This window comes from Rattus rattus, chromosome 15 (genome assembly GCF_011064425.1).
Source record: "Rattus rattus isolate New Zealand chromosome 15, Rrattus_CSIRO_v1, whole genome shotgun sequence".
NCBI classification, from domain to species: domain Eukaryota; kingdom Metazoa; phylum Chordata; class Mammalia; order Rodentia; family Muridae; genus Rattus; species Rattus rattus.
Genome location: NC_046168.1, coordinates 54,228,548 through 54,372,055, shown reverse-complemented (window position 1 = coordinate 54,372,055; position 143,508 = coordinate 54,228,548). Strand labels below are relative to the sequence as shown.

Below are 143,508 nucleotides of genomic sequence, written 5' to 3'. Positions count from 1 at the left end.
TCACCTATGAATTCCAGGTGTGCACCTTACCCACCAATGGCTGATTATTTAATCGTGAAGGCTGTGTAGCGAAACCTTAATAAATTCCCCCAAAATGATGGGATTTAATGAGTTCTGGGACTGTGCCCTACATTGGGTAAGGCATAGAGCTTCGCGCTAACCTCAGGCCTTTCCTTGTCTCTCATTTGGACTCCTGGATGTATACTTTAGGACCGAGACTGGGACTTGGTGGCAGGACTTTAGCCCAATATGAATGAGGCATTGGATTCCATCCCCAGCAACACACACACACACACACACACACACACACACACACACACACACACATTGTAAATAAACCCAAAACCCAGATGGAGCAAGTGCCTCCAATCCCAACAAATAAGCTGTTGAGGCAGGAGGATAGCGAGTTTGAAACCATCCTGAACTACAGTGAGATCCTGTATGAAGATAATAAATGGAGCAGACCATGGTGGCCCACATTGGTATCCCCAGGTCTCAGGAGGGCAGGGCATGATGGCTGCAGCAAGGTTGAGTCCTGCCCGGTCTACAGTGTGTTCTAAGCCAGCCAAGGCAACACAATGAGACCTTATCTCAAAAATAAAAATCAAATATTAGTACATGGGCAAAAGTATAATGCACTGTTAGTAAGTTTAATTAAACCCGAGTTCTGTGAACTCTATCAAATATAAAATGGAGATCATGAGAATGTCCCCCTCCCCCTAATTTTCAGATCTGGAACAGAATGTAACTTGGAAACCCCACTGGGCTCAGAAGCCCGACCATCTAACCTAGACATCTAGACTGCACCGGGCTAATTTGTGGAATACTACATTGGTCTCAAAGAATTGGCCGTCCCTCCTCACCTCCCCATTCCCGCCCCAAGTATGTGTGTTGGGGGGGAGGGGAGCACACAATGTCCTAAAATTTGACTTTGAAAAGAATCCTTTTATTTTGAACCGAGTATGTCGAATTAAACAAAGCCGTTCCTAAGCCTCCTGTGCCAGCAGAGTTCAGCAAGTGTACACGCCGGTTAGTTGTATTCCAAAGACAGCCCGAGAAGGCCAGACCTAAGCAAGGTCTGCGGTGGAACGCTTTGTGGGTAATCTTCCCCACAGGCGATAAGAAAGGTTCTGTGGACCAGACCGGTTCGCCTGACCAGGTTTCAGGGAGAAGGAAAGTAGAATCGGGGTTCCTGGAAGAGAACGTGGTCACCTTTCCCCGGAACACTGCTAATTCTCAAGCAACGCAGCTACACTCAGCAGTTCCATTCCACTGGGCATCCCTATAGCCCTCCTGCCCACCGTTTTAAACACCCAAGACCTGTCAGCCTCTAGTTACAGCCTCCAACTGAGCATGCGCGAAGTGTTTTCTGTGACCATGCAGTGGCTACCCAAGGAAGCCCCAGGTTTCCTCAGCTCACAGGGGGAGGCCCTCTGGTGAGCAGTCTGCCACTGTGCTGCTTTCCTGTCCCAAGGGCGTGGTTTGGGGAACAAGCTTCCTCTGTTCGTTCATGGTCTTTTTTTAGATTTATTTATTTTTGTTTATATCAGTACACGGTAGCTGTCTTCAGACACACCAGAAGAGGGCATCAGATCCCATTAAAGATGGTTGTGAGCCACCATGTGGTTGCTGGGAATTGAACTCAGGACCCCTGGAAGAGCAGTCAGTGCTCTTAACCGCTGAGCCATCTCTCCAGCCCCGTTCATGGTCTTTAATTGATACAGGATTGTGTGAGAGGAAGCCACGAATCCCTAAGTACAAGGAGAGAATGGACAGTGTGCCTTGCTAGCGCCTCACGCAGAGGGTAAGGTTCAAAAAGGTCTCAAAGACTGGCTTGAGGAAGGGCTTGAGGAAGGGCTTGAGGAAGGGCTTGAGGAAGGGCTTAAGGAAGGGCTTGAGGAAGGGCTTGAGGAAGGGCTTAAGGAAGGCTGCCTTGGACACCCCATTCTCAGGGCAAGTGCATAGCTCTTACGATAAGCATTACCGTTTGGGCGCTTCTCACCACCACTCCCATCATCTGAGTTCCTGACGAGCATGCGCAGTGCCTTGTGCGTTCTAAGAGACCAGTCTACCACTACGTCAGGCATCCAGACCTCCGGTTTGTCTCCTTTTTGATTCTTTTTTTTTTTTTTTTTTTTTCGGAGCTGGGGACTGAACCCAGGGCCTTGCGCTGGCTATGCAAGCGCTCTACCACTGAGCTAAATCCCCAACCCTGCTTTTGTTAGTAGAGATCTAAATTTTTTTTTAGATTCGTTTATTTCTATGTTACACGTATGAGTGTCTTACCAAGTCATATACATGTGTGCCACAGGTGTGCCTGGTGCATGAGAGCACTCCATCCCCTGGAAACTGGAGATGTAGATGGTTGTAAGCCACCGTGTGGGTGCTGGGAACTGAACTGGGGTACAAGTGCTCTTAACCACTGAGCCGTCTCTCCAGGTCCTGGTTTTTATTTTTGAGACAGGGTCTCATTATATATCTCAGGCTAGCCCCTAATTGTCTCATTATATATCTCAGGCTAGCCCCTAATTGTCTCATTACATATCTCAGGCTAGCCCCTAATTGTCTCATTATATATCTCAGGCTAGCCCCTAATTGTCTCATTATATATCTCAGGCTAGCCCCTAATTGTCTCATTACATATCTCAGGCTAGCCCCTAATTGTCTCATTATATATCTCAGGCTAGCCCCTAATTGTCTCATTATATATCTCAGGCTAGCCCCTAATTGTCTCATTATATATCTCAGGCTAGCCCCTAATTGTCTCATTATATATCTCAGGCTAGCCCCTAATTGTGATCTTCCTCCCTCAGTCTCAGGTGCTGGGATTATGAGCTTATACCACTACATCCAGCTAATAAGGGTGGCTTTATTAGATTCTCTAAACAGGACTAGTAGGATATGGGTTGATGTCTAGATGCAGGTGAAGGCAGGCCCAAGATAAGGCAAGGTCTGTGATTGGGCAGTGGAAAAGAAAGGCGGGCTGAGAATTTTAGAGACCGGACAGAGAATTCCAAAAGGGGAGAAGGAAGGAACACGGAGGAAGAGAAGGACGACCCAGATCCATGTGTCTTTAAATAGCCACAGGTAGTTATGAATATCTTATAAGGGATGGATGATTACAGGACAATTTGTCTTATCTAGGTGGGCAGTTTATATCTATATCAATTGGTTGTGAGTTTATTGTGTGGAGGATTTGTGGAGTGAGTTTACTGATATAAATCCGATTAGTAAATGACAAGCCTCTAGGATTTTGATTTTGCCAGGGTATAGGGATTTGCGACAGCTAGCCTCGAGGTGGCCGTATTGCATGGGGCTGGTGTGGCTGCGGCCCACCATGGGGCTTGCCTTAGAGGCAGTGACACTGCTGGGGCCAGAGAGTAGCCGGCAGTAGCGTGGGATGGAAGGAGGTTCCAGTGGGTATTGTTATTGTATCATTTCGCAGAGACTCAAGGACTAACAGAAGATCCCAAGGAAATGTTGAACAAGCAGGGAGCAGTTGACTTGCCCAAGGTCACCAACACCCAAGGGAGGAGGTGGACATCAAACCAAACCTTGTTCTGCTGTCTGTGACTCCCAATGTCCAGTTCCACCTGTGTGTTGGAGGCTTGGGAGGAACTTAGCCATGCCACTATGTGCAGGAACGGGGGGAGAGGGGAAAGACTCCTTGTATCTCTCTCTCTTTTTTAATTTATTTATTCTTTTTTTAAGATTTATTTATTACATATTAATATATTGTAGCTGTCTTCAGATACACCAGAAGAAGGCATCAGATCTCATTACAGAGGGTTGTAAGCCACCATGTGGTTGCTGGGATTTGAACTCAGGACCTCTGGAAGAGCAGTCAGTGCTCTTAACTTCTGAGCCATCTCTCCAGCCCAATTTATTTATTCTTTTATGTTATGAGTACACAGCAGCTGTCTTCAGACACACATTAGAAGAGAGCATCAGACCTCACTACAGATGGTTGTGAGCCACCATGTGGGTGCTGGGAATTGAACTCAGGACCTTTGGAAGATCAGTCAGTGCTCTTAACCGCTGAGCCATCTCTCTAGCCCCTCTCCTTGTGTTACTAATGTGCAGAGCATCTGACAAGTTCCAAGCATGAGAACAGAGCAAGCATTCCATAAAGTCCCTCAACAGACCGACTGAAGCAACGGTGACATGCTCTCTTAGGGAGTTGTCCCAAGGCACCAGTCCTGGGGTCCAGAGAGGACCCCGAGAAGAAAGACTAAGAAGAGGTTTGCAGAGCCAGCCCTTGAAAGAGACAGCAAGTGGTCATGCCCCTGGGACCACAGAACAACAAGGGGATGGGAACGACTTCTGGGTCCCAAGCAGCTCCTCAGTAACCCTGAGTAAAAGAAGGCTTTAGAGGTCAGGGTCTTGTTTTGTAAGAGGCCAAGAGTCATAGCATGTGTCTTCAGTAGGGTTTCTATTGATATGAAGAGACACTGTGACCACGGCAACTCTTTCTTTTAAAGGTTTATTTATTTTAGTTTTATGAGTACACTGTTGCTGTCTTCAGACACATCAGAAGAGGAAATCAGACCCAATTACAGATGGTTGTGAGCCACCGTGTGGTTGCTGGGAATTGAACTCAGGACCTCTGGGAGAGCAATCAGTGCTCTTAAGCACTGAGCCACCTCTCCAGCCCGACTACGTCAACTCTTAAAAAGGAAACCGATTATTTGGGGCTGGCTCACAGTTCAGAGGTAAGTGCATTACCGTCCACGGTGCTGGAAATGTAGCTGAGAGTTCTACATCGGGGTCTGCAGGTAGCAGGAAGAGACAATGCACCATTAGGCTTGGCTCGGGCTCCTGAACTCTCAAAGCCCACCCTCCAGTGGCACACTCTCTCCAACAATGCCACACCTACTCCAAGAGGTCACACCTCCCAATAGCGCCACTCCTTATGAGCTCATGGGGCCATTTTCTTTCAGACTACCATAGTATGTTTTTACAAATCTCCCTTCCTAGAGCTAAGTGTCCAGATGCTCTAGCCATTTTTGTTTGCTTGCTTGCTTTAGTCTATATTTTGAGTCAGGGTCTTGTGCAGGCCTGGCTGGCCTTGAACTCTTGATCCTTCTGTCTGCACCATTGTGGCCAGCGTACTCTGGCCTTTTTTTTTTTCCACTTGGATTTTCTTCATCACTAGTTCAAGTCGCCAAAGGACAAAGGGCCAGCTCAAGAGCAAAGCCTCTTAAAGTCCCTCCTTACACTGACCTGCAGGCTTCCCTGAGTGAAGTCAGGCTTGTCAGGGGACTGTTTTGTGCACTGTGTACTCAGATGCCGATTGCTCTGCCCAGAGGTCTGGTTACAGTCCTGAGGTTGGCATTGTCAGGCATCTCCTGTCTCAACGCTGTGCAAAAAAATTGTTTTTCATCACCTCTGATTGGTTAATAAAGAACTGATCAACCAGCAGCTGGGCAGGAAAGAATAAGGTGGGGCTTCCGATCCCAGTGAGGGAAGATCCTGGGTGGAAAGAGAGAGAGGCAACTCATCGGGAGGTCAGATGAGGCACCATGAAGAAGGCGACGGCGACACCCACATGGCAAGAATCTCCTTGTGGCTGGGAAGTAGGTCAGGCCAGCATGGTCGGGTTAGAAGAGCTCAGTATTGGCCCCGCTAGAGTGAAGGAAGCTCAGCAAGAAAAAATTCCAGATCTCCATGTCAATGTCTCAGAGCAAGGACAGGCACAGGAAAGCCATGAACTTTTACAAAGACTCGCCAAAAGTACAAGAGACCAGCAAAGCCAGAGAGTTAGTGCCCCAGTCCTGGAAGCGGGGAGAACACACCCACAAGCTGCAGGTCAGACCGAAGGATGCATAAAATGTGTGAGAGGCAGACTGCCCTCCGAGACCTAATGGTTCTTTAATGGGGCAGTAAAAACCCCATCATCACCTGGATAAACTGTCATCACCGAAGGGAACCCTACCTAAAGCTAAACTGTGAAGTTGAAGTGTGCCCTAGTTAGGGTTACTATGGCTATAGTATGGCTATAGAGATAGGATATGCTACCGTGACCAAAAGCAAGTCGGGAAGGAAAGGGTTTATTAGGCTTAGATATCAATAGTCCATTGACGGAAGCCAAGGTAGCACCTCAAACCAGTCAGGAGCTGAGGCGGGGTGCTCTCCCTTGCTCAGCCAGCTTTTAGAACCCAGAGAAGTCACTGACGTAGGTGAGGAAGCCTCTTCTACAACCAACAGGGCTGGAATTAAAATGTAGCCAGGGTCCCTGTGTGCTGGGGGGGGGTAGCAATTCAGGGTCAGAGCACTTACATAGCACACATACATCAAAATAAAGAAGAATTTAGTGAGGTGTTAGTGGCAAACACCTTTAGTCTCCGTACTAGGGAACAGAGAGGCCAAAGGCAGGTGGATTTCTGAGTTTGAGGCCAGCCTGGTCTACAGAAGTGAGTTCCGGGACAGCCAAAGTTACACAGAGAAACCATGTTTTAAATGTGCACCTTCCCCCCAAAACAAAAAGACGTACAAGAATCCAAATGTGGAATGTTTCAGCCTCTTCACAGAGCACTGCCAAATTTGCCTGCCACCCTACTCTTCTCCAGAAACTTCAGAGCAGGTCTCACATCCATGCCAAAACGAAGGTTGGAGAGACAATCGACACTGGAGAGCCACGCCATGGGGCTGCAGGAAGCTCGCTTGTACCCTGACAGGTTCCCCATTTTCTCATGCAGTCCTTTTCCTGCCGCCTGTCCCTTGGCAGGCTGTGTTCACAGCCAGAAATTCACAGGTGACAGTGAACTGGAAGAACCATCAAAGGCAAGGAGGCCCTATTGTCTTCCAGAAAGAGATTGCCCATGGCTACTAGGGTGGTGACCTCCATCATTGCTGAGGCCAACCTCTCTGCGAATGGCTAGTGGCAGAAACGACACCACATCTCTGACTTCACCGCAGCCCACTGGCGAGCTGCTACCTCAAGTTTGCTCTGTGGTATCCCAAGCCTATAGCTGTTGCTTCCCTCTTGTGTCCTGTGTCTGCTCTGCCTTTTCTTCTTCTCGTTGATCTCTGGTTGCCTTGTCTAGTGTAGACTCGCTGGCTGTCTCTGTGTAGAGAGAGGGCTCTTCCACGCAGCCCAGGTTGGAAGCCATGAGTCAGCCGTGTGATCTGCAGGGAACCCTGGTCTCTTCATGATGGGAGAAGAGGACAGACAGCAAAGACAACTGGGCCACAGAGAGGACAGCAGTGTTTGTAGTTTCCCAGAGTCCTCATGGGACAAAAATGACAGAACAGTCTCTGCTATTCTTCCCTATGCCCCTGGTCCCTTGGTAGTAGGCCTGGTGCTAACTGGCTGCACAGTCTTCAGATCTGGAGGGATCCTGTTTGCCCTGCCAGACCCTTCTAGGCAGGCCTTTATCTGCAGGTGATTGAATTTTATCTGTGCCATCCTCTTCACCCTGGTCCTTGATACCAGAACAATGGAAGGGTTCATTAGTTAGCTGGGCCTTTGGTCTCCAGCTGGAAACACCCATCCATTGATGAGATTCCGTTTGAGACCAGTTGGCACAGGCCACTGTGAAAATGGCCACTATCTACCCAGTCTAGGGAATAACGAAACACTCCCCAAAATGGTGAGGAAGGATAGAGCAGATTCTGAGTCAGTTAAAGATCTGGAAACATGTCTATAGAAGGTGTGTCTGTGTGTGGTGGGAGCGGTGGGAGTGGAGCAGCACTTCAGGGACCAATGAGGTATTCAGAATTCCCATAGAGCAGATAATAATCTTGTCCTCAAACTCACCTATGTAAGAGTTGTCCCAATGAGGCATCTATCTACCTACTACCTACCTATCACCCATCCTCCTTCCTCTCTACCTACTGACCTAAAGCAATCCATCTACTTACCTATCACCCATCCTCCTTCCTCTCTACCTACCTACTGACCTAAATCAATCCGTCTACTTACCTATAGTCTGTCTTTCTATTGTTTACCTTCAAAGTCAGAAAAGAACAGAGTCTCACATGTGCTAACCAAGAGACCACTCGAATGCCTAGTTTATACCCACATCCAAACTAGCCTAATTTTTTTTTATTTTTTGATTAATTTTTATTTATATAAGTACACCGTAGCTGTCTTCAGACACACAAGGGCACCAGATCTCATTACAGATGGTTGTGAGCCACCATGTTGATTGGTGGGATTTGAACTCAGGACCTCTAGAAGAGCAGCCGGTGCTCTTTACTGCTGAACCATCTCTCCAGCCCCGCTAACTTCTATTCCTAGGCCCCCACCTACTAGAAGGGTTCATTTCATTATTACCAAGGCCTCATTCTCTCCCTTTCCTGCTAGATACTCCCAGAATCCAATTATCCAAAAATAGAGGATTTAGACCTTCATCTAGGCAAGTTCCTCACTTGCCCAAACCCAGCAGTACACTATGGCAGGGTCTCTGGCCTCACACCATGAGTGGGAAGACCTTCCCCAAGACTGGAATCCCCAAGATCCTCTTAGGACCCCTCTGTAATTGGATGGCTATGCAAGGGTGGGCACAGCAGCATCTTTCTCCCAACCAAGGCTCCGAGAATTGCTTCTCTCAAGATGCCTCACCACCTTTCACCCTATTCCCTTCCCCAACTCATCAGCATTTTTCTTGAAAGACAGGAGAGCTGTTCGCCTCGGTTCCTTCCACCCAGGTCCCTGACACTCGGAGTCACTAGCCTGGCAGCCGCCTGCAAGTGGGAGGTGTGGAGAAGAAGACGGTAAGGAACGCAATGGAAGGGCCTCTTCGTGGACACCTGCTTCAGAGCGGAGTGCCGTTCCAGCATGTGGTTGGGGTAGAAATCTCGCGTGTGTGACAAACCACATCAAGCCAGCATGGTTCCACGTGGAAAGGCTTAACGAGAGAAGACTAGAAGAGGAGAGGAGTAAAGGCCAGCCACGAGCATGTGAAGGGAAAGGGGGGAGGAGGGTGGGGAGAGAAGGGACAAACGGGGAAGAGCAAGAGGCAAGAGAGAGAGAGAGCAAGAAAATGAGGAGGGGGCAAGCAGCCCCTTTTATAGTGAGTCAGGAACACCTGGCTGTTGCTAGGTAACTACGGGGGTGGGGCTTAGACAGCATGCCAACAATGTGACCACAGAATGCCTCTCCAGAGCAACTCTATGCCTAGCCTCTGCACTGGGACAGTCACCTCCTCACGTGAGAGCTGGCTAAAGGGTTGCGGGCAGGCAAGCTCTGCAGAGAGGGCCAGTCAGAGCTGCTCCACTCCAGGAACTCTTGTATGGAACAAGTCATCCTTCCTTCCAAGAGAGGCAGGCCAGAGGGGCTGGAGAGATGGCTCTGCATAACAGTACATATTGGCCTGAATTCAGTTCCTAAAGCCCACATCGGGCAGTGCGTAACTGTCTGTAACACCAGCTCCTGAGGATCAGACTCCCGCTTCCGGTCTCCCTGGAAATTCATATTCATACACAGAGGCATATAAATAAAAATAAATCTTTTGGGTGTCTTCGGTTGGTTGGTTGATTTTTTGTTTGTTTTGTTTGAGACAGGGTCTTACTATGTAGCCCCAGCCATCCTGGAACACTCTCTCTCTCTCTCTCTCTCTCTCTCTCTCTCTCTCTCTCTCTCTCTCTCTCTCTCCATATATATATACTTATATATATATATGCATATACATCATATACATATACCTATACATTACATATACATATACATCATATACATACAGATCTGCCTGCCATTGCCTCCTGAGTATTCAGATTAAAGTGTCTTTATGCCTGGTAAATGGAAATAAATTTTGAGAAAGCGACAGAGTCCAGAAAGAGAGTCCAGAGACACTCATGGTGGGAGATTCGCACCGCACCCTAACTCCATGGAAATAACAAGGGATTGCAATGAAGTTCTATGGCACAGGTCTCTGTAGTCCTTTTCCGGAATGAAAGAACACGGTACACACTTGAGTGGAACCCCAACTGTGTCTTTCCGTTTCCCTGGTAGTGCCGGGGAGCCAACCCTTGTTAGGCCCACACTCAACCACTCAGCTACATCCCCAGACTGAGACCACACTGGCAGGTGCGCGTGCACATCCGTTCAATAACAACACAGAAAAAGAAGGGGAAAAAAAATAGTTCTGGGGAAACGCCAATGCCCACCGGCTTCTTTTACACCCAATGAAACCCAGGCCTCGAGGCTAAGAGAACAAAGTGGGTTAGAGGCCACTTGTCTCCAAGCACTACCAAAAGCTCCAGCTGATCTGACATTCAGGCCGGCTACCAGCCGCTGCTTCCCCAGTGTTTACATTCTTCCCTCTTACATTCTTCCCTCTTCTGCGACTGTCCTGAAAATTATACAACTGCTTATACAGAGGAATTGAAGTCAAAGAAATTCCAAGTGTGGCTAAGTGCTCTCTGCAGGGGTTCCGAGTGTCCGACCCAAGGGGCGCTCCTGTTTGTACTTGTGCGATCTGGGCTCAGCGTAAGCGCTGAGCCATAGGAGGTTGGTTAGGAGCCGAATGTAAGCATGAATAGACGAAGACGGAGACGCTTTCTGAGGATGTGCGTGAAGTCAGACCGTCGAAAATAATAGCGCAAAAGAGCTTGGCACCGGCCTGAGGCCTCCGCTGGGCTTGCGCTCCGGCACCTGTCCTCATTCTCCAGAGATCTTTAGAGGTCATCTTGGGCTCTTTGCTCTCCCTCATGCCCGTATCAAATTAGTTTCCAAGTTCTCCTGTTCCTCCTCTTTTTCCATCGCAGTGGCTGCATCCTAGCCTAGGTCCTTATCACTTGGGGCTAGTCTGGACTCTGGCTGGCTGGGGGTGAGCCAAAGTCTAGCAGGACCGCAAGGCCAGCTTCAGCTTCGCCGCATCAGGCTGTTCTGTCTCCTCCCCCTCTGTGGCTCAGGTCTTCCCTTTATCAGCTGCCCTCACGTGTACTCCAGCTCCTCCTGGATCTCAGCCTCCTCCTGGACCCTGCGCCAACACCAGGCTTGGCCACCCGGTTCCTGCGTGTTCAGGCTTCTCTACCACCCCCCTCCCCCAGTCCCTTCCTTAGGTTTCAATTAACTAGCCGCCCATAGATTGCGGCAAATTTACTGTCCCTGAAATAGAAGTGGCCCATAACGAGGCTTAATGAGATCATCCCCCAAGGAATTGAATAAGGGACAATCCCTTTAGCGAGGCAGATGAGTTTAGCTGTGCGTGCAAGGGAGTGTTGGGGGAGGGGAGGCAGAGGGTTCGTGACACACTCACTACTCCTGGCTGGGATGAGTGGGTGGTCGGAGTTGGGGGTGTTAGGGAGAGCGGGACTGATAGCCAGAGAGATGGGATGCAGGGAGACAAGTCAGTTGGCTGGGTGGGGAAGTACAGAAGCACAGCCTTGTGGCTTCAAACGCTTGCCAAGAGCCCACAGGAAACCTGATTCCAATCCTCCGTCTGCTGCTCCAGAGGGTCCAGGCCAGTTCTAGGGGGCAAGCCCAAGAGCTTCTAAAGCTTTGGGACAAAGATCTCAAACTGTGACCTTTTCCCTCTCCTAAATATGACAGGGCCAGTGTCTAGCACAGTGGAACTGGCCTTCCAAGCAGGGAAAAGAGAATGTTTCTTTTTCCTGCTCTTGAAAACCGACTCCCTCTCAGCCAGGAGCCAAGCCAGCTGCAGTCATTGGCCAGCCTAGCAGATGGGTCAAGAGGCACCCAGGAGGAGTCCCCAGCTGTCTGCATAGCCTCTGCCTGTGCAGTAGCCATTTCAGCATCATAGCTCGGGGCTCACAGTCCCCTCTACTCTCTCAAGGGAAGGATAGACTCACCAACTCACACGTACACACTAGAGCAGGGCTTCTTAACCTGAGCCCCATGACAACTTTGGTGTGCATGTGCACACACATGTGCGTGTGCGTGCATGTGTATTACTGGGATTAAAATCTCTTCACTTTGTCATATTTTGTTAGTTAATAGTGAGTGGTGTCGGTCTATATTAGTTAGGATTGTCCATTGGGCCAAAACAAATATGAGACAGACAGACAGACAGGTCTAAATCGGCTTGTTTTCATTGTCGACTTGATTGGATTAGTGAGGCTTACCTTGCCTATGTCGCTAAGGGCATTTTCAGAAAGGACTGGCAGAGAGGAGACCTGCCATGGGCAGGTTGCACTATCCCCCAATGGAGATCCCAGACTGAATAAAGTGACAGAAGGTAGAAGCCAGCGGGGCATTCGTACTTCCTATCCTGCTCCTTGAATCGCCCAGATATGAGCAGCAGCGTCACACTGCAGCTGCCACAGCTAACACAACCAGCAGCTGTCCTCCATCCCCAGGTCTTCCCTGTCCCCTTAGACTGTGAGCCGCCATAAGCTTTTCTTCCCTTAAGTCGCTTCTTTTTTTTTTTTTTTTTTCCTTATTTTTTTTTTCCTTAAGTCGCTTCTTGTCAGCATTTGGTTACGTTGCTAAGAAAAGAGGCTAATACCTCCCCAGTCCCAGGATTTTGGACCAGGGAAACCTGAACAACATGGGAAATCCTGCCTTACAAACAAAAATTAAAAATTTAAAAAAAATAGCTAAATAAGGTTTATTGGGCTCATGTTCATGCGATTATGGAGGCTGAGAAGTTCTGGGACAGATCCAAGGGTGCCCACACTACATGTCATATCCAAAGGCCTCGGAAGGAAATCTTAGCTTGAAGGTGAAGGGACACAGCCTAAAGGGCAGAGATCCTGGAGTTCTGGTGGCCTGTGGCAGGAAGAGATAAGCACCTCGGCTGAGAGAGAAGCAGAAAGACAGACAGAGAGAGACAGAGAGAGGCAGAGAGGCAGAGAGACAGACAGACAGATATAGACAGACAGAGAGAGACAGAGACAAGCAGAGAGACAGGCAGACAGATATAGACACAGAGAGAGAGAGACAGAGAGAGGGACAGGCACAGAGAGAGACAGAGACAGACAGAGAGAGGCAGAGAGACAGACAGATATAGACACAGAGAGAGACAGAGAGAGGAACAGGACAGATATAGACAGAGATAGAGACACAGAGAGAGGAACAGGCACAGAGACAGACAGAGATAGAGACACAGAGAGGGACAGACAGAGACAGATAATGTGAATATGGCCGCCTCTCACAGTTACTCTCAATTCTCTAAGTTCTCACTTAATCCAGTCCAGCTGATATCTAAACTGAATCGCCCACCATCGTCAAAAGCAAGGGGTCACTGAGCCTTGGGGCCACCTTGGGACCTACCCATCACGCCTGTTGTCACGTGGACGGACAATGGCCGAGATGAGACAGAGAGGCTGATTTCCCAATAGGAACAAGATCCCAGGGCCAGTTCTGCTTCAAAATTCAGGATGTTTCAGATTCTAGAAAGCAGGGACTCAAACTATAAATTCATGATGTCCCAGTGAGGCCAGCACCAGTTTTCACAGGCGTCAGTGGCCACATTGTCAGGTCTTACTCCAGTAGTTTTTTTTTTCCCCTTGTGGTGCTGAGGATGGAACTCTGGGCCTCAGAGTGCTAGGTGAGCTCTCCGTCTACCACCGAGCTTTGTCCCAAGTCCTCATGATAGATAAATCCAGGTCAGGCCAAGTTCTGTCTAATGAGCTATAAAACCCTTGGGGGTTTTGAGAGCGCTGGGAAGTTCCAGTGAGGAGATGTGAACCTGCAGTAACCGATGCTGGGTGTGTTCTTACCATAGGCCAGACGCAGGCCAGGGAGCTGCGGTCTCACAGCTCTAGGCGGGATATAGTTCGACTATGTCGGCCATTTCCCTCCCTCTCTTCCCTTCTCACTCCAGCAGACTCTGTACTCATGAATATGGGAGCAAGAGGAGGCTGAAGAGAGCCCAACTCTCTGTTTTATATTTTCAACATTATTATTATTGTTGTTATTGCTGTTATTAATATTGTTATTAAAGACAGGGTGTTACTATGCTGCTCTGACTGACCTAGAACTTGCTATGTAGTCCAGGCTAGTCTTGAACTCTCAGAGATCTGTCTGTCTCTTCTCTGTATATTTTTTAGTATATAAGATTGAATGTAGGGCCTTACCCATGGTAGGTTAGTGCTCCCACTTAGATATACCACAGCCTTCTTATTTACTTTTTAAATTTTTTGTATTAGCATACAATTTATGTAATACATAATGGGTTCATTTGATTTTTCCCAATTATTTTTTTAAAGATTTATTTATTTATTATATATAAGTAAACTGTAGGTGTCTCCAGACACACCAGAAGAGGGCATCAGATCTCACTACATGTGGTTGTGAGCCACCATGTGGCTGCTGGGATTTGAACTCAAGGCCTCTAGAAGAGCAGTCAGTGCCCTTAACCACTGAGCCATCTCTCCAGCCCTCCCGTCCCCTAATTAGTCTGATTAGATCTATCTACAGGAGCACGGGCAACTTACTAACAACTCCACCACCAAAGGAAAGGACTCTCCCAGCAACCACTACCTATGAATCCACAGGGAAGGGAGGCTTCTCATGAACCTGACCCCATCGTCCAATCGTTTGCCGGTGACAATGCTGGTCATCGCCTGCTCAGAGCAGAGCGCAAGAGTGTCTGTCACTGCTTGGAACGCAATGTTCTTCAGCACTCTGCCCCTCACCCGCTCCCTGGTTCTTCCACCCTTTCCACCATCGCCTCTACGTTTCCCTAAGCGCTAGAGAGGATAATTTTTCCTTTCTCTTTTGAAACAGGCTGTCATTAAACTGTCGGAGCTGGCGGTGAACTCCATGTCCTCCCACCTCAGTCTCTTAAGTACCATAGGGTTACAAACGGAGCTACTAGCCCTGGCTCTGCCTCTCTCTCGCTTGTACTTTCCCGAAGCTTAAGCCCTGTGTTTTGAGAATGTCAGGCTTTGACAAAAAACACTTTAGAAACCAAAATCAACCAAACCCCAAACTAAACAAAAAGGGACGATGGAAATGGATCTCCTAGCCCAAGCTGGGTAGAAGCTGGACTTGTGGGCTAGCAGGACGCGAAGGCAAGCTCTGTAGGGTGTGTTTAAACAAACTGAAATTTGGTCACATGGCAACAGTGATCCCCTCCAGTGAAGGGAAAGGGCGTCCTGGCTGTGGCCACACCAAGACGTACTGCCAGTTAGCCTTCTCGCTGCAGCTAGAGCAAGTCTGATTCTCTCCAGCCGTGGAATAGCCATTGCTTAAACAACTGTTGCGCAACAAACGCTCCTGTCTGACCCTCCAGTGCGAACTTGATGGCGTGTCTGTGGATGCTCTAGGTACCAGCCCCCATAGGTCCCGGTGCGGCTAACGTCCCCGGGCGAGGGGGGGGGGATTGGGGGACAGTGTTGGTTTGGAAACGCTGTGACCTATTTTGCTTTGACGAGCATCAGGTTCCATTGTGTCATCCTCCATTAAGGACCCCAGGCCTCGAGTAGAACAATAGATTGGTTGCTGGACTTGTAGCTCTGTGAGATTGTGCTCTTTTTCACATATCCACCCATAGCCTTTTCTGGACCCAGTTAGACGCGCTCCCCCCCCCCCCGCCTCTTTTTGTCTGAAGGTATTTTAAAGTTATGACCGCCCTCTGGTGTCTGAAATTATGGTTGCCAGCACCCGAGCCTTTCAAGCACGACCCCAGACAGGGAGTTTTGAGTATCGCGAGTAGAACTGCTAAGATAGATTCCTGAGTTACTCAGGATCTTGAGCGTGAAAACCAGACTTCAGTAGAGAATTGATCGGGTCATTTCAGGTATACGTTTTTTTTGCGCCTGTGTCTTATCCTAGTGCCTCGCAGAGTGCGGGCAGGACACACGGTAACTGCACAATGATGTTGACTGAATGACTGAGAGATAAAAAATGAACGCAGGAACTGGCCCCTTACAGGGAGGAATACAATTCCACACATTTTTACCTCTTTTTGCTGTCTTCCTTTTAAAAAGTATTTGAAAAAAAAAACTACATTTATTTTTAAAAATCAACAAAACGAGAGAAGTTAAAAGGCTTAAAACAAATATTATTTGGTAGACTATTTTCTGCTTAACTCAGAAGTGTTAGGTTCTCCCCTTTGGCAGATGTATGTCCCAGTGACAACTCCACGTTCTTGCTAGATAATCCTGACAATCCACTCGCTGGGTGAGAAGACTGTGCCCACTTGAGTGCGAAGTGGCAGTGCCCGTCTGGAGAGCCGGCTCAGCTGCTAAGAGCCCTCGGCAGCTGTTGCCAAGCACTTGGTTCCTAGGGCCACGCTGGGCGGCCTGCAACTGTATCTGTCCTTTGCTACATCATGGGTTCTTTTTTCTTCCCTTTTTCTTCACCATTTTTCTTCCACCCTTTCAACCCCCTAACACTACATGGGAGAGAGGAAAACAGGATAGGGAGGAAAGGAAAGAGATCCCTGAATAAGGTCAGAGGTTGGAAAGGGGTGACTGACGTAGTTGTTAAACTACTTCCTGCTAATTAGGGCATCAGGTTCCTGGGGGGAGTTTGATCTTTGCTGTCAGGATATCTAATGTCTTCTTGTTGTTGTTTCTTCTTTGAGCATGACTACTTAACAAACTGCAACCAGCAACCCACCACCTCTCCTCAGGAGGCCTCTGAAAAGTCCCTAGAATTCCAAAAGTCACACAACTGCAGAAACTATCTGCAGCTGGTAAAAATCACGCCCCAACAAGAGAACCAGGCAAATCATTGACAGTTGCTGCGAAGGGATTAAAATGAAAACAGATTCTTATACTATTTCTATGTTTTTTTTAAAGAAAATAAAAACTCCACTACACACAGCCCTCTTTATTTAACTCCAGCTCCGGGATATCTGAAGCCTCTAGCCTTTGAAGGAATCTGCACGCACTCACGGGCACACACACTCACACACAGATGCACACTCACATACACACAACTAAAAGAATAATTAAAAAAATGTAAGCTGGGCACATTAGTGCACACCTTTAATCCCAGAATTTGAAGGGCAGAAGCAAACAGATTCCTGTGAATTCAAGGCTAGCCTGGTCTACACAGTGAGTTCTAGGACAGCCAGAGCTACATAGTAAGACTCTGTCTCAAGGGGGAAAAAATCTAAAACAGAAAAAAATAAATAAACCAATAGGATACTCGCAGCATTTATGAAATATTTATTTTTATACTTATTTATTTAGTATTTTTAGGCTTTTTTTTTTTCCCGAGACAGAGTTTTTCTGGGTATCCCTGTCATGTAGACCAGGTTGGCCTTGAACCCACAGAGATCCACCTGCCTCTGCATCCCAAGTGCTAGGATTAAAAGCATGCATCACCACTCCCTAGTTGCATTGTTTATTTTTTTTCCTTTGTGATGTGGATTGCAGTTTTGAGACAGTCTCTTCTCTCACTCTAAGCCAAACTGACCTTGAACTCTAGGTGATTCTCTTGCTGGTACCACCACCCCTGACTGCTTTAAAAAATTCAAATAACAATGCCAAGGATTTATGAGGATGTGGGCCTGAAGAGAGTAGAAGTTACTACAATCATTTTGGGAATTTTTTTGATAGGAATGTCTATGCTAACATACCAACTATTTTATTCCTAAATGTATACTTGTGTATGCTAGATTATATAACGGATGATAAACAGTCGGTGCTCACATCTGTGGGCTCTGCATGTGCAGAGTCTACCAACCACGGGAAACATCTGGTTAAGCATGGCACCTATACCTACACGTACAGCCTTCTGGTCTCCTCCTCTAAACATTACACTGTAGCCACTATTTGCATTGTATTGGATATTATAACTAAGTAACATAGAGGAGATTTAAAGGCCAGGCATGGTGGTGCATGCCTTTAATCTCAGCACTTGGGAGACAGAGGCAAGTGGATCTCTGTGAGTTCTGGGCCATCCAGGGATACTCGGTGAGACCCTGCCTCAAAAATAGATGTAGATAGATAGATAGATGATAGATAGATAGATAGATAGATAGATAGATAGATAGATAATAGATAAGAAGGAAGGAAGAAAGGAAGGAAGGAAGAAAGAAAGAAAGAAAGAAAGAAAGAAAGAAAGAAAGAAAGATCATAGATAGATAGGAAGGAAGGAAGGAAGATAGATAGATAGATAAATGTACTTGAAAGTATATGGGGGGTTGGGGATTTAGCTCAGTGGTAGAGCACTTGCCTAGCAAGCGCAAGGCCCTGGGTTCGGTCCCCAGCTCCGGAAAAAAAAAAAAAAAAGTATATGGGAGGTATAGACTTTATGAGAAACATAGACCCTACACTTCAAATGCAATTACCTTTAGGGAAGGGACAATGTATAATGTTACCAGCTCTTGTTAAGTAATCAATAATTCTAAATACATTTCAGTTACATGTGTGTGTTGTTTTTGAGGAATGAGGTCTCCTGTATCCCAGGCTGGTCCTGGATTTAATATCTTTGTAACCAAAGATGACTTAGAACTCCTGAGGTCTCTGTTTCCACCTCACTAATGCTTAGATGACAGCATGTGCACATACCCAAGGTGGAATTTTGTAAACCTAAAAATAAATTTATGGGGGCTGGAGAGATGGCTCAGTGGTTAAGAGCACTGACTGCTCTTCCAGAGGTCCTGAGTTCAATTCCCAGCAACCACATGGTGGCTCACAACCATCTGTAATGAGTTCCGATGCCCTCTTCTGGTGTGTCTGAAGGCAGCTATGGTATATTTATATATAATACTAAATAAATCTTTGTAAAAAATGTGTTTTACTTATCTTTCCAAAACTAATATTTAGACTGGGTAGTCTGATGATCTTTGAATTTATAAAGTGCCTGAAATTGAGGGGGAAATTCTTTTTTTTCCCCCGGAGCTGAGGACCGACCCCAGGGCCTTGGAAATTCTTACTTATCCTTATAACCTCATCAGGTAAGATATTATGCTTAGTGGATGCTCAGAAATGAGCCAATGAGAAGTAAAGAAGGCCCCTGCGGCTCTACTGTCTGATGCCCCCGAGAGAGCCCTGCAGTCTTTAAGGTCACACCGCAGGGAGTGTAAGGATGGGCTTCGATGCTCCCTGTGGAATAAGCTGGAAATCTGGCTCCTGTAGCGCGCGAGAGAGCTGTTCCCCCTCCCCACATTGTGGAGGCAGGCTGTCAGCCCACGACTGCCGCTGCAGAGTTTAAAGCAAACTGAACATGTGGGAGCCGGGTGCTGCGAGATGAGCCTAAAAATACACACCTGCACAAGGTGAGAGGAAGCGCTCTGAGATCAGAAGGGGGCCGCGCACCATGCTCCTAAAGGGAGCTGGCAGGATGGCCTCTCAGAGGCGTCCAGTCCAACCCACAACGTCAGCGGTTCAGGCTCGGGGCTGCAGCCAGCCTAGGGTGAGCCCTCTCTCATGTGCTTCTGTGATAAGCCACAAGAAAGAGTTCCCCTGGCAACCAAGGACATCCAGTGCCATCATCCTGCTCTTAAAATAGTACCAGACACATCTTCCCAGCAATGTTCCTCATTCATACGTCAGCCCTCAGCCGGCATCCAGCTTCCAGGAGGAGCCGAAGGATCAACAGTTTGAGATCATCGCTGGCTACACACTGAGTTTGAGGCCAGTCAGGTGTACGTGAGAGCCTGTCTCAAAAAAGCAGAAAACAACAAAGGCAAACAGGTCGATACATAATATATGTCCCTGAATGGGACAAGTGTATCTACAAGATAGCTGGAGAAATTTCAGTATGGATCACACAGAAGTAATATTTCATTAATATTACATTTTATAAATTGGATTATTTTGCTGTGCTTAGCTACAAATGTTTCTGTTCTTAGGGGATGGATACGGAAGTAACAGGAGGAAAGCAGTCAGACATGTAGCCTAGGGTCAGACAAACAAAACACCAGAGGGTGCCCCTCAACACCGTCTCCCCTGCACATACAACTGAGTTCACAGCAGAGAATGGTTCATAGCCTTTGTTTTATTTGCTCGCTTGTTCAAAAATAGCATTTACTTATTTGTGTGTGGGTGTCCACAGGCTACAATGTGCGTATGGGAGTCAGGGGACAACTTGTAGGAGTTGGTTCTCTCCTTCCATTCTGTGGGTTTCCAGAACTGAATTCAGACCATCCAGCTTGGTAGCAAGTGCTTTCCTTTGCCCACTGAGCCATCTCACCGACTGTGGTGGTTTGAATGAGAATGAATATTTAAAATTCTTTTTTTAAAGATTTATTTACTTATTATATATAAGTACACTGTAGATGTCTTCAGACACACCAGAAGAGGGCATTGGATCCCATTACAAATGGTTGTGAGCCATCATGTGGTTGCTGGGAATTGAACTCAGGATCTCTGGAAGAATAGTCAGTTCTCTTAACCGCTGAGCCATTTCTCCAGCCCCCAATATTTAAAATTCTTGGTTTCTAGTTTGTGGAACTGTTTTGGGAAGGATTAGGAGGTGTGGCCTGTTGGAGGAGATGTGCCACTGGGGGTGGGTTTGAGGTTTCAAAACACTCCTCCCATTCCCAGTCAGCACTTTCTCTGTCTCTGTGTGTCTCTGTGTCTCTCTGTCTCTGTGTCTCTCTGTCTCTGTGTCTCTCTGTCTCTGTCTCTGTCTCTGTCTCTGTCTCTGTCTCTCTCTCTCTCTCTCTCTCTCTCTCTCTCTCTCTGTCTCAGTTTCTCTCTCTCTGCCTCTTACTTACAGATCAAGATGTGAGCTCTCAGCTCTTCCTGTTGTCATGCCTTTGCCCCATCACCATAGTGTCTAACCCTCTGGAACTGTAGTTCAGTTAAACACTTCCTTTTATGAGCTGCTTCGGTTATTATGTCTCTTCAGAGCAATGGAAAAGAAGCGAACACAGAAGTCAGTACACGCATGGGGCATTGCTGTGATAGGCCTACCCATGCTGGCTCTTTTAGAGGAGGGTGGGAGACTTTGGGGGGTGTTATACCTCGAAGGCAGCCGAATGCTGCAATCAGAGATGAATGGGCCATTCTAGTGGGAGTACGAAAGACAACATGCTGAGAGATGTGCAGGCTGTGGAGGCCCAGCTCAAGAGGCTTCAGAGGGGAACAACACTGGCATTGGGGCTAGGGACCATTCTTGGGACTGTTGCTTTCTGCCTTAAGCATTTACCTGAGGCAAAATTGAAAAGTGATGGACTAATTTCTTTGGTGAGTATTTCAAGACAGTCTAATATTGGCTCTATTGTGTGGCTTAGTCATCATGTTTATATAGGTCTACAAAGAAAAAAGGAGCAAGTGGGACAAAAAAAAAAAAAAAAGAAATACAAAATGTAAAGTTTGAGGAGAAAAAGAGCACCTGGAAATTTCACTTTGGAGCCGAGGCTTGCACTCAAAAGAAGGAATCAAGGTGAGGCCTGAACTGCATTGGTGTAAAGAGAGAGGCACCCTCTGGACAAGACCCCACCCAGATAATCCCACAGTTTGTGAAAGCAGTAAGCCTAAGGGATTTTATGCTGCTGAAGAGCAGGGACAAATCAGTAACTCGTGAGTGAGTCAAGGAGGCCAGGTTCCGTCCCAGGAGGGAGTCAAGCCTGGCAGTGTTGTCCATGTGGTTCTGCTTTAGAGTCATGAAATAGATGAGTTAAGGAGTTGTGGAGTCTTCATCTGAGGTTAAGAAGGGGCACTGAGGCTGGAGAGGTGGCTCAGTGGTTAAGAGCACTGACTGTCTCTTCCAGAGGTCCTGAGTTCAAATCCCGACAGCCAATGGTGACTCACAACCTTGTGTAATGGGATCCGATGCCCTCTTCTGGTGTCTGAAGACAATAATGAAGCCGGGTGTGAAGCAAAGGAATCCCTGCCCTGAGGTGCTGAGAAGCCATTGAGTGAAGCTTTGGGAGTGAAGCCTGGACGGCTTTGGAGACCCAGGTGTTAGACCAACCAGAACCGTGGATTATCTGCTAAGGAGAGCTGCATAGAGGGAGGGGAACTAGCCTGAAATACAGAGATTTTTGGAAGAAGGGTGCAGCCATCTAAGCCCTTGACCTCAGACAGGACTTGGACCACTGTGCTTTGGTCTTGCTTTGGTCCACAAAGCTTTCGCTTGCTTCACTATGCCCGGATCCCGGATCCCTCCCTTTGGACTGGTAATGTTTATTCTTTGCCACTGTGTGTTGGAAGCAAGTAGTTCGCCTTTTGATTATCTAGGGGTTGCAATTAAGAGATGGTCTTGGGATTCAGAAAAGATTTGGACCTTTAAACAGTAAGACTGTAAGACTATGGGAACGCTTTTGTTATTTTTTTTTTTTTTTCAGAGCTGAGGACCGAACCCAGGGCCTTGCGCTTGCTAGGCAAGCGCTCTACCACTGAGCTAAATCCCCAACCCCATGGGGACGCTTTTGAAGTTAGACTTCATTTTGCATTATGCATTATGATATGTGACTAGCCTATGGGGGGCAGGAAGTGGAATGAGGAGGTGTGTCAGTGGGTTGGAGGTTTCAAAAGACTCGTGTCATCCTAGTATTCTCTCTGCCTCCCACTTGCACATGAAGACATGGGCTCTCAGCTGTCCCTGTACTGTACTTTGCTCTGCCATTGCAGACTCTAACACTTGAAAAGTCTAACTCCAATTAAACACTTTCTTTTATAAGTCGCCCTGGTCATGAGGCTTTGTGGGCAATAGAAAAGAACCACTACACCAAGCAGGGCCTCAGGCAAGGTGAGGACTTGGATACAGAGGCCATGGAGGAGGCTGCTTACTGGCTTACTCCCCGTGGCTTGCTCAACCTGCTTGCTTATACAAACCCAGGACCACCAATCCATGGATGGCACTTCCCAGTCCCAGTCTTCCTATAGCCACCATCAACTGAAAAAAACAATGTACCACAGGCCTGCCCACAAGTCAGTCTGGCGGGGACATTTTCTCAAGAGCCAGCACACAATTCCCCCTTGATTTCTCTATATCTTTCAGACAAAGGCTGTTTCTTCAGCAGGGTGGGTCTTACCGTCTAGTTATGGTGGTCAACCAAGAGCAACAGTGATAAACTACGGCCTCTGGAGCTTCCTTGATGTTGAGACTTTGATTTAATAACTCAGGTCAACTGAGGGAAATATTGTCCACCCATTCAGGGGGGGTGTGTGTGCGTGTGTGTGTGTGTGTGTGTATGTGTGTGTGTGTGTATGTATGATAGGTAATGGTTACGAATACCTTTAATTCCCAGCAATCAAAGGGCAGAGGAAGGCGGAGCTCTGTGAGTTCTAAACCAGTCAGGTCTACATAAGTGCCAGGCTATGTCTCAAAATTTATTATTATTATTATCATCATCATTATCATTATTATTATAAATAAAAGCATGTACTTTCAATTAGGTTACAAGAGTATTTATCTCCATAATGCTTCTTCATACATCCTTAGTTTTTGATTAGAGTACCATCCACCCCAACTCAAACTGTAATCCCCAGTAATCCCCTCTAACATGGAAATTTCTGGTTTAACAATTCAGTTAACTGCCCCACAGACAGTGGGAGGTCGCTCTTGCATGGCTATGCCACGTAACCCTTCACTGCTTCACTTCTTCGCTGGTCTTCACTTTGTAGAGAGAAATGCACCAAAGAACTTCTTGTGGTATTCCAGATGATTCTGGCGGATTCCACTGAGCCTTGCTGTTTCTGCTGGATCGAGCAGCCACTGCTGGTTCATGTTTGGTGTTTGCTATTGAACTGGGCTGCTGGTATCCTGACGACTGAGAGTGGAATTGCCAGGGAACTCCTTCTGAACAGGTCCTCAGTCCCCTTTTCCTGTTAACCTTTTTCTCTCCTTACCTCTGGTCAGTGGGTTAGGGATTAAGATAAATAAAATAGGTTTAAAAAAAAAAAAGCTCTAAGCCTATGCCCCTCTATTTTCATGTGTATCCTAGTAGCCTTCCCTCTCTAAAGACCTCTTCCCTTCTTCCTCTCCTGGGCCCTTTTTAGATTCTTTACCTCTACAGACACTTGGCCACACAGATCTAAAAATGCAAAGATATGTGAGAGAGTGAGGCATCGTCCGTCTGGGCCTGAGTTACCTCATTTAGTATTAGTACGGCTAACCCTCCGCATTTCCTAGAACTCTCTTGGCACTGGAGTCCTAGGAAGGGAAGATAAAGTGTGGAGGCAGATGCCAAGGCAGCATCCTACGTAGACAAAGGCCATGCTCGATCACTGTTGCCCACCTCCCCTTACTAGAATTTCTAATATTCTCCATTGGTGTAATTTGGGGTGAAGCATTTCCTTTTGTTTGAGATAGGGTTTTAGGACACAGCCTGGGTTGGTCTTCAACTCTATCCTTCTCCTTGTGTGGCACTGACTACAGACATGTGCCTCTCCACCCAGCCTTTCAGTTGGCATACAGGGATCATTGATCCCGACTTTTGTCCCCACTATAACCTTTGAAAATCAACTATCAGATAAACTATATACTCTGGATGGTCCCAGTGGCCTTTTCTTTTTATGTGTCATTTCTCTGTACTTATCATGCTTGGAATTTTGGGACCAGATTTGGGATGGCGTTGTGGTCTCACTGGGGAGAGTAAACTACAGTCTGGATGTCCTTTCCGTTTACAGGTGGAGTAGAGCGATTCTGCACTCGTTAAGAGCGGACAGCAGGCAGGAGCTCGACAGTCTTCTCCGAGGTAACTCAGCCGAGCACTCCTCAGGCACCCTCTCAGGTGGGCGCTACAAATGCGCTTACCATCCCAAAGCAGGTACGCTCCGGCTTGGGCCGATTCGGCTGAACCTTGCAGTCTGCCCATGGCTCAACTGGTGCTGACACTCTGAGAGGCCTAGCTCATGCGTCCACTGAAGCTTGCAGTCCATCGCTGAGGGACGTCAGGGCAGGACTGAGGAGGAAGTTGTAGGCGGAGGCTGATGCGGAGCATGGAGAAAGGCTGCTTACCGCTGGCTCACCTTGCATTCTCATACAACCTAGCACCGCGTGGCCAGGGGTGGCACGACCCACAGTGGCAAGGGCCCTCTCACATCACCATGAATTCTGAAAATGCCCTACAGAACTGCCTTCAGAGCGAAGCGATAAAGGAGACTCCAGCTTGTGTGAAGTTGACAAAACCCAACACAGACGTGTGTACCACGCTGGGCTGGAGATGGAACACGGCGCTTCGATCAACTGTTAGACTCCCAGTTCAGTATCTTTATTTAAATTTTTTATATTGGTCTTCTTTGATTTCTTTGGGTTATCCTAATAGAAGGCATGAAATATAAATTTAGCACCATATGCTTGCTTTACTATTTCTTTCTGCCACTGGCTTAAAGGCTGCTTTTTTCACGAGATAACGTATTAACGTTGGGAGACAGGCCCGTGAGCCCGAGAGAAGGAGGAGGTAGAGAGACTGGAGCCACACAAACTGTCCACTGGCCTAGGTCGTGCGTCTGCAGTACTGTCATGACGGCCACCTTACGGAGCTGCTGAAGGATTCCTTTTTCTCAATTAAAAAGTGTTTATGCATGTGAGTATTCTGCCTGTACATATGTCTGTGTACCACATGTGTGCCTGGCGCTTGCAGATGCTAGAGGAGGGTGTGTGTGTGTGTGTCACTAGTCATGGGTGTTTTCAAGCCTCGCCATATGGGCGCTGAGAATAGAACCCAGGTCTTCAGCAAGAGCAAAAAGTGTTCTAAAATGCAGAGCCGTTGCCCCAGCCCCTACCCGCTTTCGGGAAGATTCTTAACTGCGAGGTGTGCAGGAAGTAGCAGGTAACAGAAAGAAAGTGCCTTTTCATAGGAAAACTGTATTCAGGCCACAAAATGTAAATGCAGAACCAAGCCCTGTTATTTTACCAACAAAGACATTATCGTCTCTAAGAACTGTCATCTCCTCAGGAGAGGCGTCTACTTGGCTCACAGCTCCATCATATCTACTTTCTTTGTGAGTTCAGCCTCGATGGCATCCTGGAGGAAGAAAATGAGCCATAAACAAAGACGTGAGAGACTCCTACTTCTACTGACAATGAGAGAAGTAGGGAGAAAGCATTAAGGAAACATTTTATTTATTTGTTTATTTTTTGTGATACTTGGAACCAAACTGAGGAACTTGTGTGTGTGTGTATGTGTGTGTGTGTGTGTGTGTGTGTGCTGTATGTACACGTATGTATGCATGTGTGTCTGAGGAATGGATGGATGTTAGGCAAGCCCTCTCCACTGCTGAGCTACACTGCCAGTTCTTGTGTGTGTGTATGTGCACATGCTCATGTGTGTAGTTTTGTTTATGTGTAGTTTTGAAAGAATCTCGATATGCAGCTTCAGCTAGCCTCAAACTTGCACGAATCCTGCTTGGCCTACTGTATGCTTCTCTGTTTGTTCTTATTTATTGTTATGTCTAACCTTTTGTTTGTTTGTTGTTGTTGTTTCAGACAGTGTGTACTCCCAAGCAGTTGGACCTCATCACTCAACACAGCTTAGAAATCTTATTATCTCAATTTGGTAACTGCTGATTTAAAAGGGAAAAATTAAGTAAGAAAAATGGCAAGTACTTACTAGTTCTCTCTTTGCCTCTTCAATTTTCACTTGAGCAAGAGATGGATTCTGATAAAGAAAAACAAACGAGGAAAGTGTCAGGGTTTATGGGAAGCCTCACACCGGCTCTTGGTCGGATCTGCTGGGGCTATTGAGGGAGGCTCCGGAACCTCAGGAGGAAGAGGCCACTACAGCTGAGGCTTTGCAACTGCAGCCTTGTTGTACTTGGGGTTTCTCTCGCTGTGATGAAACACTATGAACACAGTCACGTCGGGGAGGCGGGTCTGCCTGCTTTACACTTCCACAGGGCTGTTTATCATCTGAGGAGGTCAGCACAGGAACTCATAGGACTGTCTATCATCTGAGGAAGTCAGCACAGGAACCCAAACAGGGCAGGAGCCAGGAGGCAGAGACTGTGAAGGAGTGCGGCTCACTGCCTTGCTCCCCATGGCTTTCTTGTTCAGCCTGCTTCTTCCAGAACCCAAACCACAAACCTACATGGGCTGGTCCCTCCCCCATCAATCACTAATTAAAAAACTGCCTTAGAGTTAGATCTTTTTTCCAAGATAGGATTTCCCTGTGTAGCCTTGGCTGTCCTGAAACTTGTTCTGCAAGCCTCCGAGTGTACTACAGCACCCACACCCAAAACAAATACATAAACATAACAAGACAGGGTCTCACTATGTAGCCCAAACTGGTCTTGAGTTCAAGAGCTGTGGTTACAGATGTGGGCTACCATGCTAAGACTGCCACTCTCTTTATTTCCTCTATTCCACTCTGTATCCTGAGCTGCCCTAGAACGCAGCGATCCTTCTGCCTCGGTCTCCCAAGTACTCAAGTAACAAGTGTGAGTCACCACTGTCAATTTGGCCATGGGTTTTAAATCCTTGAACACACAAACCCACTATTTTGATAGCTTAGTGTCTTTAGAGGAAAGTTAGAAAACATGACTCCAAGAAAACCCATAGCAACAATTACCGGCATTAGATCTAAATAGGACTCCAATTTCTTCTTCAGAGGGATAGTCTGCTGTTTTAATTCCGAAAGTTTCTGGAAATGCAGAGAGAGTTATACAGTAACAGAAATATCCACAAAACACCAAACAGTGCTCATTACTGAAATGAGATGCAATAAAACATTAGTCATTTTTAATAGTAAATAAAGGTAGTTATTTGTGGTGCTAATGATGGAGTCTATGGCTTCCTAAAGGTCTCGGCAAGCAATCTGTCACTGAGCGACACTTGTCAACCCACAGGTGTTTTAAATAAAGAATAAAAAAAACTGGGCTGGAGAGATGGCTCAGTGGTTAAGAGCACTGACTGCTCTTCCAGAGGTCCTGAGTTCCCAACAACCACATGGTGGGTCACGGCCATCTGTAGTGAGTTCTGATGCCCTCTTCTGGCCTGCAGGTGTACATGCAGATAGAGCACTCATACATAAAATAAATAAATCCTAAAAAAAGAATCCAAGAATTTCAAAGGGATCACTCCTTTTCCAAAATGTTTAAAATAAGAACCCTATCGTCCTACTCATTTAGCGTAGGACTATGAGACTAGCAAGATGGTCAGGGTTAAAGGTACTTGCGGCCAAGCCTGGTGAACCTGGGTTTGTCTGTTTGTTTGTTTTTTGTTTTACTGTGTTTTATTTTATGGTATAGGGTTTTACTGTTTTTTTTCCTTTTTTTTTTTTTTTAACTTTTCTATGCGCCTGTGGAGGCAGAGTAGGGTACTGAATCCCAGACCTCTGTTACAGATGGTTGTGGACCACCATGTGGGTGCTAAGAGGAAACCTGCATCCTCTGCAGGAGCACAAGTGTCTTAGCCACGGCGCCATCTCTCTAGCCTGTTTTTCTTTTTTAATTTATTTTTTGTGTATGAGTGTTAGGCCTGCATATATGACTGCAAGCCATATGTATACTTGGTGCCCACAGAAGCAGGAGAAAGTGTGGCGTTGGGAACTGAACCCTAGTCCCTGAGGAGAGCAGCCAGTGCCCTTAATTGTTGAGCATCTAACTACGTTGGATTCCCAGGTCCAGCATGGTAGAAAGAGAAAGCCTACTCCTCCAAGTTGTACGCTGTGTAGAGGCAGGAGGTTGATGCTGGGCGTCCTCCTCAGTCGCGTGACACCTAGTTTTCTGAGACAGTATCTTTCACTAAACTTGGAATTCACTGACAGGCTAAACTACCTGGCCTGGGAGTGACCAAGCTCATCGTGTTACCTGAATCCTCTCTATGCTCAGAAGTTGGGGGAAGATGGGCGCCAGGTATAAGGCAGTCAATGCCTTACGAGAGCCTGAAGCTGCTTTACGTAAACTGCGGCAAGTTACAGAGCTTCTCTGTAGTTCCTCTGTAGCTCGTCTTCTACAGGGAGGGCGGGAGGGACTGATGATGCAGGAACCGCCCTCTCTTGCCCTCTCATTCCCCAGTGCCGGTTACTGGCATGTGTAGCCACGCCCAGCTTATATACGGGTGTCAGGGGTCCAACTTCAGGTAAGCACTGACAACTGAGTCACCTCCCTGACCCTGGGGCCTGCATGGCCACTGCGCATCTGAGAACACAGCTGAGGGCCCTCAGCAGATGTGGCCCGTGGCGCTTAGACATTTCAGTCTTCAGAATCACAAACCAAATAAATCCTATTTGACCGCTCATAAATGATCCAATCTGTGGTATTCAGTCACAAAGCAGAAGACAGGAAGACAGGAAACTTACGTCTGCAAGTGCCACTAGTGACCGATGAGACAGGGACGCGTCCATGCCTCTGGATGAAAGTTGCTCCTACAACGTGAGGAAAAAGAGCTCCGCTGAAAGATCGTTTGGAAGGTAACCATCGTGAATGTTTTTCAACATGTAAAGAAGAGCTACGGATCACAAATGAAAAAGCACGCATGCGTCTAAGCTAGTTTACGTTAGATGCGAATCCTTTCTACCGGCGGACGTGGGGAAAAGATGGTGCCGGAATAAGGGTTTCCATGCCCGACTCTGACCGTGGAGCTGCTGCTCACGAGTTAAATAAACTTGGGTAAGTGGCAGGTCTTCCCTCAGTTCCCTCATCTACGGAAAGGGCTGAGAATGCTTCCTACAGTGGAGACATAGGTCCCGGGCGGCCCCACGCAGGTCTTCATACCTCTGCAGCTCGGATCCCAAACCGGAACTCCGCCGCCTTGGCTTTCAGGAAGTCCATGTTCTGGAGGCGGCCCTCGGCTTTGGCCCTTTCTGCAGACAGGTGCACATCTGCTTTCTTGAGGTCTCTTCCAAAATAGGGTTAAAGCATGTACGACTTCTCAGTAAATGAGTATTTAAAACACAAGGAACTCAGCTCCCTCTCTTGGGATTTCAGTCCGGCTTAACCGGTATAGACAGCCTACGAGCTTGCTATGACGACGTCACGGGTTTTACATCCAGACTACAGTGCATTTCCCCCCATGCTGCCACGCGAGACTTTTCTCAATGAACATAAATTAACATTAATTTCAACCTGTAGCATTTATTCTTGGACAAGCTAAAACTGCTATTCACAAAAGTGATTTATTACATCCTAAAGCCAATTTGAAACAAGGTCATGAAGTCCTCTCTACTATATGGGACATGATAAAGTGTCCATGAACATGTTCATTATTTTTGTTTTGTTTTGTTTTGGTTTTTTTGGTTCTTTTTTTTTCGGAGCTGGGGACCAAACCCAGGGCCTTGCGCTTCCTAGGCAAGCGCTCTACCACTGAGCTAAATCCCCAACCCCTCATTATTTTTTTTTTAATATATTTGTATGTCACCAAGTTATTCTGCATTTACATAAATGCTAACCACTGGCTCTAATCTCTGGGGCAAGAAGAATCTAGAGGCTCACAGCATCGAACAGAGACATTAAAGCTGTACTAAAATATGGACTTCCGGTGGTAGTTTGTGGGGTAAAAATTTTGGAAAATTATTAATCTCTGTATTTTTAATACTGCAGGAATCAGTATGAGGGTGATGAACGGGAGAGTAAGCAGCTGGGCACCTCCTGAGTCACTCAGGCAGCCCTGGGCTTGGGCTGCTGCCCCAGTCTTCCAGTAGATGGCATTATGGGCCAGCGCCACCACACCCCACTTGTCAATGTCCCACTAAGCTCTTTATAGTTCAAAACTGCCAACACTTCAACTCACTCTCGGAGACATTTTTCTAACACCAACGTTGCCGTCAGATTCTTTTCAAGTTTCCCCAGTTCAAGCTTGATTTCTTCACTTTTGGATTTGGTACGAAAAAGGTCAGAAGTCAAATCGTTCACTGCGGGGATAAAACTGAAAGAAGAGCATAGTCACACGGAGGAGTGGGGGACACGGTCTCCATGGACATGATCGTCTCTACGGTTTCCATGACCCTGCTGCTCCGACCATTCATATACGCAATTGTCACCTGTGCCCCTGGCCTGAACCGCCCTTCAGCAGACAAAACGCCCATTTTCCCTTCAAAGCTTAGGTAAGGCTGGGTGTGGAAAGGAACACCTTTATTCCCAGGACTAGGAGGCAGAGGCAGGCAGATCCGAGAGTTCACACAGTGAATAGTGACTTCCAGGCCAACCAGGGATACATGGTGAGACACTATTTTAACAAAATAAAAACAAACACACAAACAGAAACCCTAAAAATCAAACAAACAAAAGCCTCCAAACTCAAGTGAGGTTCTGCCTGTGCTTGCAGGTGTAGCATCTTCAGTCTTACAGTGCAGCTGTTACCATGGTGACATTCTCGCCATTGCCCCTCTCTCGAATTTGACTAAAGTTCAAACTGTCTTTGAAGGCCATGTCTACCTCCCTAGTCATCTCTGTTCCCCTAGGACAGGATATATCCCTACACAGTTGTCCTTGGTGTCTGCAGTCCTGATTAGGTCTACCCTGACGACACAGTGTTCTTACGACTACTCTTCACGCACTGTGTAGTTCCCACACTTTACCCTGGCAGTTATGCACAACACACGTGCGCATACCCTTCTGACCGTGGTAAGCTGCAGTAACAGTCTGAGGTAAGAAATAGCACTAACAGTAGTCACAGGGACTTTGGAGTCAGATTTGCTTAGGGACCCCAACTCTGAAGAAGTTAGTTAACCTTCCCTCCCTCGGCTTCAGTTTCCTCTGAGGTGAAATGTCTACCTCAAACAACAAGGGTCCTTAATTCATTCAGTGTTTCTGTGATCAAACTTTACCATGAGATCATTTAACTTGCTACTGCCCCTGTTGCTTCTTGGGGGTGGGTTCTCACACAGTCCGCACTGGCCTCCAACCGGCTAAGGGGCTGAGGATGATAACCCTGACCTTCTGATCTTCCGCCTCTGTGACTTATTGCACGTGCACACCCACACAACCAGCCTCCAGCTGGTTTAGTTTGCTTCCCCGCGCTCCGGTGAGCACCAAGACCAAAGGCTACAGAGGAAAGTGTTTATTTCACTTTCTTGAAGGGTCGCCATACATCACTGACAGAAGTCAGGGCAGGAACTCACGCAGAAACAACGAACACTACTTCCTGGCTCCGTCTTTCCGACGTCTGCTCAGTGAGCTCTCTTATAGCCCATGGCCACCCACCCATAGTACTGCTGAGCTGACTAGAATTGAGCACACAGACACACAAACCAGCAATAAACAACAAAAACCAACCAACCAACCAACCAACCAACCAACCCACTTGTGCATTCTTGTATTCATTGCTAGTCTTCTACACAGATTTACTGTAAGAACCAAAAGATTTTTAGGTCAAGGTCATGCAGAAAAGTCTCCCATGGGAACACAGACCAAAACCATCACAATACCTTGCTAGTGACGTATCTTTTATTTCCAGGGCAATTGCACTGTCCACCAATGCATTCAGAAACCGGGAACCAGTGTTTGACAGATTGGCAGGGGAAAAATTCACACTCTCCACGAGAAAGTCTTCAAGACGTTTGGCTGAAATGATAAAGGAATTTCATGGTGTCTCAGATGTCTTCTCCTTTTTGGTTTTTTTTTTTTTTTTTTTTTTTTTTTTTTTTTGGAGCTGGGGACCAAACCCCGGGCCTTGCTTTTTCTAGGCAAGATCTCTTCCACCTCGATAAATCCCCAACCCCTCCTTTTTGGTTTTTAAAGCTTTTATTATAGTTTGATTGTTTGAGACTTATTTGGAGCCAGGCATGGTGGTGCAAGCCTTTTAATCCCAGAACTCCAGAAGCAGAGGCAGGCGTGGACCTCTGATTTCAAGGCTAGGGAGTTCCAAGACAGCTACGACTACACAGAGAAACCCGATCTTGAAAAGAAAATGATGAATCTATAATTATGTCTATGGAGGTTTGTGTATGGGCATGGAGACCAGAGGCACTGCATCCCCTGCAGCTGAGTGAAGAGGCAGGTGGGAAGCATCCAACGGGAGTGTTGGGAACCAACTTGTTCAGTCCCCAGGACCCACATGGTCGAACACAGAGCGACTCCTACAAGTTGTCCTGACTTCCACATGCACTTACACATCAAAAGAGTAGATTAAAGCAAAACAAACAAACAAACAAACAAACAAACAAACAAACAAACGGTCTCACTGTGAAGCCTGGTTAATCTAGAATTCACTAGGTAGAACACAATGGCTTGAACTCACAGAGTTCTGCCTGCTCCTGTCTCCTGAGTGCTGGTCCTGGGGCTGCATGCCGCCACATCCATAAAATAAACCTCGTTTTAAATGTGTGGTATATGAGTGAGCACATGTGTGCACGCATGCACACACAAATAAAACCTAATAAAAGTTTAACGAGGGGGCTGGGGATTTAGCTCAGCGGTAGAGCGCTTGCCTAGCAAGCGCGAGGCCCTGGGTTCGGTCCCCAGCTCCGAAAAAAAAAAAAAGTTTAACATAGGGATCTGGGAGGTGTGTGGGGGTGAGAGGTGTAACAGGATAGAGATGATTAAAGTACGTTATGTGTAAGACACTGTGAAGGAGTAACAGGAGATATTACACGGGAGCTGGAGAGAAGGCTCAGCAGAGAAGGACATTTACTGCTCCTGTAGAGGACCTGGGCTCGGGTCCTTGCATCCGCAGCTTACAAGTGCCTCTATCATCATGCAGTCCCGGGTCCTAGGGCACCAGTGCCCTCTTCTGAGCTCTGGAGGCTTCTGCATGCATGTGGCACACATTCATAAACTCAGGCGCACACACACTTCATGTAAAATTAAAAAATGAATAAATCTTTTAAAAAAGATATTCTATAAAAATGGTCATTCATGCATATATATGTATGTATGTATATGCATGCTGGAGAGATGGCTTCGTGGTTAAAAGCACTGGCTGCTCTTCCAGAGGATCTGGGTTTGATTCCTGATGTACTCACAGAAGCTCACTACCTTCTGTAGCTCCAGCCCCAAGGGATACAATGCCCTCTTTTGGCCTCTGAGGGAACTGCAAGCACATGACAGACATGCAGGCCAAACACCCATTCACAAGAAATAAAATCTGAAAATGAATAAAATAGTCCGAAATATTCTTATAGTTATATATATATATATATATATATATATATATATATATATATATATATATGGAGGAAACATGGGAGGTTCTTGTCGTATGGCATTGCCTTGCTCCCATTGTGGGAGTATTCTAAACCATTAAGCCATTAAGATAGCTCACCAGGCCAGGCATTGGTGGCTCACACCTTTAACTCCAGCACTTGTGAGGCAGAGGCAGGGGGATCACTGTGAGTTAGAGGCCAGCACCGTCTACAGAGCTAGCTCCAGGATAGCCAAGGTTACGCAAACAAAACAAAACAAGGCACGCCAAACAGAGTTAGGGCTAATCTAAAGACTATTGGAAAAAGTATATATGTGAATTAAATATAACTTCAGTATATTCAAAACACCATACAGGGTCTGGAGAGATGTTCAGGTTTTTTTTGATGTTTTTGAAACAAGGCCTCTGTAGGAAGCCCTGGTTGTCCTGGAACTCTCTATCCAGACCAGGCTAGACCTGAACTCACAGAGATGCACCTGTCTCAGCTTCCCCAGTGTTGAGATTAAGGGTGGGTGTCACTGTGTCCAGCTAGAGCACTTGCTCCTGCAGAGGACCCAGGTGACCCTCCCAGGAGCCGCATGGTGGCTTACAATCACACTTGCCTCCAGCGCCAGGAGATCCAACACCCTCTTCCCACCCATGCAAACACCAGCCCTTCACAGGGTATACATACCTAGCTGCTGGCAAAAACCCTCACACAAAAAAAAAGAATCAACTTTAAAAAATTGTATATACCAAGTGTCTCCATTTGGTTAAGCATATGGCAAATAGATGTCACTTCCTGTTTGGTGTGCTGTCATCCTCAAAAGTTGTGGGTTTTTTGTTTGTTTTTGTTTTGTTTAAACAGAATGAGCATAAACTTACTACAGAGAGAGAACCCTACAGTGGGAGGGCTTGCAAAAAGGGACGCCCCAGATGAGCTGGTTCCCACCCTTCATGCCACAGTGACCAACAAAAACAGGGCTCCTTCTTGCCCACAGGCCCTGTGACCAAAAAAAAGAACCAAAAAAAAAAAAAAAAAAAACAGGGCTGAGGGAGAGGGGGAGGGACCTTTTTGAGACAGTTCTGCTATGTGACCCGAGCTGACACTGCAGTCTCCTGCTTCTGCTTTCTGAATGCTGGGATTACAGACTTGCACCCCCATGCCTGGCCTAGTGGAACATGTTAAAGCCATTCCACCATGGCGGTTTGTGCAGTCTCACACATCATGGCTGCCACCTCTGCTGTCCTGCAAGTAACGTAAGGGAAAGAAATGCTAGAACCCTTTGTGTTCGGCTAGGAAGCTTTCGTGTTATTTCTTTTGAGGCGGTACCTCACTGTTCAGCCCAGGCTGACCTTGAACTCACAGATTTCCTCCTGTCTCTGCTCTAAAGTGCTGGGATGAAAAGCCATTCCTCCCCCAACCCCCACCCATGCAAATGTAACTATTTTTTAGGAGTCATTGTTTTAAGAAGACATACTATAGTGAAATTTCTCATTTTGAAGTTAGTATAACAGGGCAAAAGCCAATTTGTCTAAAAAATGAAAATAATCGGGGTTGGGGATTTAACTCAGTGGTAGGGCGCTTGCCTAGCAAGCGCAAGGCCCTGGGTTCGGTCCCTAGCTCCGAAAAAAAAGAAAAGAAAAAAAAATGAAAATAATCAATATAAGTAGACTATCCTAACCCTGCACAAATTCTAGTTACCTCTATGACCCCTTCCAAAGCTGTAGACTTAACTCACCTTCCGACTCATATTCACTCGCTTTCTGCCTTAAATCCTCTATTACCAGGTTGACGTCCCTGTCCCGGACTCTGTTGCGTTCTGAAAGGTGATATAAAATTTCTGTCGTCCGTGCGTTCATCTCATATTGTGGAATGGGATGGTCTCCAAATATCTTTTTCAACCACTCAGCGACCTAACCATTAAAAGGTAAGCCTTGTTATAATGGCATAAGGGGATCTTACAAAGGAGCGAGCGCTCTACAGCAAACTAAACGTTTTCTGTGACTATTCTGGAGGTCCTACTTCATTCACGTCCTGACTTGTCAACAAGTGAGTAGGCAAATGAAAAATCGACATTATCAAAGAGTGTATCATTCTTTCCCAATGCTGCAAACGCAGCCCTAGTAAAAACGAACCAACCAACAACTACCAAAAACAAAACAAAGCAAAACAAAACAAACAAACAAACAAAAAAAACCTGCCTCGGGCTGGAGAGATGGCTCAGCGGTTAAGAGCACCCAACTACTCTTCCAGAGGTCCTGAGTTCAATTCCCAGCAACCACATGGTGGCTCACAACCATCTGTAAAGAGATCCGATGCCCTCTTCTGGTGTGTCTGAAGACAGCTACAATGTACTTATATATAATAAATGAATAAATCTTTAAAAAAAAAAAAAACCCTGCCTCACTTGGCAGATCTTAACAAGTGAATGTGAAAGTTGAGAGATGGGATAGTTCTGTGCACGGTCTGAAAAGCTAATGGTCTCCAACACACCCTAAACCCCAGCCGTAATAGGACACTCTCGGGGTTGGGCTGCAGCTTAAGTGTTTACATTCTATTACTGAAGCAGCAGCGAAAGGTCAAGGTTGGACTGCAAGGTGGGTGTGTGTTCGGAATCCGCCAGCCTGAAGCGAGGAGCTCCATAGAGCGGCTGGGAGACCCGGGAAAGGGCGGGCAAGGTCTCCACAGGGGAGTCCGGGCCTGCAATGGGCCTCAGTCACGACCGCACCGTGGAATCGGGACAAAAAACAGCCGCAGCGGGTGACCAGCAGATGCGTGGCTCCCGGAGCGCTAAGTGGAGTCCCGACCCAGCTCCAGATGTCACCTGTGATGCTTTCTCCTCCGGCGCCGCCATAGCCGCCGCTCCCGCCACCTCACTCTCTCAAAACCTCGCGGGGAACGCCCCAGGCTCCAGGCCCCGCCCCCTCACCGTTGGGCACGCCCCCAGGACCGGGTATTCTGGGAGTTGTGGTTTTTATTGAGTCCAGGCCAATAAATCCTAAGATAGGGCTGACAAAAGGTTCCTGCTCTGCAGCCTGGCTTTGCCGCAACCCTGGCTCCCAGTCCTCTGTGTTATAATCATCAAGATGAGAAGCGCTGCTAGAAACAAGTTATTTTTTATTACTTATAATCTCGCTTGAATCAAGTTGTCTTAAAAAAATACCTGGTTTTAGTCAGCAGATAGTGTGGCTTCCACACCGATTGCATAAATCTAATCATTTCTTTTCTGGACATGGTGGCACATGCCTGTAATACCAGCACTAGGAAAGCTGAGACAGGAGGATTGCCAAGAGCTCAAGGCCAGCCTCCGTTATATATAGTGACACTGTACGTTCTATTTCATTTTGAGGTATAGCGTCAAGAGTGTCTGAAACAAACACACTCAAAAACTCTCAGGGGTTGGGGTTCTAAGAATTGGTAGATGCTTGCCTGAAATTCAGGAAGTCGTGGCAGGGGATTTATTGTATTTGGTAGCACGCATTTGTAATTCCAGCATTTGGGAGGTAGAGTCTGGATGACCAGGAACTTAAAGCCATCTTCAACTACAATTTGAAGGCCAACCAGGATATAAGACTTTATCTCAAAAGCAAACAAAATTAATTTTATTCTACCCTGGCTTAGGTGATACGGCAATCTTAATATTAGTTTCTGCTATCAAGGATTTAAATGTCCTTAAGATTTATTAATATTTTGAAGATTAATATTTATTATATATAAGTACACTGTAGCTGTCTTCCGACACACCAGAAGAGGGCATCAGATCCCATTACAGATGGTTGTGAGCCACCGTGTGGTTGCTGGGAATTGAACTCAGGACCTCTGGAAGAACAGTCAGTGAGTGCTCTTAACCACTGAGTCATCTCTCCAGCCCAAGATTTATTGAGTTTTTGTTACATTTTAAATTTTGTGTCTGTGTTTGGGGTGTTAAAGCACAACTTTCAGGAGTAGATTCTCTTCCTTCCACCATGTGGATCCCTGGAATCAAACTTGAGATGAAGCCTTGAAAGCAAACACCTTCACCTGGTGAGCCATTTCCCCAGCCCCATCTCCCAGCCCTCCTCCTTTCAGAGAACGACTTTGAACTGGGGACTGCCTCCTGTCATGCTGGTGTTAGGTTTTACATGGGCCAGCATCTGAGGAATATGGCCTCAAAGCTGCTAAAGATGATTAACAGCATCTCTCTGTTGGGCTGTCTCTGAGGAGGCCTTTCTTCTAATTCAACTTGGCCATCTCTAAAATCCCACTGTGAGATGGTCTTCAGACACACCAGAGGAGGGCACTGGATCCCATTACAGATGGCTGTGAGCCACCATGTGGTGGCTGGGAATTGAACTCGGGACCTGTGGAAGAGCAGCCAGTGCTCTTAACCGCTGAGCCATCTCTCCAGCCCAGGATTCTACCTTTAACGGTATGAGAAATTCTTTATGTTTATACACCGATGCCTAATTTGCTATGCTCTTATATGTTTGTTTTATTGCTATAAATCCTCTAAGATTGGCGAGCATACTGTTTTCCCAATGACTCGCACAGACTAAATGGCTAAATAACTTGGCTCAGATGGCGTAGTAGACCTCAACTTGACCCTCGTGTCTGCCTCCACTTGGGAGTCTCACTCCCTAGGCCTCATGGAAGCACCTATAATATACTACGGGACTAGTGAAGCGGAGAGCCCAAGGAAGGATCTTCTCTTCAGCTTCGTGACTTTACATGACATTGTGGTTGTGACAAGATATCATTTCCTCAATTGGAGGCATGCGCATTTAAACGATGACGTCACTGGGCCTAGTGGCACAAGCCTGTAATTAGTGAAGGCTAAGAAAGGAGGATTGTGGGTTTGAAGTGAGCCTGGGCTACACAGCTAAACAACTGTCTCAAAATAAAAGAGAAGACTCGAGATCTGTCGAGGCAGGCCTGAGCGACGTAAGCATGATCCTGGTTTTCAATAGAAGAGGGGGGTTGGAGGTGGAGGGCGGTGAGTACTTGTCAAGGATACCAGAGACCCTGGGTTCAGTCCCCAGCAACACCATGAAACAAAACAAGACAACCAACAAGTCAATAGAATAGGCGTTTCTAGCAGCCCAGCACTGTGTCTTGTGACATCCTTATGTGTTTTCTTTTCAGTGCTGGAGACCGAACAGAGGGCCTTGTGGGTGGCCGGCAAGCATTCTACCACTGAGCTACCTTCCTTATCCTTTGTGTAAGCACTCAAGTTGGTATGTGCAGGTCCTGTTCATGGGTGAATGGAGGCCAAAGGTCAATGTCTTAACCGGGGTTTGCTTGCTATGAAGAGACACATGACCAAGGGGAACTCTTATGAAGGAAAACATTTACTTGGGGCTTAAAGTTTCAGAGGTTTAGTCCATTATCATCACGGCGGGAAGCGTGGCAGCGTGCAGGCAGACATGGTGGTGGAGGAGACTTTTACTTCTTGATCTGAAGGTAGGCAGGAGGAGGCTGTCTTCTGCAGGCAGCCTGGAGGAGGCTCTGATTCCACACTGGGTGGAGCTTAGGCACTGGAGACCTCAAAGTCCTCCCTCACAGTGACACATTTCCTCCAACAAGGTCACATCCCTAATGAACAAGGCCACACCTTAATAGTGCCACTCCCTGTGGGCCATGCATTAAAAACGTGAATCTATGTTTGGCAAACCTATTCAAACCACCACAGCTTCAGTTAGTGTGATGGTTTGTATATGTTCGGCCCAGGGAGTGGCACTATTAGAAAGTGTGGCCCTGTTGGAGTAGGTGTGTCTCTGTGGGTGTAGGCTTTAAGACCCTCATCCTAACTGCCTGGAAGCCTGTATTCTGCTAGCAGCCTTCAGATGACGATGTAGAACTCTCAACTCCTCCTGCACCATGCCTGCCTGGATGCTGCCATGTTCCTGCCTTGATGATATTGGACTGAACCTGTAAGCCAGCCCCAATTAAATGTTGTCCTTTATGAGACTTGCCTTGGTCACGGTGTCTGTTCATAGCAGTTAAACCCTAACGAAGACAGTTATCATTCCTCAGGCGATGCCTACCATATTTTTTGAGTCAAGGTCTCTCACCAGGACCTAGAGCTGGCCAATTTGGCTGGTTGGCCAGTGAGCCCTAGGAACCTGCCTGCCCTTGCTTTCTCAATACTGGAATTAAATTGTGTACCACATGGGTAGTGGGAAGCAAACTTGGACCATTTACTTACATGTCAAGCAGATTACCTATTAAGCCTTCTCCCCCCACCCCCCACATCTCTTACCTATCTCAGGCTGGCCTCTAACTTACCATGAAGCTGAAGATAACTGCAAACGCTTGATGTTCCTGTCTCCTTCCACCTCCCAAATGCTTGGATTGAAGGTCTGTGTATCTAATATTTCCTTATTCGGTTTCAAACATATCTCGTATCAAGCATGCCTAAAAAAGTAAATGTTCAGAGAAGCTGATGCAGTCCCAGAATGCAGCTTGGCAGCCGCAAACAGTAGCAGTAGGCAGGTGGGAGCAGGGTGTCAGAGGCCTTGGGTACAGGAATTCACCCTTATCCCTGTGTTACAGTTCTCGTATAAATCTTTCTCCAGCTGCTGCCCTTTTCTTTCTGTCCTGGCTACTCTCTAGCTGACCAGCTGCACTGTGGAACCGTTTACTCAGCCTGGAAACTCGCCATGTAGTCAAGGATGACCTACCCCTCTTCTCTTTACTTCCAGCTCCCAAGCGTGGGGATTACAAGTGTCTACCAACACAGGTGTCTGTTGTCTAGTTTTTCTTTTCCCCAAGGTTGATGGTGCTGAGAGGGTAGTCAGGATGGCAGTTTTTGGACGGTTAGTCCTTTCATTCAAAGCAGCCAGTGCAGCCTGAAAGAGACCAACAGCAGGCTGCTTGGGAGTCGGTCGCTATGTCTGTCACGTCACTGTTTATTTAGAGGAAAATGAACATCAGAAGGGGTGCTTACAATAACAACTTTAAGAATGCCTCCTTAGCCAGATATGATGGCTCAGACCTGTAATCCCAGTATTCAGAAGGCTAGAGCTGGAGGATCGACATGTGTTCCAGGCAAGGACCACAGGGGGAGTCCTTATCTCAAAACCAACCAAACAAATTCACAAGCAACAACAACAACAAACCAAAACAAATAAGCAAAAACAAAAGTTATTAACACCAATAGTGATTTTAATTCTTAAATATTTATTTATTTATTATATATAAGTATGCTGTGGCTGTCTTCAGACACACCAGAAGAGGGCATCAGATCTCACTACATGTGGTTGTGAGCCACCATGTGGTTGCTGGGAATTGAACTCAGGACCTCTGGAAGAGCAGTCAGTGCTCTTAACTACTGAGCCATCTCTCCAGCCCGTGATTTTAATTCTTATTATGTTTATTTTTGGGGTGTGTGTGTGTGTGTGTGTGTGTGTGTGTGTGTGTGTGTGTGTGTGTGTATGTTTCAGAGAGAGAGAGAGAGAGAGAGAGAGAGAGAGAGAGAGAGAGAGAGAGAGAGAGAGAGAATGAATCATCTCCATTGTACTCTAAAAGAGAAAGCCTCACAGAATCCCCAGGGTCACAGAAGTAGTTGTGGGCAGAAGACCATTTGAGCCTTATCTGAATCTAGAGTGGTGCTTTTTGATTTTGGATCATTCTCTGCAGGGTTGTCAATCACTCTTTGTGATGGTTAGAATTTTTGAACCTGTTTAATTTACACGGGATTCTTCCAGCCCTAGATCGAACTTTACAGACCTTCAATCCTTACATTTGTGCTATCAACCCCCAAATCATATCGGTATTTGGGGGTTGGGGATTTGGCTCAGTGGTAGAGCACTTGCCTAGCAAGCGCAAGGCCCTGGATTCGGTCCCCAGCTCCGAAAAAAAGAATAGGAAAAAAAAAAAAAAAGATTTCGGTATTTGGGCTGCAAAGATGGATCAAAGGTTACGAGCACTAGCTTCTGTACTAGAGGACCCGTGGTGCACAGACATACATGCAAACAAAACACCCAAATACATAATAAAAATAAAACCTTTTAATTAAAAAAAAAGATTTGGATATTTATTAAAAACCCAAATAGGGAGCCAACAAGATGACCAGTGGGTAAAGCGCTTGCACTCCATGCTTGACCTGAGTCTGTTTCTCAGGATCCACATGCGGTGTAAGGAGAGGACTGCTCTCTGCTCCACAAGCATGCCTTGGCACATACACATACACAGCACACTCACTAATAATAATAAACAGTTTCAATAATCTCAGAATGTTCTCAGGATCTGAGGACTAAAACCCTCTGGGTGGGTACACTGTGCAAGAGTTTCCCCGACCCGGACTGCTCTTCATCTATGCAGTTCGCCCTAGGTGGGATGAAGTTCAGTTCTAGGACGCTTCCCCTCTGATTCTGCAACTCACGTGATCTCCCGGGCAACCACAAGGTCGATTCAAAGAGACCAAAAATTAAAATGATAAGTGCCAAGGAGGAGGCTGGAAACAATTGATTCGTTCATTTTTAGTTCTAAACTTAAAAAAAAAAAAAAGTTATTTTTTAAAAAAAAAAAAAGGACCATCTCTAAAAAAAAAGGAAAAAAAAGATTTGCGTCCGGAGGAACTGGAGAGGGGCGGTACTTCCGGGTCAGGTGGGCCGGCTGCCTTGACCTTCCTTCGCGCTCGGCCATTTTGTGCCAGTCGTCCGGAGGCTGCGGCTGCAGAAGATCTCTCCAAGAAGCTGCAAGGATGCTGTCCGTGCGCATCGCCGCGGCCGTGGCCCGTGCCCTCCCTCGACGGGCGGGACTGGTGAGCGCCGGGGCCTAGGCAGGCTGGCGTGGGAGCGGCTCAGGTCTCTGCGGATCGGAGCGCGGTGCAGTGCAGGGCTGGGGCGGACGGCGCCATCTTGCACCGTGGCTGCCAGGCAGCGCGGACGGCAAAGGGGCTCTTTTGCAGGCCTTCGGTGCGCTGTGGGGCGTGGATCCGTGATCTCGGTGTTGCGGGCAAAGGGGCTTTAGGAGGGTTCCGGTCTTGGGGTGAGGGCGGGGCTAAGGGTGAATGTCAGGGTTTGTGCACTGCTTGTCTGGCCTGCCCTGTGGCTTGTTCCTGGGGTCTGGCTCCGCTGAAGGTCAAAGGAGCTGTCAGCAGCCTTCTGCAGGAGAAGGAAAGTCTGACATTGTATGAAGGTCAACAGGCCGGAGCATTTCACCTCTGCTCGGAGGTCATTTCAAGGGAAAGGAATAAAGTGACCCTTCAGTTGTTGGATGGTCACTCACTTGGTGCTGTATACGGGAAAGGTCGTGAAAACATCGCGAGGTGCAGAAGCAGTTTATGTGGTTCACACCGTCAACGGTGGAGTTTTTGTAAATGGGTTAGATTAGGCACAAAACCTGGTGGCTGACACTTTAAACGATTTTGTCCTTGAGTTGTCCACCTCATGAGGTCAATGCCCCCCACTAATGATCTCCCATGACGGTGAGACTAACCCTTAAGAAAACGAGATGGCCTTTAAGTCCTATATAAATACGTTTACCTTTTCATTATAAAGGCAATCCGAATTTAAAAGGCCAAATATACTGCTAAGCTGCTTCCCTAACAAAACACTAGTTGGTAACATCTTAGTTTTCTGTTAGAAAAAAAGAAAAAGGCATTTTAAGGAAAGATTGGCATTGATTCCTATTAAAAGCTAGCCTATTCTGAGTTCAAAGTGGCCAGTCACAGCATTGCAAGTAGAAAAATTTACAGGGTCCTGGGTTCCATTTTGCTGCTAGATTTGTTCAAGATAATTAAAATTTTGTCTCATTTTTCTAATTTCATCACAGCATTAATTTACTCACCTAGTATTTATTTGCCTTTTAAAAAAAGAAAAATTGGAACTACATTGAGCCCCACCCCATTCAGTAGTTATCTTACTGAGATTTCCACAACTCAGTTGAAAAATAACATCAAAATAGTATTACCTAGATGTCTTTAAGGGAAAGATTTTTAACAATTGTTATTTCACAATAAGCTTTCTATAGTCTGTATAATAGATGCATTCTTTCCTGTGTAATTAAGTCATCAGCTTTCTAGCAACATTTACAGTCTGATCAGCTTGAGTCCATCGTTAAGCCTCTCCTTTGTGGAGGTCTTGCCACCCGTTTTGTTGATTTTGAGACAGGGTCTTCCTGTGCAGTTCTGGCTGGCCTGGAACTTCCTGTGAAAATCAGCGAGCCTTGGAATTACAGGCAATCCTCCTGCCTTTGCCTCCCAAATGCTAGGATTAGAGGCGTGTACCACCTCTACACACTCAGGCTATGTGTGTGTGTATGTGTGTGTGTGTATGTGTGTGTGTGTATGTGTGTGTGCGTGCGTGAGTGCGTGCGTGCATTCAAGAGTATAGCTTAGGTATAAGGGGAGCTTTCTAAAGAATCTGATTGGTTAAAGAATGTTTTTGTACTAGGTCTCCAAAAATGCCTTGGGGTCATCTTTTGTTGGTACAAGAAATCTCCATGCCTCTAACACTCGACTTCAGAAGACTGGTAAGTCAGTTTTTAAGTGGGGAGATTCCCCCCCAAATGTTTCTCTTTTGCAAAATGTTGTTACAGAAACTTAAGTGGCTTTGTTGCTGTTTGACCACAGTGTCCCATTTAAAATGCTTTGTCTTGGTAGATTCTTTTTGTTTAATGAAATTATACTTTAGTTAAGCAGTATGGTTTCTGATGATTTCTTTTCAATGAAAACAATGCAGTAGGCACCCTCTCTCAACTGTGGTTTTTCTTTTAAGCCTCATGCGAAAAGCATGAGAAAATGAACAATTTTTTCCTGATTGGCTTTTTCAAAGACAGTAGCATCTGTTACACCTGGAGGTGACAGTAGGGAAGTGAGGAGCCTGACACTGGACACTGGTGGGGAGTTTCTATGGAGATGTGCTGGAGGGCTTTTCCTCTTAGAGGTGCTAGGGATGGAACCTAGGGCTTTATTGGCAAATACTACTGAGCAGTGTGCCTGCCTATGTGCTAGGAACTTTAAAATAACGCTTGAATGTATACATAGTGTATTTATGTAGTAATATTGGCACTAGTACTTAGGTTCTTGAAAGGGGACATTTTATAACTTTTTGTTGTGTTTATTTTTGCATTTGTTTATTAAGCAAGCACATGTGTCTGAGCCATGGCGTACATGTGGAGGTTAGAGGACAGCCTTCCTTCAGGAGCCAGCTCTTCCTACCTTGTGGGCCTTGGGGCTCTGTTTAGCAGGCTTGCAGATGGCTCTGAGCCATTCACTAGCTGCTGGCTATGTTACATTTTATTAAGGGGAAGAGACAGCTGGATGCATGTCTCAGGGCATTTGTTGAGATCAGAGGGGAGCATTGGGGGAGCCTGTTCTACCTACCATGTGGGTCTTGGGGATGAAGGTTGGGCTGATAGGTATATGAGCAACATAAAAAACTGATTTGTGGGCTGGAGAGATGGCTCAGCGGTTAAGAGCACCCGACTACTCTTCCAGAGGTCCTGAGTTCAATTCCCAGCAACCACATGGTGGCTCACAACCATCTGTAAAGAGATCCGATGCCCTCTTCTGGTGTATCTGAAGACAGCTACAGTGTACTTATGTATAATAAATAAATAAATCTTTAAAAAAAAAAAAAAAACTGATTTGTTTTTACGTATGTGTATGAGTGTATGCATGTGCCTGCTTGTCTGTGCCCACATGGGTTTCAGATTCCCCGGAACTGGAGTTACACAGTTGTGAGCTGTCCTGTGGGTGATAGGAGCTGCGTCCAGATCCTTTGCAAGAGCAGCGATCACTTAACTCCTGATCCATCTCTCCCACCACAAGATCCTCAACTTCTTAAACAGAATTTATTTTATGTTTTAGGATGATTTCGATTATTATCATGAAACCGATTGTTGGGGAATGGGTTTTCAAGAAGCTGTTTGGACCAGATTGTTTAAATTGAGTTGTCCTCTCTCAGGTACTGCCGAGATGTCCTCCATTCTCGAGGAGCGGATCCTTGGAGCTGATACTTCTGTTGACCTTGAAGAGACTGGCCGTGTCTTAAGCATTGGTGATGGTATTGCCCGAGTGCATGGACTGAGGAATGTTCAAGCAGAGGAGATGGTAGAGTTTTCTTCCGGCTTAAAGGTAAATTATAAAATGGGGTTTTGTTATTTTAGGATCTGTGGCTTTGGTCTCTCCTTTAGTGTTTCAGAGCTTGTCAAGGATTATAAACATACTAAGTCTCAGTTTGCCTCATTTCTCCCTATTAATGCCTTGTAAAGAGAACAAGCTAGAAAGAGTTTGCTTAGGCCAGGTCCCATAGCCTCCCTTCCCTCATGTGTACTGATGAAGTTTAGTAAACATCCCATAAATTTCAATGAGTTCCTATCCGTTCCTTTGTAGCTGTGGAGACCCTTTTTGCAAAAGTGTTTGGTTACATCAACTACATTCTTTTCCCAGTAAGAATAGTCTGCCCAATCCTGTTGAGACTTGATGCTCTAGGGAAGGGGGATGGAGAGGGGTGGGGGAGCACTCTCAGGGGAATGGTGGTGAAGAACTGTTGGAGGGGGGGACCTGGGGCGGAGGGCAACATTTGGAATGTAAATAAATAATTTAGAAAAGGAAAAGAAAAGAAAGAATAGAATCATTATTGACAGGTGAAGAAGCAGTATGTAGCTGTGAGTAGTTCTGCCAGTGCATTGTGGGGGGTTGGGGACAGCACTCCAGTGTGCAGTGTGGAGGTCAGGACACCTTCCAGAGGGTCCCTTCCTACCTGTGATCATCTCGGGTCAAGCACCCGCTCTTAGCGAGTTCCTGAAGTCTTAACCAGGAACAGAAGCAGGTAGATGGGGAGCTGTGCTCGTCTGCCCTGTGATGCTGTTCTTTACGGGAACGTGGGAGAAGAGCCCCTCCTACCTCACTGTTTATCCTTTTGTGCAGGGTATGTCCCTGAACTTGGAACCCGACAATGTTGGAGTTGTCGTGTTTGGGAATGACAAGCTAATTAAAGAAGGTGATATCGTGAAGAGAACAGGAGCCATCGTGGACGTTCCAGTTGGCGATGAACTGTTGGGCCGTGTAGTTGATGCCCTGGGAAATGCCATTGATGGGAAGGTGGGTCCCTGCTTACTAGATGCTCGTGTGGTGGACGTCACAGCTAATCACTTTGAGGGTTCCTCTTATTTATTTTTAATGCTTGATATTTTTATAGGGTCCAATTGGTTCCAAGACTCGCAGACGAGTGGGCCTGAAAGCCCCTGGAATTATCCCCCGAATCTCTGTGCGGGAACCAATGCAGACGGGCATCAAGGCTGTGGATAGCCTGGTGCCGATTGGCCGAGGTCAGCGTGAGCTGATTATTGGAGACAGACAGACCGGGTAATGACTCAACACCTGTTAAAAGTTCTAACTAATGTGGATTACGTTTTCTTTTGGGATGGTGAATGCTTTGGCTGTAAGGGGGCAGTAGCAGACGGGAGCTCAATTGTGCCTGAAAATCCTGCATCTAGTGACATTTTTGCCTCTCCTAAAGGAAAACCTCGATTGCTATTGACACAATCATCAACCAGAAGCGTTTCAATGATGGGACTGACGAGAAGAAGAAACTGTACTGCATCTACGTTGCTATTGGTCAGAAACGGTCCACCGTTGCTCAGTTGGTGAAGAGACTGACAGACGCAGGTACTGGAGAGCACTGGGCCTGTGGCCTCTCTGTAGATCATCTTGGAACAGCCTCTGCGTAACCAAGGCTGATACTCTCCAGGGAACTGGACCCTGGATTTGAGGTTTTAAAATGGGGTCTCGTGCAGGTCTGGCTGACCTTTACCAGTCTCCCTTCTACTTTCTGGGTGGGAGGGGCTGGAGGGTTGTGCCTGGCTTGAGTTACTTCCCAGGGTGTGAGGAGGGGTGTAGGGTCTCATCCGTCCCTGGTTGGCATTGAACTTGTTACACAGCCAAGGATAACCTGGGACGTTGGCCCCTCTGTCTCCACCTCCTGGGATTATAAGGACAAAGCTCATCGTTCTCGTTCATTTGGTGTCGGGATCAAACCTAGGACATTGACCTTGTTAGGGTCTCTACCAGCTCCATTCTCCTTTCACTTCCAAGTGGGTCCCAGGGCTTGAGCTGCTTTCAGGCTTACGTAGGAAGCTCCATTGCCCCCGAGGCCCCTCAGTTTATTTATAAATGAGGGTGGCGGACAGTTCTTTGTCGTAACCTTTTTAGGTTTTGACAAAAGTTGTCAAAAGTTTTGACAGCTTTGTGACTGTGACCCCTTTTCTTCTCAGATGCCATGAAGTACACCATTGTGGTGTCAGCCACTGCCTCTGATGCTGCCCCGCTTCAGTACTTGGCTCCTTACTCCGGCTGCTCCATGGGAGAGTATTTCCGAGATAATGGCAAGCACGCTCTGATCATCTATGACGACTTATCCAAGCAGGTCAGGGGATGTCTCTTACAACCCGTTTGTTTGCATCGTAGTGGAAGTTAACACATGCAGCTTGTTTAACAGATGAATTTCACCGCATTGTGTACCACAGGCTGTTGCTTACCGCCAGATGTCTCTGCTGCTCCGCCGACCCCCAGGTCGAGAGGCCTATCCCGGTGACGTGTTTTACCTACACTCTCGCCTGCTGGAGAGAGCAGCCAAGATGAACGATTCCTTTGGTGGTGGCTCTTTGACTGCCTTACCAGTCATTGAAACACAGGCTGGTGATGTGTCCGCCTACATTCCAACAAATGTTATTTCCATCACCGATGGACAGGTATTGGGTTGACTAAAATTAGTGTAAAAACGGCTGGTTATTCTAAGGTACTGACTAATAAGGATAAACTTATTTGTAAATTGTCTTTACTCTTTTATGGAATACTATAAACAGAAAGTAAAGAGAATAGGGTCTCTAGAGATGCCTCAGCGGCTAAGAGCACTTGCTGCTCTGGTAGAGGACCTGGGTTTGAATCACAGCACCCATTTGACTGCTCATAACCACCTGTAACTCCACTTCCAGGGTCATTGGTTAGTCTTACTGTCTGTGTAGCTGAGAATGGCTTTAACCTTCAGCCTTCCTGCTTTAGCCTCCTAAGTGTTAAGATTAAAAGCGTGTGTCCTCCCTGCCCGGTCAGACATCTTTTGGTTCATATATACTCATTCTTTTCTAGCCCCAGATAACTTTAAGGCATATTTGAGAAATTGTATTCTACCTTGTTGTAGAATAGGACTTGGTATGGTCTAGACTGGCCAGGAATTGCATGGAGATGAGACTAGCTTTGAATGTACAGTGGTCCTCCTACCTAAGTGCTGGGATTCATGTATTTCTGAAAGGTCACTTAGCAGTTTTGGGTTTCAATTTTTGGCACAGTGACTTAAGTTTGGGAGAAAGATTAAGCTTACCAAAGTCTGTGTACTTGCATTGCAGATCTTCTTGGAAACAGAATTGTTCTATAAAGGCATCCGCCCTGCCATTAATGTGGGCTTGTCTGTGTCCCGTGTCGGATCTGCCGCCCAGACCAGAGCCATGAAGCAGGTGAGTTCTCTTTGGCACAGAGGAGTTACTCACTAGCTTACAATCTTGAGAGTGTATGACCGGGGCTTATATTATACTGCCATGTGACAGCGAGTGGTAATGCTAACCCGTGTGCTCAGGTGGCAGGCACCATGAAGCTGGAGTTGGCCCAGTACCGGGAGGTCGCTGCTTTTGCCCAGTTTGGTTCTGATCTGGATGCTGCCACTCAGCAGCTCCTGAGCCGTGGCGTGCGTCTGACCGAGCTGCTAAAGCAAGGACAGTACTGTGAGTTCTTTTCGTTTGGTCAGGCTCCTGCTGTACTTCAGGGTCTGTGTTGTAGCACTAACGTAGGCCTCACCACCATTTGAATGTAGTGTTGAAATGAGTAACCAAAAGCCAAGTATATTTAATGCATCTTCATGTTGTATGAATGTAGAATTTAGCAGATTTATTAGTATCTGCTAATATTAGGATATTAGCATGTTTTTTATCTTAGCTAAAAAATATAACCAGCAAATTATACCACAAATACTGTGTGACACTGCCAGGTTATATAAGCAGTGCTTATAGGCTGTATCCAAAGGTTACACTTAGGGTTTTTGCAGGGGAGAATGGGAAGAGTGGTAAGTGGGATTATAGGTTCAGTGGCAAAAGGTGCGGTCCATAGAACATGCTTGGTATTAGAAGGGAAAAGTCTGTGATTTTGTAAAATGGCATTAAAGCAATTCGTTTGCTAATTTGTCTGTTTTCAGCTCCCATGGCTATTGAAGAACAGGTGGCTGTCATCTATGCAGGCGTCCGGGGTTATCTTGATAAACTGGAGCCCAGTAAGATCACAAAGTTCGAGAGTGCTTTCTTGTCTCATGTTGTGAGCCAGCACCAGAGCCTCTTGGGCAATATCAGGTAAAGATGGGTTGGCGGCCTTTATTGTCTACTGCAGCTTTAGCGTAGTCTGTCTTTCCCTGGGGGTGGGGTTGGGTCGGAATCCCGTCTGGCTGCATGCTACCCTGCCTGCTCTTGGCACAGCCTGGCGTGGTCTCAGTACCTGGCAGTCCTGCCTCAGGCTCACATGTGCGCACAGGTGTGAACTGCCTACCCTGTGAGGAGAGTTTAAGTTACCTGTAGGTTAGCCTTGCCGTTTGCAGAAGTCATTGAATCTTTTGTTTCTATTTCCAAACAGGTCTGATGGGAAGATCTCAGAACAGTCGGATGCAAAGCTGAAGGAGATCGTAACAAACTTCTTGGCTGGGTTTGAACCTTAAAGCTCTGCCACTGTCACAGACACTGCTTTGGTTTTGTAAAATTTATTTGTAAGGTAAAATCAGCACCATTTGCTAATGTATCCCGGGTTTAGCCTCTTGTCAGTGCCCCTCCTTCCCTGGGATGTTATTATTTTACAGAAACGTTGAGTTCCATATGAATAAAAGTTCCATACGGACGTGCTGCAGTGCTTATCCTGTTTGCACAATCAAGCGTGGGGCAGGCTCAGATGTATCCCTGGGACTTGATGGAGGTCAGCTCTAGGCCAGATCCCCAGCCTGTAGGAGTCAGTGATCCCTCCTTTCCAGGGGAATTTAATTCAGGTAAATTTAGGCTGGTTTAAAAAATCTAGCAGTCCATTGTGACTTTTTCCTGTTGAGTTCCATAGGCCTTGAGCTTTTGTTTTGAGACAGGGTTTTATAACCCAGGTTGACTGAAACTTAGTGTGTATGTAGTTGGTACTGTAGCTGCAGGTGACCTTGGCCTCTTGATCCTCCAGCCTCCTGCTTGGTAAATTATGGGTGTATACCACTGTCCCCCAGCCCCCTTGAGGCAGGTTCTCCTTGTACAAGCTAGCTCTGTAGCATTTGGCATGCCCAGGTTACTTATGTACTGGGGCCTTCTTAAGGAGGGCTTTGAATACCACTAAAGCTCTTAGTTATGAGCTGCCGAGAGGAAGGGAATATTTTGTTAGGTACTCCCTAAGAAAATAAACTATATGAGTGCTCTGTCTGCATGTCCACCTACATACCATAAGAGGGCATGAGGTCCCTTTATAGGTGGTCGTGAGCCACATTGGTTGCTGGGAATTGAACTGAGGATCTCTGGAAGAGGTGTCAGTGTTCTTAACCACTGAGGGAGTCCCTCAGAAGCTGAACCAACCAAAGAACATAGCTTGGATAGCAAAGCAATCTCCAAATTGATCCATAAAAAGAGTTACATACTTGGACCATACAATGACATGATGTGCAATCCTATTTCAAAAGGGAGGAGCAGAGTCAGGATTGATTGGTTCACAGGAAGACCAAAACCCAGCAGGACTTCCTCCAAATAGCTCTGTTTGGTATCCCAGGCTTCAATCTCAAAGGGCTTGCTTAGCTGGCTCTGCCCTGCCCTTCCGGCTTACTCTTCAGCATACCACTTTCTTGGTCTCTTCTGCTTCCTGTATGCAGTTTTTGGAAGATGCTTCAGGGTCCTGTACTCTCCCAACATCTGTGAGTCCATTGCAATCCAGCTTCAGGGAGACTGACCCTGTCACACATTGCCCCAGCAGCTCTCAAACCATGGAGGAATCACAGCCCCTGAGCCTCTCTCTTGTCTGCCAAGCTACTACTGTGTTGATGACTCAGCTGCCAGCTCGGGACGGAGCCTTGGACCACGTTTACAGAAGCGCTTGTGTGCTTTCTGGAAGCAAGGGCTTTGGTTATGGCTTTGCTTTGAAGGCATCTTTTTCATCTTTCCAGGGCAGATCAGGAGATTATCTAATCTCTTCTGTCCCAGAGTACACATTCAGTTTGTCTTTATGCTTTGTCATTGTAGATTTAAAAGCAGTAGCAACCACGTCACAGACTCAGTGTGGTGCTGTCTTGAATTTCTGCAATTAAATTAGTACCCTACTTTAGCCTCGGGCCCACTCTTAAGGCAAGGGCAGAATGCAGCGGGATTCTTGCTAAAGCCTTCAGCCCCGGAAGCTTCACGAGCTGGCTTCCGGTAGAACAGCCCAGTAAGCTCTGCTTAGAGCATTCAACCACTCTTCTAGTGAGCTACATTCCTAAACAAAACATTTCTCAGAAGCCCAATTCTGTATTTATTTTCTGTTGCTGTAATAAAATACCACGGCTAGAAGCAGCTTAAGAATTAAAACAAGTTCTAGTTCATGGTTTCAGAGACAGAATCTGTAATGGTGGGAAAGCATGGCAGCAGGACCAGGAAGCAGGTGAACAGGAAGCAGAGCAAGACTTAAGTCCTTGAAGCCTGGTCCAATGATGAGCTTCATCTAGGAGGGCTCCACCTCCTAAAAGTTGTATCATATCCCCAAACAGTGCCACCAACTCAAAGTGTTACTCCAAATGTCTCCCCTGGGGACAGTTTCCATTCAAGTCCACCTAGGGACACAGCTGCCAGCTGTGTTCCCATGAGTATCAGACTGACAGTGGGAAGAGAGAAGCACTACACTGGGAATGCAAGAACAGTTCTTGATGTCCAGTTGTCTGGCATGGGTAGGATTGTGTACAGAGAGTTAAGGGCCAGTGAGATGGCTCAGTAGACTAATGCGCTTGCTGTGCAAGGCTTGATAGGGCTCTTGTAAAAGTGAATCAGCTCCACAAAGTCATCCTCTGACCGCCACATGCAAGTTGCACGTGACAACCTTCCACATACAGACATCACGTATGCACAGTAAAAAGTTTAGAGGCCAGTAAAGTGACCCAATAGGTGGGCACTTTACTTGGCCATACAAAGGTTGGTGGCATGAGTTTGATCCTTAGAACCCACGTAAGGGTGGAAGAAGAGAAATGCTTTACAAAGTTGTCTGCTGTCTGCCACACATCCTGTGGCACCCACTGCGCACACGTGGATACAAAAATTAAAATGTTTGCGATGGGGTAGAGCACTATGGAATGCTATCTTCTGGACATGACAGCGACAGCATTCTTGAACGTAGGCAGCTGGGATTACCCACAAAGGTTGGGCCCATCAATATCCTATAGTGGAGAGAATCCAGATTCACAAGGTTCCGCCTCTCCCTGGTGATTTAGAGACAGTTCACAGTCGGTGCTTCTTGTATTTGCGTCCTGGTGCTGTGATGAACACCCTAACCAAAAGCAAGTTGGGGAGGACTGTAAGTTGTCTCACAGGCATAGTCTGTCACCGAGGGAAGTCAGGGTAGGAACTTGAACAGCATCAGGGCCATGGAGGAAACGCTTATTGGCTCTCGCTTGATTCGCTAAGCTACATTTTGGGTGCTGTAGGGAGCAGAGTAAGATCTGAATGAATGAAGTCCTAAGTGGATGTGTACTGCTGACATGGGTGCAGCCATGTCAAGGACCCAGGACCTCAGCCCTATGGGAGTGGCAAACACTGAGGCGTATTCCTCCGGGGTCCAAGTGCAAGTGATTGAACAATGTGTACAAAACCTTGTAACTGCAGCTTCCTTTTCTCTGATGTTTGTATATGGAACCACTCTCCTACAGAGCTCCTACGAGATATAACCTCTTCCCTGTTCTGTATATGATACCTCGAGATTCTGAGTAGTCAGTGCAGCTCCGTCAGAGCACACAGCCCACCTGACCCCAGCTTTTCTGTATGTGGGTCTGTCCTTCCTTCATTCCCTCCATGCCCCTAGTCAGGGTTCTGGGACCTGAGCTGTGTGGGATGCCATTTTACACAACTCGGGACCACCTGCCAAGCATGGTACCATCTACAATGAGATCGACTCCCTCAAGTCAATCATTGATCACGAAAATGTCCCTCAAGAAAATGTCCCACCAACGTGTCCACAGGGCAATCAGATAGAAGAAAATTTCTCAATTGAGGTTCCTTCTTCCCAGATGTCAAACATTAACCAGCACACTTTTATAAGCAACCCTAATGAAACTCACTTGTGCACACACACACACACACACACACACACACACACACACACACAGGAGGATATCTGGTTGGGAAGAAGGAGATCAAAAAGAGAGAGACTACAGAGGTTAGTTGGGGTGTGATCAAAATACATTATTTCTGTATGTGGAAATGTCATATAATGGAACAATATTTTGTATACTAATATATGCTGATAATGGCTGGGGGAGACAGCTTAGTGTTAACAGCAGTTAGCAGCACTTGCTGCTCTTGCAGAGGGCCCAGGCTTGGCTTCTAACACCCACATCCTTACCTCCAGGTCCAGGGGCTCTGAGGCACTCTTCTGGCCTTGCGCTGCACACACATAGTGCACGCATGTAGGCAGAACACCCATCAAAAGGAAATCTTTAAAAGTTAAAATATGGCAATAAAATTGTTTATTTGAGACAAGGTCTCTCTACATAGCCCAGGCTGTCTGCAACTCATTATGTAGACCGTGCTGGACTTGAACTCACAGAGATCTTCTAGTGCTGGGATTAAAGACTTGTGTCACTATGTTCCCCAATACAAAATTTTAAAATGAAAAGTCAAGGGGCCTAGAGAGAGTACACTTCAAGAGGCCTTTAAGAGTACACTGCTCTTGCAGAAGGCTGGAGTTCAGTTCCAGCAGTGTCCAAAGAGGCCAGAAGAGGGCAGCATGTGGGTAACTGGGGCTAATTCCTCAACGAAAAACCTCAAGTGCCTTGTTTTGCTGAGTAGGTTGAAGGAAGTAGTCTAGAGGTGTTAATACGTGCAGGGATGACCCCAGATGGCTGGGAGAAGATATACTGAGTGGACCCGCAGGCTGGGAGCCTCTATTTGGTCTCAGAGTGGCTGCTGGATCAGGATATGTGCTAGGTAGGAACTCCTGGCACTTGCTGGCGACATGTCTCAAAATAGGGCCTGAGATTAAGTTATATAAATAATGTGGCTTCCCTGTGAATTTCCGTCTCTCTCCTCTATTCCTCTTAGCTCACTGGCTCTGAGGAAAGCAGATTTCAGCACCGGAAGAAGCTTTGAGCACAGAGCTACAGGAGGTTAAGTGAATCTCAAGAAAAATAGCCAGCCACAAATTAGCCAACAAGCATGGAAACAATCAGAAAAGTAAAATTTCCAGCCACATTCGAGCCTGGTGTACACAGTTGCCTGCAGTCTGAGGAGACAGACTCCAAACCACACAGCTCTTAAATTCCTACTCAGAGAAACTGCACAGCAGTGTTTATTGTTTTAAACCACTAAGTTTATTTATTTATTGTTTTCTTTGTGAGGCCAAGTATTCCCGTGTAGTCCAGGCTGGCCTTGAACTTTCAGCAGTTCTCCTACCTCTGCTGGATTACAGACGTGCTGTGCTTTTTAAAAATCAGAGTCACCGATTTTGCAGCAATAGGCAAAATGAGAAGGGTTGGCAGGTGGGGGAAGGGCTGATTCGGTTCTGAAGTCGTCCAACGCTTGGAACTAGAAGTCAGACTACACTGCCCCAAGGGGGAACGTTTGACCAGAAAAAGGTTACAGAGGACACAGAGAGCTGAGGCTTCATAAACATGCTAAGTGGGCTCCAAAACTCTGATGAACTGAACCTCAATTCAGTCAAATCAACGAATACTGATAATGTGCTAGGCAGTTTCAGGCCATGAAATGGGGGGTAAGGTGTGTGCAGAGCAGACAACAAATTAATTAGAAAAATAGGATTTTTTCCCCCTCTTCATGAAGGGCAAAGAGCATCAACAATGTACAAGAGATGTGCAAAAACTCATCAACCGCTTGGGAAGTCGAGATTAAAGCTCGGATGATTGAAACCACCCAGAGAAGAACCCTCAAGTCCACAGGGATGATGACTGAATGATAGTAACCAGTGTTTGTGAAAGGGCTGAGGCAGAGGCTCCCGGCACACCACGGAGTACAGACTTCGAAGACCTTTCTGGAAAACAATGGGATACAACACTTTGAGAACCTTAGTAACATTTGTTTCTTTGACCTGCAATTCCTTTATTAGTAATTCTTACAAAAACCTTACATAAAAGATGTTCATCACAGCAAATATTTCCTAAATAAAGAGATGCCGTGTATTCATGTGACTGGAAATCGTACAAGAATTTAAGTATTACCGAAGAGTTTTGAAAAGAAGACTTTGGTTCTCAGTGAACTTGGAAGGTGGAAATTCAAGGCTGCAAAATGGCACAGGATGAACAGCAGGTCTGCCTTCCTTCTGTGACATTTGACGCCTCCTCTCCCTCCTCAGAGAGGGAGCACCACTCAAAATGTAGCTTTATTCTTTGCTCTCCCTGCAGAAAGGGTAACATGTTTTGCATCTTCCTTGTCTCCCGTTTAGAAGTATATTCGAAGACTTCTCATTTTTTCCCCTTTGTGCGCAGGATTTCTTTGTGTGGATATACCACAATATATTGAACTAATTCCCTACAGATAGATACATTTTAATATTTCCCCCAAATAGCTACTCTACTACAAGCAACCGTATACGTCTTCCACTTTGTGTATTCGAGAATGTGCTCAGAGTCCATGGTCATGTGACATGTGACTGTGCAGTGGAAAGGCAGGCACACTTTGTATGTGAGTGACACGGCCCCATGCCTCTTTAAAGGGATTTTTAGTTCTCACTGTTTAGTTGCAGGAAGCAACATCATATGGTATCAATTTTTGGAGGGGGTTAGGGAAAAAGTGTACTTCAGAACTTTAGAAGTCGGGGTTGGGGATTTGGCTCAGTGGTAGAGCACTTGCCTAGCAAGCGCAAGGCCCTGGGTTCGGTCCTCAGTTCCAGAAAAAAACAAAAACAAAAACAAAAACAGAACTTCAGAAGTCTTTGTGAAAGAGTGTTACCTTAAAAAAGAAAAAAAACTTTGTATACAGTATGCACTTAGCCACAGAATGTCAATTATTGAAAGAGATTGTGTCAAAAACAGTCATAGTAGTTATAATAATGGTACAGTCCCTGTTTCATTACGGCATAATTTCTGTGGTAGTATTTAGCTTCGTTGGCAAAAATATGCCAAGTTTCTCATAGACCCATATATACAGCATGCATCTAACTTGTCTTTTTAACACAGTACTTGCTTGGGTGATGCGTTTTAAAACACTTGAGTGTGGCCTGGAGAGAGGGCTTAGTGCCCAAGAGGGATTATTGCTTGTTCTTCCAGAGGGACAGAATTTTGCCCAGCATCTATGTGGTGTGACTCACATCTACCAGTAACTTTAGCTCCAGGGGTTCCTAGACCCTTGTCTGGTCTCCATGAGTATCCTCCACACATATACATAGATACAAATAAAAATCAGTATTTTTTAAAGATTTACAAAGCCTGCGGGCTAGCCAGTGGGTAAAGTAGTTTTTTTTTTTTTTTTTCCGGAGCTGGGGACCGAACCTAGGGCCTTGCGCTTGCTAGGCAAGCGCTCTACCACTCTACCACTGAGCTAAATCCCTAACCCTCAGGAGTTTTTTGTTTGTTTGTTTGTTTGTTTTTTTTGTCAAACGTGAACACATGTATTGGATCACCGGTTGTCCTATGTCCACCACACATGAAGTGGCATATACAAGTCCTCACTGTCACCAAACACACATGGTAGAGAAATAAGGTAAGAGACAAACAGATGTAATAAACAACAGTAACTTTTGTTGAACATGTTGAAGAACATTTTCTGTCAGCCTGAACAACCGCGTTCAATTTTCAATTGTATCACCAGGGGGTGGAAGAGAGCTAAAATTCAGAGACCTTAGAGGCCTAGTGTCAGAAAACCTAGCATGAGGGCCCTGTTGAGACTGATTTAAAAGTAATACACACATTACAGTTATAACATACAAACACAGTTAAAATATAAGCCACTCACAGTGGTGCACTCTTTTAATCCTAGCACTTGAGGGCAGAGGCAGGCAGATCTCTGTGGGTTTGAGGTCAGCTTGGTCTACATAGTGAGATTCTGTCTTGTAAAAAAAAAAAACAGAAAAAAATATAGATAATGAGAATTGTATGTAAGATATTTGTCACAGGCTTCCTGATGACTATGGTGGCACATGCCCTTAATTCCAGCAAGTTTGGAGGCTGAGGCAGAAGAGTGACTAATTCAAGACTTGTTTGGGCTACAGAGTGAGTTCAAGGCTATCTTCGGTAACTTAGTAAGATCCTGTCTCAAATACAGGCGAGCAACAAGAACCTTCCACAAACAGCACTGGGACAGGGGACCTGGAGGAGGGAGGGAAGGGGAGGGGAGGGACAGGAGAGGAGGGAGAAAGTTAAAATCGTGCCTTCAGCACTCTGGCTTCCTGAAGCCCTCAGTGTCGTGTGTAGTCCACCCACACCTGCAGAGAGGCCTCTCTTCCCCGTCCTGGTGCATATTTGGCCTCTGCTGCTTCCTGCAGTTATAGCTGGGCTTCCCTGCCTTGGGTCTAACCTCGCTGTTTTTTAATTATTTGATTTAGTTTTTTACGTGTATGAGTGTTTTGCAGGCATGCATATCTGTGTGCCACCTGCATGCCTTTATTAGCTAAAACATACTAAGTGGACGTTAGATTCCTTGGGTCTGGAGTTAGGGGGTTGCTGTTAGCCGTCACGTGGCTGCTGGGAATTGAACCCAAGTCCTCTGGGAAGTAAGCTGGTGCCCCTAACCTCAGTAAAGAACCGGGTTGATGGATACATGTCCTTGGAGAGTAACAGGGCTGGAGGCTCTCGCTCATCTCTGTCGTTACAGGTGACCTTGCTGGTAGGACTTGGGGGAAGAATGAATGAGCAGAACCTTCGTGAGCTTCCTCTAGTCATTCCACGATTGTCCGGGTCTAACTAGAGCCTGCTGCAGAAGCGAATGCTTGCTTTGCCATGATGGGAACCGGGTTCGGTGTCAGTCTGGGCTATTTAGCCTTCATTCTCTTCCCTATGAGCACTTCTTATTCAGAAAGAAAGACATTGGCCCTGTTAGGAAGGACAGACTTCTAGCTTTGGTCTCTCCATCCCCTAAGTAAGTGTGAATCAGGGCAATCTTTCAGCTCTCGAGTTTCGGGCTGGGCACTGGGCACACAGAACAGAGTACCTTGTCTATTACCAAGCAAGGAGGAGTCAGACCTGTCCTGGAGTCCTATTTGGTTTGTCTGTGTATGAGGAAAGATCTCACACTGTAGCCCCAGGCTGGGCTTGAACACTTAGTGTCAGCTTCTTCTGTACTGGGATTACCCGTGTGAGCCCCGGTTTTCCTCCATCGGTTCTATCTTAGAAGAGTTAGAACCTAGGGGGAGCAGAAAGCAACCTGGCTTTTACAGCAGGGTGGGACTGGTGGTGAAGAGACCTTAACTGAATTCAGGATAAGATATGTAGAGCTAACAGGAAACATCGGTAACGCATTTTAATCGGCAGTTTAGACTAAAACCTGCAGTCCCCTCCGGGGCGGTGCGTGCGCACCATTCCTTGTAGCATCAGCACCGTAGGCGATGTTTTAAGCGTCTCTTAAGGTTTCTATTGATCCACAGTCTGAATTTCTAGGTCGAGAGCGCCTGGTGGGAAGAACCCTGAGTGGGCTGGGGAGAATGACCGGTTTTGTTCAGAGGTCCCGCAGGCTGGGGCCCGGACTGGCCGCCGCACCCCGCAGAGCTACTGGGCGGGCCCCGCCCTAGGGCCAGGGCGGGTGACCCTCTGCAGGTGCGCGGCGCGGGCGGGGCGCGGGGCGGGCGCAATCGGGCGTGGTTTAGGACCCGGGGCGGCTTCCCGGAGCGACAGTGGAACTCCTAAGTTGCGCCGGACCTTGGCCCTGACAGTCAGAGCTCTCCGCTCGATCCGGCCGTCCTCCCTCCGTCCTCCCGCTGTCCTCCGTCCGCCGTCCTCAGCCGCCCGCCGTCCTCAGCCGCCCTCCGTTCTCCGCGCCCAGCCCTCCGCTCCCAACCCGGCGCCGGCATGACGGGTTCGCTGTTCAAGGGGAACTTCTGGGTAAGTCAGCGCGGCGCACGGCGGCCCGGAGCGCACGCGGGAGCGAGCCCCCGGGCTGTGCCTCTATCCTGAAGTCCGCTCCCGGGAGCGCGCGGCTCCAGGGGCGCGCGCTCCCGGGAACACCTGGGCCCTGACGTCACCCCTCGTTCTCACGCTTGAAAACTGAAGCCCAAAAGGAGGGGCGTTCAGGCTCTCGGGTGCCCCAAGCCCTGGGAGAAGCGGGATGGGGCGTGTGAGCAGTCACTCTGGGGTTCTCGGCCCGAGCTTTGCCCTGCCTGGCAACCCCGCTTTCTGAGTTCCCTCCCAGCCCACAGAGAGCCCCAGGAAGGTTAGCGCGCGCGCGCGTGTGACCTGAGAGCTGATTCTGTCGTAGCGGTGCAGGTCCTAGGTAGCAGGTCTTCTCTCACCTTCCACTTAGACATCTTTTTCGCATTCCCATTACCATGTAGCTACCCTCCGAGGGTTCTTTTCCTCCTGAACTCGGAGGAAACACCACCCTCCCTTTAAGACAGGGCAAGGAGCTGTCCACTTGAGAGCTGACACACAACTACCGAGCAGTCTTTTTTTTAGGACCCTGCCTGTTCTCCGTTAACTTCGGAGCTGCCTACCATACCACTCATCTGCCGTGACCCCAGCGGCAGCTAGAGCCTATCACCTCCCATTCGCTTGAGGTTTTGAGATTCTTCTGGGGGCACTGACCATAAGGCGAAGGGCCAGGGTAGCATTACAGCAAGGGTTAGTAACCTTACACTTGGTCCTCTTAAGAGGCCTGGGAAATCTTCACAACTTTTTACACTGTGGAAAAAAAGGACAGACCTTTATGCAGTTCATAGTAGAGTGGGTTTTTGGCTAATGACGGAGGTACAGAGGCTTAAGAGGATAGTATGTTCGCACCATCCGGGGTGTGGCAGCAGCACATCTGGTTCTGGATCAGGCTCAATCAAGTGTCAAGGAAAAGACTGATGGCTCCCTTCGGCTCTGGAGTTCAGTTAAGAGCCCAAGACCCTTCTTCACCGGTCCCAGCACCCAGCAACAAGAGCCAGGCGTTCTTTCTTTCCCCTCCAACTCTTCTAAAAAATAAAAAAATAAAAAGAAAAAAAGAAAAAAGAAAAGAAAAAAAAAACAGCCGGAAGTTTCGTGACTCACACCTGAAATCTCAGCGCTGGGGAGGCTGAACCATCATCATTTTAAGCCACTGGCAACCCCAGCTATCCCACCTACACTCTGGCAGGACTGGTGACAAGGAGGGGCAGAGTGAAGTCTGAGTTGAGACCTATGGTGAAGGTCTTAGGAGCCCTGCTGTTGGTGGCAAGTTTCTGGTCCACTTTCAAAAGTTACCTGAGATCCCAGAAACTGTGCACACGTGTCTTGTTCCACAGTTCCAGCAGTTGTTCGATTCAGATAATGAAAAAGGCTGCATTGTTTATTGTGTGTAGTTTATTAGGTTCTTTAAATGCTTTCCCCACATCACTCCACAGTGCCTCCCAGTTTCCCTCGGAGGGAACTGACTCACCATGGTATTTGACTGATGAGGAAACTGTCAGGGAGTTAAGCAACATTCTCAAAGCCCTGGAGCTGACCAATAGTGGCCCAGAGCTCTGCATGAACTAAATGCTCACCCAAGTGTCTTCAAAAGGGTGGCATGGAGAGAGTGCACCATAGAGAAAATGTCTGTATTGCTCTTTCCCAGTGCCTGTGGTGGGTGTGGGACATGTTGGGCCATCCTGTGGCTGTTGCTGGAGTCTCCATTTTGCTTCAGCTGGGCCAGGAGCTCTTGGAGGGTAGATGCAATTTTCCCACCAGCTGGGTCCTTAGCACCAGCTACAGTACTGGGATTGTGGATCCCTAGGGCCAGGTGGATAAGACTGGGGCAGGAGATAAATCACAGGACGTGGGAGAAAGAGACAGAGGGAGCTGTTGTAGAAGAAAGGTTGCTCACTTTAAATAGCCATGCTTTTAGGGAATAGGGGAAACTCTTTTGACTGAGTTGAGGTTTGTGACAGTGACAGTGACAGTGAGGGGTAAGAACATTTTGACTGGATGAAGCAAAAGCAAAAGCAAAAAAAAAAACCAAAAAAACCCCAAAACAAAAACAAAACTTTGAAAGCATAAGCAGGCACTGGGTTTCTGGGTTTGATAAAGTCGGATGAAATACTTTCTGTATTCGAAGAGCTCTAGTAGGTCTGGCTTTTGCCGGGGTTAAGCCTGTTGCAAGCTTCTCTGGAACACGGACATCTCTTGAGGAAGGGGAATAGAGGGGGAGGTTTTGACCTGAGCTGCTTGACCTCAAGAATAGAGAAGAGGGCTGGCTGTGGCAGCTCATGTCTATAATCCCGACAGAGTCTGAGGCAGGAGGATTAAGAGTTGAAGCCAGGTTGGGTTATATAGTTGAACTTTGTCTCAAAAATGTAAACACAGGATATAGAGGGGTCTGGAGTCTGGGGATGGAGACTGGGGATGGGGGATGGGGGATGGGGATGGGGGATGGGGATGGGGGGATGGGGAATGGTTAGCCAAGAAAGCTGGACCAGGGAGCCTGCTCCAGGGTGGAGACCATGGAGTGGAAAGGGAGGCAGATATAGAAACCACAGAGATAAGAGACAGTCACAGGCCAGGGAAGTCAAGTGAGGGTCACCAGCAGAAGGAAGGAGAGGGCCCCGAGCTGGCTTCAGAAGGGGAACTGGAGAACAAGGGGGGTTGTCCTAAATAGGAAGTCAGCAGGAGGAACTGCCCCGTGGAGGCAGGAGGAGGAGGAGGGAGAGGTGGCAGGGAACAATGTTTAGTCAGGTGCCACACCTGCAGAGACCTGTTCAGTACCAAGCTCCCCTCTGCCCCAGGCCTCGCCCGAGCTCCAGGCTAGGTGGATGGGTATGAGAACCTCCTTCCAGAGGACCGTTTTCCAGGGGAAAGTAAGGGAGCCAACGAGCAGGGTTCGGAAGTGGTCTAATAGCTTCACCATTGCAAACACATCAGTGAGTAAAGTAATGTCAGCCTGGGGCAGCAGCCACCAGAGATGGCTCTGGTCCTTTGGAGAGAGTGTCCTGGGGAGACTGAATGGGACAGGGTGAACTACAAGAGTGGTCATCTGGGGGTTGGGGATTTAGCTCAGTGGTAGAGCGCTTGCCTAGTAAGCACAAGGCCCTGGGTTCAGTCCCCAGCTCCGAAAAAAAAGAAAAAAGAAAAAAAAAAATAAGAGTGGTCATCTGCTGTCAGTGGGGCCTCTGAGGTGACCGTGCCCTCACTGGCTTGGCGACTTTGTCCAGGCTGCTTAAGGCCCTCAAACTTCTGTGTGTCTATGGATAACAGTAGAGACAACGTTGCTCTCTCCCATAAGATTTAAATACGGAGCTGAGCACAGTGACTGGCACCTCGTACTTGTCAGCCATCCTTACTGTCGGCACAGGTGACAAAGGAAGTTAGGGACAGTTACTCAGGAGGAAGGATAAGGAGGTTAAGTGTAAGAGGAAGCCCTGGGAGGGGGTAGGGATGTGGCTTGGTGGTGAAAGCACCTGCCGTGAAGCCCAAGGATCTGAACTCAATATCCTGGATCTGCGTGAAGGGAGCATAGAACCAACTCCCACAGGCGACCTCTGACCTCTACATATGTGCCGTGGCATGCTGGCCCCGTCCCTAAGGGGGGAAAAATAGTTAAAGAAAAGAAGCACTTGCTGGGATTGGTGACACATACCTTTAATCCCAGCACTCGGCAGGCAGATCTCTGAGTTCCAGGCCAGCCAGGGCTACACAGAGAGACCCTGTCTTGAAAAATTGGGGACGGGGGTCGGGGGGGGAGGATGCAGCAACAGCAGCAGCAGCAGTACTGGATGAATGCCTCCATTTAGGAAGGAGGAAGGGAGCAGAGAAGGAGGTAGGGTCAGAAGGAGATAACCAGGCGAGAGCCATCGCAGGTTTCAGAGAGGAACACGCTGAGGTCGAGAGGCCTGAGATCGAATGAAGAACCGGTTCTGGAAATGTAGCCAACACACTCTGGAACGAATCTTATTTAAATGTAGTATGACGAGCCCTGTGAGCTATACAGATAGTGCAGGGGGTGCAGGCGCTTGACATCAGCCCTCGGGATGGAGTTTGAGCTCTGAATCCCAGGCTGGGAGGGGAGAACCAAGTCTTTAAAGTTGACCTCTGTTTTTCACACGTGTGCTGCGGCTGCGGCATGGCTGCATCTCCGCCCCAATAAAATAAGTGTAAAAGGCAAAATAACTAAGTAGACAAGAGAACCTTTCAGTGGATCTGCTTTTCAAGGAACTAGTATTTAAAATTTTATATATATATATATATTTAATTTTTTATTCTATGTATATTAGCACACGGTCACTGCCTTCAGTCACACCAGACAAGGGCATCAGATCCCATTACAGATGGTTGTGAGCCACCATGTGGTGGCTGGGATTGAACTCAGGACCTCTGGAAGAGCAGTTAGTGCTCTTAACCGCTGAGCCATCTCTCCAGCCCCTCAAAAACTAATTTTAAGATTTATTTTATGTATATGTATATGGGCATCCTCCATACACACATGTATAAGCACCATGTGCATGCAGTTCCCCGGGGAGGTGCGGGGAGGGTGTTGGACCCTCTGGAACTGGGATTACGGATCGGATCACTGTGAGTGCTGGGAACTGAGCCTGGGTCTTCAAGAGTAGCGGTTGCTCTGAAAAGCTGAGCCAGTTCTCTCGCTCCATAAGCAAAATAGTTTAAAAAATAGGAAGTCACCCATGGTGGTTCATGCCTCGAATCTCAGCTCTTAGGAGGCTGAGGCAAGGGAGCTACTTTGAATTTCAGGTCGCGTATAGGCTATATTATTAATTCTGACTCATTTCGAGCTACAGAACGAGATCCAAGGAACACAGCAAGGCTGCAGGGGGTCAGCCCAGATGAAGTTTGCCATGCTATCTGTGCACACTCTCCCACATTTGTGCCTGCTCATGGCCAGTTGGTTAGGCAGTGCCGTGTGATTTATCTTGGTTAATCTTGTTGGTTCTCACCAGAACGAGACAGTAATCAGGGATGTGGTTTCCGGAGCTCTGGGGGAGTAGCTGAGCCTCAGTGAGGGAAAAGTCTTCAGTGTACTTGAGAGATGGTGCTCTTCAGATGTGGGTACACGCGGACAGAAGTGTCTGTCGGCTGTGGGCACGCACAGGCGACTGTAGAACCAGTTCTGGGAGAGGCAGGTGGAAGCGAAGCCCTTCCAGCCCAGGGGATTTCCAGGACCTCATTTGATCATGAGGTCCAGCCTGTGCCGAAACAGCTTTCCTGGGCCCAAGGCTCTGGGTCCTGAATAGCTTCCCCAGTCACTGTAAGCACCCCACACTCGACCCTCACTCTACCTGGAGATTGTCCAGAGGAAGTTTTGGGAACTCCCCAGTTAGCTCATTACCCCGCTGTTAGCCCATAGCTGTGCTTCTGCTCCAAACCTTTGGCCCTAGCGTGGGCCATGCAGTGTCTGATTTCTCAGTCTTGTGTGTGTACAGCCTTTCTCCTTCCTTCCTTCCTTCCTTCCTCCCTCCCTCCCTCTCTTCCTTCCTTCCTTCTTTCCTTCCTTTTTTTAATACGGAGGGGGAAAAAAGCTATACCACCCACTGCTGACTCCATGTGGAATTTTACACAACATCTAGGATATTTCTCCAATTCGTTGTTATTTTTGAGCAAGAGTCTCAAATTACAACCCTGCCTTGGCCTTCCTGAGTTCTAGAATTACCAGAGCGTGCCTCGGCACCACCAGCCCTAATTTAAAAAAAAAAAAAAATTTTTTTTTTTAAAGTTTTTATGTTTTGCCTGTGCTAACATTTCAGCCGACCTGTGCAGATCTTGGCTGCCAGACCTGGGATCTGAGGACCGGAAGGAATGGGGCGGACTTCAGTCTGATGCTGTAGACAACCGTACTTGAGTTTCAGTGTGCCTTTATGTACAGGAGCGTAACAAAGCGAGGAATGATCCAAGGGAGGTTGTTTGAGTTCTGGAATACATGATCAGAAAGACATGTAAATAAAAGCCAGTAAGCACATACTAAATGTGAACAGAGCAGCCCTTTCCCGGAACGTTCTCAGGACAGATCAGTTTAAAACGCCATTACTTGGATGGACCGGCGAGCCTAGCTGGGAAAGCGTGAAAGCGAGGCAGAGGCCACGCCCACACCCTGGGCGCACGTGACCATGTTTGGACGGCCTGCAGGTCATGCATGTAGATGTACTGTGTGCATGCCTGGTACCCTCAGAGGTCAGAAGAGGGTGCGGAAAGGGTGGAGTTGTAGTTTCAGATGGCTGTGAGTGCTGTGTGGGTGCTGGCGCCGCTGCTGGGGCGGCAAGTGGTCGTAACCACTGAGCTGCCTCTCTAGTTCCCAGTTCCGAGTTGTGAATATTCTCTCTTGGATCTGGCACTTAGAGAGACTGGGAGAGCTTGTCCGTTTTGTTGTTTGCTTAAGGCAAAGGCCAGGAGAGTCATGGGCAAGCTACTGCTCTTGGGTTCATCTTCTCCCACAGCAACTAGAAAAAGAACCTTTGAAAATGCGTGTCAAGTTAGAGAAAAGACTGAAGGAGCTAAGGGGTTTGCAACCCCATAGGAAGAACAACAATATCAACCAACCAGACCACACCGGGGCTCCCAGGGACTAAACCACAATCCAATGAGTACACATGGAGGGACCCATGGCTCCAGCTGCATAAGTAGCAGAGAACGGCCTTGTCTAACATCCGTGGGAGGAGAAGCCCTTGGTCCTATGAAGGCTTGATGCCCCAGTGTAGGGGAATGCCAGGGCGTTGTGGTTGGAGTGGGAGCACCCTCATAGAGGCAAGGGTGGGGGGATGGGATAAGGGGTTTTTGGAGGGGAAACCGGGAAAGGGGATAACATTTGAAATGTAAATACATAAAATATCCAAGAAAAGTAAAATTAAAAAATGCTTGTTAGAAGGTATGGCACCCATCTTTTAGGAGAGAGAAAAAAAAGCAAGCCAGACCAAAACAGAAAATAAAACTTAAGAAATCCACAAGACAAATCTGATACATGATGGAAAGGCAGAGAGGGTTTTGCCTGATAAAAGTGAATACGGAAAAGGAGAAAGCACAGTAAGAAAGCATAGGCTTTGAAAAGTCTGAATCCTTCCTTTAAAAATAGAAACTGCTTTCCACATACATACATACATACATATATACATACATACATACATACATACATACATACATACATATCAACTCTAAGCCCCTAGTCTCTCCTCACCACACGCAAACTCCTAGCTCTTTCTTTTGGTAGTTACTCCCTTCCCACCTTCCTTCAGCCTCCCCTCCTCCTTCCCCCTCCCTCCCTGTCCTCCCTGGGGCGGGGAGGGGAATCTTGCTGTGTTGTCCAGGTTGGTCTTAAGCTCTTAGAGTTAAGAGACAGAGAGAAACTCCTTCCTCAGCCCCCTGAGTAGCTGGGTCTATAGATGTGCACTGCTGCTCCCAGACTGTAATTTTCTGATGATTTTAACTCATTTTCGTTTCATATGTATGGGTGTTTTGCTTTGTGTGTGTGTGTGTGTGTGTGTGTGTATGTGTGTGTACCGTGAGTGCAGTTCCTGAGGCGGCTAGAAGAGCACGTCAGATCCTCAGGAGTTACAGAGGTTGTGGGCAGCAGTATGAGAACAGAAAGAGCTCTGTTTCTCCTGAAGAGCAGGGAGCACTCTTAGCCACTGAGCCGTCTCTCCAACCTCTGCTTACACTTTCTTGATGGAACTACTTAGAGCATTATCTGTTGATTATCTAAATTTATAATATTGTCTTTACATAGATTCTTTATCGGTTTATACCATTTCTTGTCATGTGTATATTTCCAGCACTCAGGAGGCAGAGGAAGGCAGCTGGATCTCTGTGAGCTTGAGGCCAGTCTGATAGTAAGTTCCAGACCAGCCAGGACTATATTGTCTTTGAAAGAGAAAAGGAGACTGAGGGAGGGGGAGGGAGAGGGAGAGAGAGAAGAAGGAGGGAAGGAGGGAGGGAGAGAGAGGGAGAGGGAGGGGGAGAGAAGGAGGGAGAGGGAGAAGGAGAGAAGGAGGGAGAGGGAATGAATCATCCACCACCATTGCCGGTGTTCTCTGGCAGTAAGAGGGCTGTTTACTCAGAGCTATGTGTCCACTTTGATCTCGTTTTTCTTGATTGGACACTGTCATTGTCATTCTTTCCCTATTCACGTTTGTCCGGAGCCCACCTCATCCATTCCCTGTTAAAGTGCTCCGTCGTATGAAGGACTTTAAGAATTCCTAAGGGACTTACCCCAACCAGCGGTAAGTGCTTGCCCTAGCAAGCGCAAGGCCCTGGTTGGTCCTCAGCTCAGGGGTGGGGGGGGGGGGGGGGGGGGGGAGGGAGAATTCCTTTCTAAGCCAGGTGTAGTACATACACCCACAATCCCAACACTTGGGAAATTGAGCCCGAGGCTCTGGAATTCCAGGCCAGCTTGGGCTACACAGTGAGACTGTGTTCCAAAAGAAACATACAAAAACCTTTCTCCCCACATCTTTCTGTAGAGATCTCCCGTCCCCAGGAGTGCTTGGTCCCCTTTTCCATCTAGGCTTGCTCTTCAGCTGCCAACCCAGGATCCCATTCCTTTCCAGACCCCAAAGTCACCCAGAGAGCTCCGAAAACATCATTCAGTCACGCTGTTCTTTGTGGCAATCTCTCCAGTGGCCTCTCACCACAAACACTGCTTCTCAGAACATGTCACCTGCCGTTGTCCACACCACAGCTTCCGGGTCACTTGTCAGATGAGGAACTCTTTCCACTGGCCCTGTCACCTGTCCTCACGGGAGCCCTGTGAGTTCCCCTCAGTAAGGAACATTCATGCAATTATTGCCATTGGGTATACACTGTTCAGTATTTTGATTAAAATATCATAACTTTATTTCATATTCTGCTGTCTATTTCTCCTAATAAGGAGCAGTGGGCTACATCCCCCAGCCCCTAATAACTATCTGACACACAGGAGATTCCATTGTCCTCTTGTTTGATAGCAGTGTCACTTTCAGAGCTTTCTAATAAATAACACTAAGACCCACAAGGCATTTCAGGGTTGTGTTTGATGTCTAACTCTGGAAACACCTGAAGGTCATATAGAATCATTTTTCTCCCTCTCACCCCGGTGATAACTTTCATACCCATTTCCACCTGAGTCTCTAACTCCCTGCTACATGCTCGCTGTGTCCTCTTGACGTGGCAATATGATGCTATCATTTACAAACGCGTGAGCTGATTTCATAGCTACCCTGGGGTACATGGAGCCCTGGGCCACAGGTCAGCTATGTTTGTTTGAATCCACTCCATTAAGAAACTGGACACCAGCCAGAGACATCTCATTTACTCTCTGTATTACTAGGATTAGGCTTCTCTGAGAAACAGCGACCTTCGCACATGCAGTAGTAGTTAGATAAGGATCATGCTGACTCTCGCATCCCTATGTCCTAATTGGCTAAGCATGGGCCCGTATTCCTATGTGATTATGGCTGTAGCACCCAGCCCAGAGCTGGCTCTGTTTGCTGACCAGTGAATACCACAGGTGAAGGTGCCATAGCAACTGTCTCTTCTCTCTCCCTGCTGGACCGAGGTCTCTTGTATTTGAACATCACAGGAATCTTCCTTTAGTCATGGCTTCCCTTCTTGGGTTCTTAATTACTTATGATGAGCTAGTGGAAAATTCCAGTAGTAGGCCATCCACAGTTTAAGTTGACCACCATTCTGAGTAAGGCTGGAGTCTCAGGCCTTCTCTCTCTGTTCAGCCCCACAGATGAATCATCCTTCGGTACAGGGTACCTTCTGGGGACTCTGTTCTTAGGATAGTTTTAGAGCACGTGATTGTAACATTGGTAATGCCAACATAGAAAAGAGAAGTCCAGTTTCCTTTGATTGAAAGTAAAAGCAAAATAAGGCATTTATAGGAAGACCACTTACACATAAAACGTATATTTAAATTAAATTTAATTGTGTGTGTGCATGGTTGTGTAAGAGAGAGAGAGAGAGAGAGAGAGACCCACCCATGAGTGCACATACACTCAGAGGCCAGAGGCATCCGATTCCCCCTGGAGCTGGTTCTATAGACAGTTGTGAGCTTTCCAACATGGGTGCCAGGGACCAAATGTGGGCCTTCTATAAGAGCAGTATGGACTTGGATTCACTGAGCCATATCTTAAGGCTCTCATACAGCTTTTATCACAGTATAGATTGCTATGCTTGTTATATTTTTGTTTTTGTTTTTGTTTTATTTTGGAGATAGGAAAAATAAAATATTTTGTAAGTTAGAAAAAAAATCGAAATCTTTTTACGTGCACCCCAAGAAGTGCAGTGGCGAAGTGACGCGCGCACCTTGAGAGCTCATGTGACGGCCCTAACTCGGACGCCTTTGACTGAGGACTGGTTCTCCTCTACAGGGAAGGCCGTCATCTTCCCTCGCCTGTGCATCTTCAGGAGAGGCACGTGGAGGAATAAAGGAGGAAGGAGGGGGCGGGGAGGAAGGGCTGCCTCCATGGCCAGATCAACTGAATCGGCCCCGGAGATCAGTGGCTTGATAGATGTCGTAGCCATTCTGTTTTCAAATCTGTCACGTGCAGCATGTTATTTAGTAATCTACCATTCCAGGAAGCTCCGTGGAAAGCACAGTCTTTGGAACTGGGGGAAACGGCAGGGACAGGACTAGGGTAAGAGGAACCGGGTTCGATATAAAGTTTAAGGAGGTGCAAAACAGCATTATAGATAATCCTAGTTTTGTAAATAATAAAAAAATAAATATAATTCTTTAACATTATAGAAAGTAGCTAATGATGAGCAGATGTCAAAAATCAAGTAAGGGCAGCGACAATGTCTGACTGGCACTCGTCTCCACCAATCAGGATCACTCATGTGAGAGACTGGCACTCGCCTCCACCAATCAGAGCCACTCGACGGTGGAGGTGGTGCAGGGCTGCTCCGAAGCGGGGAGTCAGGTCATGAGGGATGTGGCTTGAGGATGCTGGGCTGTACCTTGGTGCAGAGGCTCCTTTCTTCTCCCTACCCACTTCCTTATCCTGATTTAAAAGTGATCTCCCTAGTTCCTCAAAAGAGAATGGGAGTGAATTGTATGAACATGGAAAGAATGTCTGACCTCACTCATAAAATTCAAATTTAAAAATTCAAATTGAAACAGAAGTAGTGTGGTGGCTTCTACCCGCAATCCTTGCGTTCCAGAGGCGGAGGAAGGAGGATCTCTGTGATTTCAGAGCCAACCCCGGCTACACACCGTTGAGTCCAGGTCATCTTCAGTTAGAGTTGAGAACCTGCCTCAGAAAAACCGAATTCGAGGAAGATGGCTCAGCAAATACGGCACTTTCTGCCACGCCCGATGACTTGAGTTTAGTCTGTAGGACCCATGTGGTGGAAGGAGAGGCCTGACTCCTGAAAGCTGTCTTCTGTATTCAGGCTGGGACGCAGTGCACCACCGTCCATGAATAAGTGTGATTAAGAAAACAACAAGGAAAGTCAAGGTACAGCCAAATCCTTTTCAAAAGACCCCCAGCAGTTCACCCTGACTGGGGATTGGTAGGTGAAAATGTCAATTCTACTGTGGATGGATTTTTCCCTACCAAATTCAGGAAATTAGGAAAACACATCACTGCCAGCGCCCCCTGAACAAGAAGATGGTGGTGGTGGTGGGGACAGGCCCTTGGTGGGGGTGTTCTTTGGGCGAATTTAGGAAAGGATTTGGCTGTATGGATTAGAAAAACTCCACGCAGGCAAGTGCGTACACTGCGATACTATTTATCTCAACAAAAAGCTTGAGATAGTCTGCAGGGAACAGTCACGTGCAACTGGGTTGGTGGCCCTTGCCGGTAACTCCAGTTGAGGCCTGGGTTGACAGCCAGGCTTTGCTATAAAGGAAGAAGGGGTTGGGGGTTTAGCTCAGTGGTACAGCGCTTGCCCAGCAAGCACAAGGCCCTGGGTTTGGTCTTTAGCTCCTGGGGATGGGAGGGTGTTTGGGAGGGTGGGGGTGGGGTAGAAAGAATTACAAATGTGTGACAAGGTGTCCAGCGGGTGGCAGAGGATCAGGAATTGTGCCCACATGTGCCAGTCATCATAGAAAGAACAAGAATGCCATAAAGAACCACTGGCATGGGCCCAACCCAGAGGAAGCTTGTTCCCAAGGATTTCTTATTCAAAACCATCTTGCTTAATGTCCAAATTGTGTTTCCACTTCCTCCTTAACCTGACCCCTGCACACCCCATGCTTTACATGATAAGTTCCAAATTCCAAATTTTCTAAGCAAAATAATCGGCTAGATCCCTGCTTTCTTTCTTTCTTTTTTCTTTTTCTTTTTTTTTCTTTTTTTTTTTTTACCTAGAACATTCCTTCTCAAGTTTTCTAGAATATCCTCCGCTCTGTGTGCCTTGTGCCCCAACCCTGGCCATGCTGGCTTCTCTGTCTTTTGAGTCTATAGCCCAGACCAGCCTCCGTCTCCCTGTGTAGCCCAGGATAGCTTGAATTCCGGATCTTCCTGCCTCAGGCCTGCAGTCGGGCACCACTCTGTGGGTTGGATCTCTGCACTCAGGTCATTGATTGCCCAAGGTTCTGGAGTGCTGAGGGGCCTCAGGCTTTGGCTCTGTATGGCTCTGCCATTGCGGATCCACCCTGGGCTGGCAGTACAACTTCTCCGAGTCCGTGTTTGTGCCACAGTATTCGAATGATTCCAATCAAGATTGGGTCAAAGTTCCGCCTTTGTCGAGTTTCTGTTGAGAGCACCTCTTTTGTGCTCCATGTGATTCCAGATTGCAGGGCCTAGTGTGTGAGACCCCTAGTAGCAAAATTAATATACCATGTGATGAAGACGTTTGGTGATTGCAGTGAGGGAAATGCAGAGGGTCTATGGATTTCCTATTGCTGCTTTAACAATTTAGCAGAGACTTACTGGCTTAACACAACACAGACTTCCTCAGTCTCCTTCCCACAACTCTTCTCCCTTGTCCCCTCTCCTCTTCCTCTTTCCTTCTATGCTTGGGGACAAGGGGCTCAAACTCAGAGACTTATAAATGCTAAGGTGTACCGTATCTGATGTGTATTTCCGCCCCTCTTACAGTCCACACAGCTCCCGGGTTTAAAATCGACACGTTTCAAGGCTGTGCTGCTGGGAGAACCCAGAGCTTAGTCAGGACTTTTGTTGTGTTCTAGATCAGCAGTTCTCAGACCTGTGGGTCGTGACCCCCATAGGGGTTACATATCAGATACCCTGCGTGTTAGGCATTTGTATTACAATTCATAACCGTAGGAAAATGACAGTTATGAAGTAGCAACAAAATAATTTTATGGTTGGGGGGTGGTCACCACAACATGAGGAACTGTATTAAAGGGTCACGGCATTAGGGCAGTTGAGAACCGCTGCTGTAGGCTGCTTGCAGGACTTGGCTCATGGCCACTTTCACTTTTGTGTTAAAAATAATTAATTAATTTGTGTGCATGGGTGTATGGTGTATGAGTGTGTGCAGGTGCATGCACTGGTGTGTGATGGTGTGGAGGTGTTGAGAGTGGTGTCTTCTGTCACTCAGCTATGTCTGTCTCTATACCATCTATATATAATCTATCTCTCTTTATTTATATCATCGTGTGTGTGTGTGTGTGTGTGTGTGTGTGTGTGTGTGAGTGTGCATATTTATTTGAATCAGGGTCTCTTAACTAGTGGAACATGATAGAGTTCACTCACTGGCTAGACTGATTGGCTGGAAAAGACCAGTTTTAGGATTATAGGCAAGCTCAGCTTTTCCTGGGCACGCTAGGGGTGAACTCAGATACTCAGGCTCTGGAAATGAGCACTTTACACGCTGAGTCATCTCTCCAGCCCTTCACTTTCATTTTCAGGCATGGTGGGTCATGCCTGTAAGACCGGCATTTGGAAGGTTGAGGCAGTAGGATTGCTTAGAGTTTGAGGCCAGGGCTGCAGTGACTCGAAAAAAAAAAAAAAAAAATGAAAGCAAACTAAAATCAACCCAAGCCCCCAGTGATCTCATTACCTTGTTCTTACGGTTCCCTGTAATTACATTGGATCCACGAGGAGAGTTTAGAATAATCTCATGTGGCTGGAGAGATGGCTCAGTGGTCAGGAACACTGATTGCTCTTCCAGAGGTCCTGAGTTCAATTCCCAGCAACCACATGGTGGCTCACAGCCATCTGCAATGGAGTCCAATTCTCTCCTCTGGTGCGTCTGAAGACAGTGACAGTGTACTCATATTCATAAAATAAATCTTAAAAGAGAGAGAGAGAGAGAGAGAGAGAGAGAATGATATTTTATCTCAAAGTCCCCAATGTAATCATAATTGCAAAATCCATTTCACCTGTTTAATCATTCACCTATTAAGTCATTATGAAAATTAGCCCCCCCTTTTTTTTTCAGGGCAGGAGTACCTTTTGCCTGCCACTCGGAGCAACTGGTTGGTGACTTACTGATATGTATTGGTGACAGTCCGATGGTCGGGGGTGTCCCTGAGAAAGTGACAGGTGGCAGAGAGTGAAGGATGAACTGGAGCAGCCCTATGAAGGGTTGGGGATGGGGAAGGAGGAGGGTAGGGCCGGAAGTGGCAGCTGCTTTCACAGGAAGCAGGTCAAAGTGTTGACCAAACCATTTCAGAAAGTCTGATTTCCTAGAACCACCCAGCCACTAAAACCCTGTTTCTAGAAATTGCCTAGAAACCTACAGCATGCCATTAAGTCATTTCCAACAGTTTAATTAATTAATTAATAATTATTTTAATCTCATGTCACCTGGGCTGGCATCTAACTTTCCGTGTAGTTTTAGTTCCCCGTGCTAGACTTCGGGTGCGTCTCATACCCACCTGACATTTTCAGCAGATTTTAATGATTATTAGGATTTGGTGAGTGCAGTTGCTCACGCCTGTAATTCCAGCAGACTCGATGGCTTTCTGTGTTTGCAGCCAGCCTGGGTCTACATAGAAAGCTGTAGGCCAGACAGACTACATAATGGACTCTGTCTAAAAAACGGAACAAGATAAAACAAACAAAAAAAAAAAAAAAAATTGAAAAAAAAATTGAGTTTTATTTGAAAAAAAAAAAAAAAGATTTCCCATGTGTCCCCATCCCAACCTGGATTCTGAACACCATACTTTAGTGGGGTGCGCGTGTTTCAGGTGCACACTAATTAGAAACATTGTTATCTAAGGTCTGCAGGAAACATTGTTGTCCAAGGTCTGCAGGCTTCTCTTCCTGTGTTTTGTGGTTTTGGGCAACTGATTAATTCCATCTCACTACTGTTGCTCACCCGGAATAGTATCACTACCCATAAATCCCTGCACTGACGCTCCTTAATTTTTTCTGTCTTTATAGTTTGCCCTTCCTAGAACATTATACAATCAGAATCATGCTGTAGATGATTTCTTTCATCCAGCAGGGTTTGTGCCAGATTCCTTCATGCTGCTTGGTATGGTGTCATAGGCTGGAGTGTGTGTGCGTGCGTGCATGCGTGTGTGTATGTGTGTCTGCATGTGTGTGCCTACATGTGTGTATGTGTGTCTGCATGTGTGTGCCTGTGTGTGTGTGCCTGTGTGTGTGCCTGTGTGTGTGTGCCTGTGTGTGTGTGTCTGCATGTGTGTGTGCCTGTGTGTGTGTCTGCATGTGTGTGTGCCTGTGTGTGTGTCTGCATGTGTGTGTGTGTGTGCCTGTGTGTGTGTGGTGGGTGGGGCTGTCCCCCCTTGTCTCTCTCATCTCTATGGCCCAATAGCTCACTTCTCCTTGTCTCTGAACAGCATCTTGTAATAGGTACCTCCCACGTTTGGCCTTCCTCTTTACCTATTGAACATTTTGGCAATAATGACTACACCTGTTATAAATACGGGTACAGATTTATGTGGGAAAGGCTTTCCATTTAGGGCCCAAAAGTCAGCTGACGTAGCTCCGTTGAATGTCGCTTTCATGTGATCCACATCTAAGACGCTCGAGTTGTTGGTGCTCAGAGGCCTGTGTGAGCTGTTTATGGGTCCAGATAAGAAATCAGCGAGCCAGAGGCGACGAGCTAGTGGACTTTGACAGATGAGCGGAAAGAGTACTTCCTGCAACTTCCCTTTACAATCCCGACATTTATTTAACACAGGCCTAAGTCTGAAATGTGAATATATAACAACACCCTATTTCTGTGGTTATGGGCCTGAAGTATGAAAAACCCCAAGTTAGCAGAACTTTAGATGGTCTCAGCAAAGTGGCAACTGTGACACTAAAAATAACCTGGGGCCGGGAATGTAGCCCAGTAGTAGGTGCCTTGCTTAGCAAGCACAAAGGCCTGGGCTCCAACCCCAGTAGCATCTCCTTCACCAAACACCAAAACCAGACTAACTCTCGGCCACGCCGAAGTGAAAGTATTTGGAAAAAATGCTGCAGAACAACAGAACTCGTACATTTAGAAACGATTAATTTTTACTATTTTAAATCCTCTGTGTGTGTGTGTGTGTGTGTGTGTGTGTGTGTGTATGTGTGCATGCGTGTGCAGATCCACGTGCCTCAGAGGCCAGAGTTATCAGATGCTCTGCAGCTGGAGTTGCAGGGCGTCTGAGCTGCAAGATGTGCATGCTGGGTCCTGAACTCTGGCCCTCTGCACCCCTGAATTGTCTCTCCAGCCTAGATTTGCAAACTTTATAAAGAGTTAGCAGGAACCAGTAGGAACAGGAATTGTATGTTTTGGGGGTTGGGGAAGGGCTAACATGGTCTTAGAGGACAATTTGAGACTACTGGTGACCTTGTTTCAAAAAGAAAAACAGCCAAAACAAGACAAAACAACAACAACAACAACAAAATCCAAAACCAAAACCAAACCAAAAACAGCCAACCAAAACCAACAGAAAAGAGATATGAAGCGACTATGCAGAGTTAAGGGTCAAATCGTTTGTTTTGTTTTGAGGTACGGTTTAGAGCAATTCTCCTGCCTTGGTCTCCCAAGCCCTGGGATTTACAGGCAGGCACCATCATAACTGGCTTGTCTTTGGTCAAGTGTTCTCTAGGCCTCAGCGCCCTGTAAAGGTAGAAATCCATTATGTGGCTTCTCTCGAGATGATTTAGTCCTGCAGCATCTTAAGATCACAGAACCACAGGAGAGCACACAGATCCTGGAATGTTTAGGAGATAGGCTATTTTGTTCTTTGGGATTGATTCAGAATAGCTCTGATTAATATCTGGTTCAAAAGAAGATTATAAATCCACTTTTGGGGGTTGGGGATTTAGCTCAGTGGTAGAGCACTTGCCTAGCAAGCACAAGGCCCTGGGTTCGGTCCCCAGCTCCGAAACAAAAACAAAAACAAAAACAAAAAAACAAAACAAAAAAACAAAACAAAACAAAAAAACCAAAAAAAATCCACTTTTGCCTGGGAACCCACAAGTCCAGACCATAAGGGAAGTTTATGACATGGGCAGGAACGAGTTTGGGCCTAGTTTTGCTTTAGGCCAAAGTTTATTTTCATGCAGGGGAAACGCTGTCTATTAACTCACAGTCTCTTAAAGAGCCAAGTCAAGGGTTTCCAGTTAGCAGCTGTGCAGCGTGTGCACACGCTATTTCTTCTATGGTGGTTTGCTCCTCTGAGCAATTAAATAGTTTCTGAAGGCTTACCACAACCGAAGCACGGAAGAGCCCAAGCTGAAGTCCAAGGTCGTTCCCCTACATCGAGAATTTCAGGTCAGACTGGCTTCGTGAGACTTTTTGTCTCAAAACCAGAAAAGGGGCTGGAGAAATGTCTTGCCCACTAAAAGTGTTACTGCTTTATCTGAGACTGGAGTTTGGACCCCAGTTTTCACACAAGGCATCTCCCAATCGTCCGCATTCTCCAGCTGCAAGGCATCCAACATCTACTTTTGGCTTTTGAGGACACCACACACAGATACACGTAAATACAATTAAATAAATCTTTTTTGTTGTTGTTGTCGTAGCTCTAGCCGTCCTGAAACTCGCTGGGTAGACCAAGCTGACCTGGAACTCACAGAGATCGGCCTGCTTCTGCCTCCTGAGTGCTGGGATTAAAGGCATCACCTCCCAGGCAGTTAAATAAATCTTAAAACAAAAGCTGTAATCCCAGCACGTGGTGGGCAGAGGAAGCTCTGTGAGTTCAGATCTATCTGCCTGGTTTCATAGAGGTCAGGCCATCCAGGCATATGCAGTAAGACCTTGACTCAAAGGAAAAGAATTATTTTTTTCTCATTATTTACCTCCTTCAAGGATCAGGACGCATGGAAGTTCTTCAGAATGTAATGTGCTGTGGAGGGGACGAGGCGTGGAGGGCGTCAGAACTGTTTTGGCTCTTGGTGGATTGGGTTCAACCTTTCATACGGAGTGAGAAGGAATGCACACCGGTTGCTATAGCAACTCTAACCTTGTCTTGCCCTGGACCTACTCTGGATTCCTGGCTCCTGGTTATTTTATTTTTTCTTTTGCCTAGTTTATCGGTCACATACGTGGTGACGTGTTTCCCTGTGACGTTGTTACCATACACAAGCATCCACACATGTTGTCACACTTTGTTCCGGTCTGCTCCACAGCCTGCCTTCTTCCCTACCTGCTCCGGCTGTGTCTGCTTGTGACAGCACATTGACTGTTAGATCTGGCTTTGTGTGTGCACAGCTGGAGGTTGGTGTCTTTTTCTCTTCCTCGTCTCTAGGTCCTACACACGTGTACTTCATTCTGCTTCTGAGAGGAGCTGCTTCTCTCTGCTTGCCTACTTCCTCAGACTTGCAGGGCAAGAGCAGGGCCACCTTTGGGAGATTCTCAGGGAGTTCGGTAGGCTGGGGAGAGAATATTGGCATCTCACAGACTTCCCTGTGATGCTATGCTCCTGTTGGTTACCTGCCAGACCTTTGGATTGTATTTACTAGTGTATTTAAAAATTAATGAATCAGGGGGCTGGAGAGATGGCTCTGCAGTTGAGAGCATTCCATGCTTTTCCAGAGGACCCAGGTTCAATTCCCGGCCCCTACATAACAGCTCACACCTGTCGGTAACTCCAGTTCCAAAGCTTTTGACATCCTCACATAGATATACGTGAACCAAAACACCAGAGAATGTAAAATAAATTGTATAATTAGGAATTAATCGATCGAGCTGGGGTTTCCCTCTCTATTTAGTCCTGGTTGGCCTCAGACTGTGGCATTCCTCCAGCCATGGCCTCCCAAGTGCTGGGATTATAGGCGTAGGCCACCATGGCTAGCACAGCTCCCTCCTACCAACTGGAAGAGTGTCAGCACCAGCTCTGTCAGCTTTAATGTTCCTTGGGAATGACGACGTCCTCCTTCAGCTCTCAGAGTCTCTCTCCCAGTGGATTTGTGTTTTCCTGAATGTTAGAGATTAGATAGGTAACACTGTTAGCTGACTTTCTGAATATGAAATCTGCTAAACCTTGTGACTCTGTTAAGTGAGCAATGAGCCAGGAGCTCACGGTCCATGATCTGACACTTAGTAAAGTGTGTGGCAGGGAGGGCTTTCTACATTGTCTCCAGTTTTGCTCTTGGAATCCTGTCTGAAAGCTGGGCTCTTGCTGCAGTGTCTTTCCACACCATATAATGCATGCTGACACGGACGGGCTTATATATATGCACCTTCCCTTTTTCCTGTAATGCTATTGGGTAAATAATCTGATGATGCAAACTCTCATAGTTCAGTTTCCACTTGTGGTTAATTTCCTTTAAAACGTCATTGTTCTGCACTAGGCTGACCAAGTACTTGTTGCTACAATGTTTCAGCGAACACCGGGAGTGTCTTTTTTATGTTATGTTACTCTTATATGAGTAATTAGTAATCAAAAGGGCATATGATTCTACTAAGCTCTATCAAGCAAACACCAGGCACAACTTCACAGGCCAGTCTGCGGCTCCCAGATGGCAGGGAGTGGAGAAGGGAACGAGGAGAGCCGTGCTCGTTTCAGGCCAAACAGACAGTGAATACCCATGTGCTTTATGGACTTTTACTTTTTAATTTACTTACTTTCCCCCTTTTTGACACATTGTTTTGTTGTGTGATCCACATGGCACAGAATTTGCTATGTAACCTAAGCTGGCTTGGAACTCAAATCCTTTTGCCTCAGCTTTCTTGTGTGTGTGTGTGTGTGTGTGTGTGTGTGTGTGTGTGTGTGTGTGTGTGTGTGTGTCTGTATGTGTATGGGAATGCAACTGTGAAAGTGAGAGGATAACTTCTGAAAATCAACTTTTGCCTTCTACCATTTAGGTTTTGGGGGTCAAATTCTGGTCAACAGGCTTGGTGACAAACACCTTTACCTACTGAACTTTCTTGCTATCCCCAAAGTATTTATTTTCATATAATTTCAGTACTTCACACATACATATTAATATTTATAAAGAAGTTGAGTTCCCAGGATTCACTTTTCATGCAAACCTGGCCCAGGCAGAACAGAGAGTTTCCTGGCTAGCTAACCTCATTGGAAACGCCAAGCTCTTAGGAGAGAGAGAGAGAGAGAGAGAGAGAGAGAGAGAGAGAGAGAGAGAGAGAGAGAGAGAGAGAGAGAGATGCGTGGGGCACTAGAGGAAGAGAGCGAGGGTCTTCCTCTGTCTTCTGCATGTGTATGTGTGGGCACCCATATCTGCATATTCCTGTGGATGCCTGCCCCATGAGACCTGTAGCATTTCCCAATTATCCACGGTGTACAACCCCCTCTTCTGTGGCCAGTTTCCGTCTGCCAGCATGGTGGTATTTCCCACACGGCAACAAGGATCAGTGGTTACCAGCTAGTGTGTACAGGCCCCAGCCTACCACCTTTCCCTTCTCTGTGAAAATCCTGGTACCCATTTTCTATGACTCTCAGTTCTAAGATTCATAGAAAGCACTTTCACAATTGTTTATGATACAGTTGTGAAACAAGCTGGAGTTTAATATTTGTGCTTTTATTTTTTTGTCTTAAGAGGATGCCATGGAAATGCTGTGTCTAAAGTTGTTCCTGTTCATTTTCTTACCTTTTCCAGCGCCCTTTGCAATGTAGTTAGGACAGCTAGGCTTTGGGGTTAGGGTATGTGTCTGTAACCCATGCATTCAGAAGGCTGAGTGAAGGAGGGCAGTCAGAGACCAGCCCGAGTTATTACAAGTCCCTGTCTCAAAAGGAGTCTACTCATTAAAACAGCTTCTCAAGAAACGGAATGGAGGGGTTGGGGATTTAGCTCAGTGGTAGAGCGCTTTTGCCTAGGAAGGCGCAAGGCCCTGGGTTCGGTCCCCAGCTCGAAAAAAGAATCAAAAAAAAAAAAAAAAAAAGCGGAATGGAAATCACGGGCAGGAAGAAAAGCACTCAAAAAACATCTGCCAAGGGGTTTAGAAATGGACTGTATAAACATCTCTAAAATTAACGAGAATATGAGCAATCCAGCGAAAAGTGGGAGAATACTTGGACGTCGCAGACCCACACTCTGTAAAAGAGATTTCTTTCAGGCTGGGAGACGGCTCAGAGTCTGAAGTACTTGCTGTGCTAGCAGGAAGACTAGAGTTCAGATCCTCAGAACTCAACTGGTGTGGATGTCAACTGGTGTGGATAGGATGCCTCTCCTGAATGTTTCAGTACTCAGAGAGCAGAGACAAGGGAGACTGGTATGATCAATGAACTCTGGGATCAACTGAGAGAGCCTGACTCTATGAATAAGGTAGAAAGTGATTGAGACTCTTGATATCAGCTTTGAGCCCTGCTTCCACAAGCACACAGACACAGACACAGACACAGACACAGACACAGACACACACACACACACACACAGAGAGAGAGAGAGAGAGAGAGAGAGAGAGAGAGAGAGAGAGAGAGAGAGAGATCAACAATAAGTGTTGGTAGTTCCAGCTCTTGGAAGACCAAAAAATAAGAAGTTGGGTGAATTCCATTTTGAGGCCAGTTTTGGCTACATAGTGAGGCTCTGTACCAAATCTCCTATATCAACTTTCTCCTCAAAACTGATAAACAAAAAATGAAAAATTAAAAAGAAAAAGTCATCCAGGCAGTGGTGGCTCAAACCTTTAATCCCAGCATTTATGAGGCAGAGGCAGGGGGATCTCTGTGAGTATGAAGCCAGCCTCATCTACACAGCAAGTTCCAGGACGACCAAGGCTACACGGAGAAACCCTGTCTGGAAAAACCTAAATGAATGAATGAATGAATGAATGAATGAATGAATAAATAAATAAATAAATAAGTCAGTATGGATACCAGCAAGGGTGTCAGCACCAGAACTCATGTATGTTGAAATTATAAAACCATGCAGTCATTTTGAGAAAGGTTTGCCGATCTCAGAAAGATGAGCATGCGGATAGCTGACAACCCAGATTTCAGCACCTCAGCATTTACCCAGTGGGAATGAAAACACCGGCAGACAAGCGAATTTGTGGGGATTTTATTTACAAAGTCTCAAACTGAAACCAACTCAGATGGATAACTGCTGATTCTTGGATACTTTGAGTCATGTTCACAGGATTGAATACCGCTCGACAATAAAAAGGAGATAAAAACCCCAATGGCTCTATTATAAAAGACAACAAAGAGATGATGTTGTAAGAACCAGGGAGAGGATAGCTAGGGATCAGTGGGAGGGGGCCAGGAAAGAACATTCTGGGACAATGTGACTGTGTGTGCCTTTGTAACCCACCACTCTATAGGTCTTCTCTGTGGAGATCTGAATGCATAGGCTGTGTGATTGTATCTGTACGCTTCATCTTGTCTACTTCGAGAAGTTAAAAGATGAAACAAGCCAGATATGGTGGGGCCCACCTTTAATCCCAGCACTCAGAGGCAGGTAGATCTCTGTGAGGCCAGCCTGGTCTACATAGTGAGATCCTGCCTTAAAAAAAAAAAAGTCAAGGGGTTGGGGATTTAGCTCAGTGGTAGAGCCCTTGCCTAGCAAGCGCAAGGCCCTGGGTTCGGTCCCCAGCTCCGAGAAAAAAAAAAAGAAAAAAAAAGTCAAAACAAGATTAGGATTCAGAGGACTCGTGATCAGAGAGCACACTGAGCCTTAGGAACTAGTCTGGCCCTGAGCCCTGGGGGAGGAGGAAGAGGAGGCACGAGGGACGGTTGGAGAGCAGAGGGAGGCAGGTCTGTGTTATCAGTAATTCTCTCAGAGGAGACCCGTGTGCCCTGCAACCCTCACAGAAACCCGGAAAGCAAGACTTGGCAATATACAACAGAAAAGACTGGAGTAGCACTGGAGTAGCGGGTGGGTTAAAGCTTGTACCGTGAAGCCACTTAGAAACTTTTAAGACAAAAATCTTTCCAGAACCAGCAGTGAGCTCATGTGTGCCACATGAGCCGGCGCGTGAGCCAGAGAATAATGAAAACAGCCTTTCTGTGCACAGGCTGCGTGGCATCCAGTGCGTTCCCACCCCCACTCGGAGGGGGGAGGGGTGGGCAACTATCACCCTCCTCAGCTCCCTTCCCTGCTCTGTCTTTCAGTCCAGCTTTTGGTCAGTCTTTGAGACGTACGCCCGGTACCACAAGGACCTCGCCAGCCGTGCACTATGCTGCAAGGTTTCTGAGCCCTTCCTTCCATGCCCCTTGATGTCTCTTCCACCTATCATGTGACCTGTGGGCAGAGGCATAGAGAACAAGCTAGAGGCGAACGCATCTTGTGGAGCCTCCCTCAGGGCTGTGAACACAGCCGAGCATCCTCAGTTCGCTTCCGTGCGGCATCCGAAATCCGCACCTGTCATGTCCACCACCCAGAGGATCCCCAGGCACAAGCTCCAAGAACTTCTTAGGCCCCCATCACCCCAGGCATCTGTCAGCTGTGCAGATTCCCCCGCCCCAGGCCTGTTTACCCCTTCAAGGGGCTGCAGTGCATGGGGATCTGCTACAACAAAAAACAGAAAGCAAATGGATGTGGGTCCTGCCTGGAGGAGCTTTCAAGAAGAAACTAGAAACTTGCCCGGGAGGATGGATGGGGAGAGGGGAGGGTGGCTCCGGAAGAAGGAAGAGACCAGAGGAGACTTTTCACGGTTTGCATTTCATTTTAAAACCTCCAGTTTGGCAAGAAACATGCAAATTGGCATTGATTCCTTTTGGAAGTCTAGAGAGTTCCCCCCTTCACTCCCCATCAGGGAAGCCAGGTGCTTGGTGCCTCATACAAAGGCTGCGTTTGTGTGAGGCCTGAGTGTTGAGGGCACAGATGCGCAGTGCTTTGCATCAAAGACCACAGCATGCTCCACAAACAGAGTGATGGAGCCATTTCCATGCTGCACAGCAGGGGGGGAAATGAGATACAGGAAGCAACATTCTTGCTGCCCGCTCCAACCACAAAGACTTTTACTGTCCTCAGAGTCCTTCAGTTACTTATTAAGGGCTAAAAGACAACCGTAGACTTGGGATAAGGACTGGAGAATTCCCGTACTCCCCTGTGCCTTCAACCTTGACCTTCCTTTCCTATTTGTCTAAAATCCAAGTGGATCTAACTCTGCAAATATGGATGGAATATGTCAATTAACATTAACAAATGGCCCACCAGTGATGTTCAAGCCTTAGAATAATCTCACAATATAGATATCATTATTAGCATCATTATATTTTACGATATTGTGTGTGTGTGTGTGTGTGTTTACAAGAGCACCACAGCACCCATGTGATAGATCAGAGGATAACTTACGGACTCATTCCTCTCCTTCCGCCATGGAGAACCAGGAGTTGACCTGAGGTTGTCGTCCTTGGGGGAAAAGTGCCTTTACTCTTGACCCATCTTGCTCATCCTCATCTTAATTTTATAGGACAAAAAGCGGAGAGTCAACAATCTGTACTGTGGAGCAGACTGAAGTCTGCCTGAGCTACTTGGCCACACAGCTCTATATTTATTTATTTATTTTCTGTGCATGTGTATGTACGTATGTGCATGTCTGCATGTGTGTCAGTGCGCATGCACATGAATGTGAAGGGCAGAGATGGATGTCACATGTCCTCCTGGATTGATTTTTGCTTTATTTACTCTTCCAGAGTCTCCCTGACCCTAAAGCTTGCTTATTTGTATAGTCTGGCTAGCTAGTTTATCCCACGGATTCTCGGCCTCCGTCCCTGTCCCCACCCCCGCCTCCTCCTCCATCCCCGCCCCTGCCCTGCCCCCTCCACGCCCCCACCCCCCAGCTCAGTTTATAGCCAGGCCACCATGCAGTCTTTAATGTGGGTCCCAGAACCAGAACTCTGGCTCTCACGCCGGTGTGGAAAGACCTTTATCTACGGAGTTATCTCTCCAATCCTAACTTTCCGTATTTGAGCATAGGAATCCTACCCACCTTTTGACTCTTAGTCCTTTTATTTGAAGATCTAAAAGTGAAACACAAACACCCACACCTCATGAATTTGAGCCCTAAGTCTACAGTTTGCAAGTCGCATGACTTTGGGCAAATACCTCTGTCAATGGACTGACCGACTGGCCTGGACCGTGGGAGACAGTGGAAGGATACAGAGATAACGTGCTTTGAATTTGTCAAGTGCTTCTTCAATGAAATGGGTTGAAGATACATTCAAAAACAAGACTGTTGAAGACTAGCCACGCGAGTAAAGAAATGTGTTTAAGACGTAATCATTTCTATATTGAATGCAGACACGGGTGGGATAAGCGCAGCTTGTTATGCACTCAGAGCTTTTTTGTCTCTGTCAGCTGGAGAACTATCAGAGAAACCTTAGTGGATGTGGCAACTACTGTCTTCAACCAGGTTCTTCTAGCCACAAAGTCAGTGTCAACATAGCGACTGTGTCCCTCGTCTTTCTCTCACGAGGTAGTCACACACGGTGAAAAGAACATCCACCCCAGTTCCTGCTGCAGCACTGTTACAACCCTGCTGTTGGTTCCCTTTTCCCTGGGTCCTAGACAGCTCTATCTGGGTGAGAGCCACTCTTGACATCCACACATCTAAATGTCCCTCCTCTCAGCAGGTCAATGGAGAGGTCGGTATCAGTGGATCGTAAAGCAGAAATAGAAGCAGAGAAAATAACTGTGCTACTCGCGAACACATAAGAAAGGCAGAGGAAGCCGGGTGTGGTGGCGCACGTTCTGGCGTTCCAGAGGTTGCGGCAGAAAGGAAGACTGAGAATTGGAATCAGTGTAGACTACACAGTGAGGCACTGTCTCTCAGAGGAGGGGCGGTGGGGGATATGAATATGCACTAAGCGTTGAGAGCAATCTTACCGTTTTTAAGTACCGTCTAAACTTCCTGCAATATACACATGCTACTTGTATAATGTGAGGGAGGCCCTTCTCTCTGCCTCAGGCCCTGAATGGGAAAGTAAATGCCCTTGTTTATCACTCATCTGTCCTCAAGCCACACTAAAATAGCAAACGCTACATGGCAGCATTAGGAAGCAGAAAGGGCTGGGGGTTGTGGGGGATTCTGCAGTGTGAGAGGCAGATGGGAATCCGCAGACGAGGTTGGAAGAACGTTGTCCAATCCAGGCTAAGCAGAGAATAGAGTATATGGATTCTCCACACCAAGTCCTAGGGCCTGCGTAATGAGGTAGCTGAAACGGGAGCAACCATGGAGAGATCAGTTAGAGGGCACTGGGAGTGCAGCCAGGGACATCCCCACGTGGGCGAACATGGAACAGCTGCTTCTGATAGCTCTGTTGAAGTGTCAGCTCATGACACCCTGAGGCAGGTGCCTGACATGAACATGATGGCCTCCAGCAACCAGGCTTCATTCTAGCAGTCTTCAAGGAAAAAGGTCAGCACAGCTCTGGGGCCCTGTGAATGCTTGCCTCACCCCAGGATAACACCTTTCCTACAATGTCCCACTCCATGCAGAAGGGAAAGCATTTGAAATTGTACCAAGAGGTTATCAAAACACCAGGAGCAGAACACACACACACACACACACACACACACACACACAGAGGCAACATGGTAAGTTGACAACTTTGTTTGTTTGTTTTGAGACAGGGTCTTCCTGTGTACCTCTTGCTGGTCTATAGACCAGACACTAGGCTGGTCTGGAACTTAAAGCGATCTGCCAGCCTCTTCCTCCCCAGTGCTGGGCTTAAAGGTTTGTAATAACTTTATATATATTACTAATAACCACTTAAAACTGTAATTTAAAATACAGAGCCAGGGCTGGGCAGGTGAGTGAGCAGGTAAGAGTGCTAGATGTAAAAACATGAGGACGTGAGTTCGAATCCCCAATAGCCATGTAATAATCCAGGCGTGGTCATGTGCATATTTGTAATACTAACACTGTTATGGGTAGAGACATGAGGCTCCCTGGACTTGCTGGCCACCAGCCTAGCTCTGGGTACAGTGAGGAAACCTCTTTCAAATGAATAAGGCAAGCTGGGTGGCACACACCTGTAATCCCAACACTCAGGAGACAGAGACAGACAGGTCTCTGTGAGTTCAAGACCTGCCTGGTCTGCACAGAGTTCTAGGATTGTCAGGGGTTACATAGTAGGACCTGTGTCACAAAAAACAAAACAAACAGAAGTCAGAGTGACTGAGCAAGCACCTGACATCTGTCTCTGGGCCCTGAGAACCTTCATACACTTGCGTGCACGCAATACACACACACACACACACACACACACACACACACACACACACACACGCACTGCCCACTGCCCACTTATACAACACAATGACCAGAGTTATGTGTAGTGGTGCACATCTGTCACCTCAGCATACTCTAGAGACCGAAGGCTCAAGGCTAAAACTGAACGTGAGGCCAGTGGGATTGGTCGGGAGAATGGTAAACCTGTGAACCCACTGACTGTGGAAGGAGGGAACAGCATTTGTGGAAGTGCTTCTCTGACTGAAACAAGCACATTATTGTGGAGTGTGACAATACTCACACAGGTCTTTCACACCCACACGTGTGCATGCACGCACACACCTCATAGCAAACAAATAAAAATGAGTAGGGCCAGGCTGGAGAGATGGCTCAGTGGTTAAGAGCACAGACTGCTCTTCCAGAGGTCCTGAGTTCAATTCCCAGCAACCACATGGTGGCTCACAACCATCTGTAATGGAATCTGATGCCCTCTTCTCGTGTGTCTGAAGACAGCAACAGTGTACTCGTTCGTATACATGAAAAATAAATAAATAAATCTTTTAAAAAAATGAATAGGACCACCCAGAAATCAGTCTTTTCAAGGTAAAGTTGTAAAACACTAGAAACTGTTTTCATTATAAAAATTAGGAAGCAGAATACACACACACACACACACACACACACACACACACACACATATATATATATATGTTCATACATAGGAAAGTACATCATAAACTGTGGTCCATCCATAAACTGTGGTCCATCCATGAAATAAGGTTCTGTCTGTCAGTCAGTCGTATATTTATATTTTGAGTCAAGGTATCATATTGTCTAGACTGGCTACACAGCTGAGGGTGACCTTGAGTTCCTGTTCCTCTGGCTTCTTCCTCAAGTGCCAGGAGCTCAGACGTGCTGGCCGTGCCTGGTTACAGGAGCACAGACAGGCTGGCCGTGCCTGGTTTTACGGGGTGCTGGGGATCATATCCAGGACTCTGCATGATCGGCAAGCGCTCTGCTGACCAAACCACATTAACAGCATTTTATTTTTACTCATTTTAACAATTAAGCTATTTATTTACTTTGTATTTCGACTGTAGCTTCCTCTCTCCTCTCTTCCCAGTCTGTTCCTCTCCCCTACTCCCCTCCATTCTTCCTCCCTTTTTCAGAAGAGGGGAGGCCTCCCATGGGTATCAAGCAGCTTTGGTATATCAAATTACATCTTCTTTATTGAGGCTAACCAGTATATTTTTTAATTAAAAAATTAATCCTTAAATGAAAATATTTATTTATTTAGTGCACGTATACACATGACTGCCATGCATGTGGAGGTCAGACCGTCGTGTTTGATGGAAGTGCCTTTACCCATGAGCTATCTTGCTGGTCTGTATGCTCCAAGTCTTAAATGATGGGGGAAACCCTGGAGACTAGGGAACAGGATAGAAGGAACTGCTAACAGGGAATGTGAACAGACACAGGGCAACTTACCCTTATTTTTTGGTGGTGTAAGCCTGGGACCTTATACATGCTAAGTGCACTGCCACTGCGTTAACTCTCTAGCCATTAACTTTAGGAATTATTTTCCCTGAAGATTTGTGAAGTCTGCCTATGGCCATACCATCCTTCAATGTGTCAACTCTTCCCAAAACCACTATAGTTCCTTTTAAAACTGTATGTGTGTATGTTTGCATATTCATGCATGTGAGGGTACAGGTGTACATGTATGCACACACGGAGACCAAAGAACAACCTTTGGTGTCATCCTTAGAACGCCATATACTCCCTTTGAGGTTGGGGCTCTCCTGGCCTGGAGCTCACTAACTAGGCTCGGTTTGCTGGCCAGTGAATCTCAGGGATCCTTTATTTCTCTGCCTCCACAGTGCTGGCTACAAGTGAGCTACCAGACCTGGCATTTTTTAAAATTTAAATTTATTATTGTTTTACTGTTCACTTTATATCCCACTCACTGTCCCCTTCCCAGTCACCTCTCTTACAATCCTTTCCCATCCCTCCTCACTATCTCCTCTGAGTGGGTCGGTCCCCCCCCCTTGACCCTCCCCTCACTTCAAGTCTCTGTGAAGCTAGGTGCTTCCCCCCAACTGAGGCCAAACAAGGCAGCCCAACTAGAAGAACGTATCCCACATACGGGCACAAGCTTTTGGGATAGCCCCCGCTCCAGTTGTTCAGGACCACTTGAGGGCCAAGCTGCACATGTGCTATATACATGCAGGGAGGCCTAGGTCCAGCCTGTGCATGTTCCTTGGTTGGTGGACACCTGGGGTTTTTTTTATGTGGGTCTGGGGATCAAGCTCAGGTCCTCATGCTTTCAAGGCAAGTGCTCTATAGACTGTCATTCCCCAGCCCACCATGGCTCCTTTTTGGTGACCTCAAGTTTTCTTTCTTTCTTTCTTTCTTTCTTTCTTTCTTTCTTTCTTTCTTTCTTTCTTTCTTTCTTTCTTTCTTTCTTCCTTCCTTCCTTCCTTCCTTCCTTCCCTCCTTTCTTTCTTTCTTTCTATTTTTTAAAGATTTATTTGCTTATTATACACTGTAGCTGTCTTCAGACACACTAGTAGAGGGCATCGGATCCCATTACAGATGGTCGTGAGCCACCATGTGGTTGCTGGGAATTGAACTCAGGACCTCTGGAAGAGCAGTCAGCGCTCTTAACCACTCAATCTCTCCAGCCCTCAAGTTCTTAAAGATAATTTCCTATGTTTCCCTGTAAAAACATTACATTTTTTAGCTCTACATTTAAATGCATGTTCACTTCAGATTGACTTTTGTGTACGGTAGATGGAGGCAGACCTTCCCCCATCCAAGTTTACACACTTGTTCCAGGAACATCTGTTCAGAAGAGTTAAAACGCTTCGGCCCCTTTGCTGAAAGTCAGTTGGTGGTAGACAAATGAGTCTCTATTTCTGTCCTGTCTCCTACTTGTTTATCAGTGGGGTTCTACTGAGCAGATCTGAATATCATACTTCACAGAACTTCATGGAAAGTTCTCAAGTCAGGTGGTAGGAACCTTCCGGCTTTCAAGTCAGACAGAGTCTCAGGCAGCTCAGGCAGGCTTTCGGCTTGCTGTGCTCTCAAGGCTCTTCTTGAACTGAGCCTCCTGCCTCTGCCTTCCCAGTGCTGGGTTACAGTAGCAAGCTGCCCACGCCTGGTGCTGGCTGTGTTTTTAAAACAAAGCAGCTCAATAATTGATACTTGTGCTCTTCTTTTGTGCCTAGTCCAGGTCCTTTGTAACTCTTCAGGAATTTTAGTCCACAGGGCAGTTAGTCACTGTAGAGGATTCGGGGATTCTGATAGAAATAGGTTGAATCTGTAGGGTGATTGGGAGAAAATCAGCTTTTTTTTTTTTTTTTTTTTTTTTTTTTTTTTTCCGGAGCTGGGGCCCGAACCCAGGGCCTTGCGCTTCCTAGGCAAGCGCCCTACCACTGAGCTAAACCCCCAACCCCAGCTTTTTTTTTTTTTTTTTTAATTAACTTGAGTATTTTTTATATACATTTCGAGTGTTATTCCCTTTCCTGGTTTTGGGCAAACATTGGGAGACCCTCTCCCAAAGTCTAGTTCACTGGGGGTTTTAAAAACTTCCACTGGTGCTCTTACTAGGATATTTAGTATGACAGAGTCCATGTCCATGTATAGTCTTTAGGTATGTCCCTGGAAAAATGGCTTCCTTTGTTTGGGACTTCTTACATTTCTTTCAGCAATGCTTTTTCTGTGGTTTCCAGTAATGAGGTTTTGCAACAACTTCAGTGTCGATTGATATATATTACTATTTCAATATTCCACCCTGATCCCTTCGACACCTCAACACTAGGTAGGAGAGAAAAGTTAGAGGGGAAAGGGGGCATAGCCTCTATAAGTTACTTCTGCTGATTAAGGACCTTGGATTTATGGGGTTGGGGATTTAGCTCAGTGGTAGAGCACTTGCCTAGCAAGCGCAAGGCCCTGGGTTCGGTCCCCAGCTCTGAAAAAAAGAAAAAAAAAGGACCTTGGATTTTTGGGGGTCAAGTCCAACCTTCCTTCACATAATATCCAGCAGTCCAGCAAACCAGCAATTTAGCAACAGCCAGTGCAGCAGCAAACACAGCAGCAGGATGAACCAACAGCAGCAAGGGGAGCAGCAGCCACCACAGGCCCTCTCAGGGCTCTGGCATTTATACCCACTCCAGAGCATCCAGAATTAAACTATCTGCAGATGACTAAAATCACGCCCCTGCTAGTACATGGGGCAGACCATAATTACCTGCTGTGAAGCAACCTCTTAACCCATACCTGGGATTAAAGCAAAAGCATACTTACATTACATAATTGTGCTTTTAAAGAAATCATAACTCTCACTACAGTTTATTCCAGAGTAGTTTATATTTTTTTATCACTGTAAGTGATCTTTAAAAATCTCTCCTTTCCTTGTCTCCTCTCCTTCTTCCTCTCTATTTCTCTTTCTTCCTTTCCCTTCCTTCCTTCTTTCTTTTTTGGAGACAGGGTTTCTCTGTGCTGCCCTGGAACTTACTATGTAGGCCAGGCTGGCCTCAAACTCACAGAGACTCACTGCCTCTTTCTCTGGAGTCCTGGGATAAAAGGCGTGTACCACTATACCCTGCTTCGGGTCAATTTTCTTCCATGGTGAGAGTGCTTTAAGTTTTATGTTTCTGTGAAGATGTAGAGCTACTCAGAGATCTGCTTCTTGTGTTTTTAAAAGACTTCATGATGTTTCCTTCTTTTTTTTTCTAGTAAAAAATTATCTTTAAATATGTATATGTATCTGTATGTATGCCTGTGGGTAGGTACATGCACATAAATGCTGGGATTTCAGAGACAACAGGTTGGCTCGATTCTCTTGGACTGAGAGTTCCAGGAATGACCTGTGAGCTGCTCGGTGCAGGTACTGGGAACTGAACTTTTGTTCTGTGAAGACATCATGATCTCTCAACTGTTGAGAAATCTCTCCAGCCCCATCTTCTGTTTTTGCTTTTTTTTCTTTTGAGGGGGTGGATAATATTTCACTATGTCATTCAGGCTGGCTTTGAACTTGAATTTCATTGCCTCAGCTGCTTAAGTGCTGGAATTACAGACGTGTGCTACCACACCTGCTAGGTTTACTTTATAACATCTGTAGAATCTGCATTGATTGAAATCTGTATTGATGCTTACACTTTCATTCTGATATTGGCAATTTATATTTTATTCTCCCCTGTCTTATCGATTTTTTTTTCTTTTCTTCGGAGCTGGGGACCGAACCCAGGGCCTTGCGCTTGCTAGGCAAGCGCTCTACCACTGAGCTAAATCCCCAACCCCTATCAATTTTATTTAACTGTTCAAAGGACAACTTGGTTTAATCAGTGTTCTCTATTGTTTATCTTTATTTCATTCCACTATTTTAATTTTTTTCTACCACTAAATTTTTCTAGCTCTTTTTATTAAATATTAAAGCCACAAAAATATAAACTACTCTGGGATAAACTGCAGTGAGAGTTTTGATTTCTTTAAAAGCACAATTACGTAATGTAAGTATGCTTTTACTTTAATCCCAGGTGTGGGATAAGAGGCTGCTCACAGCAGGTGACAGAAAAGCTAGCTTTAGTAAATTTATCTAGCTATTTTCTCAAGCTACTTAAAGTAAAAGCTTAGGTCAGAGCTCTTAAGACTACCTCTCTCTTTTTCTTTTGTTCACTTCTATTGTCTGTCTGTCTATGTATCTATGTATCTATGTATCTATCCATGTATCTATGTAGGTATCTATGTATCAATGCATCTATGTATCTGTCTGTCTATCTATCTGTCTGTCTGTCTGTCTATCTATCTATCTATCTATCTATCTATCTATCTATCTATCTATCTATCTATCTATCTATCTGGATGAGGTCTGCTGTACTCCAGCCTGGCTTCTAACACACAATATAGCCAAAGCTGACCTTGAACTCTTGGTTCTTCTTCCAGAGTGCTGGGAATACAGCTATGTGCCGCCTTGCATAGTTTCTGGAATACTGTGGACTGAAACCAGCCTTTTGCAAGCTAGCTACACAAGCAACCTGTCAGTTGAGCCCCATCTCATAAATTCTGATATTTTCATTTGAGATGCATTTATATTTTTTTTCACATGGAACCTGGTTATTTTAAAGGACTCAATTTAAATCCCATTTCTTGGCCAGCAGTGGTGACAGACACCTGTAATTCTGACACCTGATAGGCTAAGTTAGGAGGCTTGTCAGTTTCAGGCCAGCCTGGGGAATATGGCAGGACCCCATCCCACCTGCCTACCTTTCTCTTATGACCTGCCTTTTCTCTACTGTATTAATCACACATGTTCTTCATACGGCCGTGTTATAGACTGTCTTCATCTTTAACTTTTGTTTGTCTTATGCATATGATTTTTACTGATTCCCTGGAATGGAAGACTTGCTGACTGCAAGTACACAGTCTCAGGTTGGCCTTATAGGTTTGTTAGTATTTTGTGGGTGGTTGGTGTGACATTAAATGTGTGTCAAAAGTTATTCATATGAATGACAATGCTTGTGTATAATCCAAATGAGCTACAATGAATTGACCATTTTATTAGACAGTATAATAACTAGGGCTTGGGATATAGTTCAGTTGGTAGTGTTTCTCTAGCATGCACCAGTCCTAGATTTGATCCCCAGTACCAGGTGTAATGGCTGTAACTCCAGCTCTTGGGACGCTGAGTTAGAAGGATTAGAAGTCGAGGGCTGTACTTGGCTATAAAGTAAGTCAGATTGATCTGAGTTTCATGAGACCCATTCTCAAAGGAAAAAAAGAGATGATACTGCGCACCAAACAGTATATGCTAATAGTCCCTCCCTTGCTCTCTCCCTCCCTCCCACCTTCCCTTTTTGTGAATGGGCAGGTACATGTGTATATAGATGTGAGAGGCCAGCCTCTGGCAGTTTCCCTCAGGAGCTGTGCACCTTGTGTTGTTGAGACAGTGGCTCACTGGGACAGTCTCCTGTGGCCCCTAAGGATAGTTTGGGCTTGCTAGTCTGCAGGCTCTGGGGATCTGCTTGTCTTTGCCTCTCCAGGGCTGGGATTATGAGTACATGTTACTCCACCTGACTTCTGTGTGGTGCTGTGGATTGAACTCAGTTCTTCCCCATTTTTGTGGCCAGCATTTTGCCCACTGAACTCTCCAGCAGTGTCCCTTGGTTCCCTTGGGGCTGTGAGTCTTGTCTCGGGCGCATCCCTCCCAGTCTTCTGGCATTCAGTTAGTTTTCATGCTCTGTGACCCTCTTTTCTGAGTAGCTTCTTACTTGGTTTCCTTTCTTCCTGATCCTGAGTGACTGGGCAGCTGTTCTATTTTTTTTTTTTTTTTTTGTAAGGACCGGAAGTTGGGATGTCTGTGTTTTTGGGGAAACTCTGTTCTAGATTCCTTGCCCCACCAGACCTAAACTATCTGTACCTTTAATTAAGAAAAAGGAAACCACCTCCTAGATATCATAACTGAGAGAAGTCAAGCATTCTTAATGAGTGGGAATAGAGACTTCTGCTTACAAAGGAAGCTGACAATGACCCTTTGTTTTTCTTTGTTCATGTCCCTGGAGGCTTGGCTTCATTGTTCAGATCTTATGCATTCAAAGGGGGTTTCAGGAGAGAGCTCATCCTGGAGTTTCTGCTGTGGGCTTGTGAGGTGTATTACATCAAGGGAGACATTTCTGCGAGGGGCTCAGGGGTGGAGACAGTATTCTGTTCCAACATTCAGCAGAGTGGGGACAGAAAGGCCATCTCTGTGAGTACAAAATGCCAGATTAAAAGAACTCACAAGGGGTTGGGGATTTAGCTCAGTGGTAGAGCGCTTGCCTAGCATGAGCAAGGCCCTGGGTTCGGTCCCCAGCTCCGGAAAAAAAAAAAAAAAGAACTCACAAGAGGGAACTGGGCTACCCCAAGGAGACTCCCAGAAAGAGTGAGAATTGAGAGATTGACTAGCTTTGGGTTGAAAACAGTAATCTAAACACCGCATTAAAGAGGTGGTAGTGAAATTGCTAATTAAAAATTAAATATTTTCTCCAACTGGTGCAACCATGTGTGGGCCCAGGCGCTGGCCCAGGCTCCCATTCCTAATCTACCAGGCCATTGGCCACTTTTCTTTCATTCTGGTTTGTGACCTTGCTCTTCTTGCCTGCTGGCCTCTCACAGATACCCCACAGTCCTTCAAGAGCACTAACTGGCTGTAGGAGACGTCAGGGCCTCTGGTGTCAGGTTTAAGGGTGAGCTGATGCTGTGAAGATCCTGATTAAATGGGCCTGTAGCCTGAGGCAGCTCCTGCCAAGCAAAGTGAACAGGCACACAGCTAGCTAGGGTCTAGAGTGGGAACTCCTGCTGTCTCTCTTGGCCTGACTTAGGTGTGAGTGGACCCAGAGAAAGGGGCTTGAGTACACCTTATTCCCCTCTCTCTCTTTAAATTATTATTTTATTTATTTACATTCCAGCCGTTATCTCCCCTCAGTGCCCCCTCCCACAGTTTCTCATCCCATTCCTCCTTCCCATTGCCTCCAAAAGGGAGCTTCTCCCACCAGACCTCCCCCTTCCCTGGGGCCTCAAGGCTCTCAAGGGTTAAAATGCATCTTCTCTTACTGAAACCAGACCAGGCAGACCTCGGCTATATTTGTCCTTGTAATGGCCCATGTATGCTACTGGTTGGTGGCTCAGTCTCTGGGAGCTCCCTGGAGTCTGTGTTAGTTAACACTGCTGTTTTTCCTATGGGGTTGCCCTACCATTCAGCTTCTTCGATTCTTCCCCTAATTCAACCATAGGGGTCCCCGACTTCAGTCCAATGGTCGGGGTAAGTATCTGCGTCTGTCTCAGTCAGCCGCTGGTAGGACCTCTCGGAGGACAGCCACGTCAGGCTCCTGTCTGTAAGCACACCATAGCATAGTAGTGTCAGGCTTTGGTGGCCCACCCCTCTCCCCAGTGAGATGGATCCCATGTTGGGCTGGTCATTGGATCACCTTCCCCTCAGTCTCTCCTCCTTTTTCGTTCATGCAGTTCTTTCAGACAGGAACAGTTCTGGGTCAGAAATTTTGACTGTGGGTTAGTAACCCCGTCCCTCTGCTTGAGGTCTGGTCTGTCTACTGGAGGTGGACTCTTTGAGTTTCCTTGCCCCAGTGTTGTGGCTAAGGTCACACCCCTTGAGTCCTGAGAGTTTCTTTACCTTCCAGGTCTCTTGTCCTTTCTACAGGGTCTCCACATCTTCCCCCAATGCTGCTTATCTATTCATTCCCTCGGCCCTCTGGGTTTCTGCTCCTTCCTCCCATACTGATCCTGATTTTCTTTTCCCCTCTCCTTCCCTTCTTCCACCCAGGGTCCTCCCTCCCTCTGCCTCCTGTGATTATTTCCTTCCCCCCTTCTTTTTTTTTCTTTGTATTTTTTCTATTTTTTATTTACATTTCAAATGTTATCCGCTTTTCCGGTTTCCTGTCCATAAACCCCCTATCCCATCCCTCCTCCCTCTTCTTCTATGAGAGTGTTCCCCCTTCCCACCCACCCCTTCCTGTCCCCTTGCCCTGACATTCCCCCACACTGGGTGGGGGGTGGAGTCCAGTCTTGGCAGGACCAAGGGCTTCTCCTCCCATTGGTGCCCAACAAGGCCATCCTCTGCTACATATGCAGCTTGGAGCCATGGGTCTGTCCATGTGTACTCTTTGGATGGTGGTTTAGTCCCTGGGAGCTCTGGTTTGGTTGGTATTGTTGTTTTTATTGGGGTTGCAAACCCCACCTTTCCTCCCTTCTAAGTGGGATTGAAGCATCCTCAGTTGGGCCTTTCTGCGTGTTACACTTCTTTCTGTCTGCGGGTTGTATCGTGGATATTCTGTTACCTTTTGGCTACTATCCACTGATCAGTGAGTACACACCAGGCATGTCCTTTTGGGTCTGAGTTACCTCACCCAGGATGACATTGAAAAGTGAGGACATCATGGATTTTCCAGGCAAATGGATAGAAGCAGAGAATATCCTTATGTCTCTTACCCCTCTGTCTTGTCCCTCCCGTTCCGTGGCCTTCAGCTTCATCGTTTGAAGTGCTCTTCCCAGATGCTTATCTCGACTTCTTTTCTGTATTCTCCGGGGTCACGCGTCTTTGTAAAAGCGAACCAGTGAAGTCCCACTGTGGCCTGTCCTTCACCTGTCCTTCATGCTTCTCCTCGGCCTGACGCCACGTCGTTTATCTCAACAGAGCACGGACATTCTCAGCACCGTCGGCTACGACAGCATCATCCAGCATCTGAACAATGGCCGCAAGAACTGCAAGGAGTTTGAAGAGTTTTTGAAAGAAAGGTAGGATGCTCGGGCCCTCTGAGTCAGCTCACCCCTACCCCAGGCCAGGAACCAACTGATTTCTCTTTCCTTCCTTTTGTAGACAAGTTATTTCTTGTTACTCTGTGGGTGTGCGTGTGCCCAAGTGGGCCACTCCTCTTCCCGATGTTTACCTTGTTGCATCGTGGGGTACATGATGTGGAAGTCGGAGGACAACTTTGTGCAGTTGGGTCTCTCCTTCCGCCTTTGCAGGAGGGCACAGTTGATCAACTGATCAGTTGACCCTGATCAGGGTCACGTCCTAATCCGTCAGAGCAGGTGTCCCTGTGGGAAGATAATGCGAAGACACAAGTCAAGAGCTCCCTGTGGTGATAAAGCGGGAAACTATGGAACTGAAAGCCAGGACACATCAGAGACTTTTAGTGACACCGGATGCTACACAAACCATATTCTCCCTAGATCCTCCAAGACAGCAAGGTCCTGTCCCCACCTCTCCCAAAGCTCCTCACTTTCTGGTGTCTGGGCTTGAACTCAGATGTCAGGCTTGCCTCGAGACACTCCACCCTGCAGTCATTTCATCCCCTTCCCATTTGTTGGTCTGGCTGGGTTTAGCGATTCTGAAGACCCTCTGCTCCAGGGTGTGAAACAACCCCGAGAAGAGTCTGATACTATTCTAGAGTTAATGTTCATTTGCCTTCTTAGTGAGAAATCACTCTGAACATTCAAAGATTAATAAATGGAAAACAAAAGCTTTTTTTTGTTTTTTGTTTTTTAAAGCACAGCACGTGTGCCGCTCTGGCTAATGTCTGTAGAGGAGCTGTCCAGGAATAGATGGTTTTAGTAACTTATATACTACACCTCAGGCTTGTGCACGCCTCATAGGCTGTCACCTTGAGGTTTATTTCAGGTCCAGCCCCTAGGTTCCACTTTGAACAATTTGAACAGACACAGGAGACTGCAAGACTGGCCAGTGCAGATGGGAGATTAACATAGCAAAGACATCGCCAGGGTTGTTGTTGTTGTTCTTGTTATTATTATTGTTATAATTATTTTGGTTTTTTTTTTCAAGACAGAGTTTCTCTGTGTAACTGCCTGTCCTGTAGACCAGGCTGGCCTGGAAGTCACAGAGGCCCACCTGTCTCTGCCTCCCAAGAGCTGGGATTGAAGGCATGGGCCACCATCGCTTGACTCAGAACTATTTCTTGAGTACATCAGTGTTGTACTTTTCCAGTAGTTGTTACAGGGCCATCTTGCCCACTTGGGAGATTTAAGTTTTTTAATTAATTAATTAATTAATTAATTTTTTTTTGCATGAGCGCAAATGGGGAATTAATGGCAGGCCAGGCGTTTATGGTGGCTCTAACCCTGTGCTACCTCCTGCTCTAAGCTGCCCTTAGAGTCATGTTCTTTGACACTGAGATGAGCCTCAGGGCCATTTGTACTTGGGACCCTCTCCACTTGTTCTGGGAATAGAGTCTAACTGTCCATCAGTCTTCGTAGACAAACACTAGCAGCCTTAACATCCTAAATCTCACCTACCTCAAACAGGCCGGGACAGCGTCCTTCCTCTCTTTCGTGTACTTTGGAGCCAGTGCTCCCTTCCTAAAGTCTACTTTGGGTGACTTAATGCTTCCCAAGCACACCTGTGAGGAAGATCCTTTACGACACCAGTTCTGTCATTTCAAGTCTCTTCTCCATCAGTACCGTCCTAAAGCCCCTGAGAACCAATCTGGAAAGTAAGATTTGTAAACAAAACAGCAGACAGAGATGCAGCAAGCCACGAGGCACACTAGGGAGCACGGTGTCAGTAACCCTGAAGAAGTAGACTAACGACCGCCTACTGGGCCAACAGAGCTCTCTTTGGGAGCTTCGTGGAAGAGGGGATCCTTGCAGGGCTCTGGCAGAACAAGGTGGTTCTGACCACTGTGGAGGACAGGCAGTCTTGAGGTAAGCAGATCCAAGTGGTAAGAGGAAGGTAGGACCTCTTGAGACACCAGAAAGTGAAATGCTGTGGGAGGTGTGGGAACAGGACCTTGCTGTCTTGGAGGATCTAGAGAGGATGTGGTTTGTATAGTATCCGGTGCCACTAAGAGTCTCTGATGTGTCCTGGCTTTCAGTTCCATAGTTTCTAGCCATCCTGCTTCATTACCACAGGGAGGTCTATGACTTGTGTCTTCGAGTTATCTTCCCTCAGGGATACCTGCTCTGACGGATTAGGAGGAAGTGACCCTCCTGATCAAGGGTGCCCCCATCTTAGCTAATCACATCTGTAGTGACCCTCTTACAAAGAAGAGTACAACCTGAGACAACGGGGACTAGAGTCAGACATGGTTTTGTTTTGTTTTTTTCTTTTTTTTTCCCTCGGAGCTGGGAACCGAACCCAGGGCCTTGCGCTTGCTAGGCAAGCGCTCTACCACTGAGCTAAATCCCCAACCCTTGTTTTGTTTTTTAAAAGGGAGACAGCACATACTATGCAAATGGCACAGGCAGCTGAGACCTATACAGGAAAGAACACTGGGGCAGAGTCTAACCTCTTCCTCATCTGATCCTGCTTCCTTGTAACTGGCAGGGGCACACACGAGGGCAGGTATCTTTCCAGGTGTCTGTTTCCTCCTCAGTAAAAGGAAGCCATTGTACTCAACGTCTGTAAAATCTCTGAGGAGGGAGCCCAGGTCTTCCAAAGAAATTAATAACTCAATGGAAGCACTATTTTGGGAATATATAGTAAAACGAGCAAAAATGGGTCAATGTCAGGTACTTGGACAAAAGATTTCATTCTGGCCGCCCACTCCGACCTGGGAGCCTCCTCATTGGAGACTACCCTCAGGCTGATGGGAAAGGCTGTGTCTGATGATGCTGGCCATGAGTTGTTGAAGGAGAGCCGGCACATGGATTATTCCTGGTCTCGGAAATTCGGGGGGGGGGAGGGGCCAAAGTGAGCAGGGGGGAAGGGCTTTGGGGAGAAGCATATGTAGTTGAGTATTGGATTTTCAGGAAAATCGCTGAGACTGGAGATCACAGTCACATTTAAGTGAAATGAAGGTGACACAGAAAGACACGTGTGCTTTTTCTCATGCGTAGAAACAAATGAGACCTGGGAGTAGAGAGACTAATAGGGCGGAAGGCAGAAGGAAAGGCAGGAAAAGCCAGAAGGAGGTAAAGTACGGATAGCGATCTCATAGTGAAACCTGGTAAGTTTTATAGCTAATATGAACTAATATCTATAGGAGGAGTGAATTAGCAGGTAAAAGTAGAGGGGGAAGACTCCTCTTCTGTGATTTGTCCTGTTTTTATGTTTCACACGGCCCTGTTGTAGGTCAACTGGAGTATTGATGCATACGCCCACCAGCTCCACTAAGCCACTCTTTTATTGCAGTCATTCGGTGATCCTGGCATCCAGCAGATGCCCGGCATATAATAAATATTCCAGAAATAATGACATAGGGGCTGGAGAGATGGCTCAGAGGTTAAGAGTACTTATAGCCCTTGCAGAGGCCCAAGGTTCCATCCCCAGCAACCACATGACTGTTCACAACCATCCATAACTCCAGTTCCAGATGATCTAATGGCCTTTTCTTTTGGCCTCCTCATGCCCTGTGCACACACAGTGCACAGATATACACGCAGGCAAAACACCCATACATATGAAGTAAAAGAAATAAATCTTTAAAAAGATAAGTTGATGGACAGGTTAAGAGGAAACACTGGGTGGGCAATGCTGTAGGGAAAGGTCTTTCCATCAAAGGGGATTTCTGCAACGTCCTGGTGGTTCCTCCCTTGTCTGTAGCCTCAGAAGTCCACCACTTCCCCTGTGCTTGAGGTCGTCCTCTGTGTGTCAGTGGTGGTTCCCATGGTTATAAAGAGTATGATGCTGGAGTTTCACTTCAGCAAAGCTTCCCCTCTAGTTCAGAGTAGACCACAGTGCTTGCTTGGGGGCGTGTGGGGGGGGATTCTGCTCACTGTTGCCTGAATGCTAGAGGGCCTGCCGCCTCATGGAAACCACAGGGGTTCTCAAGAACCCTTCAGAAGTGTGTGGGGAGGAAGGCGGAGGACAGGAGAGGGGGTGCTCTGCTGGGTTCTGTAGGCCTCACACAGGGGAAGCTGGATGGCGGCTTTTGAAGTGCTGATGGCTTGGTTTACCGTCAGTTTTGATACCAAAGCAAGTCAGGGGACTTCCCGAAGCAGGAGACGAAACCCTAGGGAATTGGTTTGGTTTGAGGAACTATTCCACTTCCAGGGAGAGGAATAAGAATCCAGTGGTGATAAGAATTGTGTTTTAGCACAGCGAGGCTCAGAAGGTACTTGAACTTTCAGTGATAAGCATTCAAAATCTTCCTCTGTGTGTCAGTGGTGTCAGAGAGATGGGGAGAGGTCAGATGAGGGATGTAGAGAAACCCTGGCAGAGGGAGGAGGGAGGGGAGGCTCCAGGAAAACTCTTTCCATCACTAGGACGTCGTGTGAGACACCATTCTAAAAAGACCACTGTTGACTCCGTGGTGATGGTGGCTGAGACCTCTTAGGTCTTGCTCTTAGAAAACTCAGAGCTAGTGTCATGGGGCTATCTGTTGAGACCTGGCCAGAATGCCGCTAGACTTGTAGGAAGAAACTTTGATTGGAACTATGAAGTATTTGATGGGATGGAGACCTGGTTGGAGCAGAGTCTGTAAGGGCATGTTCCAGGTAGCAAACTGGACGTCGGGAAGGATTACACGGGTTGGGGGGCATCATTGACAACTGGACTCCTAAAGGATCACCCAGGGGTATAACCAGCATCCGTGACCCAACCTTACAGAGGAATGCATAGGGTGTCACAGTCCTCTGGGAGCCCAAGTAAGAAGCACGGAGATGAGCAAGCAGCTTCAGCTCCAGCCTGCACTCAGCTCGCCCCTCTCTCTTTATTCTTGCGTATTTAACACCAGGGAATATGAACGGTAAATTAACACTGGTTTAGCAACTTAGCTTTGGTCTCTTTTGCTTGTGTCCTCCACCTCTCTCTTTTCTTTCTCATTTTCCCTTTCCAAGGAACACAGGCTTGCCCTGGTTTGTAGGGTCTCTCCGTGTCAGCCTCCTGAGAACTGGGATGGTTGTAGCTTATCTGAATGTCTTTCCGTTTTACCAGCAGCCCAAACTGACGCATCCCCTCTCCTATTCATACTTAGCCTCCATAATCAGGTACCGATCATCAATCGGTCTTAGGCTCTTTCTCCCACTTTCCGTGGTAGTTGACATATTATCCCACACAGTGGTGTCCGAGCGCTCCTGTACTTCCTAAAATGATTGATTTTCAAGGTTTTTTTTCCCCCCTTTGATGATTACTGTATTTTCATAGCAAGCATACCCTCTGATAGTAGCCATTTTGAAGACAGTATACTAGTTTCAGGGGGGTCTTGGGGATTGAGCCTGGTGTCCTAGTCACCAGTGTAGTAGAGAAAAATGACAACTTGGCCCTACTGAAACATAGTCCTTATTGAACGTTAAAAACACTTTTGCAGAAAGAATCAGGGCAATTTAAAAAGAATTCAACCAGTGACCAAACACAGGTAAGTGCTTCAGTCCCAGTAAGGAACATTAGACGAGCATAATTAGTATATCATGAGAGTGGAAGTCAGTAGAGAGAGAAGTACTGAAGAAAAGCCCAGTGGGATATTGGAAATGAAAAATGAAATAAAGCAAATGAAAAACTCTACGGAAAGCTTCAGCAAAGGAGTGGGCGATGGAGACGACAGAATATCAGTGCTTGAAGACAGGGTAGAGAAATTTAACCTCTCAGACTGTAAAGGTATATATTCACAAGACGGCCTGAACAGAACTTTTAAAACCTATGGGATACCCTGAGAAGACCAAATCTACAAACTATGGACATAGAAGAAATAGAACCTCATGCTAAAAGCATAGAAAACATTGTAAATAAAGTCATAGCGGAAAAATTCCCCACATTCCAGGGAAAGAGTTACATGTGGCGGTTAAAACACCAAAGACCAGGGGCAAAAAAAAAAAAAAAAAAAGTCATATCATGGACTGGAGAGATGGCTCAGCAGTTAAGAGCACTGGCTGCTCTTCCAGAGGTCCCGAGTTCAACTCCCAGCGACCACATGGTGGCTCACAACCATCTGTAATGGGGATCTGATGCCCACTTTGGGCATGAAGGTGTACCTGTAGTAGAGCTCTCATATACATAAAATAAATAAATACGTCTTTTAAAAAAGTCATATCGCATTGTAGTTAAAATAGTAAACAGACAGAACAGGAATGCACATGGAAAGATGCACGAGAGAGACACCAGGCTCCATCTAAAGCCAGGCTCCGCATAAGAGGTTCTTCAACAGAAACTCTAGAAGGCAGGTGGGCTTTAGTGCCCTTAGTTGAAGGAAAATGAATAACTTTTTGTGGTTAAAAAGAGTTTAAGGAACTTATGGCCACTAGTTGAGCTCTGCAGAAGATACCTGAAGGAATCCTTCAGACTAAAAAGGAGGACAAACACATCTATGAGGCTTCAAGACAGAAAAAGCGACACTGCAACTATTATTGATTATTGATTATTGACTATCGATTATTGAGTAATCAAATAAGGATGAAGACAACTCCAGCCACCACACAGTCAACAAGTGATATGAATGAATACACACGTGTCAATAGTAGTTCTGAACAGCAATGGTCTCAAGTCCCTAAAAACACAGACTAACACATCGGATTAAAAATTAGGTCCCGTGTATTTGCTGTGTCTGAGAAACAGACCTTCCATCAAGACAAATACTACCTTAGGATAAAGGGGAAAAAATATCCAAGCAAATGGACCTAGTAAACAAGCAGGTGTCACTGCTCTATTACCTGACAGAATTCACTTCAAACTAGTCAGAAGAGATAAAGAATGTCACTTTATACTGATGAAAGAGAACAGATCATCCAAAGGGTATTATAATTCTAAACATGTATGCACCAAACATGAGTATACTCAGTTTTATATAACAAATGCTATTAGATGTAAGGTCATATATGAACCTCAACACAATAGTGCTGGGTTATCTCAAAACCACCTTCCACTATAGACAGGTCATTCCAAGGAAAACTATGTAACTGAGTTAAATAACATCATAGACCAAGTGGGACTAACAGACCGTTATAGACATTTTATAATCTGAATACGCAGAATTCTCAGCAGCCCCTGGGACTTCCCCTAAAAGAGGACGTGTGATGGACACAGAGCAAATGTGGAAATCATCTCCTGTGTTTGACCACAATGGAGTAAAATGGAAATCAACAGTATGAGAAGCAAGAGAAGCATACATGGACCCATGAGTACAGCATACACGGACCCATGAGGATCAAACAACACACGACTATATGAAGAACAGATCACTGAAGAAATGAGAAAACAAAAACATTCCTACATCGAATGAAAATGAACACATCACGTGAGAGCTTGCAGGATACAGGGAGAGCAGTTCTGAGAGAGAGAGGGGGTGGAGGGAGGGAGAGGGAGAGGGAGAGAGAGGGGGAGGGAGGGAGGGACGAAGAGGGGGAGAGGGAGCGCGCGTGCAAGCTCAGGGCTGCACTGCCTACATTATCAATTAAAGAGATTTCAAATAATGATCGCCCCGAGAGGAGGAACAAGTTGAACATAAAATTAGTATATGAAAAGAAATAATATCAAGCTAGAAATTACTGAAGGAAGAATCAATGAAGCAGAGAGATAAAAACAAGATAGGCAAAACCTGGCCAAATTAAGAAAATGAAAGACGGCCCAAAATAATAATGAAAAACAAACAAAAAAAAAAAAAAAACTAAAAAAACGGAAAAGACTTTACAACAGATCCGGGGAAATTCAGAAAACAATTAGGGCATACTTTAAAAATCTATGATCTTATTAAGTTGGAAACTGTAAAAGTAATACAAGGATTCCTGATGCATGTGGTCTACAAAATAAACCAAGGCGGGATAAAGAATTTAAACAGGGGCCTGGAGAGAGGTCTCGGTGCTTAAGAGTGCCTGTTGTCTTCCAGAAGACCCAGCTCTGGTTCCCCATACCCATGTCACGTGACTCACAGCCGTCTGTAGCTCCTCCTCCAGGATCCAGTGGTGCCTTCAGGCTTTTTTTGGGGCACCTGCATAGCATCTCTCTCTCTCTCTCTCTCTCTCTCTCTCTCTCTCTCTCTCTCACACACACACACACACACACACACGCACACACACACACACACGCATGCAGAAGATATGCACGCACTCACAAATAAAAATAAAATAAAATAAGAGATCTAATATCACTTGATGAGCTCAACTGATGTACAGGCCCAGGTGGATTGGCTGGTGAAGTGTACTGGAGGCTATATATTTATGTATTTATGTATTTTATGTATTTATGTATAGACAGGGTCTCGCTACATATGCCTGACTATTCTGGAACTTGCTACGCAGACTAGGCTGGCCCCGAATCTGCCATCCCCAGCGTCTACCAGACTTTTAAAGACCAATGGTCAAACTATTTCATAAAATAGAAAAGGAATGTCTTAAAACTTCTTACATAGCCAGACACACTGTAACACGGAATCAGATAAAGAAACAACAACAACCAAATAAAACTGTAAGCCAAATTGCTTGATGAACATAAATGCAAAAAATTATCAATAAAGAGCTTACAAACTAAATTGAATAAAACATCAAAAAAAAATCACTCACTCTAGCCAAGGTGGCTTCATTCGACAAATGTAAATCAATACATGTAACACATCATATAAGTGGGCAAGGACAGAAATCACATCATCATTTTAATGGCTAAAGAAAAGACTTTTGACGAATATCCAACATCCCTTCATCCCAGAATCCCTCAGAGGATAGAATAGAAGGAATGTATGTCAACAGGACAAATGCATGTATGACAGACTACATCTAATGTTCTACTACACGGGGAAACAGCTCAAAGCTCTTCCACTAAAACCAAACACAAGACAGGCGTGTTCACTTTCTCTACTTTTATTCAATACAGATCTTGAAGTCTTAGAGAACTCAGACAGAGGAGGGAAATGGAAGTTGCGGGGGGTGGGATACAAATAGGGAGGAAAGAATCAAAGCGACCTTATTTTCAGATGACCTGGTAGATCAGAGACCCTGAGATTCTACTTGAAGAATCTGGGAAACTTGTAGATCTGGGAAACTCTTGCAGCAAACTGGAAGGTTGCAGAATCAACACACCCAAGCCATCAGCAACGAGCAGATGCATGAGGAGGGAGTCAGGAGGTCAGCTCTATTCACGCTTGCTCTAAAGAAAGAATGCTCTGGAGTAAACCCAACCAAGGAAGGGAAGGACCTCTCCAGGGGAAACTTTAAAGCTCCGATGAAGGAAATCCAAGACAGTTGAAGATGGGAAGACTCATGCCCGTAGATTGGGGGAATTAACACTGTGAAAATGGCCGTCTTTACATTTTTTTGTTACATTTATTTGTTTTTTATATTTATCAGATATCAGGTAATATGAGCTCCAAGCTTAGCAAGAGACGCTGTCTCAAGGGAGGAAGGCAGAGTGTGAGAGAGAAAACCTTAAGTCATCTTCTGACTTCTATATGTGTGCACACAGGCACATGCTCCCACGCGTACATGCTATAGACAAAAATATACACAGACAAACAAAATTTAAAAAAATTCTATTCCAATCACCATCAAATGATATAACTTATTTACATGTGTCTGTGGTGTATTTGTCTACACATGTTCATGTGTGTGCATGCATGTATGTGTGATGGCTTATCCCTGTGAGTGCCTGTATGTTGGACAGATCAGATGTTGATGTCCATGACTTCTTCGGTTGTTTTCTTCCACCTCTCTCTCTTTCTCTCTGTCTCTCTCCCTCTCTCTGTCTGTATCTGTCTCTCTGTCCCTCTGTCTCTCTGTCTCTCTGGTTGTTAATGTGTGTGTTGGTGTATATGCACATGGTGGTGGATTTTGCACGGCCCCCTCAATTGCTCTCTGCTTTGTTCTTTAAGGTAGGGGACTCGCACTGAACTGGGACATCACCAGTTGGCTAGACTGGCTTACCAGAAGGTCTTAGACATCCTCCTGTCTCCCCCCAGCTGTGCACATGGGTGCTGAGAGTCCAAACTCTGTTCTTTATGCTTATGAAGCAGCCACTTCATTGACTAAGCCATCTTCCCAGCTCCTAACTGGCCCTTTTTTCCTGAGACTTTTCATTTTTTTTTTTTTTAGTTCTACAATTTTTGAAGAGCTGAAGAAACTGGGGCAGTGTAAAAGACCTTAACTTAGCCGTGTAGTCTGGATAATGCTGGGACTGAGGCAAACAGTGGAGAAAGTGACAGGGATGGGGGAGGTGAAGAGGTAAGGGAAGGTGACATTTAGTGCCTTAGGTTCTTCCCCAACACCCAGGCAGTTGTTTGTGACGTGCCAGCTGCAGTTTATGTCTTGAGATCCCCTTGACTTGGTACAGATTAGCCATGGATTTGACTGGAGGAGGAAGGGTCTTGTTGGGAAGGTGGAGGAGAGCTCCACTTAAAAACTATGCGCAAGCCAGGCACAGTGCTATGTACCTGTTGTCTTAACTTGTTGTCTTAACTTACTTGAGGTCAGGAGTTCAAGGCTGACCTTGACCACATAGCAGCCTTGTCTCTTACATGGACGGGACTCCAGCCTGAGAGTAGCTAGCATTGAAGGCCTCTGTGCTGCTTCCCCTCGTACAGTCGGGGTTTGGAGGGGATCGAGCTCAGTGGAAGCATACTTGCCTGGCCAGTGCAGGGCTTGCTCCGTCCCCAGCACCCAAAACAAAACAAAAGCCATTAAAGCAGAAGTCTTGCATTATATATATGTGCATATATAATATATACTATAAATATAAATGTATGTATTTTTAAAAGGCTTGTTTTTATTTATGTGTATTGTGTCTGTATGTCATATATGTGCAGGTCCAAGAAGTCTGGAAATGGATGTTTCTGGAGTGAGCTGTGATGACAGTGACCTGACTGATGTGTGTGTTAGGACCTGAGCTCAGGTCCTCTGCAAGAGCTACAAGTGCTCTTAACCCTGTGGCATCCCTCCAGCCCCTATTTCTGTTTTTTGAAATAAGGTCTCACATATCCCAGGTTGGCCTCAAACTCACCATGTAGCTAAGGCTGACTTTGAACTCCCGGTCTTCCTGCCTTTGCCTCTCAGTTCTGCGATTACAGGTGTGCACCACCATGCCTGCCTCTGAGTTTTCTTTTATAGGTTTGCTTTTAGTTTTCCTTTTCATTTATTACTGTGTCTTATATCTTAAACGGTGACATCCCATCTGAACGTCCACAGTGAGTGAACAGCTCTCCAGCTGGGGCAGTGTTTTTAGTGTTTGAGTGGAGAACTCTATACAGGACCCATGGCCTTCTCTTCTGTTCCCTACAGGGCATCAATTGAAGAGAAGTACGGCAAAGATCTGCTGAATCTTTCCAGGAAGAAGCCATGTGGACAGTCCGAGATCAAGTAGGTGCCAGCGGGTTTCTGCCTCCTCTGCTGCCTGTGACTGCAAGCACAGTCGAGCGGCAAATGCAGTATGATACATGGAGAGAATGGATATTTCCCCTGCTCCTTGCTTTCCAATCGTGAAAAATGTGCCTCTTCTTGAGATGCATTTAAGAGATCTTAATGGGACATAGGATTTGTGGTTTCAAGTTACCACATTTATTTTTTTCAGTGCAGTTTAAGGTGGACCTGGATAGGGATTTTGCTTACCCGAAAGATGTGAAAACAGACCCTTGCTAAAATACAGCGAAGTGGAACATTTAGTTCATAACACACACACACACACACACCCCAGAGGCACATGTGCACACAGGCACATAGACAGGCACATTCATGCGCAGGCTTATGTGTGCACATGCACATGCCTATGCACACCCACAATTCAACAGTACAACAGCAGAATTAAATATAGTAGCTTTTTTGTGCCAAAATGAACAGATCTAAAAAAAAAAACCACTCTCAAGTGTATAAAGTATATTTATAAAAGAGTGAATTAAAAGCTTAAGAGGAAATTTTTGGAAATGTTCTTGAAATTCTGAGGAAGAATCAGATGGAAATGAAGTCCCCAGGGGCTGGGGCCAAGCTTAGGGAATGTTAGTCAAAAGACAATGATTTCCGAGCTGGGACTTGGCTCAGTGGTTAAAGCACTTGCTTCACAAAGCATGAACCATAGCTCAGACCCCAAAACCTTTGTACATGCTGGAGGGACACAGATACCTGCCTGTAATTCTAACCCGAGAAGCTGGAGACAGGGGATCCCCAGAGTAAATTATATACAGAGACTGGTCACATCAGTGAGCTCTGGGTTTGATTGAGAGACCGTGCCTCTGTGAATGAAGCAGAAGAGTGATGGAGGAGGATTCCCATCATCAGCTTCAACCTCAGGCCTTCCTTCACATGCACACACGTGTACTCACATATGTGCTCACACATGTGGAGACGTGCACGCTCACACACACACGTAAAAGGGCATGAAGGTTTTAGTTAGGAGAAATAAGTTCAAGAGCTTTATTGCACAGCGTCGTGACTGTAGTTAACAGCAATGTCCTGTGTTCTTAAAAAGAACCGAGACCAGATTGTAAGCGCGGCTCTACAAAGCAGGGCAAGGAATGGAAGTGAGGCAGTGGCTATGTTAGTTACTCTGCTGGGCCGTTCCACAATGCACGAAGATTTCAAAATCCCACATTGCACATGGTGAAGAGGCACTACTCTGTCTGTCAACTAAAAGACAGAATTTAAGAAAGGAATAAGGTTAGCCTGTAGTTTCTGACCAATAAGTATATGCCCAGTGTAATGGCACATACCTTTAATCCCGCACTCAGAAAGCAGAGACAAGTGAATCTCTGTGAGTGTGAGGTCAGAATAGTCTACATAGTGAGTTCCAGGATTGCACAATGAGACTCAGTCTCAGGGGGGAAAAGTATGCGATGGTTTTCTGACCAAGGAGTCTGTTAAGAGCCAGAGTTTGAGCTGGGGCATAGTGATTCGCTCCTGTCTATAATGCCAGCACCTGAAAACAGGAGGCAGGGTGATTAGGACTTTAAAGCCAACTTTAGCTACACAGCAAGCCTGGGCTATGTGAGATGCTATCTTCACACTTGCAAACACACACACACAGATATACACACAGAGATATACATACATATACACACATGCACACACAATCACATACACATATATACACAGACATACACAGACAAGCACGTGCACGCACACGCACACACACACACGGATGTATACACAGAGATATACACACATACACACACAGATACATACATATACACATATACATACACAATCACATACACATATATACACAGACATACACCGATGTACACACAGAGATATACGCACATACACACACAGATACATACATACATATACACATAATCACATACACATATTAACACAGACATACACAGACAAGCACACACACACACATGGATATACACACAGAGATATGCAAACATACACACATATATACATACATATACACATATACACATACAATCACATACACACATATACACAGACATACACACACAAGCACACATGCACACACACATACACACACACACACACACACACCCCACACCCCACAGACACTCACTCAGAGTGCACACTAGGATTTGAGCTGTCTATTTAACTGCTTTGTTTTCATATTCAGATGACAACATGTTCTTAGGAGAAAGGGATCACGAGTGCTCTATTTCCACTGGGGAAGGTAAAACGCAGAGTTCCTGTATTTTGCTCTGCTCAGGGCAGACAGTGAAGAACTGTCTATGCCTGGGAATGATGAGGTTTGTCTTACGTTTTGGTCTTTCACTGTCTCCGGAACTCAGGGTATTCATGGGTCTAGAGCCTCCATGATACTATGTAGCCACAGAGAAGCATATGCAAACATTGAAATAAAATCACATAGACGATTTCTAGAATTGAAATTATGTCTGTTGCTTTTCAGTACCTTGAAGAGAGCCCTTGATGTCTTCAAGCAGCGTAAGTTAATTATCTAAAAAATATGATATTTTATGTGTCTGAGTGTTTTTGCCTGCATATGTGTTTTATGTACTGTGTGTGCCTGGTGCCCATAGAGGCCAGGAGTTGGAATTATGGTGGTGGTCGTCAATCACCTCATAGGTGCTGGGAACAGAATATGGGGCCTCTGGACTGTTGAACCATCACACCAACCCCTAGTGTAAAATTCTATTCTGCCCTTTGTAAACTCCACATCTTTCCTCTAAGGAAATTCTAATTTGAACAGCAATTTAGCATTAGGTTAAAAAAACCAAACAAACAAAAAAACCTTCAGAACAGCCATGAGGTGAGAAATGGCTCTGCAGGGTAGAAGGGAGCTGCAGACGCTGCACATTCCAGAGGCTTCACACCCGCCTGTCACTGGGAGAGCTGTGGTTACCTCACCTTCATGGGCACACTGAGGTCCCGACTCAGGAGTTCAGAGCAGTGCTGGGATTCGATGTGCTCTTAGCTCCCAGATGGGAGTGACGCCCTGCAAGTACGTTCCGTCCTTCCCTACCTCAGAGACGTCCTTACGTCCTTACGTCCTTACGTCCTTACGTCCTTACGTCCTTACGTGAGTGCTTGCCTCTACTCCACCTGATTCAGCCAGACTCCCCCAACCCCTTACGTGTTCTTGAGGCTGTTCTGTCCCCAGAGGCACTCACAGGGCTTCAGTCACGGCTTCTGAGAGAGTCTCCCATCACTGCTCCCATCTCTCTGGGAGAACTAGATCACAGATGTATCCACATGCGGCCTCTTTCGTGGTTCTAGGGACCTCGCTCAGTTGTCAGACCTCCTTGACCGGTGTTTTACCCGGTGACCCCAGCTCCACAGACACTTTTAATTAAGACAGTCTTCAAAGAACATACCACCAGGTCATTCTTTCCTTCTGTTGTAATCTGGCAGGTGGTTCCTTCCACACTCCCCTAGACCTGAGGTCTCAAAGGATACCAGCAATGTCCCTCTAGTCCCCGGTGTGCCAAGGGTGAATCCTGATGCCCACCTCGGAGTGTCCGTTGCTGCTGTTTGGTTGTGAGTCTGACTTGGAATGACGCCAGCAGATTTTATTAGTTATGGTGATGTGGTGACCACCAGGAACCGGGAGATCTGGGCTGAGACTCGTCACGTTGCTCTTGAAGGAGTCCTGCCCAGCTCAGTGTTCCAAAGACCCTTTGCTTAGAACCTGCTTCTGGGGCTTCCTCACAGGGCATTGTCAGGTGAAGGGTGTCAAAAGGCACGGTGCGTGTGACTTATGCCTGCAGTATTTCTGTGGCTAGTTGAGCGCGGTTCCAACAGAACCTTTGCTGTCTGTGTCCTCTCCTGTCATGCATTGGTATGACTGTCATATCAAGGGGACTTCTAGCCCATTACATGGGAGATTTTCCCCTGCGGCAGCCATGAAGTCTCTTCTGCAGTGGACGCTAGCCAGTGTCTTTTAATCCAGTCCAGTCTCTACCCTATCAACCCGGAGACTGTCACGTCCTCTAGGCTGAAAGCTCAGTTGGGACACCTGTCCCCAGGCTCCCCAGCCTGTCTTCCCTGTGCCTAAAGCCCAGCTTCCCACCACCCCCATTCGCTTGGATTCATTTACCCCAGTAGTTCCCAGAACCCAGGGAAAGAATTACACTTGTTTGTTTATAATAAAGAATGCTGCAAGGGAAATGGGTTCAGGGAGGTGTAGAAGGGGGATGTGAGGCACTTTCATGCCCTCTCTGAGCACACGGGGCAGGAATGGGCCCAGCAGGCTTCAGGCACAGCATTGTGTTGGGATGAGCACACCACTCAGTAGCCTCTACTTGCCTGGCTATTAGGAAGCTCTCAAAGCCATGTCTGTTTTGTTTTTTATGGAGACATCATTGGATAGGCACTCGGGTTAGTGGATTGAGTAGGAAAGTTAAGTGAGGCTCTTCAGAGTCTTCCCAACCCTTCAGCGTATCATTTCTATCTGCAGGACATGGAGCAGGGCCCCTCCTCTGGAGGGAATTGGGGCCTTTGCCCTACTAAAGGAGATAGAATGTCTTTATGGCCTATTGTAGGCAGAGGCAGATTAGTTTCACTATCTTCCTTGAGTAAGTCAGTAGTGGAACAGAGCACACACACACACATTATCAATATGACACACACAGACAGACAGACACACACATGACACATACACACATACACTATCAATATGACACACACATATTATCAATATGACATACACACATACACAGACACACACATTATCAATATGACACACACAGACAGACACAGACACAGGCACACATATTATTAATATGACACATACACAGACACAGATACATATATTATTAATACGACACACACATACACACATATATACTATCAATATGACACATATACACATTAGCAATATGACACACACATACACAGACAGATACAGACACACATTATCAATATGACACACACACACATACTATCAATATCACATAAACATACACCCAGACAGACACAAACACACTTATTGTCAATATGACACACACACATTATCAATATGACACATATTATCAATATGGCACACATACATACACTATCAATATGACACACACAAACATACACAGACAGACACAGACACATATTATCAATATAACATACCCATACTATCAATATCACACACACACACACACACACACACACACACACACACACACACGCGCGCGCGCGCGCGCGCGCGCGTGTGCGCATACCACAGGGCTACAGGTATCAAAGGTAGGGAAAAAAAATACTCCTTTCAACGTCTCCATAGACAAAGATTTCTCCTTAATTCAGTGATGGATCTACTTCTCGGCTTCGATGCAGTGTCTTACCGTGTTCCTTCTTTTTTTTTTTTTTTTTTTTTTTTTCGGAGCTGGGGACCGAACCCAGGGGCTTTGCGCTTCCTAGGCAAGCGCTCTACCACTGAGCTAAATCCCCAACCTCACCGTGTTCCTTCTTTATATAAACAGTGCGGAACCAAGTGTCTTTAAGCAAGGAATGTCCGCATAGCTTGGCTCGCCTCGGCAGTTTACTCCTCTGCTCATGTTTGCCTCCCGTCTCCTTGTTTCTGTCGTGCTAGCACGTGCTTGCAATCTTAGCACTCAGGAGGCAGAGCGGGAGGATCATGGGAAGCCTGGGGTGCCCTGCACGAAGCTACGTCAAAGTAACAAGTAGCAGAACAGAACACAAAGCCCTCAACTGTTTTGTTTTTTCTTATTAAGATAATGTTAAATGTAGTTCGGGTGAGACAGCTCACTCTACAGAGAGGAGCTCAGGTCCTCTGCAAGAGCATCTCCTAACCACGGACAGTGTCTTCAGCTCCTAACCTTGGTTTTAATCCTTCATACAAACTCAGATATGAGTGTTTTTATATAATACACTATCATATTTCTTTAGAATTGGCTATCTATTTAATATCTACCTCAGTTCATAGACGTCTGCTTCATTCTTATAAAAAGAAATTTGGCCATCCAGAATGCCAGATTTTCTCTAAAAAGCTTGTTCCATTTCCCCCACCAACAGTGACACTTTTTCAAATATCACCAGTACCCAGAGGGTTTTTGCTTTTCTAATTTTTTTTTCAAAGCTGAAAGGTTAAAGGCCATGAGGTGTGCTGTGTTTAAAGCTCTACCCTTACAGGGTCCTGAAGTCCAAATGGGTTTCTCAAGGATGCATTGCCCATTTGTCCAGTCTTTTGAATTTGACATTGTTATTTTTTAATATGGTGTGTATGTAAGGGAATGTGTATATGTACATATTTTCTTCTTTATTTGTGAAAGTACTCTTTTTTGAAGCTGGGAATTTTAATCCAGTCCCCCCCACCTCCAGAAACTGATAATTTAAAGCAGTAAATATATGAAGCATTTAAAGAATACAATCATCTAGTTTGAGCCGAAAGGCATCAGAGCCATTTGTGCCCAACGAAAAGATGAACATATATTTTAAGATACATAAGGTATTCATAAATCAGTACTAGAGTAACTATGGCTTTTAGAGCCCAGTGTATACCAGGTTACCCATTAACAGTGTACAAATCCAGCTTGTCTGAACTTAATACAATTAAAATAATAAATTATAACCAGAGTACTTTAGAAGTCATACTTACACATATGTAATCTGAAAAACATGCCTAAATAATTTGAGGAAAAAAGAGAAATAACGTAGCAATTCCAACATACTCAAACTGACTGATGGTGAAAATCTCATGTCAAAATATGGGACAAAACCTGGACAGTGGTGGCTCACGCCTTTAATCCTGCCATACAGGAGGCAGAGGCAGGTGGATCTCTGCCAGCCTGGTCTACAGACTGAGTTCTAGGACAGCCAGGGCTACACAGAGAAACCCTGTCTTTTTTTTTTTTTTTTTTTGTTCTTTTTTTCGGAGCTGGGGACCGAACCCAGGGCCTTGCGCTTCCTAGGCAAGCGCTCTACCACTGAGCTAAATCCCCAACCCCAGAGAAACCCTGTCTTGAAAAACAAACGAACAAACAAACAAACAAAAGAGGAATGTTTAGAATTAAAACGAAGTCTACTTAAGAATAATTAGTATACAGACTAACCAGGTTGAACTTCCAACTATATCTTTAATAATATTTTTATTCATTCTTTGGTCATATTCTTTCTCCCAGATTCTCCCCTACCTCTCTAGCAACAAAATTTATATTCTTCTCTCTCTTAAAAACAAAAACAAAAAACCACCAGTCCACTCTGTGTTGCACAATTGCACCTGAGGCCTGGCTGCCCTGGAGTGTGTTTGCCACCCAGCCTCACCCTACTCATGGAAGCTGACTCTCTCTCTCCCTGTGGCTATCTAGGTTAGGAGCTTCTTGGTTAGGAGTGGGACCATGTGTCCACTTCTCTTCCTCTGCACCAGGATTTTGTCTAGCTCGAGCTTCTGCAGGTCTTGTGCATGCTGTCCAGTCTTCTTGAGTTTCTATGTGCATCAGCTCTATAGTATCATCCACCACCTCTGGCTCTTAAATCTTTCCATCCCCCTGACTCCACACAGACCCCTTGCAGAGAGAGGGGTGGGACACCTCACTTAGGGCTGAGCCCTTGTGAAAGTGTTTTTTTTTTTTTTATAAAGATTTATTTATTTATTACATATCAGTACACTGTAGCTGTCTTCAGACACACCAGAAGAGGGCACCAGATCTCATTACAGATGGTTGTGAGCCACCATGTGGTTGCTGGGAATTGACCTCAGGACCTCTGGAAGAGCAGTCGGTGCTCTTAACTGCTGAGCCATCTCTCTAGCCCTGTGAAAGTGTTTTAAACATAATTCTTTGCAATATAAGTTGCTAACTTCATTTCGTGTGTGTGTGTGTGTGTGTGTGTGTGTGTGTGTGTGTGTGCATCTTCTAACATACAAAGTTATTTTAATAGTACAAGTTAAAATTATTTTCTTAATGACCTAGAGGGATGCCTCAGTAGGTACTTGTCAAGACCGAAGTTCATATTCCAGGAACGTACATAAAACCAAACATGATAGTGCCTGTCTGTATCCCAGGTGGGAACAGGAGAAGTCTCAGAAGCTCATGGGCTGATTAGCCAGTGTGCACAGAGGCAAAAACAAAGAGACACTATCTCAAACAAGTGGATGGTGAGAAGCAGCCCTCAAATTTCTCCTCTCACCTCTACATAGGTACTGTGTTCTTGACATACACGGAAAATGTACGCACACACACACACACATACACACACACACACGATTTTAAAAATTTTAAGTTTTTCTTAGGTCTGTCTTTCTAACCTTAATGGCGTGCTTCAATTAGTCGGGTTTTGTTTTGTTTTGCTTTTTGCTTTTGTTCTTAAATTTTGTTTTGTTCTGTTTCTGAGACAGTTTCTCTCCAAGAAGGCCTAGAACTCACTGTGTAGATCAAGCTGGTTTTGCCTCTGCCTCCCAAGTGCTGGGATTAAGGGTGTACACAAACCATACTCAGCCTAATTTGAACCAAATTCCAGGTGTTTTTCCCCCACGTCCTTTCTCTTGTAAAGACAAATAACTGTCAGAGGCCAAAATGTTGTGTGAACGTTTGATAAATGTTTAAGCTCGTGAGCGGCCAGAGATAGGAAGCTCCCAGAGATCGTGAGGAGGGGCCAGAGAATCGAATCTGAAGTTGTGGTGGTCTTAGCAAAGGTCTAGTTCTGTTTCTCTTGCTGTGATAAACTGTTCTGATAAGAGATTAGGGAGAAAGCATTTATTCAGCTTACAGTTGCAGCCCATCATAGGAGGGCATTCATCACATCCACAGGCGAGAGCAGAGAGTAATGGTTACTATGCTCATGCTCGCCCACCCACCTGCCTGCCTGCTCTCCCTCTCTGGCTTGCTCGCTTGCTTGTGCTCTCTGGATTTCTCCACTTTTATACAATTCAAGGTCTCTGATTAGGGAATGGTGCTGCCCACAGTAGGCTGGGACTTTCATTGTCAGTTAACTTAAGATAACCACCCACACATGTGTCCACAGGCCAACCGTCCTTCACTGAGACTCTCCTCCCAGGTGACTCTAGGTCATGTCAAGTTGACAATGAAATCTAACATCTCAGGATGTAAGGTTATTGAGTAGGAATCTTGGTTGCGTACTCCCAACCCCACGCCCTGGGCATACACTGGGATAGTAACCGTTAGTGGCGAGAAAGTAAGCTAAAGACTTAGCTTTGGTCTTGACAGCCAAGGCCATGTTGGGCCCGAGAAGGACCTCAATGGGTATTAGTGACCAAGAGAATTATCCTTAATTTTGCTTCTTGCTCCAGATCTGTATGTATAGTTTTGAATAGTTGTGTGTATCTTTGAGTTTAGACATATGTGGACCTTGACTTTTTTTTTTATTCGCAAATTCTTTTTACAGAAGTGGACAATGTAGCCCAGTGTCACATTCAACTTGCACAGACTCTGAGAGAGGAGGCCAGGAAGATGGAAGAATTCAGGGAAAAGCAGAAGCTGCAGCGGAAAAAGGTTGGTTCTGCGTGTGCGTTCAGATATCACCTTTTTTCTACGGAGAAATCTCAGGTGTGTCTGTTAGGAAATTGCTCAGCGTTTGGGAGGCGGAGGCAGGCAGGGCTCGCTCTCTCTGAGTTCTAAGCCAGCCTGGTCTACATAGTGAGTTCCAGGATAGTAGGACAGCCAGTTACACAGTGTGACCCTGTCTCAAAAAAAACAAAACAACCAAACAAGAAACAAGAAAAAACAAATAAACCCCCCAAACAGCTCAACTTGGTTCTCATCCCTGATACCATCATAACCTTTGTCTGGCTTGAGAAATTACATACTGGAGTCTCCATGTAGAGACTCAGTCTAGGAGTCTATGTCCTGCAGCTAAGCCACTCTTCCCTTTGTACTTGCAGAAGCGCTGGAGAAATAGCTGAGTTAGTAAAGTGCTTCCCAGACAAGCATGAGGCTGTGAATTCAAATGGCTAAGAACTTGGGTAGAATTCTTGCGTGACTCAGTGGTTCTGTGTGCGAGTCTCCTCTTTCCAGATCTACTGGCCCCGTTAAGAAGATGGCTGGAGGTCCTTTTACCCCCATCGGCAGGATCTAGCATATCCTAGCTAGTGAGCTTCCAGGTCGTCACAGGGGAGGGTGAAGACCTGGAGGAGGCTCACACTTTCCTTGAAGCTCGTGGTGCTATAGAATAATCCTATTCTGTGACAAGAGAAACCACGGCCCTGGGAAATTCAAGTCGGTTGTCTTCACAGCAGCTCTGGAGAGGATTGCTATTTTGTGTGTGTGATTGTTTGCCTGCATGTGTGTGCGCGCCGCATGGATACCTGGTGCCTTTGGAACCGGAAGAGGGCATCAGATACCTTGGAACTGGAGTCACAGACTGTCGTGAGCCTCAAGTGGGTGCTCAGAGCTGAACCTGGGTCTTCTACAAGAGCAGCCAATGGTGTCAACTGCTCAGCCATCTTTCGGGCAACCACAGGACTTTTTCTTTTTCTTTTTCTTTTTTTCTTTTCTTTTTCTTTTTTTTCTTTCTTTTTTTTTTTTTTTTGGCTTTTGGAGACGGGGTTTCCCTTTGTACCCTGGAATTCTTTCTGTAGACCAGGCTGGCCTCAAATTAAGAGATCCCCCATTTTATTTTTTTTGTCTCCCAAGTGTTAGAATTAAAGGTGTAAATGTTTGAGGACTTAGAGGAATCCAGAAATAAATCCAAGTTTATGTTATAATGTTATTTAGACCAGAGCAGCCACAATTTTGACTATTTTGTTCTTGAACAGCCTGTTCATGCAGGTTTTAGCCAGTTGGAGCCCTCCCGAGAATGAATGTCTTTCAAGTCTGGAAGGCTGACACCAAGGATTTCTCTCCAGGTCTCTGTGGACACTGGGGACGCGTCACCCTTCCCAGAGGTCCCTGTGACATGCGTGCTGTGTCCTAGCCTTTGACTTTAGCCGATGTTGTTTTTACAGTCTGTGCCCACAGTCAGTGTTGAGGCTGACTCCTGCCCTAACTGGTCAAGCTGAGCAACGTTGCCTGCAGTGTCCAGTTGGAATCTGGGTTGCTCTGGCTTTGCCCACAGGAACTTAAGGGCCTCCCTGACTGTTATGTCCGCCATAATTTCACGAGCTGCTTTTTCCCTTTGTGGTCTCGAGAAGCCTCAGCTGGCCTCCCACTCACCATCGAGCCGAGTCTCCTGCTTCCCCCTCACGAGGGCCAGGACTACAGACACGTGCTGCCAGGCCCAGTTTAAGAGCTGCTGCTTGCAGAGCACCACCTCTTCCTGTTTCTCAGCCAGTGCTTGCACAACGTCTCTTACAGTGAAGGAAGGACAGACCCAGGCGGCCTTTCACACGTTCTCTCAAGCTGTGCACCACACCTGAGGTCGCATCTCTCCCAGACGCTTCTTCCAAGTGGAATTGTCACGCGTGCTATACTCACTGGATAGCACGTCCTCTTGTCTGACATTGCCTGGTCTGTCATCTCTTTTAGGAAAGTGTAGGTTGTTTTGGTTTTGTTTTGAGATGGGGTCCCCCTGTGTAGCCCTGGCTGCCCTGTAACTCTTATATCTTCAGGTCTCTAACTCATGGAGATGCTTCTGTCTTCCTTGTGCTGGGATTAAAGGTGTGCACCACCGTGCCCAACACCAGGCTTTTTAAAAGTTACTTAAAGTATATATATATATATATATATATATATATATATATATGTATATGTATATGTATATGTATATGTATATGTATATGTATATGTATATGTATATATCTTCAGACACACCAGAAGAGGGCATCAGATCTCAATATGGTTGCGAGCCACCACGTGGTTGCTGGGATTTGAACTCAGGACCTCTGGAAGAGCAGTCAGTGCTCTTAACCACTGAGCCATAAACGTTACTTTTTATTTATCGATTTTAAATATGCTTTTAACTGAAATAAAATTACATCACTCCCCCTACCCCTTTTCCCTCCAGCCTCTCTTAGCGGCCCACTTCGGAGCCCTTCATTGTCCCCTAGCCACAAAGAGTTATTTTTAAAATTTTTAATTATGTGGTACATGTGCATCCCTGTGTGGGTTTGTGTACTTGTGTGCAGGTGCCCATGGAGGTGTTTATGAACGACCTGATGAGTGTGTTGGAGACAAACTTGGCTCCCCTAAACCGCTAGTTCTCTTCAGCCCTGACGTGACAATTTTTGTTTCTTTTATTTTCTTTCTTTCTTTCTTTCTTTCTTTCTTTCTTTCTTTCTTTCTTTCTTTCTTTCTTTCTTTCTTTCCTTCTTTCCTTCTTCCCTTCTTTCCTTCTCTTTTCTTTTCTATTTTAGAGACAGGGTTTTTTTTGTTGTTGTTGTTGTTTTTTCCGGAGCTGGGGACCAAACCCAGGGCCTCGCGCTTGTTAGGCAAGCGCTCTACCGCTGAGCTAAATCCCCAACCCTGAGACAGGGTTCTTTACATAGCCCTGTCTGTCCTGGCACTCCCAGAGATCTATCTGTCTCTGCCTCCTGAGTGCTGGAACTAAAGGCACGTGCCACCACACCTGACTGAAATGACAGCAAACTAACTTGGAATTTGGGAAGATGGCTCAGCAGTTGAGGGATTACTGCCACTGCAGGGGACCGGAGTTCCTTTCTCAGCGTCAATGGTAGACGGCTCACTTGTGACTCAGCTCCAGGGGCCTGCGATCCTTCTGGCCTCCACGGCACCTGCATTTACACGCACGTCCTCACACATAGGCAGGCACAGACATACAATAAAAAAAATTAGAGGCTGGGGGTGGTGGTGTCTCCCCCTTGGAGACAGAGGCAGGCTGGTCCCTGTGAATCCAAAAACAAGTATGGTTCCAAGTCAGTGTGAGTCACCCCGTGCGACCTTGTCTCAAAAAAGGATGGGAAGGGGTTGGGGATTTAGCTCAGTGGTAGGCGCTTGCCTAGGAAGCGCAAGGCCCTGGGTTGGGTCCCCAGCTCCAAAAAAAAAAACCAAAAAAAAAAAAAAAAAAAAAAAAAAAAAGGATGGGAAGAAAAAAAATAATTAAAAAATTGAGGAGATGGCATGTCCTATGTAGAAACAGTAAAAACTCAAGAAATGTGATACCTAAGTCAACTGGGCTCTGCATAGATGTCTCCACTGAGGGAGGGGTTCCTTCACGTGGTCAGGTGTGCTGAGCGCCCTGGCTCTAGCGGGGAAACCGGCTGGCTCTGCATGGCTTCTGGAACATTCCCAAAATGTTACATAGATCCCAGCGTTGGAGTCAGAGCAGCAGTGGGGAGCAGCAAGCGCTCAGTTCCAGTTCCATTTGCAGCAGGAGACACTTTCAAAACATTGAAAAGTCCAAAGTTTACTAAGAAATGGTAGTTATGTGTTTCACAATGAGCTCGGGGTGACTTTGAGTAACTTTTTTTTTTTTTTTTAAGAATCTATTTTAGGGGAAAAATGTGCAATGCTAACTTCCCTTTTAAGAATTGTCACACTGCATGCTCTGGCCTTCCACTTCTTGGAAATGGAGCCATTTCCACTTCTCAAAGGCCCCAGTCGGTGCTCACATTTCTTGTCTTTCTTTCTTTTTCTCTCATGATGTTGGTTGATCCAGGATCTTGGTTCTGCTAGGCAGGTAAGGTGTCGTGCTTGAGCTGTGACTCCACACCTAGTTTACTGATTTATTTTAAAAAAAAAAAAAAATCAACAAACTTTTAAGTAGAATGTTTTCTGCCTTTAAAAATATTTTTCTTTTAGATTTAAAAAAAAATAGTTATCTTTAACCAGGTTTGGCGGTACAAGCTTTTAATCCCAGCTATTGGGAGTCAGCAGCAGGCAGATCTCTGGGAGTTCAAGCCCGGCCTGGTCTGCAGAGTGAGTTCCAGGACAGCCAGGGCTACACAGTAACACTCTGTCTCAAAAACAAAACAATGTTTCTCTTACATCCATTAGTGTTTTATCTGCGTATGCCTGCATGCATGTGTCTGGTGCCTGTGGAGGTTAGAGGGAGATTCCCTCGGACAGGAGCGGACAGGAGCTGCAGATGCTATGAGCCACCATGTGTGGACTGGAACGGAACCCAGATCCTCTGCAAGAACACAGAGTGTTCTTAATTGCTGAATCATCATTCTAGTCCTGTTTTCTGATCTCTGTGACTGTGTGTGTGTGTATGTGTGTGTCTTGCACATGTGCATGCACAAACCTGCATCTGATGTATATGTGTCCGTGCCACGGTGCATATATGATAATCAGAGGACAACTTGCAAGAGGCAGTTCTCTCCTCTCACTGTGTGGGCGCTGCAGATTGAATTCACATTATCAGGCTTGGCAGCGAGTGTCTTTATCTACTGAAACGTTTTATTGGTTCTCATTAATTTTTTTTTAGTAAACTGGGGCCTGGGAGATGTGGGTAGGATGGCTGGTTAGATGTTTGTAGCTTGTAGCTGCTCACTTCTACACGTAGTGTTTTCTTGAGGATGAGCCCCAAGGCGGACATGTTATCCTGCTAAGCACAGCACATAGTCAGGCAGACTGATGTGACATAAAATCAGGTTAAAATATGAGAGTCTTGCACAGTAGGGGGGGGGGAAGAATGTCCCATCTGAACATCTGGTAGGGACACACGACTTCACTTGGGGCTGGTGAAGCTCCTGGAGGAAATCATCCTTATGGTAAAGCCAGTAGTTAGAGGCCACTGCTGAGGTAATGAGAGGCAAACCTCTCATTCCTGGGGGGTGGGTGGGCAGGGAACGGAGGTAGTCCTCGGACCTCATTCTTAGTATTCCACCTCAGAATTACTTGGGTCTTTCTCAAATCTCTTATTCCTTTCCCCCTTCTTCTTTCTTCTTTGACCTTGTAGATGACATAGTTGAGTTTTTTTTGCATCCTCTTTGCTATCAATAATAAAACACATTCATATTAGATTTGGTCTGAGCAGAAAACCCAAGTCCTGGATGAATGTCCCCCACCCCCACCCCCAAAACACCTTGAAGAGAATTTGGACTCACGGAGGTCGCTGTGAGTGGGACACCTGGAAGTGAGCATGGACAGAAGACGACTTAGGTCAAGGTTCCTTAGCAGGTAGAGATGGACCTGACATGCACCCACTAACTCCGAGTGGTCTGGAGCAGTGTACATCACCCCAGCGACTGGAAATTGCCCCTATCTCCTTAGAGTCAATGGATGCCTTCTAGGATCTTGACAACTTTCAAATGCTGGCGTGCCTGTGAAGGCAGAGGGGGATTGTGGGAAGTGTAAGTCACTCAGCACTCGGAAGTGTCCAAAGTAGATGCTGTATAGAACTGAGGGATAAGGAGACATATTGGGCTGTCAACGATAAACTGGTGTCAACAATCAACTACACACATAGCGACGTGTGTATTTGGATTAAAAGAGTCACGGTAAAGCCAACACTCCTAACTGATCTGCTCAAGGAGCCTCAGAAAACTAGCTGGAATTATTAAAGGAGCGAAGCTAACTCATGCTGGGAGAGCCACCTAGTCAGAACCTCGGCTCCCCAGCTGCTGTGGCCAGGATCTGTTGTGGGGCTTGTGTTCATGTGGGACTCACGTTGGAGCCTGCCACTGTGTCTGCATAGCCTTCTTCCTCAGCAGAAGAATAGCTACTTCCTGCTATCTCTCTTTCAGAGAAAGCTAGAAGGTGAATTCTGGGATCCTTGAAGCTCCCCTGATGGAATTTCACTCATCCCATTGAAGTGAGGCCACTCTTAAGTATTTCATCCAAATACCTTGAAAAGCCACCCACGCTTGTCTGTTGTGGTAATTCATGTGCCACCACCTTCCAGCAACACCAGCTTTCTTATCTACTGTCTTAGTTGCTTTCCCACTGTGGTGCAGACACCATGAACAAAGCAACTTATGGAAGAAAAAGTTCATTGTTGCTTACAGCTTTACAGGGTGATCCCCGACGTCATGGCAGGGAATATGGCGACAGACAGACAGGCATGGAACTGGAGCAGAAGCTGAACGGTTACTGTTGAGATAACAACCACGAGGCCAAGAGAAAGCTAGCTGGGAATGGTGTGGGCTCAAAACCTGCTCCCAGCGACACACCTCCTCCAAACAAGGCCACGCCTCCTAATCCTTCCCAAACAGTTCCACCAGCAGGAGGGGTGGGGGGAAACCAAGCATTTAAATATGTGAGCCTATGGGCCGATATCCTCATTCAGACCTCCATACATCATCAGGAAAATGGAGATGTAGCACTTACACAGAAGAGATACAGTGAACGTGAAACTGTTGCACATGGCAGCGCTGGATAATAGGGGATCTTTATCATAAGTAATCTATAGTATTAACTTGACTAACAAATGTCCAGCTGTCACAAGTGCAATGAAGACAATGTGCTCAAGGGAGATACATAGAGTTTACCTTGTTGGGTTGAATGAGGCAGGGGATCCTAGAACAGTTTCTGTTAACAGTGCTACAAATACCTCCATCATTGTCACCTCTCCACCCCTCCTATCCCTGCTGCAATTTGCTCAAAAAGCATTTGTCATTGAGGGGACACAGAGTGGAGGATGAGTTCCTATTTTGCCTGCACTGACATAGCTTCTAGACTAAAGATTCTTTTAAAATGCAGATGATATTTTCACAAAAATTTAAAATTCTCTCTTGAAATCAAAGTTCTTTGATTCTAGGTTCACAGAGGAAAGCACCCATGGTGACCAGCGAGTTCCTGGTCAGGTCTTGAGTATTCAGGGCCTGCTGTGTGAGTGCCCAGGTTAAATGACTAGCCGTCATGGGCTGGCTGTGAGTTCTCAGGCAGAGGTTAGCTCTGTTCTGTACTTGTGATGTGGGGTTAATAAAAGGCACATCTGGCTTCCGAGTGCTGTGAGGACTAAACCAGAAAACCCACATTGAAGGCTGAGCCCTTGAGACGAGCTGCTGTTAGCAGTAACTTACAGTTTTTATTGACAGTGCCCGTGTTCTCTTTTACAGACAGAAACCATCATGGATGCTGCCCACAAACAGAGGAACTCGCAGTTCAAGAAAGCCATGGACGTAAGTCACGCCTGCCGCTGCTGTCATTGTAATTGTCACATTATCTGAGAGTCTGTGGTGTGCATGAGTATGTCCCTACTCAAGTGGCGTTCCGACTATGTCATCTATCGCGATGGCGTTAAGGAAAACACTTGGCTCTCCCTCCTGTTCTTTAAGGCCTCAGGAAGCCTGAAGATGGGAGAGTAGGTGCAACAGTGCTTGGTTTCCAGTTAGCTGGTGCAGAACTCTGTCCTCCAGCATGGCTGCCTTCTAAGTCGGAGTGGCCGTGGCTACCAACGTCCCTGGCAAGAGTGGACCCAGTAACATTCCTTTGGTTCACAGGGCAGAAAAAGAATATTCACAGGTGTCTAAGGGCTTCACAAAGCCATGTTTTCAACTAGGACACATGGACAGAGATAGCTCTGGGGAGGGGCAGACTTTTTTTCTGTGTTATAGTTAACTATATGTTGTCCCTGCTTCTATAGGCGACCCTTCACCCTTGTTCCTATAAATATCTCCAGTCAAACTCACTAGTTCACTGAGCTAGAGTTGGGTGGAATCATCTCTTTGTCTGTGTTGGTGCCTGATGGGGGGTGAGTAGATGGTTATCTCTGCTGGAGAAGTTAACATGACACCTGGAAAAAAAATAAAACAAGTCCAGTTAAATATTTTAGGCTGTGATACAAAAATCACGTGACACACATATACACACAAATGTACACACACAAACATACACAGATGCACAGGCACAGACACATACAGAGACACACACATAGAGACACACACACATAGATATATACACACTCTCCTTCTCCCTCCTATCTAACTATCTATCTATCTATCTATTCATATACATACAGACAGACACATACACTATTTATCTGTATTTGAACTTTTCCCCCCATGGCATTTCTAATTTTTGTCTGTTGCTCATTTTACTGAATGAATCTTTTGTGTTTTAAGATATCTGGAAATTTAAAAAAAAACCCTTTCCTTTGATTTATTTATATTAACTAATTTAATTAATTTCCTTTAATTTGTTAACAATGCCTGCCAAGCTAGGGATAAGTCGATGTGGCTCCTGTCTGAGCTTTTCATGGGTCTGTTAGTGCCTGAGACAACAGAATCTTCTCTTAGGACACACGTTGCTGTGTACATAGATGACGTGTGATTCGCGTTTGATCCCTGGTCCACACGGAGGAAGGAGAGGAATGACTCCCACGGTTGCACTCTGCGGCGTGGCATGCATTCCCTGTCCACAGCACCTGTAACTCCAGCATACACTCAAAAATAATTTTTAAAGAGGATTTTGATTTCTCTATAAATCTTTATCAAATTATTTTTATTTTATGTGTGTGAGTATTTTTTTCCTGGGCATAAGTAGACGACTAGGGGCAAGAAGACCAGAAGAGGGTGTTGGGGGTCCCAAAGCTGGAGTTACAGGTGGTCGATTATGAGCTGCTGTGGGGGAGCTGGGACTCAAACCTGGGTCCTCTGAAGAGCACCAGCGTTCTGACCACTGAGAAACCTCTCCAGCTTTTCTCCATAAATACTGAAAAAGGTGTGTGTGTGTGTGTGTGTGTGTGTGTGTGTGTGTGTGTGTGTGTAAGAGAGAGAGAGAGAGAGAGAGAGAGAGAGAGAGAGAACACGTAGCTGTCCTCTATGCATGCAGTACACGTGTGAAAGTCAGAGGACAACTTCTACAATGTGGGTCTCAGGGGTCCAACTGAGGTCGTAAGGCTTGGTGGTGTGAGCTCTCAGCTCTCTCCATAATTCCTTTTTCTCTGCTTTGTTTCTTGGGGTGAAATACACAGGCCACAAGACATCCATTTGAGAAAAAACACACTTGTCTGGCTCTGCCTTAAGTTGCTCACTATGATCTCCAGCCCCACTCCTTTTCCTGCACACGACACAATCGTATTCCTCCTCAGAGTTGAGAAGGCTCGTCTGTAATGCCATTTAGAGTTGAGAAAGCTCGTCTGTAATGCTGTCCTGGTTTTAGGTCTTCTTTATCCACTCATTTGGATTGACTAATGGGTCAGGGACGGTGGGACTGTGCTTTCACAGTTCCTTCCCTTCAGCCTCACCGCCCTTCTCCCTTTTGTTCTCGTTGTCCTAGCAAGGAATCTATGTCACTCAGATTGTTTTTTCTTTGAGATAAGATGTCCCTGTTTTAAGATATTTCCTTTATCTTCTGCTCAGTCATATGCCTTGGGTGCTTTTAGGATTCTTTCCCTTGGAGTTTAGTTACCACTAATCTGTAGGTTATATCTTTTTTTTTTTAAAGTTGGAATCTCCCCAGTTACGATGTCCTCGAGTGTATTTTTAGCCCGTCTTCTCTCCCAGGATTCCAAGTCCATGAGTGCTGGCTTGCTTCTCTTTGTACAAAAGGTCCCAGAGGCTCGGTTACATTCTCTCAGCCTTTTCTCTGTCTTCAGTGATGGTTACCTATGCTTGCCAGTGTGATTGGATTAAAAATACCAAGGACGGTATTAATAACATTTACTTCCGGAGTTTTTCTGTGAAGGTCATTCCCCAGAGGCTGAATTAAGGATTCATGGTGACACCATCCTACAGTCTGGGCTGAGTCTGAATAAAAAACCATAAAGGGCGTTTCCCATTCTCTGCTTCTGGTCCAATGCACTGAGCTGTGAGGGGTGCCAGGCTCTGTTGCCATGGACTCCACTCTGTTGCCATGGACTCCACTCTGTTGCCATGGACTCTACTCTGTTGCCATGGACTCCACTCTGTTGCCATGGACTCTACTCTGTTGCCATGGACTCCACTCTGTTGCCATGGACTCTACTCGGTTGCCATGGACTCCACTCTGTTGCCATGGACTCTACTCGGTTGCCTCGGACTCCGCCTGACCCTCTGCCGTGATGAACTGTGACCCAAAGTAAACCCTTCCTCCCACCCGCTGCCTTTGGGTCTCCACCATGAGGGAATACCAAAACCACTCTTGACCACGCTAGGCGATGTTTACTCCTGGCTGTTCGTTTAGGCCTCACCGCCTCTCTCCTTCACCGGGCTTCTGCGTTTCTAAGCTGCTTTTCCGTTCTGAGAATTTCCTCTTCGGCTCTTTTAATCTTCTATTTCTTTGCTTAGCTTTCCTGTAGCTTTGCCGTGCTGCTTTGCTTCAGATCGTTTGGGCGCGTGGCTATAGAATGGCAGTCAGGTCATTCGAACATCTATCGGGATCTGCTGGTTGCTTTTGTCCATTCCATGTGATTATTATTTTTATTTTTTTGTTTGGGCGATACTCAATTGATTCGGTATGTTTACGGTATCATTAGAAAAGCGTTGGGTTATTTAAGTCATGTTTTTCTGGTTTCCTGTGATTGCGCTCCAGCACAAGGTGGGGCAAGAGCCTTATTTCTGCTATCTGGGGATATGAGTTCAACTTCCCCTCTGGCCACACCAGAAGCTCTGACTTCTCACTGCTCCCACCCAGGATGGGCGGGGCCTGATTATTATCATGTAGGTCAAGCTCAGGTTCCCCACGTGGTGTCCACTGCTACTTCTTGGAAGAAGAGACACTGAAGTTCCTGTCCCTCAGGACCACTGAAGTGATGGTCCCTCAGCAAGGCAGCTGGTGCCTCGTGTAGCCTGGTAAACAGATAACCTTGAACTCCTCACCCAGGTGGCCTCTCCCCGGCAGGTGCTGGTTCTTTACCTTTCAATATTTTTTTTTAAATATTGAGTTGTTTTTTTTAATATGGTTTATTGTTTGGGTCATAAATATGACCAAAAAATTCCAACAATATTATGCTAAGAATCTAAGACTTTACCTTCAGGAATCATCCAGAAGCCAGAACAAAGACGTGAACCTGTTCACTAGCTATAATAATGAGAACTATAGCAGTTTAGTGACTGACAAAGGGAGAAAGGCTATATATAGTGGGTAGCCTTTAAAATCCAGTTAGAGCCATGCCTGGTGGCTCATGCCTTAAATCCCAGCACTTGGGAGGTAGAGGCAGGTGGATCTCTATGATTTCAAGGTCAGCCTGGTCTATACAACAAGTTCCAGGTTAGCCCAGGCTACATAGAGAGTCCATCTCTCTAAAGAACAAGAACAATAACAACCAATCATAAAGACCAGCTAGACGGCCCAGCAGTTAAGAGCGGATGTTCTTGCAGAGGGCTTGTGTTCAGTCCCTGGGGCCCATAACTGCCTGTAACTCAGGGTATTTGATGCCGTCTGACCTCCATGAGCACTGCCCTTGAGGTCCTTGTGCTCACCTGCACACCATGCAGAGACACAGAGTTCAAAATAAAACTAAAATGAAACGATCTATAAAAATATATAGTTGTGAAGAATATGTTGCAACATGGAAAAACTACTTATAATTTATTAAACAATAAAATAGAAAAATGAGTAATTTAATAACATTAAAATTCAAGACACTTTTAGTAACAATGGTATACTCTATACATATTCCAGTATTTATTTCCTGCATGTGTGTCCATGCACATGTAGGAGTCAAGAACAACCAGCAAGGATGGGGGTCTCTCATTCCACATGTGGGTCAGGGATTGAACTCGGGTTGTCAAGCCTTTACCACCTGGGCCATCTTGTGACCCTACTTTTATGATACACAAACGGGGGTGGACATTTGTGGCTTGGATACCATGGAGCTGCTCAGTCTTTCTAATGCACGCTGCACTTTTACAAATCAGTTAAAAGGGCTGGGGCTCAGGTCCAGTTGCAGGCCACATGAGATCCAGGGTCAATCCCTAGGACTAAAGGGTCAATGATATTCCTGGTAGATTGCAAAATATAAGTGTTTGGAAGCTTTCATGCATTATTTGTAGGGTTAAAAGACGCGATTGTCACAGTTTTGTTGTATAAAATAACTTGAGATAACTATTTTGTATCAGCTTGAAAAAACAAAATAAGAGGTAGTCAATGGATAAACAGGTAGAAGACATAGAAAATGAATTAAGTGCCGCTTTAGTAATGAGAGGACAAAAACAGGTTGTAAATAAGATAATAGACTAGTGTCTTAACTGGGGCCGTTCTTGCTATGGTAAAACACCATGACCAAAGCTTGTTGAAGTTGAAAGGGTTTTTTTTTGGCTTACACTTCCCCACCCCTGTTCATTATTGAAAGAAGTCAGGTCAGGAACTCAAACAGTGCCAGGGTTGGCACCACTCACAATGGGCTGCGCCCTCCCCCAGTAATCACTGGTCAAGAAAATGCCTTACGGCTGGATCTTACAGAGGCATCTCCTCAAGGGAGCCTGTGTCAAGCTGACATCAAGTTAGCCAGCACAACTAACATCTTAGTGTGAGTACTGAGAAAGATAAAACGCGCTGGCTGTATTTGGTGTTGGTAGGGAAATGTAGACTTTCAAATTATTTCTGGGAGAATTAAGCGGGACCGCCATTTTAGAGAAAGTCTGATATACATGCCTTTAGAAATTGATTATTTTATATTTATCTTCCTTTCATTACACACAGTACTGTGCACAGAGCATGGTGTGCATGTGGAGATCAAAGGAAAGTTTCCAGGAGTTAGGTCTCTCTTTCCACTATGTAGGCTCCAAGAATCAAACTCCAGTTGTTTGGTTTGCACCAAGTGCCTTTCCCTACTGAGGCATCTTGCCAGCCCGGCTATACATAGTTTTGGCAGATAATCACACGTCTATGAATTGATCCTGTACCCTCCGGCCGCCGGCGCTTCCCGAGGCGGCAGTCGGGGTGGTGTGTCGAGAGCCCCCTCTGGGTGCCCATGGGACCCGGGCCCGAGTGCCTGGCTCGCCGGCCCTCTGGCGATACATTGTGTCTAAAGAAAAGGAAACTGATAAAGTTTTAGGTATAGAAATAGCATATACTATATGCTAAAACACTATAGCACAGAGTATGATATATTTTGTAGCTGTGTTCATGCATAAGATGAATTAACTATGTATATGTGATTTACAGCCATTAAAATTGTTATAAGCTGGGTAGAGTGGCACATCCCTTTAATCCTTACACATGGGAGACAGAGGCAGGAGGATCTCTGTGTGTGGGAGGCCAGCCTGGTCTACAGAGTGAATTGCAGATCAGCCAGGACTATATAGAAAGACCAGTGTCATAAAAATTAACCAATCAACTAACAAGAAAATAAAACGAAACCAAATCCAGTATGGTGGTCCATATATGTAATCCCAGCAACTCAGGAGTCAGAGCCAGTAGGATCATGAGTTCGAGGCCAGCCTGGTTTACATAGGGAGTCCAAAGGCAGCCTGAACTTCATAGTGAGACCGTGTCTCAGAAAACCAAGGGCTTAGATGTGCCAATTGTGGAGTTGCTTCCCTAGCAGTGCAGGGGTCTAAGGTCCATCCTCAGAACCACAAAGAACAAAAATGGTCATGCTCAGCAGAGAGAAATGGCTTCGAGATACTTTGTAAAAAGGAATTGTTACATGGGTCTCTTGGAATGATTGTCATGTGTTTTTATAATTACGAAAACCAGGAACTTACTATTTCCACACATAGAACATTATGTGATAACCATTTAACACATAGCCCGCTGTGGAAGCCTCTGGAAAGCTAACTCTAATTTAATTGTGGAAACTTAACTATGAGAACCGTAGGGAAGTGTGTATAACAGGGACACAGACTGTCTGTCTCTTCAAAGGAGCCATCATCCTTTGGAGATCATCGACTATTGAATTTTATCAGTTTTATGGGTTTAATTTCACGTCAACGTGTACTAGTTGTCAAAGTACAGTTTATATTTTATCTTGTTTTCATATGCCTTTGAAGATAAATTATCCTATATGTATAATATAAGAATCTTTCCTTTATAGGTGGGGAATCAAAGACACAGAGATACTAAGTAATTTATTTTAAAACATCATAGATAACGGGGAGACTAGGATTTGAACCTCTGCACTCTGGTTCTCACACTTGATCCCTGTTTAATGGGCAACCACAGAGGAAGCAAACTAAGGAAAGACTTGTGTTTTTGATTGGGAGCTTAACCTCTAGTGTCTGAGGCATGTCTCCAGTTAGGACAGGACATTCTTGGTCAAATTTAACTGTCATATTTATTTATTCACCAGTTGTTTGATTCATAGCTTTATTAGAGTCTATGAAGTGATCCCATAAATATTAGAGTTTATGAAGTGATCCCATAATCCGGGTTGTAAAACTGACATAAGATAAGCCATTGGCTACTTTAAACTCTGTAAAACAGAAGTCTTTAAAAAAGAAACTTGGGGCCAGGCGCGGTGGTGCATGCCTTTAATCCCAGCACTTGGGAGGAAGAGGCAGGTAGATTTCTGTGAGTCCGAGGCTAGCCTGGACTACAGGGTGAGCCCAGGACAGCCAGAGCTCTGTTACACAGAGAAACCTTGTCTCCAAACAAACAAACCAAAACAAACAAACACGAACATACTAAAGTGAATGGAATAATGGATGGCATTGGTGTGCAATCCCCGCCCCCATGCATGGCAGCGGCTGGGGACTCTAGAAAGCTGTTGCCTGTTTAGAATGAGAAGAAGTTGGGCTCCTGTGACCAGGTGTGCGCATAGATTCTAAGGATTCCGGGTGTTACATAAATGTCGAGTTACACATCTTAGAAGTTATATACATGGGTTGGATACGATCGTATTGTACTGTATAATTAGGTCAAGGATAAAGAGAAATTATAAAAATCAGTCATATATATTTCAAATCACATTTCTTAGTCGTTAGAGCTCATGTGCGTCCAGGCAGAAATGGCAGCTTTTTATTCTCTTTGTCTGGGGACAACTCCACGAATAGTTTGGAAAAGGGTGAGAACTGGGGTGACTGCTCAAAGGCACTGATGCAGGAACCTTTCCTCTGAGAGCCTGATGGCCAGCGGAGACTCCAGCACCAATCAGAGCTCGGTTGGTGGGCGTGGCTGGCGTGGGGTCTGGGTCAGCCTTTCAGACCTTACACCCTGCTCACCTGTCCCCATCCTCTGTTTACACAAAGGCCAAGAAGAATTACGAGCAGAAGTGCCGGGACAAGGATGAGGCGGAGCAGGCTGTCCACCGCAGTGCCAATATGGCCAACCAACGACAACAAGAAAAGGTACGCAGCACGGCCCAGAACCGGAAGAGTCAGAGATTCCCTCGTGTCAGCTTAAAGCCAGCTCGGGGTCGGGTGGGATGTACATGCAGGACGCTCTAGTTCTCAGAAGGCTGAGGCAGGAGAGACATGAGTTTAGTGCCAGTCTGGGCAGCACAGTGAAAACCCATCCCACAAAACAAAACCAAAAAGCTTAAATTATTAAAAAAACAAAAAAAACAAAAAACCCAAACAAATGAAAACAAACAAAATAAAAAACCTTATATCCCAAGTCTCTGAGAAATAGCTTCTTTAGTTCTAGTCTTCAGAACAGGAAAAAGCAACATTTTGAGGTTGGGCAAAGCACCTTAGAGGCTCACTATTTAGGAAACTGTGGAATTTTCGGGAGGGTTGATTTTTTTGTTTTTTATTATTTCTTTTTTTTAATGTCTTCAAAACTCAGCCCCTACATTCTTTACTGACTGCTGCTTCCTGAGGGCAAGAATTATACATCTAATAATACAACTGGAATAACATTATTAATAAATTAAATGATAAATTCAATACTATGGCTGCAGTGATGGCTCAGCAGTTAAGAGTACTGACTGCTCTTGCAGAGGACCTGAATTCGATTCCCAGCACCGACAAGGCAGTTCACAAACATCTATAATCCCAGTCCCCCGGTGAACAACACCCTCTTTGACCTCTGCAGGAACCAAGCAAGAATGTAGTACATGGACATACATGGAAGCAAAACACTCATACATACACAAAACAATAAAATAAAACTTAAAATGAATTTAATAACATAATCTGAATATAATAACCATAGCTTGAGGGCAAGAGATACATCTCTAGGAAGACATAGGATATCTGTTTTCTTTCTTTTTAAAAAAGATTTATTTATTTATTATATATGAGTACACTGTAGCTGTCTTCAGACACACCAGAAGAGGGCATCGGATCCCATTACAGATGGTTGTGGACCACCATGTGGTTGCTGGGATTTGAACTCAGGACCTCTGGAAGAGCAGTCACTGAGTGCTCTGAACCACTGAGCTACCTCTCCAGCCCAGATACCTGTTTTCTGATGAGAAGCTTGAAGAATAGAGACTTGCTTCTGAGGACTGAGGCCAGACCTTACCTCTCCATTGTTGCTTTTACCTGTGTTTGTTCGTGGAAGCGGGGATGAGCTTTCCTAATCTCTTTCTGGTTTTGGTCCTCACAGCTTTTCGTGAAACTGGCCACTTCGAAGACTGCAGTAGAGGACTCAGGTGAGAGGGGACATGCTCTGGCAGATGGGGACGGTTGGTTGGGGGCTGTTTACATTACTCTGAGTCTGTAGGAGTAACAGGCACCGGAAAGGAACAGCTACAATGTAACAATGTAACAAGCCCGTCCAGATCCTCAATCTAGCTCCCCGTCCCCCACCACAGACAAAGCGTACATGCTGCACATCAACATGCTGGAGAAGGTCCGAGAAGACTGGCAGAGTGAACACATTAAGGCCTGCGAGGTAGGTGCCCGGGACCGGAAGCAGCTCGGGATGGGGCACGTCTTCCTTCTAGAACCCGAGAAGGAATTTAGCACATTGTGTTTCATTCAGTCACTGAGCATGAGGAGGGAGTTGGAAATCGAGCACTGAAGTGAAGAACGGAAGGGATCGGAATAATTTCCTCTCCTCTTCATCTTTTTGCCTCCTCCTCCCCATCCTGACCTCACTGTCCAGCTCAGTCCAGAGGTTTAGTCTAATATTTGGTTAGCCCAGACATGAGACGGCTACATCAGTTAATGGTAGGCTAAGCATTGTAATTTCCCCGAGAGTCTTGTCTGTACTTGCTGGCCTCTCAGGAGAGTACACAGGCCTCCATTATTTTCAAGAGGAAACAAAAGATACAAGCTAGAAAGTTCCTCAACTTTCTGACACCAGTTTTTAACAGTGTCCCAGTAGAATCAGCACTATCCAAGGACTGAGTAGAAGTGTGGATTCTCAGCCCACTCCAGGCCTCTGGAGTCAGGAACTCCCAGGGTGGCAGCCAGCAGTCTCTGTGAATCATAGCCCTCCTTAAAGTGGAAAGAGGAGCTGAGCTGTTTCCTGCCCTGTCCAGGCCTTATGCTGCACAGCTGACCCTTTCTCTACACCCTTGACACAATCTCCTCCCCTTTTGGTCAGGAGCAAACTCACTTTTTCTGTCCTTGTGCCTGTCTGTCTCCCTGCCTCAGGCCTCTCTGAGTGTGTATCTCTGTGTGTCTCTATGTGTGTGTCTTGTGTGAGTCTCTGCATCTGTATCAGTGTGTGAGTGTGTATATATCTGTGTGTGCGTCTGTGTGCCTTTGTGTGTGTATCTGTGTGAGTCTGTGTCTGTGTGTGTCTGTATGTCTGTGTTTGTGTGTGTGTGTCCATGTGTCAGTGTGCCCCCCCCCCGCCCCCATGTCCTGGAAGTCAGGCTTAGGACTTCATACTTGTACATGTTGATCATTAAGATATGTCCCCAGTCCCAGCCATATTTTTTCCTGTATCAGGCTAAAGGTTACTTCTTTACACCTGCTTTCTCCTCTCTCAATATAGGCTGTTTGTTTAAGTCATAGCCAGTCTAAAGATTTATTTATTTATTTTATGTATGTGAGTACACTGTTGCTTTCTTCAGACACTTCAGGAGGGGGCTTTGGATCTCTCTCATTAGAGATAGTTGTGAGCCACCATGTGGGTGCTGGGATTTGAACTCAGGACCTCTGGAAGAGCAGTCAATGCTCTTAACCGCCGAGCCATCTCTCCATCCCCATAGCCAGTCTAAATAGATGCCCCTTCTTGATATATGCCTGTATGTATACCTGTTTTTCTGTAGGTGTTCGAGGCCCAAGAATGTGAAAGAATCAACTTCTTCCGAAATGCATTGTGGTTACATGTGAACCAGCTGTCACAACAGTGTGTCACAAACGATGAAGTAAGTCAGAGGCACTCTCGGAATGTTGGGTTTCGCATGTTAGGATCATCAGAGCAGAAAGAATCATAAACGTTTCATAGTTCTCCCTCTCCCCCTTCCCTGCTTCCACTGAGGTACAGAGAGATAGCGACTCAAACATTGCTATTGCCTGTGTGGCTCCCGGTTCATTTTTACCACCGTGACGCTAATTAAGAAACAGAGTTAGGAGTAGAGAGCAGGTAATAAAACCCAGACCCAGTTGGATGTGTGGAAGACAGAAGAATGTGAATCCCAAAGAGTCCTCAGGGCGGAATGCTGTCACCCAGCCCTGTACCAAGCATCAGCAGACTGAGCCGTGCCCGGGCTGGTTCATCCACTCCAGGGTGAGAATTTGCTACAGTATCATCATGGCGCTTAGCCAGAATTAACCTGTGCACAGTCAGGGTAACTGGGCCCCCAGATAGCAAAGACATCAGACCAGGTTATCTTAGTCCTTGCTAGATCATTCATAAGAGACACTGACGTTAGAAGAAAGGTCAGATGTCCAGAAAAACTGTTGAACCGAAGGGAAGAACTTAGCCTCAGGGTAAGCACTTGTGTTAGCATCTGTGTTTGGCACTGGGACTTGGCCATGGGAATTAAACCATGGGACTTGGCATATAGTTTCTTAGTTCCAACAGTACTTAAAAAAAAGTCTTGGGAGTGTTTTTATTTTCAGAACAAAAGCTGGGAAACAGTCAACTGTTTGTGAAAGTTCCTCTCACATAGAGTGGAGCCGTAATATTGTCAATAGACGTCTACATAAAGCTTCTTCTTGCTTGTTTCCTATCAGATGTATGAGCAAGTCCGGAAGAGTTTAGAAACGTGCAGCATCGAGAAGGACATCCAGTATTTTGTGAACCAGCGGAAAACCGGACAGGTTCCCCCAGGTGACCCGGGCGGCATGGTGTGAGGGACGGTTACGTAGCAGTGTCAGCCTTTCTTGTCCTGTGACACAGGAACTGTCTCTATGACTTCTGCTGCTGTAACAAATACTCCTATATCAGCCTGTGAGAGGAAGGTGTATTTTGGCCCGTTTCCGAGGCTCCCGTACAACCGTTGAAGCCGTTACTTTTGAGGCTGTAGTGAGGCAGCACACTGTGGTAGAGTGGCGGAGCAGACTGTTCATTTTACAGCCAGGATGTGAAAGAGGAAGAGACCAGGGCATGCCTCCAATGACCTCTTCTGATGTGGTCATACTGTGTGATACTTCTTAAACGTTCTATCACCTTCCTTTGCTGCTAAGCTGGGGACAGAGTCTCTAATACACATGGGCTCCTGGGGACCATTCTAGATCTCCCTACCTTTTTCCTTCTCTCCCTTGCTTTCCTTTTCCCTCTGTCCCTCCTTCCCCTATGTTTCCCTTTCCTCCTTTCCCCTCCCCTCATCTCGCCTCTATTTTTTCCATTCCTGTCCTTTCCTGTCCTTTCCTGTCCTTTCCTGTCCTTTCCTGTCCTTTCCTGTCCTTTCCTGTCCTTTCCTGTCCTGTCCTGTCCTCTCCTCTCCTCTCCTCTCCTCTCCTCTCCTCTCCTTTCCTTTCCTTTCCTTCCTCCTCTCACCCCCTTTCTTTCAAGACAGGGTCTCATGTATTCTAGGCTAGCCTTAAACTTGATATTTAACTGAGGATGGCACTGATTCCGGGTCTTTTTGCCTCCATCCCCCAAGGGACAGGCCCAGGGACAGGCACGTGCACCCCAGCCTGTCTTAGGTAGCGCCAGGCAATGAACCCAGGGCCCTGGGCATGCTAGGCAAGTGCTCTACCAACTGCGTGACAGCCCAGCCTTAACACGTGTCTGACGTCTTGTGTCTTAGCACCCATCATGTATGAGAATTTCTACTCTCCTCAGCGGAATGCAGCCCCACCAGCAAAGACTGCAGGGCCCAATCCGGCAAGGTAATAACGAGCTGCTTTTCATGTGAAGAAAAAAAAATATTTTAATAAATGCCTGTACTATCAGTGACCTAGGACATTGCCATCTATTTTTAATTGACCGGGTCCATTGCATGGAAAAGGTGTTGCTCCTAATATAAAGGGTCTGTAGGGGAAAGGAACTTCTTTTTCACACAGTGTCGGGGTTGGGGGTGGTGGGTAGGGGGTAGAGTCTCATCTCTTGAGTTGTCCATCTAGCCTTAGGAAGAGCAGAAAGTGTTTGAGAGAGAGAACAGAGCATACCGTCAACAGGAAGGACCATTAGCTGACTTAACTCTCATTGTGAGGTAGAGCTTTCTCTCACTGTATGTACGAAGATTTTGACATTCCGGGAGACCAGGAAATCTTCTTCCATCATCTGAGATGAAGATCCTGCTAGCAGGCCCTGGGCAGAGCTCTGCACTCTTTACTCCTGGGCATCCTTATGCCCTCTGGGTTTCTGCAGGTCAGAGCTGCAAGTCCTTTGCCTCATCTGAGCCTTCTGCCTCTCTAGGATAGGAACCAGGTGATTACAGCATGATACGTCTGTAGCACGCAGTAGGGAGTTACAAAAATAATTAGAGCTCACCTGAAAGACTCTGATTTTCATCTCTTACAGGAGAGGACCTCTCCCAGTTCCTAAGCGTATACCAGGTATGCCACGGGAAGAGCCTCTTGTGACTTTGAGGTCGGGTGTTCTTTAAGATCGACTAGCTACAATATGAAAAGAACAGCCAGGCATAGCCGCGCCCGTGGTGGCACATCCCTTTAATCCCTGCACTCAGGAGGCGGATCTCTGTGAGTTCGAGGCCAGCCTGGTCTACAGAGCAAGTTCCAGGACAGTCAGGGCTACACAGAGAAACTCTGTTTTGCAAAAAGCCAGCCGGCAAGCAAACAAACACCAAACCAAACCAAACCAAAAAAGAACCAGGTGTGTCAGACTTGTTGACCCCGAGACCTGGCTCTGTCAAAAATAGTATCAATGTTTCGAGTAAGGTTTTGAGTTTGCGTTGGGCCATGGTCAAAGCTACCCCAAGCTGCATGTGGCCCATGGTGGCAGGCTGTCGTGCCTGATAGGATTGAGTTCCTAAGAGATTGTATTGTATTTGGATCTCACTAGAAGGCTTTGCGTTTTGAGACAGGGACTCACTGGGCAGCCCTTATACTGGTGCACACTGCCTGAAAGGAATTGTTTGCGGGTCACGTCCATCTCCCGTCTCCTCTGCAGTACCTCCAAGAGAACCACACACAGCAGCAGCGGTCTTTGCCCGTTGTGTTCCCTTGGTTAATTACCACGTCTTTGCAGAGGGACATTTTGTCTTTTTTCCTCTCCCTTACCGTAGTATTAGATGCCTAGCGGGTGCTTAACAATGAACCATTCCGGGCAAGAATGGTTGAAGTAGCTGTGTTCAAAGGGGACTCAGGGGGAGGGTCTACTTACACTGATTTGGCCTCTCAGTAAAAACTTAATGGCTGTTGAAAATTTTTGGGCCGGCAAGATGGCTCAGTGGGCAAAGGTGCTTGCCCTCAAGGTTGGCAGCCTAAATTCAGTGCACGGCGCCCAAATGGTGGAAGGAGAGGACTGACTCCCGTTCATTATCTTTCAACTTCTGTATATGTGCTGAGCACACACAATAAATAAATACTAAAAAATTAAAAGGTAGCGGTTGGAATGATATGTTTAGATGATATTTAACTTCGTTTTTATCCATTTTTTTTGATGACGACTTTACTGTGGCTGCTAATGTGTAATGTGGGCGGGAACGAAAAAGAAGTCCTAATAGTGATTTCCGGAATGTTCTCGGGCTTGTAGTCATGACTACTAAGCATAGGCTGTGGTGTCCACACTTGGTATTTTGATGTATTTAATCATTAGAAAAGGGCAGTTTCCTTGAAGTGGAAAGCTTTTGGTTTGAAAGTGGTGAAAGCATTGGTTCTCAGATATCCTAAGGCTGAGACCCTATAATACAGTTCCTCATGTCGTGGCGATTCCCCAACTGTAAGGTTATTTTTTGTTGCTACTTCATACCTATAACATTGCTATTATTATGAATTGTAATGTAAATATCTGACCCTTGCAGGGGTCATGACCCCCAGGTTGAGAACCACTGGGCTAAGGTGACCCCCCAGGTTGAGAACCACTGGGCTAAGGTCTTAACAAGGAGAACGATCAGCTTAAGTCTGTCCTGTGCCCTTCCCTCTGCAGATGACCCTGATTACTCTCTGGTTGAAGATTACAGTTTGCTCTATCAGTGACATCAGAGGTGGTAAGAGTCTTCAGTCTTCCTGGCATCCTGTTGCTCTCTGGGTGATTTGATTTCAGGAGCCTCCAGATCTGAGCACCACCAAGGCCAGGTCTTGCATCAGGCTCCCTCAGGCTTGCCTCTAGAGCCTGCAACTGCAGGCTGACTGGAAGGAAGCCTATTGGGGAGAGGACACTTCCCCTTTGGTTTTCACAATTTTACAGCTCTCTAAACCTGCTCAGTCCTTTTTGTAGCTTTTATACAGCTACACGTGAGCATCTTTGGAAGCTCACACACACACACACACACACACACACAACACATGCATGCACACACACACATGCATGCACACACACTCATGCGCACACACATACACACACAGCATACATGCATATACACATACACACATGCACACACAATATACATACACATATACACACATACACACACGTGCAACCACACACACACACACAGGCACAACATACGCACACACATACACACATACACACACATGCAAATGCACTCCACACACACACACACATACACACACACGCATGCACAGGCACAATACACACACACATGCATGCACACACACTCATGCACACACACATACACACACAGCATACATGCATATACACATACACACATGCACATACAATATACATCCACATATACACACATACACACACGTGCAACCACACACACACACACAGGCACAACATACGCACACACATACACACATACACACACATGCAAATGCACTACACACACACACACATACACACACACACGCATGCACAGGCACAATACACACACACATGCATGCACACACACTCATGCACACACATATACACACACAGCATACATGCATACACACACACACATGCACACATGCTCACACAATACACACACACACACACACACACACACATACACTATTCTCAGTCTGTAAATGTTGTCCTTATTTCCTGAAGAGGAGAAATCAGTGGAAACCCTGTAAATGCCCCATCACAGTCTCCAAACAGAAGGGGACCAGAGGGGTCATTATGTGCCAGGTCACAGGTTGTCATCTGAACTAGGAAATCACAAGGATTCTTGGAGGATTCAACATTACTACCCAACCATAGCTGCAAAGGTGACCACCAAGTGTTCTCTGGGCACGCAGCCACAATGTGCAAAATGCCTCAGAAGCCAAAAGCAGCACTGAAGGAAACGCTGTACATTGTAATTTTGTCCAGGCAGGCAGAGCCTGGCATGTAACTCCATAGGGAGTACAGCATCGAAGGAAAAGGGGGGAGGACCTATCCTCAAGAAAAAAAAAATTCATTTCTGCTGGGCCTTAGGGTTTCTCATCTGTCTGTAGTAAGACAGGTCTTACTTCTTTGGTCAAAACTATATGGACGAGTTGGGTCATATGCATTTTGTTTTCTGATCTTGGGTCCTTCTGGGAGTGACAGGGAGAGTGGGTGGCTGGATGCAGGAAGTCATGTCATGGCAGACCTGGAAAAGTGTCACTTCAGCTCTTCCTGGTATCGATGACATTACTGTCACTTAGGAAACAAAACAGGTTTTCCGCCCACCCCTGCTCTCTGGCTATTTGTTAAGTCTTGTGTTCTACTCAGCAGATAGCACTGGGAGATTAGCAGATCAAACATCGCTTCAGGTCCTCACCACCTACTTGCTGGCTTTTCCCCAGTTAGCTTCATAGGACTGGAGCCAAGTTGTCTCAATTAAATAGAATAATTATCTGGTATCAATTTATATGAAATATAAGGCCTTGCGTTGCTTCATAAATATGTTTAAGATGTGAGTAACTTTGCTATAAAAGAGATGGACACTGAAGATGTAGAATTTTCCACCCTCTAGATAGGTGTGAATATGATATATTATAAATTGTAGTCTTTACAACTGGTCATAATATCTTCTTCATGTGTCTCTCTCTCAGGGACAAAGCAGGGACATAGTGAATCACCCATCAGCAAGTCTACTCTCTGGATCATAGCAGAGACGACAGCTGTGGGACCAAGCACTGGCAGCCCCAAGAGCTTATTAAATAAATTATATATATTTATATAAATACACATTTTACTTCTTTGTTTCCTGCTCACATCTTGATAAAGCCCAATGCTACAAGCTTGAGACCAGCATTTGACGTAGATCTCAGGTTCCCCTGTATCCAGGAATCTGATGTGTGAACTCGAGAGGTTAATGCCTCTATATTTAATGAGCAGTCTCTCTCA

At 46.1% G+C, this 143,508-nt stretch overlaps 3 protein-coding genes across 3 annotated transcripts; 2 read left to right on the top strand and 1 right to left on the bottom strand.

Moving 5' to 3' along the window:
- Positions 1-23,073: 23,073 nt before the first annotated feature.
- Positions 23,074-36,681, bottom strand: Haus1 (HAUS augmin like complex subunit 1). The gene is made up of 9 exons (XM_032885389.1): positions 36,595-36,681; positions 35,509-35,683; positions 32,073-32,208; positions 30,437-30,571; positions 29,422-29,545; positions 29,007-29,072; positions 27,276-27,347; positions 26,319-26,366; positions 23,074-25,733 (listed from the first exon to the last, which is right to left on the bottom strand). The coding sequence occupies exons 1-9, from the start codon at positions 36,622-36,624 to the stop codon at positions 25,683-25,685; spliced, it is 837 nt and encodes a 278-aa protein (XP_032741280.1). The 5' UTR covers positions 36,625-36,681; the 3' UTR covers positions 23,074-25,682.
- Positions 36,682-42,372: 5,691 nt separating this feature from the next.
- Atp5f1a (ATP synthase F1 subunit alpha) lies at positions 42,373-50,631 on the top strand. The gene is made up of 12 exons (XM_032885388.1): positions 42,373-42,513; positions 44,147-44,225; positions 45,662-45,831; positions 46,627-46,800; positions 46,898-47,064; positions 47,219-47,367; positions 47,973-48,124; positions 48,225-48,449; positions 49,101-49,208; positions 49,328-49,472; positions 49,940-50,090; positions 50,368-50,631. Exons 1-12 carry the CDS (start codon positions 42,454-42,456, stop codon positions 50,447-50,449), a joined length of 1,662 nt encoding a protein of 553 aa, XP_032741279.1. The 5' UTR covers positions 42,373-42,453; the 3' UTR covers positions 50,450-50,631.
- A 9,110-nt stretch (positions 50,632-59,741) lies between these two features.
- Positions 59,742-141,297, top strand: Pstpip2 (proline-serine-threonine phosphatase interacting protein 2). Its single transcript, XM_032885974.1, has 14 exons — positions 59,742-59,974; positions 97,638-97,738; positions 109,094-109,171; positions 111,672-111,706; positions 118,571-118,677; positions 126,084-126,146; positions 134,079-134,177; positions 135,382-135,427; positions 135,590-135,669; positions 137,000-137,098; positions 137,910-138,006; positions 138,929-139,010; positions 139,645-139,679; positions 141,232-141,297. The coding sequence occupies exons 1-14, from the start codon at positions 59,942-59,944 to the stop codon at positions 141,279-141,281; spliced, it is 1,005 nt and encodes a 334-aa protein (XP_032741865.1). The 5' UTR covers positions 59,742-59,941; the 3' UTR covers positions 141,282-141,297.
- Positions 141,298-143,508: the final 2,211 nt, after the last annotated feature.

Excerpts from the sequence above, each read along its gene's own strand:
- Haus1 (XM_032885389.1), bottom strand. The coding sequence starts at position 36,624 with ATGGCGGCGCCGGAGGAGAAAGCATCACAG. Across the intron at positions 32,209-35,508 it reads GAGTGAATATGAGTCGGAAG|CCAAACGTCTTGAAGACTTT; the intron begins GTGAGTTAAGTC and ends TTATCATTTCAG. Across the intron at positions 27,348-29,006 it reads CACTAGTGGCACTTGCAGAC|AAACTTTCGGAATTAAAACA; the intron begins GTAAGTTTCCTG and ends CTGCATTTCCAG.
- Atp5f1a (XM_032885388.1), top strand. The coding sequence starts at position 42,454 with ATGCTGTCCGTGCGCATCGCCGCGGCCGTGGCCCGTGCCCTCCCTCGA. Across the intron at positions 47,368-47,972 it reads GAAGAGACTGACAGACGCAG|ATGCCATGAAGTACACCATT; the intron begins GTACTGGAGAGC and ends TTTTCTTCTCAG. Across the intron at positions 49,473-49,939 it reads GCTAAAGCAAGGACAGTACT|CTCCCATGGCTATTGAAGAA; the intron begins GTGAGTTCTTTT and ends GTCTGTTTTCAG.
- Pstpip2 (XM_032885974.1), top strand. The coding sequence starts at position 59,942 with ATGACGGGTTCGCTGTTCAAGGGGAACTTCTGG. Across the intron at positions 118,678-126,083 it reads AGAAGCTGCAGCGGAAAAAG|ACAGAAACCATCATGGATGC; the intron begins GTTGGTTCTGCG and ends TCTCTTTTACAG. Across the intron at positions 139,011-139,644 it reads GCAGGGCCCAATCCGGCAAG|GAGAGGACCTCTCCCAGTTC; the intron begins GTAATAACGAGC and ends CATCTCTTACAG.